General features: G+C 44.7%; 1 long non-coding RNA gene across 2 annotated transcripts; it reads right to left on the bottom strand.

The window, feature by feature from the left end:
• Positions 1-57,485: 57,485 nt before the first annotated feature.
• LOC138566349 (uncharacterized) lies at positions 57,486-130,477 on the bottom strand. 2 transcript variants are annotated; one of them, XR_011301915.1, is made up of 4 exons: positions 130,372-130,477; positions 130,168-130,256; positions 129,955-130,038; positions 57,486-65,087 (listed from the first exon to the last, which is right to left on the bottom strand). It is a non-coding gene; the product is annotated as an uncharacterized lncRNA (long non-coding RNA). The 2 variants fall into 2 exon arrangements; XR_011301914.1 differs by lacking the exon at positions 57,486-65,087 and adding an exon at positions 128,962-129,600.
• Between the last annotated feature and the right edge of the window lie 13,702 nt (positions 130,478-144,179).

The following is a 144,179-nucleotide window of genomic DNA, read 5'->3' as shown; positions in this document are numbered from 1 at the left end:
AGTCCGGAACCCACGGGACCAGCATGAGGAGGACTACAACCATGCCCACTCACGTACCCGTGTAGTCATTGAACAGGCATTCGGCCTACTGAAGACTCGTTTCCGCTGCCTCAGCAGGTCTGGCGGGGCACTCCTGTACCGCCATGAGAAGGTTGCAAAGATGGTGATGGCATGTGTCATGCTCCACAACATGTGCGTATGTAGAAATGTGCCCATGCCCCCTGACGCAGAACTGCAAGCACCTGATGATGGTCATGATGAGGGTGGGGATGTGGCAGCACCTCATGGAGTCTGCGAGGCACCGGAGGCCCGTGACATTCGTCAGCATCTCATTGATGTATGCTTCTAGCACTCACGCCTGGTGGCTGATACATGGACACGGGACTCGTGGCACTGCGTGTGTCTGGGACATGCACAATATGGACTGTACACCTATGATGGCCTAGTACACAAAGATCAATGTCCACACTTCTCATTGGTTGATCGTGCACTTTTTATGGCATATGTGATATCATGTTGAACACCCTATCGACCCGCCACCCAAGTGAGCCCAACACACCCCCTCCACCCTCCTACCTCCCCCCCGAACACCAGTGTCCAAAGATGCTCATTGTCAGTGGGCTGTCGCTATTGCATGCCCCCTCTGCGGGTATCAGGGGCACCCCTGCCTGTGGAGCGCAGGTTCCTTCCAGATCTACGTTGGGGGCTGCCCTGGACGGAACTTGCAACGGATGATGTGTCTGCCTGCTCACGTCCATGCATGTCCCTAAGGGTTTGCGAGAGCTCAGTGAGCACACGGCGCACTGCGGCAAGTTCGGCACATACGTCTTTGGACGTCGCATGCAGTTCCCCCCTCAGGCTCTCGGTGCTTCTCTCAATTTGTGCCCTTAGCGTCTCTGTACCTCTCTCCATTTCTGCCCTAAGTGTCTCAGTTGATGTTTCTATGTCTGCCTTAGTGCCCCCACATTCATCGGCATGGTCCTTGAGGAGTGTGGCCAGTTGCTGCTGTTGTTCGATCAACTGGTCGAGGGACTGTTGCCTCTGCTGGGCCATGGCAATTTGCGGGGGTGTCACAGAGGGGCTGTTGTCCTCATGTTGCCTTGCCACAGGGCTTGTGGGGGATGGCCAGTCGTCGTCTTGTGGGTGCCCCTGCGTGGTATCCTCATGTTGTACGGGATGGGACAGACAGGGGGATTGGGACAGGTCATGGATGGATCTGACTTCGGCATCCCCGTTTTCTGTGTCCGAGCATGCTGCCATCAATGGGGTGTCACCTATGGTGCTGCTGCCACCAGAGGCAGTGCCTTCTGTGGCATCCATTGGGGGGACCTGTGGTGGTGGTGTTGTGGGCATGCTGGCTGCTGGTGTGCCTGTTGATGTTCCCTCCTCTGTGCTGCCACCTGATTTGTGCTGCTGCCGTGTCTTGATGCGTGCAGCTGAGGTGGAGGGTCTCTGGCTGTTGGTCTTGGCCCTCTTTGCAGGTGTGCTGGTAGGGGTGTCCTGTAGCTCGTCGTTTGGATCGGACCCTGTGGTGGAGTAAAGGAGGGCGAGGGTTATTAATGGGTCTGTGGGAATTGGAATGGCATTGTATCACATGCTTTGGGGTGGTACCTGAGGGTGATTTGGGTCGGGGCCTTGGAGGTGCTTTGATTTGTGTGTGGAGTGAGGGTGCAGTTGTTTGGCAGCCTGCAGTTAGGGTGTGCCTGCTGCACGTGTAGTGCGTGTATTAGGGGTTTTTAATTATTTATGTATTTATTGTGGGTTTTAACGTGCGCTTTCAGGCCGATGTGTGTGGACGTTCTCCTGGACATGTGTTTCTGTTGCACTATGTGGACGCATGGTACTTCACATGGATGGACTGTGTGGATTTGGCATTGTTTTATCTGGCCCACCTACCTGAATCTTCGGATGTCTGCACTCCTTTCTCCATCCCTCCGACTCCCTCTATGCTCTCCATTCCGATGGTGGAGGCACAGATTTCTTCCCAGGGGGTCAACTTGATGGGTGATTCAGGACCTCCCCCGGTGGCTGTGGCAATGTTGCGGTTGGCAGAGAGTATGCTGCGGACGCGTATCCGCAGGTCGTCCCATCGCTTGCGGCATTGCTGTGGGGTGCGGGGTGCGGTCCCCACCGCACTTACCCGCTGTGCCACCAGAGCCCATATGGCCTTCTTGTTTGCAAGTGCCGTCCTGGTCATTTGCGTGGAGAAGACGACGGCAGCATTCTCCTGGAGGGTCTCTGTTAGCACGGTGAGTTCCTCACGGGAGAAGTGGACCTGCCGCTTGCGGTCGCACGCTTTCTTCGCTACTTTTCCCATTTTTCTTGGTTTCGCTAGGGTGGTTGACGGGTTGGGGTGTGTTTCAGGGTAGTGATTTTAGTGGTTGTGTGGTTTTAGTGTTTTTATAGGTGTACGCCGGGATGTTTCCCGTTCCGGGCCCATGTTTTAACTTCCGTTTCCGTATATTTCCGGGCACCGTACTTTCCGGTAGGCGCACACTGCGGTGACCGCTAAGAGGGGTGGCGGTATTGCACCTAGGGCGCCGTACGGCGGCGGTGTGGGCCGTTTTGGGGTCATTTCCGCCATCGCGGACTTTGCACTTCCGCCGTGGCGTGGTGCTCGTGCCCGATGGGTCGGAATGGGCCGCACTTTGCTCCTTCGTGCAATGGCGGAAACGCTATTTACGCTGTGGCGCTCCGGTCAGTCGCTTTCCGCCAGGGTCGTAATGAGGGCCATTGTCTATATTTGTGCACATAATTCAAGTGCTGGTGTCCTTAACTTGCCCTCTCACTTCATTCAAACTATGCTCATGCCACGAGCAGGAGCACATTTCTGGAACATGGCACTTCTCGTATATATCAGATTGTGTGTTGCCATGATTATTAATTTGCAAACAGTGTGGGTGGTATCCCTAGGCTGAAGTAGAATACATGCAATCCCTCCCTGGTTTGGTGAGTGCAATGCCCAACAGCAAAGAAGGCCATATCATTCTCGCTGATTACTGATTATATGCTATCAGTGCCAACTTTTCCCTCGGTACTGATTGTCCCCTTGAAAACTCAGAGTGATGTCACTGATTGTGAATCGCATTGATCGTTTCTTAGTATGCAAGAGATGCCTCTTATTTAATAGCATCACTCATACGATGCACAGTAAACCCTTGCTAGTAACGGATGCCCGCGGATTGTGTTATTTACTACTATAAGGGATCTATATAGCGCTACACACTGCCGAGTGGCAGCCTCAGGGCCCTATGCAGGGTGGGGCGGGCGATGGGCAGCAGAGAGAACGATCTCAGGCCGCAAGGGCATCTTCAGGTGAACACAGGCAATGGTCATGCAGACGTAGAACATGAGCATTTCAGGAATATAGGGCTGTCGCCGTAAGACCACTACGGTGGTGATGGGCGCAGTGTAAATATTGCATAAGATAACATATACAGCATCTCCATATGCCTGATGTTTGAACTGGTCATGGGTTTCTGACGGATAATAAAGTCACTGAAGTTGGATTTGTTTATGTCTATACAGAGGATGATGTGAATGCATTATATAGTGGTATTGTACCTAAAGCTATAAGAAATCCAGTCTCACAATGACTATGAATGAAAGTATATTACATGTGCTATGTGTAATATTAAAACAAAGGTACATTCAAATTAAGAGGCTGGGAATATCCCTTGATCCATTAAGTGCGCTCATTATTTTACCTTATGAATCATCATTAAGCACTATATATAGGTCGGATCCAGCATAACCTAAAGAATGTTTTCACAGCTGGAACCTTACTTAGTCTGAGTGCCATGTATATGTATAATAAAGTTCTTAGCCCTGCGACCGCTTTACATCTCATAGACTATAAGAACCTTGAAGTCACTTACAGGGGATAACCTCAAACCCCAGGTGGGATGACACCTTGCAAGTGATACTGTCAAGAAAGAGAGAGGTCAGATGACTTTATCTTGGGATCAGAGTTGACTAGCCTCAACCTTGACCAACCCAGTGCCCCCTTCTGTCTCCCATAGCCACCCTTCAAGACCCACATGTTTAGACCCCCAGCTACATCTGTGGTGCCATCTGTAGCAAATAATCGAGGGCGCATATCTTCGCCGCCGCCCATTACAGCCTGGAAACCTGCTGCATTCTTCCTCCTGCGCCCACGTTCCATGCGGAACTTCAACAGTTAATGTTCCGTGTTTCAATACGAGAGTGCCTGACCTGTCCCCGCCCACTAACAAAGTCATACGAAACAATACTTTGAATTAGCTCTCCGCCGCCCTAATGCACCGTATTCCATTCCACACCGGCAAAAGTATATTTGCCATTCTATGGGGGTCATTCCGAGTAGGGCGGTAAGGGTTAACGGTCACCGGTAACGAGACCGGTGCCGTTAAACCCTTACCGCCCTATTCCGAGTTCCCTTTGCGGGTTGGTACTTAACGCCTGCTTTTTGCAGGCGGTAAAAAAACGAACCCGCAAAGGGACCTAGGAGCTAATTACGGCACCATAATTTACAGTGCCGTAATTAGCGCCTTCCCCATTCCCATTGAGCCCTATTGGGCAAAAATAGGAATGGGGAAGGGCCCATGGTGAATGGGGAATTACCGCCCCCGCCAACTTTGGAATGGGGCGGTAATTCCGCCATTCACCATGGCGGAGTCGGAAAAATAACGGCGTCAACCAGGGCGCTAATAGCGCCTTGGTTAACGCCAGGGTCGGAATGAGGCCCTATATATGCTGCATTACTGTTCGATGAAAAGCATACCTAACATGTCCTCCCCCTCTCAGGCCGCTTTCATAGGTCGCCTGCATCCCATTATAGAAATTGTTTATCTGCCGCATTAAAATGTACACATGCATGAGGTGGCCCCCGTCCTCTCACGGAAGCAAGCAAAATACTTTCTTTTGGTCTACAAAATATGGAAAATGCTAAGACAAAAAGAAACACACCTACACAAGTTAGTAAATCTCACACAGTGTACATGCATATCAATACCCTCCTGCTAAATGTTATGCTATATTTGCATGTGTAAGTACTTTTACCCTACATTTGCATGCCTGAAAAATCATACTCACACCTGCAATTTCCACAAATGCATACTCCACCCACCCACTGCTAATTACCTCTCACAAAGCTATAAAAAAGCAACAACCAAGTAAATGCCTCTACTGTGTACTCCTACACTCTGTGTATGTTTACTAAAATGGCACAGATACCATTTAACCTCCTTGAAAACCAAACCCCAGATGAGTGGCTCAAGGAAGAAAATGAAGAAATGCAGGAAACTATTGAAATTCCAAAAAGACACAATTGATTTAAATTCCCTGGAGATCAACAGGTGCGAAGCAAATACACAAACTGCAACCAAATGGGCAACCAATACATTCAAACTTGACTAGCACAGTGCAAACTATCCTTACATTTTGAAGAACTTCCACTTCCAATACTGAACAACTTACTGTGGAAATGTTACTCAGAAGTAAGTGAAGTGCAACTAGAAAAAACAGAGTTTGGCTTGAAGGACATCCCCACAAAACGGAGGAGTCCAGAAAAGTGACACATTTCTGTTTTATCAATCCAAGCAGAGATATGCACACCGATTCTACAGCTCCAAATGCACTCTCAGCTCATTACAGGTGGGCAGTGAGGTTTTGAACAGGTCTGACATCACAACCAAAAGTTACATTCCTGGGCGCTAAGCAAGATTTGGATTGGGGGAACAGTGCATAATTACAGTATATAAGGGATAAATAATATGATTGGTCTGGCCAGATCTGGTAGCTCCGCCTGGCACCACCACCAGGAGGTCAGTGAAAGCCTTGTCAGTTTGGGAAATGTACCAGCATGTGAGCAAAAATATTATGGGCGGGGAAGATGATCTCAGAGCAGCGCCTGTCTCCCCCCAATGTTACTATATCCAACTTCTCAAGCCTGGAGAAAGGACACTTTCTCCATCTACTGTCTTCAGTTTGATGGGAACAACCTTATCTATCTGAATGTGCCTTGTTCCCCGCTCCAGGTCACGTGTTCAAGGACTGTAAAAGTGATTTTCTCTGCCTGCATTTATGAGGGATTTTGGTCTTCTGTCCTTGTAGGTGCTGTACCTTTTCTGCTGACTCAAACTCTCTCCCAGTGTCCTTGGCAGGGCTGCCTGCTCTGCCAGATCTTCTTTGTATTTCAGTTGTAAGCTTTCTTAATTCATTTCAATTCAGCAGTGGCTTCCATTTTGCTTTCATGGCTGTTCATGGTAACTGTTTTTGTTGTCAGCAAGCAGTTCATGTGTGTTGTTTTGCAACTGGCTAATGTCTCTGCAGGTGTGTTCAGCTATGTCACAATTTCATGATTACTTTGTTGATGTCATCCGGGTATGGTCTGCAGGGCTGCTTCAGTGGGTGGCATCCATCATCTTGGGTGGTGGTATGCTGGGAGAGGGATTGACACCCCTTCAACATAAGAAATGCATAAGGCTCTGAATATCAGCCTGCCATTCTCATTTCAATCTGTGCTGGCCTAAATAAACATCTAAACACTCCATGTTCACAAAATGTTAACTTTATACATGAGGAAGTCTTCCAGAGTGCCAACAATCTCTTCATTCCCATGATAAAAAAGCAAGAAATTAGTGCAAAGATCAAACAACCCACAAACCATACATCACCGAAAATTATCTGCACAGACTAAAAACAAGTGGAATCTTCAATACAGACCATCCAATAAGTCTGCAATACAAGTGTGGTAGGATATCCAACTACATTTTGCACGAAAAGGAAGAGAAGGACAACGTGCCCGGCCAAATGATGCTTTCTGTATTTGCACAGACGAAACCGGACACAAATATGCCACATTAACATTTAATGAAAATACAAAAAAACACCAATCCATCCCTAAAAATACAGACATAGCCTACGTGGTGTGATCTATGAACATCCAGATGAGGAGGACCGGCTCATTACATCTTTGTAATTATATCTACAAAAACTCCCCTCAGAATGCACCATGTTTCTTTGTCCTGACCAAGATAATAACAATTGCTGAAGCAAATATATACCTGCAGACCACTTGGCAAAAATACACTGGGCTCAATGATGCACACAATAAGCAAAAAAGCAAAATGAACTACAATCTACACAAATCACTTCTTGCGCATGACAACTGTGCAAGTGTTAGCCAATTCAATGCAGGTCTTGCAACTTGTCAAATAATGTCTGTTACTGGCCACAAAAACAAATCCTCAATCAAAAGCTACAGGATCTCATAATACTCTGAGAAAAGAGATGTGTCTGGACTTCTACATAATGTGAGAAAAGCAAACAACAAATCTTCAACCTTTCTTTGTACCACAACACCAGAGACAGATATTCCTACAGCAACCAGGAAAAGAAAGATTCCTGCACCAACACAAAACACAAACAAACCAACAGGAATAACTTTAGCAGATGAACTTCCAAGCCCATCATTTAACCCAAATACTCTTACTGCTATCGTATGCACTCCTGCAACCAACAAAATTAAGAAATATCCTAAACTTTCACAGAAAACAGACCAACCAACTGAAGAAACCTTACCAGATGAACTACCAAACACATCATCTGTCCATGATTCTCTAGCTACCATCTAAACCCCCAAATGTCATCAACGCTGGAGTCACCAGTCTTGTTTCACATAGCCAATTTATTAACTGCACCCTTTATTTCTATGGCAGATGAGGAGCAGGTGCAAGTGGATCTAGGTCACCTGGCCTAAGCCCCGTCCACCTGGTGCCTTCCTGCCTGCCGCTCTTTTTCACCACTTAGCAAGCCCCGCCCAACTGGGGCCTTCCTGTTTGCCTCTCTTTTTCACCACTTAGCAAGCCCCGCTCACCTGGTGCCTTCCTGCTTTCCGCTCTTTTTCACCACTTAGCAAGCCACGCCCACCTGGTGCCTTCGTGCTTCCCGCTCTGTTTCCCTACTTAAGGAGCCCCCCAGTTTCTTTTCCTTTACAGATGGGGAGCAGGTGCAAGTGGATCTAGGTCACCTGGCCTAAGCCCCGCCCACCTGGTGCCTTCCTGCCTGCCGCTCTTTTTCACCACTTAGCAAGCCCCGCCCAACTGGGGCCTTCCTGTTTGCCTCTCTTTTTCACCACTTAGCAAGCCCCGCTCACCTGGTGCCTTCCTGCTTCCCGCTCTTTTTCACCACTTAGCAAGCCACGCCCACCTGGTGCCTTCGTGCTTCCCGCTCTGTTTCCCTACTTAAGGAGCCCCCCAGTTTCTTTTCCTTTACAGATGGGGAGCAGGTGCAAGTGGATCTAGGTCACCTGGCCTAAGCCCTGCCCACCTGGTACCTTCCTGCCTGCTGCTCTTTTTCACCACTTAGCAAGCCCCGCCCACCTGGTGCCTTCCTTCACCATCACTGTCTTGTGGCCAATGCTGGATTTGACTTTTATGGACTTCATTCATTCACGGTGCGTTACTCTTTCTCAACTCTCATGCTGGACTTCCTTTGCATCTTGTACTCATGGTGACCCTGAATCATGCTGGTCCCATCTTCATCTTGTATACTGGCTTGCAACATTATGTGTTACTACTGACTTCTGCAATTGTATTCGCTCTCCACTCTTGCTTCTCCACTCTTTTTGACTGCTTACTCTTTTTTCTCTCCTCCTTTCCCTTCTCCCTTTTCCTATCTCCTCCCCTTACTTTCTTCTATGCACTTACTCTATAAGAATTGTCCCTGGACCTAATATGATAGCAACCTCGTCTGTTTCCTCCACCCTCCCATTACTGTTTTTTTCCTCCCCACAACCCCTCCAGCACTATCTGAAATGTTGTCAGGCCTAGTATGATAGTCGCTTGCTTTGTTCCTCCCCTCCCTTTCTGCACCCCTCTCCCTCACCTTTTGTTTTTCTCCGGCTCTACCAGAAATGTCGTCAGGCCTAGTACGGTAGTCACCTGTCTGTTTGTATTTCCTTCCCACTCTCCCCCTCCTTTCCTTATCTATGTCTTAGCTCTTGCACTATCTGAAAAGTCGTCAGGCAAGTATTATAGTTAATTTCACATCCTTACTGTTCATGGCCTGTAAGAATGTGGTTGTATTTTCCCTTGTTCCCTCCCTTGCCTTGAAGCGCTTTGAAACACATTGTGTATAGGCGCTATATAAATAAACAATCATATCATATCATATCATATGGCACCACACACTTAAACATGAAATAGAAATGTTTCTTTACAAAACTACCATTTCCACCCTCTAAGACCTTTCCCAATAAAAACTTAATTTCTGCAGCATTTATGTGCCAATTGTCATTTTATCTAATTTAATTAAATACTAAGGGTGTTCTAATAGCTTTATAAACTAGCAGCTCGGGCTGTTCCCGGTTTTATAGTCCCTCATACCCCAGCCTTTATCTCAATCTTTAGGGTCCATAACACCCGGCACGGCCTGATACAGGTTGATAAAGCTATAGTACTGAAATCCAGGTGCAGGCTAGCGCTTATCATCAGGTGCTGGACAGTATTGCAACACAGCTGCTGAACAGACCAGAAACTCAGGTGCTGGCCAGTGCTACATTTAAAGGCTGACTGCAACATGTGCTGACCAGTGGTGCTATCAGTACTGATCTCTAAATCCAACTAAAGGATGGGTCACTTTACCCTCGATATGTTGCAGCAATACAATATTTTTCAGCCAAAGCACCCACCCACCCCCTCCAGCTGAGTCCAATGCTGAATCTCGATCACTGACTGACCAGTGCTGAGCATCAGGCACTGGCCAGAGCTCAGCCTCTGGAGCAGATGTCTGCAACACAAGTTGCTGGCCGCTGCTAGTTCTGTGCTTCAGGTGCTGTTCAGTGCTGGGAATCACGTAATGAACTATGCTGAAGCCAGAAATTCTGAAAATGTCTCAATAGTGCTGACAAGTACAAAACCTCAGCCCTGACGAGTAGCGATCGTAGATGGAGAAAATGGCAAGCCCTGGAGATGGCTTAGATTCCCGGCTAGGGTGACACCTTCCAAGTGACATTGTGAGGAAGGAGAAAGACCAGATACCTTTATCTTGGGATCAGAGTTGGCCATGCTCATCCCTGAGAAATCAGTGCACACACGTCAAACCCAAATGTTTGTTTTTACAGATTAACCTATTTAAATAAACATTGAAGAAATGAAAGGAACGAAGTAAGAAAGACAGATAGAAAGAAAGAAAAAAAGAAAGGAAGTAAGAAAGGAAGAAAGAGGCGAAAAATAAGGAAGGAAATCAAGAAAGAAACAAAGAAACAAAGAAAGATAGAAAGAAAGAAATAAAAAAAGAGAGAAAGAAAGAAAAAATGGAAGAAAGGAAGGAATGGATGCAAAACCATAGGAGAGGAGCAATGATGAAGCCCCGAAGTTGACCACTGTTGAAGTTAGAGAGATGCCCAGATCCGAACCATGCTTCTGAATAGTTATGCTATGAGCTGGCCACTGCTGATCCCTAGCATTTGAGAATTGGGTCACTGCCGAGCCTCTGGAACCACCAAGATATGAGCAGTGGTGAATCATTGAAGGGGACCAGAAATGAATTACAGAAACCAACCTTGGGCCCGAGTATGCAACATTTGCACAAGTGCTAACAATTGAGCAAATGCTTGGATAATAATAGTGTATGGAGCAAACTGATTTTGTCACAATCCGTATTATCTGAACACGTTTGCACAATTGAAAAGAAAACAGACTTTAAAAAAAAACGTTTGCTACATAGCATTAAAACATATGTTTACCACATTTCTTTTGATGTTAGGTGGTAAACAAAGTAAATAAAACAGGCAGCTTAATTTTTTTTCTAGTGAAAATATTTGTAGATAATACAGATTGGGGCTAAATCTGTTGGCTACATCCTTAGCAGCAAAATTGGTGCTAAATTCATTTGCTCTATTTTTTGGCAAAAGGGAAATGGGTCTCATTATACATTTGGTGGTATCTAACCAGTAAATCCGGTGAGGTATCACCTAACTGTATTACCGTTACCGCCACTTGGTCTGGTGGTATTATCACCAGATTACAAGTGGTGGTAGGCGGTGTTAGTCTCCATTAATGTCCATAGGAATGCATGGGGATTTTGGCAGAATTAGCACATCTGTAATTCCACCGGCAGCAATTCCACCAAAGTTTGACGTAAAGTTGGCGGATTAACCTCCAACTCTGATGCAGGTGAATCCTCCAACTTTCTGCCAAACGTATAGTTGGGCAATGCGGTAATGTGGCAGGAAACTGTATTACAAACACATTTTACCCTCACCGCCCGACTTTTAAGGGTGCCCAATGTTTTGATCATCTGGCCACTGGTTCCTAAACTTGTAGTGACCAGTGCTGAAACTCATAAACTAACCACTTCTGATCAAGGGGAAATTACCTATTTACAACCCAGGGAGTTAATTAGTGTTTAGCTGCAAGAGTTGAAAAGTTCTGTAGCCATTTGGCTGACGTGTGCTGAACTAATCGAATTTGAAATCTGACCGATTCTGACCCCAAGAAGCAACACGCGCTAAACAGAAGGCTTAAAGATCACCGACCAAAAGAGCAGAAACTCTGACATTCTGTCAGTATGTTGCCAACCATCATTTTTGTGTCATGTGAAAAGGGCACTGGTTAGTCCCTGGACGCCTATATCTCATTAAATTGGGCATTGCTAACTGAGTTTCAGGAACACTGTAGCCATCTAAATCATTCATTTAATAAAGCACTGTAACATTACTGAAAACCTTTATTATACGTTGAAAAGCATCACATCATCAAGAAAAGATGCATAGCGTTTAGGGCAGTGCTATATGCAATTGATATGTGCGTCTATATGTCTATTTCGTGTATATTTGCTGTGTGGTTTTTACATTTGGTATTGGTTGTGTGTAGGGTGCAAAATGATTGCGAAACAATTGAGGAAATGCATTTGCACTGTGCTACCAGCTAATCATAATTGGAGGATCACGTGTAATCTTTGTGACCTAATCAATCCTGATTCGTAAATGTTGTGATTAGTTGATTTCTGAAGGGTCAGTGCTAAACCCTACAAGATCTGCAGTAGCAAATCTCAGATGCTTACTGGTGATGGCTGTTGGAAGTGGGCTTGTGCAGAAACACAAGTGCAGAACTATCGCTTCTGACAGCTGATGAATGCTAGAATATTGCATCTTGGGGACGTGCATATAGAAGGTGATCTTCTGTGGCTGCAGAGGACTAATTCCCATATGCTTCTCCTTGCCAGCGCTAAGGGGATGTAGTACTTAATAACAAGAAGTGACCCATGCTTAACCACACACGCTGAATCATGCTGGTCAGTAGAGGAAACTGTGCTGAATCTGGGAAACAGAGAAGTGAGGCTACTAAAGAGCTATACGTCTCGAGAGGATAGCTCAGGGGCAACGTCCTAGCCTTGGAAGCAAGATGACAAAGAGCACCACAGGTTCGATCTGTTCGATCCCCAGGTCCGTGCTTACAAACCTCTGGGTATTAAGCACGTTATAAATAACGTATAATATTCTATCATATCAATAATGCCTAAACCTACAGGAGGAGTCAACTTCTGAAGACTTGGAGCTGGTTTCAATTCTTGTCTCACAGCTGACCACCGTGGATGCTTAGAAGGAGTGTTCTAGTTGATCCAGGTACTCACCTATGTAGAAAACCCAACACTATTTGCAGCTGAGGTCTAAGTGCTGAATACTGCACAAATGTCGGGAGTGGCCCAGTCCTCAAAATTAGGACCAATCTTTGCTGAACCTTAGGCTATGATATCGGTCTAGGAGACGACCTCTGCTGAAGCCCAGAACCATACCTCTTCTCATATCTAGCATAGGAACGGATATCTACTGCTGTGGACCCTGGGGTGAGGGCTTGCCCAACCCCGCCACTGCCAGCTGGGTCACATGATCCTTCACATAACCCCATTTAAGGAAGGAACTTACCATCTATTGGCTCTCTCTCTACCGGTCCTGGCTGCACCTGTCTTACCATGGACAAGAGTCTGCTGCTGCTGTTCTGCCTCCTACCACCCCCACAGTGCCTGGGAGATTCACCACCGTGGTCCCTGGGCTGATGGACCGCTCCACCCGGTTTATAGTGACATTTTCGAATGTCACATTTTCGAAATGGCATTTTTATATTTTTTTAATAGGAGGTGACCCCCCCACCCCCCCAACCTCCCCATTTTTTTGGACACTTTTTTTTTTTTTACTAACGAAACAAGCATAAAACATATAAAATAAAAAAGAATACATTTAGAAAAAAATGTCCGGCCTTTTTGTTCCGAGATTTTGGCATGTCGAAAATGTGTTTTCGAAAATTTTACTTGATACCGCTCCGTCTGTCCTGCTGTGCCATCTGGGTCATGTGATCCTTCACATAACCTCTCTTCAGTTCCAATTTCTTCCCTTTTTCTTGGGGATGCTCGTCCTGGGCGTCCTCTTCAAAGGGCGACCCCCTACGGGTGCTGTTACTCCCTGTCTGCCCCTGTCCATGCCTGATCATGTGTCCTTTATCCATTATTCACCTACCTTACCTAACCTCTTTTCTTCTTTATCTACTAGCTACCATGCCCTCTACATCCCAAATTGACTTTCCCCTCACTTCTTTCCCCATGCCTCCAACCGTACCCGCAACATCTTCAATCCATCCTAACCCTCTGTTCTCTCAGACTGCTCCCCCTCTAAAAACCTTGGCGTTCTTAATACCCGTTCTGTCTCTAATAGGTGCCATTCTGTTCCTGACCTTTTTGTTTGCTTAAACCTCCATTTCCTCCGTTTTACCGAGACCTGGATCACATTGAGAACTTCCACTCCTGCCTCTTTCTTTACTTCCTCTACCAACTTTTCCCACACACCCCGTTTGTGGTGTTCGTGAAGAGATTCTCTATAATTCCTCTTGGACTCTAATTTCCTTTGTCTGCTGCCACCTTGTTTTTGAACTAGAGATCACCTCTCACATTGAAAGAACATATGCTGTGACCAGTGCAAAGGATTCGACAATCTACATGGGGGTTGTGCGCTTGCCTGGGCTTTTTAAAAATGTTTTTTAGGAAATGTAATGATGGGAGATCAACCTACGAAAATGTGTGGTGCTAATCCGCACACATTTTCTAATGCTCGCCGCACAACAAACACATAGTCCAGGGTACTCTGGTAGACCCAGCCTAAAGGCGCAGTCCTCCCTGTGACATTTATTTGACAGGTGACAGCGTGGGGTGAACAAAAACATTCAGAGGAGAAGGGCAACACCTTCCTCCTCCCAAGGCCTGTACTATTGTCTAAGTTCTGTGTGGTGGCGGTGCATAATGATGAGAGTTAATTGAAGCAGGCCTGTGAATAGGCCTGGTCACAGAACTTAACAATGGGCAGGAAAACTAACACCTCTTTGATATTCAGTGTGCCAACTTGAAGCTAGTTCCCACCCTTCTGTATGAAGGACAATGAATGTAATGTCTGGGTCCACTATTTACCATAGACACCCCCTGAAGAGCAGAGCCTTTACACAAGGTGAAGTATTTGATTTAAGGGATACAGAAAGCCTGCTCTTGTCACAAACTTCCAGGGAGACCTGCGCTTTGAACAAGAGTGCTCAGTTAACCTGAGAGACACTTTGATCTACAACAGACAGGAAGATGGGTGGTACTTGGGAGTACATGGTGTCACCGCTTAACTTTTCTGTTGCAAAGCACTCTGGTCTGACTGCACGCATAACAGAAGATTGTTGGTGGGACCCCGGATTGGTTCCTTAAGGTAGGCTTGGCCTGCACCAATCACTGTGGCCTATTTGGCTCTAAAAGAGGGCTTAGCCTCTCAATTATCAGATCATCTGACGACTTTGAAAGGAGTAAGAAGAAGGACTCATTTGTACTCTGCCTGTCGGTACAGTCTGTCTTACATCTTCCGCCAGTGAAGGAAGGCCAGGATTTTTAAGAAGGAAGCCAGATCCCTCCACTAAACATCTCCCAGGGAACAGAGGGAGATACTGGACTCAGAGGACCAGTCCAGCAGCTGCAGAACTGGTACGCAGCAAGCACACAGCGTGCCCTGCTCGGTTCTGTCTGTAAGCTTTGTAGTTGGGAAGTGCTTGAGAGTCTCTGCGCAAAGGACAAAGGTGTTGCCTGCAAACACCCGCCTCAGCATTGGACCTTATGCCTCAAAGGATGGCAGGAGCCTTGCGAAGAAGCCAGGAGGAGTGCCAAAACAAGCATCAACCAGCGTCCATCTTTTAAAGACATTTGTCACGCTGCAGTCTCAAAAGCCATGCAAAATGCCTCGACCAGCGTTCTAGAACCATCAACCACCACAGAGCCACAGTGTAGGCCAGCCTGCAGCTGTCTGTCTAGCCTCGCTTGCCGAACTGCCTGCCGCCTGATACCTGCAGCTGTCTCCCGTCTTGAATTCTGTCTCAGAAGCTGCAAAGCATCCAGGAACCGACTCGACATTGTTATGCATCAAGATCATCTCAAGCAACGGGTACATTGTGGTTCTGTCCCCCTGGCCCTTCTCCGAAGGCCCTAGTGACATGTATGACCCCTTGCTTCCTTGGTGCTGAAAACAAATAACCTTAAATAGTTATGACTAATTGCTTTACCGTCTACCGTCCTGTCAGTGTCCAGAGTGCATCCCTTTCCTTCATGAAACTTTATGTCCTCTCTCTTCCTTTAGATGGTGGGTTGTATTTTGTAGTGTGCTGGAGCTGTCTGTTGTAATAATAATAAAGTAGATATTTGCATACAACAATGACTGGATAGTCCCTTTTATCATTGGGCAATAATTGTATTTTCGCTGTGTTACAACTAACCATCGGTCGACATTCTTTTGGAGATAAGCCTGCCGTTCTGTCCACATTACCAAAATTGGACAAGGAAGTTTAAAATTTGCTTGTGGTTCCAATCTGTTCGGATGCCTTCTGTTGTACTAGCTGTGTGGGGCTGATTGATGGTTTAGAAACAGATATTCATCCCTGGACCACTGGTGCCCCAGAAGTTGATTTGTTACAACTAGGATGAGCTGAAAATAAGTGGGGCATTCACGAGCATTATGTCAGAAAGAGCTGTCACTTCTACGGCCAATCAGTAAGCATGAACACAAACAAATGTATTCTGAAAGATGCGTAAAGCAAGCTAATCTTATCTATCACTGAAACCGTCGTCAACTTTCAGTCTATCAACCAAATGAAAGAAGTTAAGGCACAATTATTAGACTACTGACATCCTTCTTCAATGCAGCAGTCACCTTAAAATAAAACACTCCTCCTGTGATGCAGTTGAGTTTACAAGCGATGAAACTGAGACAGACCTTTTTAGCTCTTTGTACATTCTTGTTATTATTTCCCGTGCACATAAAATGCTGTTAATATGTTTCATAGGTAATATCTATTTCTTGCAAAATGGTGTTCTCCAGGGCTTTAAGTGGGGTAATAAATTGAGGGGGTCCCTCATCTGGGGGCGTGGCTTGCATTATGGGCGTGGCCAGGAAAATACACACACCATAGTAAGGTATCCAAACAAATATATAAATGTATGTAAGCATTTATATATTTGTATGCGTACCTTACTATTGTTTATGTACTATGCAAACCATCTTTTAAAAATATAGAAATATGTTTCATATATCTATGTTTATAAAAGATTGCCTGAAAAGTACACAAACCATAGTAAGTTGCGCACATAACATAGTATTTATATATTTGTGTGCATACCTTACTATGGTTTGTGTACTATGCAAGCCATCGTTTCTATAGTTTGTGCATTTTGCAAGCCATCTTTTATTACACGGCGGCAGTGTAGTTATGGTTAAGTTGCTAAACTCTTGATTGTCTTGACTTTGCCCTGGAAAGACACTTTGATGGCAATTTCGGTTTGGAAGGAGTGGACGCATTGTGGAACGCTGTGTACGAGGGCAGTTTCGCCGACATGCATGCACTTTGCAAAGACCTGGCCACTTTTGCTACTGTGGATGTCATTGTAATCCACTACGGCGGCATGCATATGGGTTACGTGGCTTGTTTAGGCTTGTTCCGTAGACTGAAGAGGTTGCCAAATCTAGGGAAGAGGTTTTTTCCCACAGCCAAGGTGCTTTTCTCATCCATAAAACCACAGTGTATGGGACAATGCTCCTGAAAGTTGTTCCGAGCCAGAGGCAGGAGGGTGTCTCATTAACATAAGCATGTATACTTTTTTGTCCTCTGGTGGGATGTTCTTCTGCAACAATGACCTCATTAGTTGTGGAAATGCTGAGTTTTTCCAAGCAAATGGCATTTCGTTGTCGCCCATTGGTAATGCTGTTTTGTTTGCCAATCTACAAGATGTGGTGAAGACTGTAACAATGTGAGCACAAGAAAACACAAAATCAAATAAAAAACGTAAAAAGGGGTTTCTCTAAAAGCATCTAAAAAGAACAAAAGCCGTTCCTTATAACAAACTCCCCATACCCTGGTTGCAAGCTATTCCCCCATGCCCGCACGCAGCACGAAAGCCACCTACAGGGATTTTGAGGATGGCAGCCATGGAAAGGGGACTGTGGGGATTGTCCAATCAGGTGCCCAGGGTGTGCGTCCCAGAAAAGGGTGGCAATAGGAAGAAGGACTCCTCCTGCTTTACTGACACTTTAATGATACATTCTTTAGCATTTCAATCATCAGCCAGTAATTCTCTATGCGTGTGTGTGTCTTTTTTCTGCAGATGTTCACTCCTGAAGAAGGGGAAGACATCCCCGAAATGTGTAGAGTATTACTGGCTGATAATTGAACATGTTAAAGAATACTGAATAAAGAACATTGGAAGACTCCAATGGAATTCGTATTATGAGATTGTATCTCATACTTATTTTGATCTCATTCTAGTATTGATTTTTGAACTTCATGAAGGAATACCTTAACTATTTAGCTGATCTTTCTGCTTTAAGGTGTGCAGGGGTAGGGAGTGCCCCTAGTGTGGACCCTTTATGATTTCTAATTATGGTACGGCTTCCTGTCAGGGCTGGTATTCCTCCCCTGCACCCATACATTAATTGATTTTGTTTACTCACAGTCAACATTTGGAAAATAGACGGTATGCACAGATTGATGTAAAATTCAGTGTCAACCTGAAGCCAGCTGCCACCCTCAGCATCGATTGACAGTGAAATGTCATGTCTGGGACTGCGTTTTTACTGTAGTTATCCACGCAGGGAGACCCTATTCAGAAGGTATGAGAATGTGGTTTGGGTGAGCCAGAGAGTCTGCTCGCGATGCAGCTTCAAGAGAGCCCGGCCACTTTAATCAGAACCACAAAGAGCTCCTTGAACTAGAGAGACCCTTTGATCCACAACAGACAGGAAGAGGGACGGGACTTAGTAGTACATGTTTTCTCCCCTTTTACTTTTTCTGTTGCAAAGCAATATAGTTATGACCTCACACATAGAGGTAATTGTTGGTGGGAACCCAGAATTGGTTCATTAAGGTAGGCTTAGCCTACACCAATCCCTGTGGTCCATTTGGCTTTAAAAGGGGGCTGAGCCCCTGCTTTGGCAGATAAACTGAAGGCTTCACCAGAAGCAGAAGGAAGAACTCATCATTGGACCCTTGCTGAAGGTACAGTCTGCCTTACATCTTCCACCATTAAAGGAAGGCCAGGACCTCCAAGAGGAAAGCAGGATACCTCCCCTATACATCTCCCAGGGAACAAAAGGAGATACTGAATCCAGAGGACGCTCCAGCAACTACAGAACGGGTACCCTGCCACAACACAGCATGCCCTGCTAGGGTCTGCAGCAAGTTACCTAGGTGGAAAGTGCCAGAGAGTCTCTGAACCAAACCAATGACAAGGCAGCTGCCTGCAACACTCTCCGCAGCTTTGGGGCGTCCGCCTTAAAAGAGGACACAAGCCCACTAAAGAAGATAGGAGGAATAGATCGACAAGCATCTTCCGACGTCTGACTTATAGGACATTTTCGAGGCAGTTGAGCCCCTCGAGCTGCAATAGACTGCACCACTAACTGTTGTTATGTTGCAGTTGCCGAAATGCCTGCTGCCAGACACCTGACGCTGTCTTCAGTCTTGAACTCTATTGCAGAAACTGCAAAGCTCCCTGAAACCGACTCGACCCTGTTGCGCACCAAGACCTCCTTGAGCACACAGTACATTGTAGTTCTGTCCCAGTGGTCCTTCTCTGAAGGCCCCTAGTGACATTTTATGACCCATTGTTCCCTATGTGCTAAAACCAAGTATCCTTCAATGGTTGTGATTATTTAATATACTGAGTACCCTCCTGTCAATATCCAGAGTGGATCCCTTTTACTTCTTTGAAACTGGCTGTCCTCTGCATTCCTTTACAGGGTGGGTTGTATTTTTTAGTCTGCTAGCACTGTCTGTTGTAATAATAATAAAGTAGATAATGTTTGTACAACCTTGACTGGACAGTCCCTTTTATAATTGGGTAATAATTGTATTTTTGCTGTGTTACAACTAACCATCGATCCACAATATTTTGGAGATAAGCCTGCTGTTCTGTCTACGTTACCAAAATTGGACAAGGAGGTTTATATTTTGCTTGTGGTTCCAATCTGTTCGGATGCCTTCTGGTGTACTAAAGGTGTGGGCTGATAGATGTTTTAGAAACCGATATTCATCCCTGGGCCACTGGTGCCCCAGAAGTTGATTCGTCACAATCTCTGACCACCCACCCCAGCCACACTTTCACTACCCTCACCCACTGACCCTACCCCCATTTCCTCTATCCAAACCACTAACCCTACACTCATTTTCTTTACCAACACCAACCCTACCCCCAGCTCTCTATGCACACTCTAGCCCCGCTGTCTCTACCCCATCTTCTCTCTACCCCCACCCACCCACATCTCTCACTACCATCACCCCTTTGCTCTAACCCACCCTACTCCTTCTCGCTACCTGAACCCCTCTCTCTCTGTACCATTACCCACTCACCCTACTCCCTTTCTCTACCCCACCCAATCACCCTGCAAACTTTCTCTACCCCACCAGCCCCCTAGCCCCTCTCTCAACCCCACCCACGCTACTACCCTCTTTACTCGATTCACACACCCAACCCCCTCACTTTAATCCATCCACCCAGCCTACCTCTCTCTTAACCCCACTCACCCTGACCCATCTCTCTACTCCCCCCACCCTACCACCTCTATATAATTCTTTATCTCTGTCATACACACATAGACCTCCCTGGAACCCCTGTCTCTCTCTCTGCTTCCATCCTGCTCCTCCCTTAAAGGATAACACAAGCCCAGTCAAGAAGATAGCAGGAATGCATCGACAAGCATAAACCGAAGACCACCTTAGAGGACATTTTAGAGCCAGTCGAGCGCCTCAAGCTGCAACCGACTGCACCACTGATTGTTGTTAAGCCGTAGTCGCTAAGGCATCTGTGACCCATCAAACAGTTCTTCAGAACCGCCGACCAGCAGTATGACAACAATTCCTGACTCCGGGCCGCAGTGTAGGCCAGCTTGCAGCCAACCGTCCAGCTTCTCTCCCCAAATTGCTTGCCACCTGATACCTGCACCTGTCTCCTGTCTTGAACGCTCTTGCAGAAGCTGCCAAGTTCTCTGAAACCTCCTCGAACTTGTTGGCCATCAAGAACTGCTCAGCACAATTTAAAATGTTGTCCTGCCCCCCAGGACCTTCTCCAAAGGCCCCTAGTGACACTTTAAACCCATTTCTCCCTCTGTGCTGAAACCAAGTATCCTTGAACTGTTACGAATATTTACTATACTGACTACCCTCCTGTCATCCCTTTTAATTTTCTGAAACTATCTGTCCTCTGCATTCCTATCAGGGTGGGTTGTATTTTGTAGTGTGCTAGCACTGTCTGTTGTAATATTAATAAAGTAGATATTTGTATGCAACCTTGACTGGACAGTTCCTTTTCTCACTGGGTAATAATTGTATTTTCGCTGTGTTACAACTAACCATCGATCCACAACCTTTTGGAGATAAGCCTGCCATTTCGTTACAAACATTGGACAAGGAGTTTTATAATTTCCTTCTGGTTCCAATCTGTTTGGATGCCTTCTGGTGTACTAGAGGTGTGGGGATGATTGATGTTTTAGAAACCAATATTTATCCCTGGACCACTGGTGCCCCGGAAGTTGATTTGTCACAATCCCTGACCACCCACCCTACCCATACCTTCACTAGCCTCACCCACCGACCACCTCCACTCATTTTCTCTACCCAAACCCACTGACCCTACACTCAATTTCTCTACCACCACCCACCATAACCCCAGCTCTCTACGCACACCCTAGTCCCTCTGTCTCCAGACTTGACCACCAGCGCCCCTTCTCTCATTACTTTCAACCACCCAATCCCCCTCGCTCTACCTCACCCTACTCCTTCTCTCTACCTGAACCCGTCTCTGTCTACCCTTACCCACTCACATTACGCCCTTTCTCTACCCCACCGAATCAACCTACAAACTATCTCTACCCCACCCATGCTACCCCATCTATTTACCCCATCCACCCACCCTACCTTCTCTATTTACTCCATCCACCCACCCAACCCTCTCTCTTTACCCCACTCACCCTAACCCCTCTCTCTACTCCACCTGCCCTACCACCTCTATCTATCCCTATCATCCACATGCAGACCTCCCTGGCATCTATTTCTCTCTCTCTGCTCCCACCCTGGCCCTTCCACCATCCCCCACAAATCCCAACTTCACCCTTTTCTAGTCAGACCTCACCGACTCAAACTCCAACCACAAATTCAACCTTACCCCTCTCTACCTCACCCTTCTATCCCAAGACCTCACCCATCACTTTTCCTTAATCTACCGAACCTCACCCTCACCCTCACCCTCACTGTAGCTCACTCCTCTGTCCCAAGGCCTCAGCCCTCACTGCCCCCTGATCCACCTGACATCAACCCTCACTGTTGCCTCTCACCCAAACAAGCTCATCATTCACTGACCACACCATTCTGACATCAACAACCACCAGACCGCTTTTCTCACTCATCAATTCTTATCATTAAATCTTCGCCCTCAGACCCTCTCTCACCAATCTGGCTCTTGTATTGACCTTATTTTCTCTTCACTCCCTTATTCTGGAACTATCACTGCCTACCCTATTCACTCATCTGATCACCTGTTACTCTCCCTTTCTCTCTCCTTCCCTTCACTAGCCACCCCCTACCTCATTTCCAACCCCTACTATCAGTCATCAGAAGCTTTGTTCCTTCAAGTCTTCTGCTTATCTATCTTCTCTATATTCTTCTCTATGCTCTATTCTTGTCTTCTCGTCCCTTTCTATGGATGATGCTGAAAACTCTGTTCATTCATCTCTTTCATCTACATTCTAGTCACCCCTCTCACCGTTTCTCCCCTTCCTGCTCACCACACCCCCAACCTGGGCTGACTCCTGCTCTCACCTCACCCTGCTCTAGTCCCTACAAAGCTGAATGGTGTTGGATAAAGTCCCAGACCCCCATTACCTTTCTATTCTCTCCTCTCTCCGCTCCTTCTACAACCAAGATTTGCTCATTTCCAAAAAACACTACTTCTAGGAACTCATGCTCTCCCTTTCCCACCAACCCCACCATCTCTTCTTGCTCCTGCACACAATTCTCTCCCCCAGAGCTTCTGATCCTGCTCTTTGCTCATCTCTTTCATCCTCTGACTTCGCTAACTGAATAACTTCTGAAGTTGTCGCTCTTGGCCCCTCTTTCCCTACTTCTGCCACGCCTCCCCACTATTCTACCTCCACTCTGCCATCTCACGCGTTATATTCCTTTAATCCTCTCTCTGACCTTGATACCTCTCACCTTCCAACTACTTCCCCTTCTGACCATCTCCCTTCTATACTCATTCTACAAATATATCCTCACCTCATTCCTTTTCTCACTTCCCTTATCAACTCTTCGCTTGATAGTTCTTGGTTTCCAGTCCTATCCAAACATGTACTCATTCTTCTAATTTTTTTTTAAAAGGCTTGCCTTTTCCTTCTATGCCAGCGAATGTCCGCCCCATTCATCTTCATCCTTTTGTGTCTAAGCTCTTAGAGCATGCTATATACTCTTTTGCCACTACATCCATCTGGTCTCCGTCCCTTGCACTCTACCGAGACTCTCACCGTTTCTCCCCTTCCTGCTCACCACACCCCCAACCTGGGCTGACTCCTGCTCTCACCTCCCCCTGCTCTAGTCCCTACAAAGCTGAATGGTGTTGGATAAAGTCCCAGTCCCCCATTACCTTTCTACTCTCTCCTCTCTCCGCTCCTCCTATGACCAAGATTTGCTCATTTCCGAAAAACACTACTTCTAGGAACTCATGCTCTCCCTTTCCCACCAACCCCACCATCTCTGCTTGCTCCTGCACACAATTCTCTCCCCCAGAGCTTCTGTTCCTGCTCTTTGCTCATCTCTTTCATCCTCTGACTTCGCTAACTGAATAACTTCTGAAGTTGTCGCTCTTCGCCCCTCTTTCCCTACTTCTGTCACGCCTCCCCACTATTCTACCTCCACCCTGCCATCTCACGCGTTATATTCCTTTAATCCTCTCTCTGACCTTGATACCTCTCACCTTCCAACTACTTCCCCTTCTGACCATCTCCCTTCTATACTCATTCTACAAATATATCCTCACCTCATTCCTTTTCTCACTTCCCTTATCAACTCTTCTCTTGATAATTCTTGCTTTCCAGTCCTATCCAAACATGCAATCATTCTTCCAATTTTTTTTTTAAAAGCTCGCCTTTTCCTTCTATACCAGCTAATGTCCGCCCCATTCATCTTCTTCCTTTTGTGTCTAAGCTCTTAGAGTATGCTATATACTCTTTTGCCACTACATCCATCTGGTCTCCGTCCCTTGCACTCTACCGAGACTGCTCTTCTACATGTTTCCAACTCTCTTCTCAATGCTCGGCACTTTTAGCTTTCCTCTGTACTCATTTTCCTTGATCTTTCTGCAGCATTTCAAGCTCACTTCTTCTTTCACCCTCCCTTCTGTTGGTTTTTCTGGATCTATTCTCAAGGGGTTCCACCCCTATCTCACAAACGATTCTTAATCTGTTACTTGGGCTGGGCAAACTTTTCCCCTTTGTCACCTCCTCTTTGGGGTCTCCCAAGGGTCTGTCCCAGGCCCCTTACGTTTCTCTCTCTACTCTATTTCACTATCTGCACTCATTTCTTCTTATAATCTCTATTTCCATATTTATGCTGACAGCACCCAAACCTTCTTTTTCTTTTCCTCTTTCTACAAAACATTACAGTCTACTGACTCTGTCTGTCTGCAGTCCATTCTTGTATGTTGTCTTATTTACTCCATCTTAATCCCTCAAAAACAGAGGTTCTTTTCTTCCCCACTACCTCCATTCTCCCCTCCTACCTCCCTCTATATCTATTCCTCATATCCTTTCTCCCCATCTGCCGAAATCTTTTTTTACTTGTTGACCCCTCCCTTTCGTTCTCCCTCCACATTGCTTCTGTTACTCGATCCTGACATTATGCCCTTTTCAACATCCAACACGCCCGTTCTTACCTCTCGTTCCTGGCTGGTATTCTCTCGCATTGGCTATTGGTCTGCTCTTCTTCTTGGCCTTCCTGCTTCTCACCTTACTCATCTTTGATCTGTTCATAATTCATCTGTTCATCAGTTTTCTGCCTTCCCTCCTCGGTCTTCTATCTACTCCTCTCTACCCTTCTTATCTCTTCTTCCTTTTGAATCTCGCCTTCTGTTCCACTTTCCTTCCATTGTTTTCAAATGTATCCATGGTCTCTCCTCACTCTATCTCTCTTGATTTATCTCCCTCTACTCGCTAACCCGTGCATTACACTCCCAGCAGCAATTATTTCTCTCTGGCCCGAAGCACCCCCTGCGCTTCTTCACATTTTCTTCACCTTTCTCCTTGCTTGCTGCCAAGCATTGGAACTCGCTTCCTATAGCTACCCCTTCTTCTACCTTTCTCTGTATCTTTTAAACTAATCTGAAGACGTACCACCTATCTCAGCTCTCCGACTAAGGGCTGTGTTTTCACCATTTTGTCCTGCAATGCATTACCCATTTTGACCTACTGTGTTTTTCCTTTTTATTTCTGTTCAGCTCTCTGGCATGCCCTATACAAATAAATAAATACAAATGCAATACTAAGGTCTCTGCTGAAATATATAATGAGACCTGTTCAAAATCCTAAGAAGTGATTTCCACTGTTGTTTAGCAGGTCTGCAACATCTCTCTTCTGTACGAACTGATATCTACTGAGGTCTAACAGCTGACATATTCTAAAACCCAGAAGCAGGCCTCTTCACAATACATCCATAGGAACTGAGATATGCACTGAAGTACAGTACTTGACCTTTGCTGAAGGCTAGAAGCATACTTCCCAATACTTCCCTAGGAACTGAGATATGCACTGAAGTACAGTAGTTGACCTACGCTGAATCCCAGAAGCAGACTTCTCAATCCTTCCCTAGGAACTGAGATATGCACCGAAGTACAGTAGTTGGCCTACGCTGAATCCCAGAAGCAGACTTCTCAATCCTGCCCTAGGAACTGAGATATGCACTGAAGTACAGTAGTTGACCTCTGCTGAATCCCAGAAGCATACTTCCCAATCCTTCCCTAGGAACTGAGATATGCACCGAAGTACAGTAGTTGACCTACGCTGAATCCCAGAAGCAGACTTCTCAATCCTTCCCTAGGAACTGAGATGTGTACCGAAGTACAGTAGTTGACCTAGGCTGAATCCCAGAAGAAGACTTCTCAATCCTTCCCTAGGAACTGAGATATGCACCGAAGTACAGTAGTTGACCTACGCTGAATCCCAGAAGAAGACTTCTCAATCCTTCCCTAGGAACTGAGATATGCACCGAAGTACAGTAGTTGACCTACGCTGAATCCCAGAAGCAGACTTCTCAATCCTTCCCTAGGAACTGAGATGTGTACTGAAGTACAGTAGTTGACCTTTGCTGAAGGCTAGAAGCAGACTTCTCAATCCTTCCCTAGGAACTGAGATATATACTGAAGTACAGTAGTTGACTTCTGATGAAGTCATCAGCAGACCTCTGCTGAATCCTTGCATATGAATTGATGCATATACTGAAGTACAGTAGTTGACTTCTCCTAAATCTCAGATGCAGAAACTTTCTACGTCTTACAGACAGGGTTTTGCTGAAGTACAGTAGCCAATTTCATCCTTAATCGACAAGCTGAACTGCTCATAACCCAGGGGTGAACCAGTCCTGGACCATATTAAAGGACTGTTGCTCTATCCTCATCTGTAGCCACTGCTAGTGCCCAGAAGCTGACCTTTGCTGAATGCAAGAAGAAATCTTCTTCTGAAGCCTAGGGAGTTGACCTTCACTGAATGGAGGAGCTGTGCACAGGCGCCCATTTACCATATTAATGAACCTTGAGGAGTGGACCAATCATGAACATCAAAACTATTCCTGACCCCTTGTTTCGAATCGACTGAATCCCACTAATATACCTCTGTTAAAGCCAACTTGATGAGCACTGCAGATTCTCAGAGTTGGTTCAGTCTCTAACCTTGGGAGCCGAGCAGTTTTCAATCTCCCAGTAATCAAAAGCTACTCTCAGCAATCAACCAGTGTTCAATCTTAACTGGTCAGCACTGCTGAAATTGAACATTTGATTGGCAGCTAATATCATAAGTTGTTTTTGTTGAACATCAGTTTATTCCCATGATTGATTCGGAAGAGCTCCGGTCTGATCATATCCAGACGCTGGCCAGTGATGACACCATGGGTGATAGCAGCAACAACATATAAACTGAGGACCAGTGCTAATAACCAGGAGCTGTAAACTGACTTTGCCTCATACTAGGCAATGCATATCCACAGCAGCTAACCATGGCTGAATGTCGCTTATTTAATCCAGAGTCAAGAAAGTGACATCTGCTGGGATGCAAGGAACTTGTCATTAACATGTGTAATCTTGGCCTATACGCAACGTGTCTTTTGCAGCACGTTCATTCTATGAGCTCCTGCACTGATCTGCCAAATATAGAATAGAGTACAGGATATCTGAGAATGATAATTTCAGAAACTATTACCACTGTTTTTACTGCCGATGCCAAAGTAATTACTAAATCCATTAATTAATTCCCTGACTCTGTGTGCATTATGTAACTATTTTAATATTGTGTTTATGTGGTGTTACATCTATTGAGGAAAAGGAAAAGTAACATCTGCATTGAGCAAAAATATGTTCTCAAGCGCTAGGCACATATGCTGCAAACCACATGCCGCACCCTGTTCTCGTTCACGAAATGTCTGTTTACTTCATGGGAGTGAGCGCAGCCACGCAGGATTTTGATTTAGAAATGGAAAAAGACATGCGTTCTCTTCTGTTTGCTTCCTCTTGATGAGGGACTTGGCATTTCTGCAGCTCTGTGATGATCACGGCCACTATTGTTCTTGGAGAGTCTTCACGCTGGATACGCTTGCCGAGCCGAGCATTTCCAGTGAGGGAAAAGGAGCACTATGTCCAAGTGTCAGTGCTAAGCATAGTAGGCTACAGCAATGTATCTCCGCTGGGACTCTGACACTGATTTGCACTGAGACCCAAGAGCGGACCACAGCTGAATCCCAGCCGATGCCCTCAGCTGAGCCCCAGGCACTGACCTCAGCCGAGCCCCAGGCGCTGACCTCTGCTGAGACCCAGGATGTGACCTCTGCGGAGACCCAGGATATGACCTCTGTTGAGAGCCAAGAGCTGACCTCTGCTGAGGCCCATCAGTTTACCTCTGCGAAGTGATGTCGAGGGATCTTCAACAAGCTTGTTTCATGGACTTTATTTGTTGGTAAAGAATGTCTATGAAAATAGACCCAGGGCTGGACTGGGAACTAAAAGTGGCCCTGGAAATTATTTTCAAAGTGGCCCCATATTTCGCCGAAGGAGCGAGCATAGCACGTGAGCCCAACCCTTTTATGAGGGAATTGTGAGCATCCCCCAAAAAATTCATGTTGTAAATAAGTTCATGATCTTGCAAATGTCTGTCTTGCGTTGATTAAGTTATGTATGAAGAACCACTGCCCTCTTAGACAAAGACAATCTCCTGCAGAAAAGGTTTGCATTTGGGCTAATTTGCATACCCACAATGCACTTGATCCACACTCATTCCACACTCAATCGGTTAGAAGAAAAGGCAGAGGGTCATGGCTGCACCTTCTACAAATTAAAAGAAAGTTAACCATATAAAAAATAAAAGAAACAACTTGCAAAAGAAAAATTCTGAGAGGTCAATTAACTGTGACACGTTTGACTTGCTGTAATCTTGACCCGGACAGGCTAAACAGCATCAAATATTTTAAAAATGAGTTTGGAAAAAATATATGAATTGAATACTGACTTCATATCTGGTCGGCTTGAACTCTGCATTAGTATTTTGTTATTGGTTTTATATAGTTTGAAACTAGCTAGGCAGCAACAAAGTGCGGTGACAGGGAAGTTACAGGTTGTACTAGCTTGTGAATCCCACACTAGGGGGTCGGCATATAACCAGGGTATTCAGTCCCATCCTGGAAAGGCCTCAGTGTGGTGTTCCAGTAGGCCAGGTGCCGGGTGTAGCAAGAGAAGGCCTGTCTCCTGGTTTAATCTCGATTCGTGCAATGGTCTAGCATTACACCTGAGTCACGACTCGCAAGTAGGCAATGGTTGCCTTATGTGTCATGCGGGCAGTTTTGATATGTGTCCAGGATGGTTGGGAAGTCTACTGTGTGCTTTATGCATGCAGTGAACACAGCCCATATGTCTGAGTGGTAAAACCCTCCCATGCCTCATTGGTACACTGTTTGACCACTTAAGTTCACTGAAAACGTCTGTACACTTGTCTAAGTGTTAGGGAGAATTCTCGTAAATGTGCTAATTCCCTTCATGTTAGAGACCTCCAGCAACTTTGCTGGATTTTGAGGACTTGTTTTTTTTACCTAGAAAGTGTGTGTGCCTTTTTTCCCACTCTTTCATGTGTTTTGATGTGTGTTTTAGATTTGTGTTCTTTGATTATGGCGTTTTAGATAACTCCATGGGCATCATCTTTTGATGTGTGTTACACAGCACCTTCAGTGTAGTGACACAGGGATGTCTTTTGGACTTCCCAAAGGTTTAAGTACCTTCTGTGGGATAAACTACTGTTTCCCGGAGAATGTAAAGTGAAATTGACTTTACTAGTCTTTTCCAACTTCCTAGACCCAGCACACACCATCTTACAATGGAGTGCTGGAGGGGTTACATAGTATCCCCTTTGTCTAAAAACTCATGTAGCAGTCAAATGCTACCCTTTCCTATTGAAAAGGCTGAAGGCAGTGGTTTTAAAACTAACTACCATGTTTTTTCCCGACCGCGAACACCGGTAGCTAAAAATCACAGGAGCCATGTTTTTCAAGATGGCGCCTTAAGCCCCTTTGTTTAAACAGGTCCCAGTCTTCTTTTTTCGCCATTTCTTTTTGGAAAGGTCCTTCTAGTGTTTGTGTCTGAGCGCCAAACCAGGTTTGGTCCCTTTGTTCGTGTGACTTTGGTGGGCTTCAGGACTGAAGTCTGCCCTTGGCGTCTGAGTTTCTGGGGTGGACAGGAAGTGAGGGAGGTGCCCGAAACTCCCTGTGCTTAGTCTCCTAGGAGACCCAAATGCACTCTGGCATGATTGGCTGGCTGACTGTCCAGCAAGGACAGCCACCCTGCTGGGTGAGTGACAGCTAGGCTGGAATGAAAGGGAGAAAACTGTTTAAAAGGTGAGTCTCGTCGACTGGAAGGCAGAGTCGACCACTGGACTGAAAGAACCGAAGACGAGCTGGAAGAGGACGGCTGCTGCAACCACTGGACCATCGGTTTTCCCGGTGAAGCCCTGTTGCAGGTCCGAATTGCCAAACTCCATTCGACAGAGAAGCTCCTTCAAGGACGGCTTCTTCCTTTGAGTTGGTGGGACAAATCAACTCGTAAGACACCTGGATACCATCCTCAAGGCTGGTTAGGTTTAACCAGGGAGAGGGACACCAGTTTGTGTTCTTGAATCTACAGCTACTTGAACTGAAGTGACTCCATTTTGTTTGCTTTCTTCAACGATCCCGTGCAGTGCAGGAGTCCCCCGACGTCCTCCCTCTTGTCCCCACGACTGAGGCTCAGGAACAGCGAGATCTGCAGAAACTGCGAGGAACCACGACTTCAGCAACATTTGTTTTCTTCATACAAAGGTACTGTGCCAACCCAATTGAGAGAACGCTACTCTCGCGGTGAAAGTTCATGAAACTTTCCCAACTCGCAGGCCTAATCAGCCTGTGACCCCACAAATGATTCTTTTTCACCTAAACTACTTCTGAGAACTTTTACAAAGACTTTACCGTTTGATACCAGAACTGCTCTTTCCTATCCAGAACGCTAGCCCATTGACGGCCTATTGACGTGAATTGAACTATTCTGGTGACCTGAAACTATTTGCACTGCCTAGAAAGTATATGTAATCTATTCAACTTACTTTTGTCCTTTTTGCTCACTGCTAAGTAACTGAACTGCCATTTGGCTCCTTTTTCAGGGGAGCTCAAACTGTCTCATAAACCTAGAGTTTTGTATTGAAGTGTATTTGTATATAATATTAAGTTGTCTTCTTCTAGTGAAATGTTTTATAAATGATTGTGTAATAAATGAATACGTGTTTTACCAAGAAACCTTGAGTATAAGTGTCTACTTGAACCACTGTGATTGAAAGTCCTCTGTGGAACTACTTGTACTGCTCACATTCACTCTTGAGATAAGCCTGGCTGCTCAGCTCACTACCAACAAACTATGTGGTACAGACTGATACCAAAGGTTGGCCTTGCTTACACCTGTAGTCCTAATTGTGTGTGGTGGTCCCAGAGGGTACTGCATGCAATTCTCTCTAACAACAAGTTTTGCATTCTATAACTGAGAGTGTTATGTTACATCTGCGTGGTACACATACTACACAGCCGTGGCTTTGCACACAGCAGTGTATATTCAAGTGGTACACATTGGACAAGACTGGAGGACCCCCACTGTGTGAGCCATACTCATGCATTGAACTAACTTATACAGCGCATATCACGAATATGCGCTCAACAAAACCTGCACATGCATCTGTGCTCCCCAAGCAGTGCATTGCTGCAGAGCATGCAGTGTGCACCACTACATTATACAGCGCATAGCATGAATGTGCACTCAACACAACCTGCGCATGCATCTGAGCTCCCCAAACAGGGCATTGCTGCAGAGCATGCAGTGTGCACCACTACATTATACAGCACATAGCATGAATATGCGCTCAACACAACCTGCGCATGTATCTGAGCTCCCCAAACATTGCATTGCTGCAGAGCATGCAGTGTGCACCACTACATTATACAGCGCATAACATGAATGTGCGCTCAACACAACCTGCGCATGCATCGGAGCTCCCCAAACAGTGCATTGCTGCAGAGCATGCAGCGTGCACCACTATATTATACAGATCATAGCATGACTATGCGCTTAACAAAACCTGTGCATGCATCTGAGCTCCCCAAACAGTGCATTGTTGCAGAACATGCAATGTGTACCATGTGCATACACTGACATGTGTCTTCATGTCTGAGTGAAGGAGTATGCGTGCCATTTAACACAGGCTGCATACGTGAATGGGGCACTCGTTACAAGAACCCAGGGCATGTGCTGCTTGTGCTATCATGCCATGACATGGCATGAACAGGGGCCCAGCTGAAGGTTGTGATGCGGGCTTCCTGGAGTTATATGGATAGGCTTTGTCATGAGACCACATCACACACCCAGCTCAATATACTGTTGCTTAGTCATGCTGAGGTTTTCTACTAAGCAGAAGGATTGGCCTATGTTACTGCAACATAACATCCCCAGTTCTAGGGACGTCGAGGTTACAATGCAAATCCTAAAAAGGATAATGATTGGTTATTTAAATGGCGCTTTCGTAGAAACCGAAGTTGGTACTCATTTATGGACTTCAGAAAGATGAATGGCTGAGTTGACCTTGCAGGGATTTGAACCAGCGACCTGCAGATCGCACATAGATCACAGCAGCAAGCTCTCAACCCGCTGAGCTATCTTAACGGTAAAAAGATCCCAAAATTCAGCAACTCGTACTCTGCAAGGGCAGTGCTTATGGCCGCGTTCATCATTTTATGTGCAGAGCCCTTGATGATGTCATTGAACAATTTGTTGATGTAATTGGAACTAGTGTAAGCGCAGATATTTGACTTTCTTTTGTGATGAATTGTGGGACTTTTTTGGCTCGCATTGTAACATTCATGTCTGGCGAAATTAAGGTTTTCTGCCAATATACAGTTCAATAACCGCTTCATATCCATATACACCCTTCAAGGTTTGGAAAGTAAGGATTCAAATGTGAGTCCAACCCGCAGGTAATGACTAGTCCTCCATTTACAGTATGCCTATTTTGTACTGATCTTCATTGTTGCTTGGCACTGTTGCATACTGATTTGCAAGGTTCATTTGCACTGTTCCAGCCCTATTTGAATTATCAAACAAAATAATAAAACAAGTGCTGCTCTTTGTGTTTTTTACCGTCTTGTGCGGGAGGCAGTGTGCAATGCAGCTCAGTGTGATGACGAAGAGGGCCGCTTTATTGACTTTATTACCTCCTCTCCTGAACTCACCAGTAGCCAATTCAGGGGGGGGATAGGCAGCCAAGCTGCACTGGTGTAAAGATATACAACAACACGTGACACTTGACATAGTTTACTGTCTAGTAAAATGGAGTGGTGCGCGAAACCGGTGCAGTGCTCACATGTCTCTCGTGATGAAAGACCTGATCGTTGTCAGAGCCTTGCGACCTACAAGGGGAATGAAACACTTGGCCCATGCGGCAGAAGAGGAGACATGGGCTCTGTCAACTACGCTTACCTTGATCACGCCATAGCGAAGAAGGCCTATCACTGCGGCCTACGCTGCCCTGGCAGTGCACACCAAACACTTCTTTGCCTGGCCCGCACTGCCAGCCTGCCCTGCACCTGACCTGTGCTGATGCGCAATGTGTGTGCAGGGGCAGGCAGAGCATGTGCGGTTTCGGTTCCTGTGCTAAGGAGGCAGCCGAGGCCCTCATGCTCAGGCGCGCAGCCTAGCTTCCCAGCCCAACCCTGGAAAGAAAAAAATGCACAGGCAGCGCCAGGCGCCAGCGTGGCGTCCGTGGTGGCAGCCGGCACTGCAGGCAGCCAATTCACACAAATCACCCAGGCGGATTCAGGCGCCTAAGAGGCCCTGCAGGCCAGAGGCAGTGGGGCAGTCCAGCCCTGAGACAACCTAACAACACATTGCATTCTCCTATTGCCAGGAACCTTATTCGCAAAACATAAATAGAAATTGTTAAAGGGAATCTTTGAAACCATGCTTAAAAAACATAATCCCACGTTTAAACAATACCACAACTTATTGTTCTAATGTCACAATGGCAATGATTCCTCTTTGTTATGGATGGCTGAAATGTATGTGCCAGAAGCGTGATGGGCAGATTTTGGCTATTTTAATTCAAACATCTCCCTGTGGAAATCTTACCCAATCGTGGGAAAAGTTTTCATAAGCAAACTTAAAAATCCAGCGGCTACATTTCATACCACCCTCAGCACGAAAGTTCAGCACTGCGCGAGTGGAGTGTTTAGTCTACTGCCATCGGATTGCCTGGATTTCAGCCAATCAGAGCATGCAGGACATTTCAGCCCCTGCATCCACCAGGTGTAATTTTCACATAGCGGCTGGGTGTCTGCCAAACAAAACAAAGCAAAGATTCAGAAGCGCATGGTGGATTACCTGTCAGTGCCTTCCTCTACTTCCTCTGTGACGTGTGGTGAGATCCCCCAGCCCTAATACCATTCACACCCTTCCATGGAACCTCGATTTCACATCAACATGAAAGTGACACCTCAGATATTGTTGACGGTGGTGGTACTCTAATGCAGTGGTCCATCCGATTAGATTAAGGGCCTTCCCCACACCACCAAGGTCACACTTGAATACAAGTACAATGCTCAAATTAGTAGAAGGGACTTCTTCTATGCTTGACATCAGGCATTCATCCAAACTTCCTGCAATGTGCCTTCTACCCAGACCAATAAGTGCTGACTAAAAGTGGTAGTGTTCACAATATCACTCCTTAACATGGAAAATAAGGAGTCTCTTGCACATGCCTTTATAGAATAGATGCAGCAAAAAAAGGGAATACTAAATAATATGAAATACTAAGACCTATAGGCAATGGGCCTCATTACAAGCATGGCGGTCTGGGAACTACGTTACCGGTAAGCATGCCGGCACCGTAGATCCCGGACCGACATACTACGTACTCTGCTCGCGGGTGTCGTTTTACCCGCCAGGTTTTTCCTGGCGGGTGTAACGGCACCCGCAAGCAGAGCACATCGGATGCACCGGCACAACTCTGCATGTGCCGGTGCATCCGACCTCCCCATCCCCATTCAGCCCTATGGGGCAGAATGGGGATCGGGAGGCCCTTGATTCCGGCACCCGCAAATGGGCAATTATCAGGTCCGCCGAGCTCGGCGTGACCCGGTTCTTGCCCATTTGAGGATGCCGGAAAAAATTCAACTCTGGCGGCAGCCGTGCCCTTAACAAGGGCACGGCTGCCGCCAGAGTTGTAATGAGGCCCAATGTGTTCTTTGATGCTTAGAGATTGAATTGCAATGGTGTTGGTGCCTGCCTACTTAGTGACAAAATGCTGCCTCACATTCTGCAACCCTCAACCAAGAACATAAAGGACGAATTACACCTGGTCAATGCTGTCTGATCACACTACTTTCTTGTTAAAGACTAAAGCCAAAAACGCTAGCTATTCACTTACTATTGAGTTACTCAAGTTGTAGTGAAACTGATCTCCATCTGTGAAAGAGCTCGCTCCGTTTGCAGGAGTACCCTCATTTTTGTTTTCTTTACTTTATTTTGTGTATACCGTCAGTCGGTGCAAACTCAACAATACCAATGAAATATGGCAACAATGGGACCTTCTTGTTACCAGACGCGCTGCTGCATTGTCCGCGAAGAATCTTTGTAGGAACTCCACATCCAGACAAAGGTTGTTTTCCTAGATTGTACTCGAGAAGATTAGTGTAATCACTATTGTGCACTCACTGATTCCACTGAGACATGAACCACTGTTTTCAAGTTCTGGGTGACGAGAAGCAGAAGCCAAAAGGGCAAGATTCTCAATGGTCCCAGGACAATGCAAAACTCCAGAAAGGTTTACACCAATGCATGGGGGAATTGGACACTAAATACAGTGAGTGGAGGACAGCCACTTTATGTTGTGTTCAATGTCATGTTAGGGGTTGACCCAGAGCATATGATTGGGTTTCGTGGTAGGTTGTCTTTCCTCCATACGTGGCAGTGCAATAGAAAAGTGGTGGTAAAACAGAATTACTACCACTTTCACTGCACCATCATACTACAAGTTTGGTTGGAAAGTAGAGGGGAAGTGGAGGAAAAACCCTCCAGCACTTGGCTAGATGCTTTTCCTCTGCTTTACTCACCACACATGACTGCCGGCATAATAACCACAAACATGAATTCCTCCAAAACCCCAAGAGAGTCCAATTGGACATGAATGATGACTAACACCTGCTTCGTCCTTATCACAACTTTGTGGGTTACCCCCAATATGCCGGCCAGTAACAGTTACGGTACAAGGCAGAACTACCACTAGTAATTCTGCCACACTCAGTGGGAGGCTCATTGAGTTCATACCTTCTTTGTGCACTAGCTCCACTTTCCCAAGCGCTTTGAATTCATATAATACTGAGTCTTCCCGACGTTACCTTTATCTTTTACTTTCTGGAGTCATTGAGGCAAAGCCTTGGTTTGTCCAAGACAAATTCAGGGCCAACCCGAAAAAACGTAATTCCTTCCAGAGCTGTTTTGCACTGGGGCATTGGAAAAAAGCTGTTCTGCCTTGTATAGACTGTAACTATCGAGTAATAATAAAAGCTAATGAGACTGTGCGTATTATAAACACTGGCAATTAGATTGTCGTTAGCCGTATTCAGCGGGGAATGAGGCAATTATGCCAGAGTTGCTCTGTAAGCTTGTACAGTTCGTACATCACAGTCCAGCACACACTGTACCACACACGGCTCTCCCCGCCCGCATCTTGTTGGAAACACAAAGGGAAATGGATTGGCTTAATCAACTGAATGCTGGGCCGCCTTGAGAGATCGGAAGGCGGCTGGGCTGAAGGCTACAGGAATATTTTGCCATTTCAAAGCAGAGCATATAGAAATGTACTGCAAATAAGTCGGTGCCCCCAAAAGAGACCCGTACATTTGTCAATGTGATCTACCACAACCTTGGTTTTTGCATTGGCAGGATACCCTTATCTTTGTCAATGCTGGCATGATTGGTGCAATAGAGGCCCTTTTAGCCTAATTTACACAACAGAGTCAGGCATCAAATGTTTGCTATGTGGGCTCACTATTTACACACACACACACACACACGCACGCACGCGCACACGCACGGGCGCTCTCGCGGGCACAAGGCGCCCCGCATAGCTGAAGAAGATGGAGCCTACTGGATGTTCCGGTCAGCTATGTGGGTGGAGTGAATATTCTGCGGACGTTAGCAAATACCACTGACTCTCTCCCCGGTGCATTGAATCGTATCTGTAACCAAAGCCATTGTACACTGGTGCGACATCAATTCGGCAGAAAATGGCGCCCAATGGAGATACCGAAAAAAGAGCTCAACACTGTCTCACCCTCAAGGGTTCATGCCCACCTGCAGAGTTTGCCCTCTTCATGAACCCTTGAATCCATGTAAAAGTGGATCACCTCCTAATAAAGGCCGTGGATAATGTGGAGCCAGAGCCCAGCCGGTCTCTGATGAAATGAGGCTTTCAGTGGCTGCAGCATCAAAATCAATGCCCGACACTTCATACAATGGTATAAGGGTAGGAGATCAACAAGGGACCAGTTAGCTTCATTAGTTTCCATGTAACATCATAGACAATTCCAACCTCGCTCGCCTCCTGCCTGTGCTGCCTCTCTGTGGAAATCATCCAAGCTGTTCATACCAACCTATCTACAAGTCTATACATCTCTAGTTTGCCTCTAGCTATTGCTCTCCAGCGACTGGCCCAATAAGCACACGGGATGCACTTCCACGCACTCTCCACACGCTCTGCAAACAAACGTGTGGCTGCCATGTTTCCCCATAGCTGGGGTTGAATCATGGACCATCAGTTTGCTCATCGCTGTTGCCGACATGCTGTATTCTTTACTGACATGTATTACACAAATAATTCAAAGAAGCAACGCGCTGACCTATTCAGGGCAATTGCTCTTCTATATATCAGCTATGAAAGGCCTGTTTCTAGGAGCCCGATTCCAGAAGGTGGCCCAAAGAGAGTTAATGGCCTCATTTCCATGTGATGACTTCACGTTTTACTGCATTTTACTCGTTCTTTATTGAAGGGGATTGAGCTGTTTGTTCCTTGCATGTGCCCGTTTCTAACACATTCTGTGGACCTGTAAATGAAGGGAAAGTTGTGAAAACTTGAGCAGTCAGCATAGTCACTGATGAAGCTACATTTGACACATGTATCCCACCGCCAGAGCTTTAAAACGAGTGCCTACATATCAGCAGAGACTGGAATTAGACGAATTTTGAAGACTGCCCCAATTATGTGAGACAAATAATAGCTAAAACAAGTGATGCCTGGCAGGTGTTGAATGAACCTTAAGCACTGGCAGAGCCCTTGGCAACCTTCCACAGCATCGTTAGTTTTTTAGCCCATCTGCACGATTTCTGAAGGGGACCAACCAAATGCGAATCATTCTGGTACTGCCAGCAGCAGAGTCCAAATGTCTAGCCATATCCCCCGTGCACAGAAACAAAAGCAACATTGTCATGTTTCGGCCTTCTTGGGCCTCATCAGGGTTTGCAGTTTATGCCCTGCCCTGCCCTATGGCCAGGCAGGAAAGGGACCAATGGGCCTCATTATAAGTTTGTCGGGATCTTGGTGGTAAATCAGCAAGGATACTGGCAAACTGAAATACTGATACCGGCACTCGGTCTGGCAGTATTACTGCTGGATTACGAGTGCTGGTGTTGGATGTAACTCCCCAGTCCATGGGGTATTTTGCCGATATTACCGGCACTGGGAATACCGAAGCCGGTAATACCAGTGACTTTTGCTGGTAGGGTGCCGGGCATACCCCCAGCATTTGGCTGGAGGTAAGTCAGGCATCTCAACGACAAACTTGTAGTTGGCTAGTGCGGAACACGTGCCGGTAAACGTTAATTCCAGCACGATAATCTGTACCAGCCAACTCGCAATGAGGCCCAATGTCTGGACACACACTCTCTAACATAGGACGACAGACTCTGAAAAATGTGATGGGTGGAAGGGTTTGAATTAATCTTAACCATCAACAGCACTCTGGGCAGCTTTCCTCACCACCAATATTTAGCATATCTGCACTACTATAAAAAGGAACCAGCCATACACAAATCAGTGTGAGTGGAGCAGTATTGCTCGTACTAGGCTAGGCCATGTCAAACAAAAGCCACATTAGACCCTGTTCTGCTTCGTTGGGCTTCAGAGTGATATGCAGCTTAGTTTCCTATAGCACAGTTAGCTAGGGGCCTATGTCAGGGCTTACTATTTCTAACACAGGGAGACCAACTATAATCCACATATGTAATAGGTGGACGTTTTAAAATGAATCTGAACCACTGGCAATGAGCTGGGTGACCACCAACAATGCTGTGTGTTGCCTTTGTGCACTATTGCAGATGGGGACCCGCCACATGCAAGTCCGCCTCTACTGCCACTAAGTGGAGCAGTTCTACCCGTACTGCTAGGCCACACCCCTTCTCCGCAACGAAACACATGCAATCCCGGACATGTTGAAGCCTTTTTAAACCTCATCATATAACTGCAGCTTGGCTCCATATGCTTGTAGTCAAGTTCGGAAGAGATGTTGTCCAGCAGTTTGCACTGGACTACAGGTGATTTGATTACGTTCTTTCCTCTATTGTCATTGTAACCTGAAACATGTAGTCTCAAGTTTATAGCATTGACACTGGTTATGATTAATTCAAAACCTTCCTGCCATCAACCTTCTGTTTAATATTTGAGCGACAGAGGTCAAGGGTAAGCTCCAGCACATCCACCAGGACTCCGGACCTTAATCCATATGTTACTTATTTAACCATATATATAGCGCGCCAAACCCGGGGGCATCTGGGCACTGAACTTTACAAGAATCCAAGACAGTGTAACAAACAAACCATGTACAACAATATAGTGAGTAGGAAATATACAGTACAGTTAGTTATGTGAAACCCCAACATTGATGCTAGGGGTAAACAAGAGGGTGGAAGACAGGTTGCTAAGTTAGGCGTGGTAGGTCACATAAGATGTGAGGAATAGGACTACACATGGAAGTGGGTCAAGAGACACCTGTGTGTGCCAAGAATTTACAGAGCTTCTATGCTCTTTCAAAGTATGAGTGAGGAGTGGTGTGTGCGGTATATGTGTGTTGTTTATGTAGTTTTACTTAAAGTGAGCGTGGGACAATTGTCTATTTATTTGGGTGGTGCTTTCATTCTGGTGTGTGTGGATTAGAACACATTCCATCCACTTGTTCTGTGCCGCTACAGTTGCTTTGGTGCTGCCTCATCTCTATTTCACAAATTTCATGTTTCTGTCGTTGCGAGGCTTGGAGTTGTATGAATGTGTGAGTGTGAATGACATTGTGTGTTTCTGGTAAGGAAGGGAGGTGTACTGTGAAATGCTTAGCTGGATGGTTTTCAGGAGGTCTGGAAGGCATGAGGTCAGAGAGAATGCTGGAAGGTGTGAATGTTAGTGTTTGACTAAGAGAGTGCGACTGTGCTGGTTGTTCCAACCCAGGCCGTTGGAAGAGTGGGTGTTGGGAGCCGGTGGGTTCCTCTTATTGAATACAGGACTGACTTGTACCTTACCTGAAGTGTCTGTGGATCTCCCTTTACAACATCTACGGATTCACATTGTGAAAAATAATTAGAAAGGATAACCTTGAGTCCATATAAACAGACAATTATAGTTATTGGAGAACATTTATTATGAGATCATCAATAAATATGAATGTGAGGAGCTCTATTGCTTCCCAGTTAGGTTTGCACTTTATAAATCCTATACATACAAACAAAGGCTGGGACAAGGGGTGTCCAGTCAAAGGGTCGAATACATTGTTTCGAACTGCAATAGTTTTGAATCAAAAGGACAGAGAAAAAAAATTGGAATGCCTTTTTTTAAATGTATTATTTTTTTTGCCTTTGTTTAGGAAATAATACGAGTTTTTCCCCCCAAAAAATGTTTTTTGGGGGGGGCGCCCCCCAAAAAAATAAAAGAAAAAAAATCCATTTTAATTTTTTTTTTCCAATCCTTTCATTCAAAACTATTGCATTCGATCCTTTTGTATTCGATCCTTTCACTATAAACCAGTACAAGGACCACCCATTTTTCATCCGCAATAGATATTAAGGCCTGTTTTTCACGTATTTCCTACATTTTACATTTCAGACAAGTAGGACTTTTAGATTGAAAGACACTGTAAGAGCATTGTTATAACGCAAATTATGCATAATTAACTAACAATGACCCATTTATTTGGTACTCTTGGAAATGTCACCCAAACATTGGGAATACTTAGAGCAATTTTAGCTACTATCTGTCATGTCCTGGCACACAGTTAATCAGCCTGGGAAGCTGGGGCTGACGCAGGCGCATTATAGAAGGGAAGTCAGGAGAGTTCTTTAAGCACTCAGCATAGCAATAAAGAGCTCCTGTGAATTCTTGTCTCACTGTGTGTTGTTCTCTGCAGTAATACGAACTGTCCTGAAATACAAAAGGGGACAGGACTACTGGCTACAAAGGTGGGATTATTGTCAAGAAAGAGCAACTAGACAAATGACCTTCGTAAAACATGAAATGCAGATGAAATAAGAAGGCAAATGCACGCTTCCTCTGATACAATTCCCCTGCCTACAGCTTTCCCTCTTGCAACACTGATTCTATACGTGCATTCTACCACAGTGAAGTGTGGAGCTCAGCCCTCAGAATGGCAAACACTGAAAATGTGGGAGATGAAGTTTCCAAAGCAGCATTCAGGCGTCCAATCCCCTTCAACATGGCAGATCAGCAAGCCTCAAGCCCATGTTGTGAACACTGGCTGAGGTGTTTTAAAAATTACTTAGCAGCATGCAATGAAAATGCCTCTGATAAATTCACCAGAAGATTACTTATCAATCTGGTAGGAGATGAGGTTGAAGACCTTATACACACATTCCCTCCAGCCCAGTTTGATTCCTACAAGATTCTGAAAGGAATGCTAAGTGCCTAATTTGACAAAGAACATAATATAGACCACGAGGGGTACACTTTCAATAGTGACAGCCAACTAACAGGGGAATCCATGGACACATACACAATCCAACTTTGCATGCTAGTGGGCCACTGTGACTTTGACAAGTTCACTAATGAGGAGGCCATCCGCTTTAGGGTTATTGGTGGATGCTTGTCGTCCTCTTTCAGAAAAAAAGTTGCTGAGGGAACCATTTGCTACCATACTAGAAATGGCAAGAACGGAGGCCCGTGTTGAGAGTCACTCCACTGAAATAGAGACGGGCAAGGAACTCAAAGTGAAATAGGTATATCAAGCGCTGCTTGAAAGGCGAAGCAGATATCTGATGGGGCACGGTTGTAAGAGGACACCCATCGAGAGGAAGCTGCAATCGATGCAGTCTACCATTTCCGCACACCGAAATTGTAAAGTGACAGGCTCTAGGCCAGAAGTGTAGCAACTTTGAAAGAAAAAATCACTTATCCAGCATATGCAACTCAATACCGAGAAGAGAGATGGCAAATACATTCACACCGATCATGCAAGGAACTCACTCCTACGGGTTTTCATCAGCAAGACAAGATACGAATGCAAGAAAAAACCTGGCCTAACACGTTTGACAGGTGAAGGGACGGCCTCTTTCACCTACATCATCCCAATACGAGGAGAGAGATGACTATGCTTACATGATGACGGACGTCGTGGACACTCATGCGACTGATGTCGAATTACTAGTGGGCAATCGCAAAGCCAAATTTGTCATTTATAAGGGAGCAACTCTAAGTATCATGTTTGTGTCGGATTTCAACAGGTTATTTCCTTCACCACAGTTGACAACATCTGAAGTGAGAGTGTTTCAGTGGGCAGCAAAGTGTCCTGTGAATAAAAATGGAAAGTTTCACTTTAAAAAAAAAGATTTTTTTTTTATATACAGGAGCAACAATGCTCTTTTAATCACAAAAGAACATACAACATATAAGAATTCAGATATTACGGCAAGCAGCAAGCTTCCTGCAATGGGTCGAGCTTGAGAGACATTCTGACCAGGTTATTGAGGAGCGTAAATGGAACAGTCACCGGGGACAATATATAAGTGGACATTCATAGATTAAGGACAACCAACATTGGGACTTTTTTAAGTGTACGGAGGCGGTACGGCCAGCTGTGCTTGGGACCTGACCATGATGTGTGAAGTTCTAGAATAGAGGCAGAGGAAATGAGCGACAGAGGCAGGTTAGAGGCAAGGGAAAAATGGTAGCTAGCAGGCAGATGAGAGGTAGGTTAAGAGGTTAACTAGAGGCAATGAGATAGGCTCTTAGTTTGGTTTTGAACAAATCCGTGTGGACTGTTTCTCAGATGTCCGGGAGAAGAGAATTCCATGCAAGTGGAGCAAGAAGAGAGAAAGAGCGGAAGCGAGAGGAAGATCATGGAGGGTGAGGAGCCACAAGGGTAGTTGAGGAGAAAGAGCAGAAATTACGTGAAGGCTTATAAAGTTGGATAGAGGAGGATAGCTACAGTGATGCCTTACCGTGGATAGATTTGAGAACCAAGAGAAGACATTTAAATCTGGCCCTGTTTTGCATCATCAGCCATCCAGCCTGTTGATAGTACGAGGAAGTAGGTGTGAAGTGAGGGGGGTTCAAAGAGAGTTCTGGTAGTGAAATGTATGATCTTGTTGAGAGGACAGTAAGCATAGTTGGGGAGACCAAAGAGAATGCTGGCACAGCAGTCCAGTTGAGAGAAGCCAAGAGTGGTTAAGAGATACTTGGCAGTGTTGAATGGAAAGTGGTGCTTGATTTTCCTAATATTTAGGTGGTTGAGACAAACTGTTGTTCCAGTTTTGGAGATGAAAGTATAGAAGGTGTGAGAAGTGTCAAAGATGAAACAGAAGTTTCTAGCTGCAGAAGAGTAGGGGAGAGTGTCAGGTGGGAAATGGACAGGCAGAGGAAGAGATGAGAGAGAGCTTTTGGTAGGGCAGAACAGTACTTCTGTTTTGGTAGAGTTTACCATCAGAGAGTGAGAAGCCATCCAATATTTATTGTCAGAAAGACAGTTGGACATTTTGATAGAGAGATCAGAGGAGAGTTCAGGAAAAGAGAAGAAGATTTGAGGTCATCTGAAAAGAGTTGGTACAAGAATCCAAACGATGAGATTAGTGCACCAAGTGCAGAAGTGTAGAGTGTAAAGAGAAGAGGACCTGAGACAGAGCCTTGTGGAACACCAACAGATAGAGGAGTGAGGTGAGAGGTGTTGTTGCCCCAGGAGACAGCGAATTGGCAAGGTGCAAGGTAGGATTCAATCCAGGCAATGGCTTGGTCATGAATCCCAAGAACAAAGAGAGTATTACGGAGATCAGAGTGATCGACAGAGTCAAAGGCAGCAGACAGGCCAGGGAGAATTAGGATGGAGGATAGGTTTCAGTGCTTAGCAGAGATGATGAAGTTGGACACATTCGTGAGAGCAATTTCTTTTGAGTGACATGAGGGGAATCCTGCTTGTAGGGGGTCTCGAGCACTTTAGAGTAGTGTGTATGGATAGACACAGAGCAAAAGTTAGCCAATAGTTTCGTGTCAGCCCCTTGATTTGTTAGGAGAGGGATGACTGTGGCTGTTTTGAAAACAGAGGGAAAGCAAGCTCAGTTGAAGAACAGGTTGAACAGTTCAGCGAGTTGAGCGGCTGCTACAGGGGAAATAGGCTTGACTAGCTGAGAACCAAGAGGGTCTGATGGGGCACAAGAGGGATTAGCCTTCATCAATAGAGTTAGCAGTTTGTCAGTATTAGTGTAACTGAAGTGGGAGATGGAGGCAGAGGATGATGGGAGAGTAGGTGAAGTGTAAAATGTAGGGGGAGGGAGCGTGAGGAAGGTCAGGAGAGAGTCTCTAAATTTGGTAATTTATGCAACAAAGTATTCAGCCAGGTCATTAGCTGTGAGAGTGGGGTTGACAGTCATAGACATAGGAGGAGTGAGGAGTGAGTTTAGGGTGCCCTGTAGCTGGTGAAGATGCTTGGAGTGAGAGTCAATGAGGGTTAGGTAAAATTCCCTTTTAGCTCTACCAAGAGTGGACTTGAGTTAAGGGCAGAGAGGTAGAGTTGCAGGTCCTCATTTCTCATGAGAGTGGGGACGCCTCATTTTGTGTAGCAGCCAACGCATGTCTGTGTGGAGAGAGCCTTTGAATGGGAGAATGAGTCATATAGTCAGATTGGAAGCTGGAGAAGACAGTGTTGGTGGAAGAGGTATTGGGTACGAAGGAGTAAAGTGAGATCTGTAGTTCAGAGAGAAAGTGGGGAATGGCAGACGATTTACATTTCCTTTTAGTAATAGGTGAAGCAAGTGGTGAGGAGAGGTCCGAGGGTGTAAAGGAGATGGTGGTGGAAACAATTGAGTGATCAGATTTGGATGGTGTGACAGTACTATTATTGACTGAGAGAGAGGAATAAGAGATCCAAACAGTTACCCCCTGTTTGGGTAGGTACGTTATGGATAGAGTTGAGACCGTGGTCATTAAGAAAAGGCTGAATTTCAGATTCATGAGAAGTGGTGGAGAGGGAAGGTTAAACTCACCTAAGAGAATGAGGTGATCTTTATTGGAATGCGAATGAAGGAGTTGCCCAAGATCATCAAAGAATCGTGCCATGGGAACAGGAGGGTGATAGAGGGAGGTGATGTGAACCGATTGAGGCAGAGCAATGGTAGAGATGGTGAATTCAATAGAGATAGCAGAGGACGTGGCAGTAGAGATTTGTGAGGCATTGAGTCGAGGATAGAGTAGGTATCTTATGCCTCCACATCTGCCAGTAAGTTGACGAGAGTGAATGAAGGATAACTTGGTGTCATGCAGGGCTGCCGGAGTGGCAGTGTCAGATGGAGAAATCTAGGTTTCAATGATAGCAAGAAGGTCTAGGGGAGGAGAGCTGGAGTAAAAGTAGTCAGTGATAAAGGAAGTTTTGTTGCATACAGACTGAGCATTGTTCAGTTGATGAGGTAAGGAAGAGAAGATAAGGTGGGTCTCAGAGGTCGAGAGGCAAGTTGGATAGGTGTTAGAGGAGGTATGGTCAGCTCATCAGCTTTATTTGTTGGAAGGAGGTGGAAGAGAAATGGAGTAGTGGGAGTTTCGAGTTGTGGGTTTTATAATAGGAATATGAATTCCATTACAAAGATAAGCAAAAAATGGCCGAAATCCATGTCCTTCAAGGTGAAGTTCCATTAATTAATGTGTTACAGCGTGTGATGGCCATAACAATGAACATTGCAGAAATGACATACATCATGCATTGTACGCATCCAATAACACACCCGTTGCCCACTCTTTTTCAAGGCCTAGAACAACTCAAATGAGAGCCGGTGACACTTCATATTTATGAGCCAATCGTGCCTGCAGCACAGCACCCTCAGCGGATACCTATGCCTCTTCAATCACAGATGGAGAAAGAAATACAATGCCTGCTGGCAAGCAACATTATTGAAGTGGCATCCAGACCCACCACAGGGGTGTCACACTTGGTGGCCATTCTGAAGAAAGGCACTACCAAGGAGATCAGAATGTGTGTGGACAAGAGATAGGCCAACAAAACAATTAGTCATGCTAGGCACCTAGGAATGCACCTAGATGACATGATCAGACTACCGAATGGGGCTAAAGATGTCCCTAAACTCTATCTAAATAAGGGCTACCATCAGATAGAACTAGATGTGATGGTGTGCCTCCAACAATCTCTGCCTTAATGCCAATAAGACAGAGATCCTGCTCATTGGGACCCCTGCTCCCACTTTCCCTCTTTCACTCTGACTGCCCTCCTTGGGCCCTCTACCTGTGCCTTCCAGTGAGGCAAAACAACCTGGTGTCATCTTCGACTCAACCCTCTCCTTTTCTCCTCACATCACGGACCTCTCTAAGAAGTCCCACTACCAGCTGCACCTCCTCTGAGGCATTGTTACATTTCTCACTGTCCCCCAGAAGCACACTTTCTCCAGAGCCCTGGTTCTCTCTAGGCTGGACTACTGCAACAGCCTGTTTCTAAATCTTCCTGCCTCTACTCTTCTCCCTCTGGAACTAATCCAGAACAGGACTGCAAGACTTGTCCTTGGCCTCAAGCCCAGGGATCACATCTCTCCAGCCCTGAAATCTCTTCACTTTCTCCCGTTGACTGCAAGGATCTAGTTGAGACCCTATGCATTGTCCACAAGGCTTTCTGGTGTCATCTACCTCCGGCTCTCTGAGAGTCAGACGCTTCTCCAGGCAGAGAGTGGGGGTAGATCTCTCTCCTTGACTGGTGTCTCCCTCTATAACAGCCTCCTTGCCTCTCTCAGACTTGAGCAGGACCACCTCAGGTTCCAGAAGCAACTCAAGACCTTCTTTTCACATGTTCCTTCTCGCTCTCTCTCCCCTGCTGATGTTCTTGTCTGCTGCGCTAACTGGTAACCTGGCCACCTTCTTAACCTTATGTGGACCAGGCTCCTTCACAACCAGTAGCCCCATGCACTGCCTCCATGCCTACCATGCACTAGTGACTGTATCTGCATCCCTACAGTCCGCTGCCTCCTTGCACTTACTTAGAGCCGGCCACCCCAGCGGCACTTACTTGAGCTTTGCTTATTGCACTCTTACCTTCCCTCCCTCTGACACTACTCCTCTCCCTCTCCCTTGGACTTGCACGATGTGAATGACACAAGTCCTAGTAATATAGTTTGTTTTGTCATATCATATCATATCAACTCCTGATACATCACTATGTTAGCCACATACCTGGGTCTTTTCCAATACAAACGACTAAGCTTTGGCATCTCCTCGGCTGCTGAAATATTCCAGAAGGGCACACGCCGAGTGATACGACACCTTCAACACTGTGGGCCTCATTACGACCCTGGCGGTAAGTTACCGCCAGGGCCGTGACTTTACCGCCATGGTGCTAACTACGTTAACGCCATGGCGGTAAGGGGATTTACCGCCCCATTCCGACCTTGGCGGGGCGGTAAATCCCCAATCCCCATTTACCCTTCCCCATTCCCATTTTTGCCCCATAGGGCATAATGGGAGTGGGGAAGGCGTTAATTACGCCACCGTAAATTACGGTGGCGTAATTAACACCAAGTTCCCTTACCGCCATGGTTTTTTACACCCGCTAAAAGCAGGTGTAAAAACCGCCATGGCGGAAAGGGAACTCGTAATTGGCGGTAAGGGGTCGGCGCAGCTAACGCTGGCGCTAACCCCTTACCGCCAGGGTCGTAATGAGGCCCTGTGTCACTTATAGTGATGACATACTGGTGTTTGGATCCACATTTGAACAACAGGATCGGGCTCTAGTGCAGATGTGTACAGCACTGAAACAGGTTGCACGGACTCTCAATCTATAGGAATGCACATTTCACAAATTGCATCTGAAGTTCTTTGGGAACATTTTCTCTGAAAGAGGAATGTGTCCTAACACAGGAGAGTTGAATGCCATCTCAGAAATCTTGCCTCCTGAAGATGGCAGTAACATTCGTCCATTCCTGGGGATGGATAGCTATTGCAGCAGATACATCAGAAATGTTGTCACCACAAGCACACCACTGAGAGATCTCATAATGCAAAATGTACCTTTTCTATGATCATGAGCGTGTGTGGTGGCGTTCCATCAGACCAAATGTGGCATCATGTTGAGGTTAACATGGTATACTTTGATCCATCACTTGACACAAAACTAGCAGTGGATGCCAGCCCTGTTGGGGTGGAGGCCATACTTGCACAACCCAAATCAGGTAGAGACTCCCCAAGAGCTGTCATGGCATACTTCAGCAAGAGTCTTTAGGACACGGGAAGGTAATACTTACAGCCCTAAAAGGAAAGACCAGCAGTAGTCTGGGCTTGCAAGCACTTTCACATGTTTTTAGTCAAAAAACCCTTCATGATTGTGACCAATCATCAGGCGCTGATTACTATAAATGGCAATCCCAGGTGCAAAATGCCAGAGGGAATAGAAATATGGCAACTTTGGCTACAAGGGTATGATTTAAACATAATGATGTGATGAAGTACGTGTCTATGGCAGAAGAATACATCAACTTCACCACTCATATGCTCACCTCGTTCTGGCATGCTGCCGAACTTACAAGAACCGATTGAGTCCAGGAGATGGGGATCCATATTTTCTGGTGGTACGCGAGAAGGAACAGTTTTTATCACAGATATTTCTGAATTCAAGTAGGTGAAGGATGAACTCTCTCTTTCGAGGGAAGGCTTCACCATGAGAGGCACCCGAGTAGTCATTCCCTCTGAGCTTAATCAACAAATCGTAACACTAGCTCATGAAGATCATCGAGGTCTGGATGCCACCAAATGTCAGATTAGCGACATCATGTGGTTAACATGTATGATTACAATGGTGGAACACACCATCCAAGCATGTCACTTATGTCAAAGAACAGTACTTTTGTACAAGCTAAAACCTTTACAAATGTCAGATTTGCCAGAGATTTGCCAGAGACTGTGTGGAGTCATTTGATCATAGAATTCTTCAGGACATTAACAGGAGACAAATACTGGCTTGTGTTCATGGATGAATACTCACGAATCCCTGTGGTACAGATGGTATCTTCTACTGTCGCCAGCCCATTAATTCCGTGATAGACAATATTGTATCAGCATGGGGCATGGAGACATGCTGAAATCTTAATGGACCTCTGCTCAGCTGTATGGAGTTTGCTTGATTCATGCAACATATGGAAATTCAACACATAAAGGTAACTCCTCTGTGGCCCTATGCCAATGGCATGATCAAAAGGTTTCATGGGCAGTCTCAAAAAGGTACTACAGCAGAAACTCAATCAGACACTATTCAACATGTTGCGAGGCTATCAGAACTCCCTGCATGGTACCATGGGCAGATGTCCTGCTGATCTCATGTTTGGAGAGTGACAACCCGACTTCCACATCTGCCTAGCACAGAAAGGGAACCTGATTGAGAACTGGCTCTAGTGGATCATAGCAGGAAGTAGAGCATCAAGGTCTATGCCAATCAGCAGAAACACGCTATGGAATTGTCAATGTAGACTGGAGATCGGGTGCTGGTGTTTCAGCGACAAGAGAGGAAAGCATAATAATAAAAGAGTAATATGAGTATGCAGTATAGTAATACAATGCAACTTTTCCAGAATCCAAGATTGACCACGCAATCAAAAACTAAACACCGGCACAGCTTTGATTTAGTCATAAAATTAAGCAAAGCTGAAAAGCGTGCTGAATTGGGACACGTTTTTAGGTATCCTGTGGACATCAGAGGACTGCTTGTAAGAAAAATCAAGATGAAGTATGCTAACTGGGCAAAAAGTCACTGTGCAAAGATGTATCAAAATGATGGTGTTGTTATGCTGTGCACCCTAGCAACAAAGAATACTGCAAAAATGTGGTCCATAATTAACTCTGCTACACGGGCCTCAAAAATTGGAGCTCAATAAAATGCGGTGAATGAACAATCTTGGGAACAGCATTTTTCTGAGCTATACTCAGTTCCCCAAGGTGCCAAATGTTTTGATGCTGCTGTTTTGGATGGCCATTTTAATCTTGAGTTTGATTATGAAGACATATTGTCATTAATTAAAACAGCATCTAATTCCAAAGCAGCTAGACCAGATGGTCTCTCAAACTATGCCTTAAAGCTCCATCCTAAGTTGTGGACATCGATATTATACACCATCTTCTCAGCAATTAATGCAGCCCAAGCTCTACCAAAAACAGGGACACATTCTATTACTGTACCAATATTCAAGAAGGGTGATCGTCAAGCTCCTAATAGCTATCACCCGATCTCCCTTCTTGATGTTTCAGGGAAAATCTTTGGCAGATTCGTTTTCAAGAAATTCAATGCATGGACTACCCAAGCACAAGTTAGAGACAGATACCAATCGGGTTTTGTATCTGGTTTGGGAACAATTCCAAACATATTATGCTTAAATTCGATTAAGAAACATTACGCTGCGCGAGGACAGCCACTCTACTTAGCCTTTATTGATTTTAGGGCAGCGTTCGACTCTATAGATCGGGCTCTACTCTACAAGAAACTCAAAAAGCATAATTGCCCAAAGTCCCTATTAACTCTTCTGATGCTACTGCATTCTCGGACAACAATGCAGGTACGTTTAACCTATGAAGGTATACTCACCGCATCCATCGCGACTATGAGAGGATTGAAACAGGGGTGCCCGTTGGCCTCAAGTTTATTTAATTTGTTCATATTTGATATGGGAGACATCTTCACAAACATCTGCTGTGACCCCCCAAAATTGGGTAACAACAAAGTTAGTTATCTTCTTTATGCAGATTATATTATGTTAAACAAGCTGAATCAGTATACCTTAGCTAACCACTTACAAATAAATCCAACTAAATCACAAGTCTTAGTCTGTCATAATACTCTCAAGCGCAAGAAAAAGAGCTACACTTGGACAATTCAAGACAAGGCACTTGGAGTGGTAGAACAAATAAATATCTAGGCTTCATTTTTACCAACTCCATTAAAACAAAGATTGAGAACTGGGAACTACAATCCAAATTACAAACCTTGACTCTCCAGACTAAGATTATTGTTGCTAGATTTGGCAAATTTTCTCTTACGCATACATTCTCCTTCTATCAAATGAAGGCAGTCCCAATACTATTATATGGAGTTGAAGCCGGAAAACCACAAATTGACTACATCGGGATAAAATTGAGGCCAAATATTGGAGGCAAGTGTTACAATTACCCAATTGCACTCCGCTTCCTATGATACGTTTTGAGCTGGGCTCATTATCACTCTATGCGCAGGTCTTGTGGAAAATGTGTGCCTTCCTGTGGAAGTGTCTGTTAGGCCTTAATGTTCCTAACGTATTAGGTATTGTAGCACAGTTCTTGCTTTCAAATTCAACTGGACCCCCCAGCGATTGGTGTACACTACTATATAATGAAATGGCTGAGGCTGTGGTGAGTATTGAGATACTGGTGTCCAATCCAGATTTTTAATGTGATTGGATTAGGAATTTAGCAGCCTGTCAGACATATAAGGATTTTAACGTTTCATTAATGTTATTTGGGTCAAAAAGACACAAAGTGATGGCTGAACACCTAATTAAATGCCCCTCGCCTCATATACGACGGCAATATATGAGGTTCCGATTTAATTTATCACACACCCGCGAAGTATTACAGAGGAGAAACCTAATTATGCCAAATCAAAACTACTGTCGATACTGTGCAGACAAACAACAAAAAGAAACTCTTCAAAACCTGATTATGGCATTTCCTTGTCTAAATCTGCTCCGCATAAAATTATTTCAAAATGTTTTCATAATATTCTCTGACTTGGATGAGAGCATAATCTGGAAACCAGTTTTTTACAAGCCCTAGATTGGCCGTAAAGGTTGCGATTGTGCACTTTCTTGAAGCCACCGTCCCAGAATTTGAGCCAATATAATAGTACAAACTGTGAAGGAGAACATAAGTGTTCAGGGATCTGAGTTTCAGTTATAATAGATGGTAACTATAGATTTTTTTGCAATAACGTTCGTTTTAGCTATTTCTCTTTTTTTATCTAATTACTGATGATTAGGTTACATGATTGACCTTGTGGTTTACTTGTGTTAATACCTATGTTGATTGCGGCTCATGTGATGTTTTGTTGAAGAGAAAATGTAACCATATTGTAATTTTGTAACTTTGTATAAAGCTTTTATTTGTAGATGTTGTGTTTTGGCTGTAAAATGTTAAGTATTTGAAAAGTTGTTTTTAACAACTAACCAAATAAAAAAAAAATTAAAAAAAAAGAATTCAGATTTGACTCAATACCACTGACAGTCACTCGCGTGAAGTGATCCATGATAACTGCAAAGTCTCCAAGTCATGTGATCACTCTTAATGTGTCTCATTTCAAGAGGTATCATGAGACAGAACTTGAAGAAGGTAGGGACAATGCACATGATGGACTGTCAGCGGATGGACAGGAACCAAGGGAATATAGAGAGCAGGTGATTTGTCACAGCAACCTGTCAGATGCATCAGGAGGCTGGAACGGCTCATTGAAGAGAATAGAGCCAGAGACTATATGCAGGCATATTTGTTGTATCTGTTTTTTTGTTTGCTTGGGGAAGTTATTCAGCCTGGGAAGCTGGGGGCTGACACAGGTGCATTAGGAAGGTGAAGTGAGAAGAGTTCAGTTTGCGCTAAGCAAAGGAATAAAGAGCTTGTGTGAGTATGTTATTCTCTGCAGTAATATTAACTGTCCTGAAATACAACAGGGGACAGGACACATTAGTTCTTAAGTTCTTAAAGCAAGGGTGGCAGTGACTCAAGGGGTCAATTAACGAGAACTTATAATATAATACCCCTATATAGAATGCAGACTTTGAGCTCCTGCACATTCACAGCCATTTGAATCATTCCAGCTGTTGAGCAAAGAAGTCCTCTTGTTGGTTTAATGCACTGAGGTAGCATTCATTGGTTTTATGGGCCGGGCATTGGAGTTGGAGAAGTAGCTTTTAATGTTGGGCTTGTAGATTGAGGTATGCAGCATTGTTGCTTGCACTGGACTGTCAGCTTACATGTACAGAAGTGGCTTGAATAACCATCTGACTCTACAAGCTTGTTCAGCTTCTAATATGCCTCTTCTGCTTAAAGACTTTGATTTGCCTTTTGGAAAACCCACAGATCACAGTAACTCTTATTGCACACTGAGAAGCCCACCTTACAGGCAATATTTGAGGTAAAAATGTATTGTTTCTAAGGAGCAGGAAAGTCTAAAACAGGTGACATATCCTAAAGGTTTCGATCGCGTGGAGGAAGAATTGAAATCAGCTCAGATTCATTCATTCCAGACAGGTTGCCTTCCCTGAACATGGCCTGTCGGTTGTGAAAGTGGGAAGAACGTGCAGTGGAAGCAGTGCTGGCACAATAACGTGGTAAGGACTGGGCAGGGTGGAGGGTATGATATGATTTATAACGTGCCTATACACAAGTGTTTCAAGGCGCGACGAGGCTAGGGAGGGGAGGGGAAACAGAGGGAAGAGATAGAGAGACAACAATCCTACTAGGCTAGGTGACATTGAGATTGCACAAGTTCAGGGGAGGAGGGAAGGGGAAAAGTGCAGTGGGAAAGGGGAGGTCGCATTGCAATACAGGATAACAGTAAAATAAAAAAAGAACATTAATAAGAGCAGCCAGCTGGTGGCTAGTGCAAGGGTAATTGCAGACATCATGTGTCAAGTGCTAGTAGGGGCTGTAGGGATACAGAAACAGTCCCCGAGTTCAAGGGTTGCCAGGGGGGCAGTGCAGGTATGCAACTGGCGGGTGGGACATGGGCCCAAGATTAAACGGTAACCAATGCAGTATAAGATTTAGCCAAGAGATCCGCAAGGGAGAGGAGGAGAGAATGCAAAAGCAAAGAGGAAGGTCTTGAGGTGCTTCCGGAACTGGAGATGTTCTCCTTACGTTTCAGAGAGGCAGGGAAGCTGTTCCAGAGGGAGGCTCCAGCAGAAGAAAGATTTCTACCACCAACTCGCTGCTTGGAGAAGCGACTAACCCTGAGAGAGTTGGAGGTGGATGAGCGAAGAGATCGAGAAGGAAGATATTTAGGAAGAGAGAGTTGAAGGTATTGAGAACACAGGCCCCAGAAGGCCTTGTCGACAATGCATAGGGTTTTGAACTTAATCCTCGCCACCAATGGGAGCCAGTGCAGAGATTTCAGTCCTGGAGAGATACGATCTCTGGGCTTGAGGCCAAGGACAAGTCTCGCAGTCCTGTTTTGGATGAGTTGCAGAGGGAGGAGAGTGGAGGCAGGCAGATTTGGAAAGAGGCTGTTGCAGTAGTCCAGCCTAGAGTGAACCAGAGCTCTGGAGACAGTGAGCTTCTGGGGGAAGGAGAGGAAAGGAAGAATACCTCAGAGGAGGTGCAGCTGTTAATGTGACTTCTTAGAGACGTCAGAGATGTGAGGAGAGAAGGAAAGTGTGGAGTCAAAGATGACACCAAGGTTTTTACCCTCACAGGTGGTTGCAGGTAGAGGGCCAAGAGAGGCTGGTCAAAGAGTGACAGGAAAGGATGGAGCAGGTGTGTCAATGAGGGGAATCTCGGTCTTATTGGCATAAAGGCAGAGATCATTGGCGACACACCACTCCTGGATGGCGGACAAACATTCAGAGATGAGAGGAAGGGAAGAGATGGTTGAAGGGAGCCTGAAAATGATCTTAGTATCATCTGCCTAGCACTGAAAGTTGGGCAGAGAGCGGCCATGTGGTGGGCAAGAAGTGCCAGGTATTGGTTGAACAGCCAGGGACAGAGGTTAGACCCCTGCAGAACACCACAGGTAGAGATAGAGGAGAGGAAGGACCCAAGTTGGCTCTGAGATGGTTGATCAGAGAGGAAGGAGGTCAGCCAAGCCAGGGCCTGATCAGTGATACCCAGGTTATCAAGGAGACGGTTGAGCAGGATGGCATGGTTGATCATGTCAAAGGCAGAAGAGAGATCAAGTAAGATGAGGTCACAGGAATCGAGGTTGGAGAGCAGTTCTTCACGGATGTTCAGAATAGCAGTTTCCATGCTTCTGGCAGCTCTGAAGCCAGACTGATGGTCATGGAGACAGCGAACAGATTCAGAGTGAAGATTAAGCTGGGAGAGTGCCCGCTTTTCCAGGAGTTCACCCAGGAAAGGAGTGATGGATATTGGACGATAGTTGGCCGGGCAGGAAGGGTCAGCAGAGGGTTTCTAAAGAAGAGGTTGCACAAGGGAGTGCTTCAGGAGAGGGGAAGGATTGGTTGTAGAAATCGGTTAGAGCAGGAGCCAGGGTGTCAATGGGGACCTTGATGATTTTGGAGGAACAGGGGTGAACCGGTTTCAACAAAACTTTCATAGATCAGACTTGTCTAGAAACCTTGTTTGAGGAACACAGGGGAAAGACAGAGAAGCACAGAGGAGAGGTGGCCGAAAAAGGGCCAGAGGAGGAGCAGGCAGTAGAAGGATGAGGAGAGGAATCGAGAGAAGAGAGGATGTCCAGTGATTTAGTGATGAAATGAGAAGCCAGGGCCATGCAGAGGGACTGGGAGGGGACAGGAGAGGTAGAGACTGCAGCAAGATTGTCCAGCTCCTTGCAGATTTTAAAGAGTTTGGCCGAGTTGTTAGATGCTGTGAAGACACAGGCTTGGATGAGGGCTCTATTCTTGGTGCGGTCAGAGCTGGTATTGCTTTTGGAGCAGGCGGTAGGCCAGTTTTTCAGAGAATGTTCAGGAAGCACGCCATTTCCTCTCAGCCACCCTGCACTTGCATTTAAGGGTGACGAGGTCTGAGTTGTACCAAGAGTTACAATTGGCTTTGGGCTTCAAGCGGATCCTCATGACAGGGGCAAGAACATCAAGAGTATCAGATATAGCAGATTGGAGCATGGACAGGGTTGTGTCAGTGTGTGCGTCAGACAAGGTGGGTGGGGGGTTAGAAAGTTGCGGTGAAAGCCTCAACTGACACGCTTCATGGGTCGGATAACTGAGAAGGTAGGTGGCAGTGCTGGGGGTGGCTTGGCCTGAGGGGTAGATAGGGTGAGATGGGATGAAAGTAAAAAGTGGTCACTCCAGGAGAGAGGAGTGATGTGAGGGGATGAAAGGGGAAGGTCTGAAGAGATCAGAGCATCCAGAGTGTGCACTTCAGAGTGAGTCGGGCCAGAGGGGAGAATAGAGAGTGAGAGAGAGACGCAAAGGTCATGAAAGAGTCCAGTGGATGGACAGGAAGCATCCAGGTGGATGTTGAAGTCTCCAAGAAGGAGGAGTTCAGTGGTTAAGACCAGGAGGGAAGAGGAGAGGTCCGCCCACTCAGATAGGAAGGACGATCTGACCAGGTGGCTGATAGATGGTAGCTACAGTAAGGGAATGGCCAGGAGAGAGAGAGAGCCTGCAGACGGCTATTCAAAAGAGGAGTAGGCCTGCGTAGGAATGACAGGTGGGGTTGTTATAGGTAGTGGGAGGGAGATGGTGTGGTGGTAGGAGTGAGCGGGCTAATCGGGAGACCAGGGGCTGTCGGAGTGTCCACCATATGTGAGGAGGGAGTTGAGTGGGGTGAGGTGGATGGAAATACATGGGTTCCTGAAGGGCTGACCCCTGTATATGAGAAGTGGCAGTGGGGAGAACAGGCACAGATATATGTTTTCCTCAAAAAGCCAGACCCAATAAACAGAGTTTCGGTAAAAGTGGCCTGCGGAAAAAACCCATGGATCCTAAAGAATCAGGTAAGAGACTTTGCACACAGCTGCAAGAAGAAAACCACCATTATTGGTACATATGTCAAACTTTTCTTTATAGAGCCAAAAGGTGAAAAATATAATATTGAAACACTGGTCTGTTTTCAAACATGACACTAAGCCAAGAACACCGTTTGTGAGATTTCCAGTCTTTGCACACACCAGGAGAGATATGATAGTACAAACTGATATAGTAAAGTCTAAATTTAACTGTAACAAAACTGCAAAATTTCCTTGTCTTCAATATGCTAATTGCGGGTATATCCTTTGATGAATCTGAGGATGTTGACCCATTTACCCTAGGGGGAGACCTTTCCAATGGGGCCAGGGAGGTCCCTCCAGAGCACCCTCGGGGTGGTGCACCGAGGAAGGATCACATGGGGAAGGAAGCCCCCTAAGTGATGGCAGCAACTAATCCCAGACGACACAGTATGCCCACGCTTCAGTGCCACCAACCCCTTTGCCATCATGAAGTCCTCCTTCCCCCTCTCTAGCCAGAGCCAATGTGTTCTATTGTCAAATTAGTCAAAATAATATACTTGACAAGACTGAAATACCAACCAAGTATTTTACATCTAGTTTTAAGAGAAATACTGTGAAGAAGAAAATGACAGCGAGTCAGAGAATCACTTTAAAGGATCAGCATGAGTGGTCTAGCTACTCACGGGATGTCATTGGCCCAAGCGAAAGCAAAAAACTAGCACCTGAGTTCAAAATGAGCTCAAATGGAATGCATGAGGAGAATGATCCTCAGAGGAGGAACTACGCAAGCTGTGTACCGGGCCAGCAGACAGGAGCCGAATGGCAAGCTGTGAACAGAGAAAAGAGAGAACGCAAACCTGGTCCAAGCTGGAAGGGCACCTCATGCTATTAGGGTGGCCCAAAAATCCCAGATAGGCCCATAGGAATCAGAATCAGTCCAAAACAGACACACTGAAAGAGTAGACAAAGTCATGGCAAAATCCAGCTTTATTATGAAGGCAAAGCGGGGACAGCATACCTGCATTGAAATATCACCGCTCTCGACATGCTTTATCAAAAACAATTGCTTAAGTAGTACAAATGTGTCACAAGTGACATCATAAAATGCTATCAGCATTCAAAACCTATTGGGAATGGGGATAAGTTATGGGTTTGGTGACATATATATTCCAAATGGGTTAAACAGTTAATTGGGTTACACGTATCTGCTGGCTCCACATGGAACCACCCCCATAGTGATAAAGGTAAAATCACATCATCTCTATGACAAGGGTTGGCTTGCATACTACTTGATGGGCAGTATGCCACTAAGGATTTTGATAGGCTGGCACATTGCTAACCAATCTTGGACCCTTGATAGGTCATTAAAATATGAGCCAGGCATAGAGCAGGGGGAGAGAGGCTGATGGAATGTTCTTTCATTTAAAGTTACTATCCCTCATTCTCAGGCCATGAGACTGGGCAATCGCTTTGTACTTGGCCTTGTGCACCGATTTGTGTCTATGTGTGATTTTCGCAGGTGCCATATCTGTGTTTGTTTCTAATGAATTGCCACTGTTGTCCAATTATGGGTCATGTGTGATGGGACCATGTTTGGAATAGATTTACCTCCTATTTATGAGTTTCTAGCTAATATGAATGTGTGTGTCATATTTTCTGTTGCCACTAGAGACACTCTTGAGTTATTCTTCATGGAGTCTTTTGGCTTACTGTTGTACTGTACCTGGCTAACAAAGACTGGTTGTGCTTCTCAAAAAACTTTAATTATTCTGGGTGTATACTGTTTGTGTCTTGGCTCTAACCTTGGCACTAGTTGCCAGACACTGTCTGAGTTCTGCACAGATATGTATTTCTGTGGGTTCAGCCTTTTGAGTTTTCCCGGGGTCTTGGGGCCTGTGCTTATTTAAAACCATGCTGCGGCTTCCACTTTTAAGAAGATGGCTGCCCAATTACCCTGTTGCTTCTGTGTTTAGCGAGTTATATGTGCATGCAATCCATGTTGTAATTACCTCATACATTGTGCCTGTTTGTGTTCTTCATGTCTGTGCATGCTATGTTAGTTTTCTCTGTGCCTAAATGCATATATTACCTATTGTACATGTTCTTCTAGTGGAGTGCATGTTTGCTGCATGTCTTATGTATGCGCTTCTACTGTTACAACACAAAACAAATGTTTAAACCCAAAGTGGGTAGAAAGGGTGTGCGGCCCACGCCGAAGACTATTGAGCCTAGGTCTCTCTTTTTTGTTTCAGTTTACTTTTAGTGCCTCACGCAGTGGCGCTGGATAGTGGGCTGCACCCTACTAATGAACATCCAACTAACAAAAGAATATCACCAAGATAAACATAATATAAGAAACCAGATATGCTGTGTGCTCTCGCTTTCTCCATTTTCAGGATCTAAGGATGACACATTCATCTGCCTCCCAACACTCCCCTCTCTGGTTGAGTAATCAGCCACACTCGTTCTTCTGCACTCCCCCAGGTAGGACTCTTTTAGTATCCATATTTTACTCACCCCCATCAAACTACCTCTGCGTTGCATGTGTTTGTATGGACTCCAGGTCATATAGCAACATTCCCCCTCAGAGTCACAGTGTACCCAGTGCTCTGTGTAGTTGTGGGGGTCCTGAGGATATGTGAATTTTGACCCAGAAGGTCCAATTACGGCTTTGCATTGTTCAGGTATGGGGGATGTAATCCATTTGTGTATAATCATGCATGTGAGTACCCATGTGTATGACTATTTTCATTCCGACTGCATGTTTGGCAGCCTTTTTGCATTGACGTATTGCTGTTCTCAAGACCCAGAAAGCTAGTAGTACTAGTATCAGTATGACCACTAGTATTTTGATTGCTTTAGCCAACAAGGTGGGTATCCATGAGAACAAATATGTAAACCAGTCATCATCCACAATGTCTTCCACCTCTTCCAACCTTTTTTGTGTAATTTTTTCAAATTGGCTATCACCTCTGTGAGGGCCCCATTTTCCTCATCGTGGGCAGGTGTGTACGTGCAGCAATACGGTCCAATCTTTGCACACACACTACCTTCCATGGCCGTAATAAGGTCCAGGGCATACCAGTTTTGGAGCTATTCCCTTATGGCATTAAAGCCTTTCGTAGTTGTATGTATGGTCTGCAGTAGTTCCCCTCTTGTTATTTTCAACCATTTGGCATTCGTATGTGTCTGAAACCTGGGATTAAAGAAGGATATAAAGAACATTTCTGTTCTACTGAACCATGTATGCTCATCTAGTATATCATAATATGCCTTTGCTGCTTTTGCCGATGAATATTTATCTGTGTTTGTGTGTTTAAGGCTGAAGGACCTCTAATTTCTTAGGAGTGCATTCATCCACAGGAAATCACCAATCTGCACCTTACTTGGGGGCACTACTCGGAACTGTACGCTTATTACCACTAGGGTGCAAGGACTCCCCCATTTGGAGGGAGCTGCATGTAGGCTCTGGAACCACAATCTCAATAATGGCCCATTAATACCACTGGGCCTACTTTGTTTCAGGGCACGTTGAAAATGCTTTTGCACCCTTTGTTGTCTCCTATTTTTACTGTGCCTGTACTTCTTGTGCATAGGATTGCGTCCTTGAAGGGTAGTATGTGTAGTGGGCCTGCTTCATCCTCTACCCATGTTAGTATTTTAGTGCATTTAGTCAGTCTGTAAAGCACTCCTTTTTACTATTTGTACAACCACTCAAGGCTGCTCTACAAGCACCACTGCCTTACAGCCAATCAGTCCTTTGACCCAGCCTTCTTTGGTAAATAACTTTCCTTCTATTTGTAACTGTCCTCTCCCCCAACATCTATATATTACTGACAGTGCACTGTAGAAAATGGTGGTCTTCTGTTATTATTTCCCCTCTTTTTAGGCCTGACAATATGCAACTTATTACCTCATGTTTTATTACAACATCGCTCATCAAGGACACTTATTTTATGAAATTATCCTCACTTGTCGGAAGTCATGACTAATTACATCCAAGAAAACGACACCAGTGTGGAATGCTGGAAAAGCCGTGCTCAGGGGAACCATTATAGAAGCGGCGGCTTGCGGTAGAGCTAGAAAGCTTCATCAAACTCTTCTTGAAGGGAAGGTCCGGGTGAAAGAGAAAAAGCACACACTGAAGGGGACTCAGCGTTCACTCTGGGACTTTCGAGTAGCTAAAAAGGTCTTAGAAACACACCTCATGGGGTAAGAGGCCCAGTCCATACTGCTAAAAAAACCAACATTAATAGTACAACGGTAACAGGGCAAACAAACTTCGAGCTGCCAAATTAAGGAAGACAGTCACTTGTAACTACAAAGGCACTCTTTGGGATCTGAAGGGGAAATGGGTGGTAACTTAATTAGGGAAAATGCAAATAATGGAGGTTGTTCTTTCATCACGTCTCAGCAGCACATCAGAGCTATCACACCCTTTCTTGTGACTTTATTGCCCAATCAATACTTCCCCAGGTCCGAGTAGAGATGAATGACCTTCTGGAAGTATGTTTAACGGCCCAATTACTTCTCTCCCAGCTGGCAAGACCCCTACCCTGGGCGGATTTTCCAACAAGTACATCTGTGCTAATTTTCTGACCCCACAATTGACTCAACTATTTAATTCCTTCCTGGATTCATGCACAGTGACTGATTCTATGACTGATTTGGCCACAACACTTCTATTGATGCCAGGCAAGGACCAGGTGATTGCTCTTCCTATTGCCCAATAGCCCTCCTAAACACAGGCACAAAGCTATACAGAAAAATACTTGCGTCTGGTTTAGGTGACGTCCTCCCACATGTAATCAACAATAACCAACCCAGATTTATCAAAAATAGGGGAGCAAATGACAACATCAGGCGAGTGGTGGACCTCATTGCACTGGCCCTGCAATCCCAATGTGGGGTTTCTTTCCTCTCTCTAGATGTACACCATACTTACGATAGAATGTCCTGGGATTATCTTAGACTACTTTTACTATCATACGGGTTGGGCCCAATTTCCTCCTGGTTTGTTATGTCAAATCCATACCACCAGGCTTAAGGTAAATGCCCTATGCTCCCCTTTGATTCCCTGGGCAAAGGCACTAGCTAGGGCTGTCCTCTGTCTATCCTGGTATTCGCATTAGCAATGGAGCCACTGGCACGTAGGATTCAACTTCATCACCACATCTCAGGGTTTACCCATGGAGACAGCACCCATACGGTGTCAACCAATGCAATGACATCCTTTGCTTTCTCTGAGACCCTTTATCTTCCTTACCTGCACTACTTGACCGGCTAGGACATGTCGGGCTCTGTGTCATGGGTTGTGCATTAGCCATGGAAAATCCATTGGGTTGTCAATAACAGCGCACCCTGCTGTCTTGAACGCCCTTAAACCTACCTTCCCCTTTTGATAGGCTGACTGTGAGATCTCATACTTGAGTTCATCTTACATCAAATTATAATTCCCTTCTGAGGACTAATATCTTTATCCTGTGTAAAGAGGCCAAAGATATGCTGATGAGCTGGGATATGCAAGAAATCTCGTGACTGTGTCGGATCAGTGCGATCAAAATGCCCTTGCTCCCAAAGCTGCTCTATATCTTCCAAGTACTGCCAATCCATATTTTGAAGAGGGTGTCCCACCCAAGCTTCTGAAGCATTGGGGCAGTTCATTTGGCACTGCAGACCTCTACAATTCCATGCAAACTTCTCCTTCGTTCCAGGGGTTTTGGAGGGTTAGTGTTCTGTCTATACAGAGATACCTTTGGGCAGCACAGATAGCTCCAATGCTTGACTGGGCATTTGAAGAGAGGATTTTGAAATGGAAAGGAACAGAGCAAGCTTGCTCATCCTTTCAGTTACCTCACCTTCCCTTCCTCCCCAAAGAGACAAGACGCTCACACTAGGGACTCCTAAGAACCATGTGTTCCACCCTACAAAATTGGGATAAAGCATGTACTCAGCTGGGATTTATGTCAGGGCTGGGCCCCCTTTCTGCTGTGACCCATAATCCTGCCTTCTGTCCGGGAATGGGCAACAGGGCATTTGTGCTTTGGGAATCCCATGGGACTCTCCAATCGAGGGATCTGTAACAAGATGGCTCCACATTCACATTCTTGGAGACAGAGAGTTTTCGCTATGCACAATGACAACAGTGGGCCACCAATAATCAAGACACATAGGCTGGCTGATGCCTCCCTATGGGTATAGAACTCAGGGTACTAAAGGGGCAAGATTCACAGAAAGTTTCCACTTGCTACCGCTTGCTGGAGGATGCTTCTCCGGGGCAAAAGCTTCCTTACATGATGCACCTGGAGAGGGAATTAGGACAGGACATTCCTGAGGAATCATGTTAAAGAATTGGGTCTCGGACACATTAGAGCTCTCGGTGCACCCTGATCAAAGAGGGTGCCCTCAACCTATGTTCTCGTTGGTACATGATCCCCTCAGAGGCTACATGCAATCTGTCCAGAATTCTCAGATCGTTGCTGGGATGGATGCAGCCAATTAGGGGATTTAGCTCATATGAGGTGGCACTGTCTTATTTTGCAGATCTGTTGGCAGGAGATCCACTTGAAAATTAAAGGCATCATGGGCAGCCTACTCAAAATGTGTCCACTGACCCTGCTCTTGGGGAATGTTCCCAAAGGTGGCAACTTTCTGATGTCTGGCCCTAGAGCAGACCTGGTATGACACCTGCTGATGGCAGCAAGAATAAACTGTGCTCAATTCTGGAAGACTCCTGAAGGTCCATGCATATCATACTGGTCGGTGAAAATATGGGAAATAATTGCAAAGGAGAAATTATCAGCACTCATATCAGCTCAAATGCAGTGGAGTAACGTTGCTGAGAATATTGGGGGGACATCACATCTTAAGAAAAGGTGCCCCAGCCAAATGAATGGGGACAAAATGGTGTGCCATGAAAGTTGGGGGGGACAAACACCCCCGTCCCCCCCTTAAATTACGCCATGCTCAAATGGCCATATTTTCTCTAACCTGGTCCTTGTTTCTAGACTTTATCTGTGAAAGAGGGCACATACTCTTTTGGCCTCAGCTAATGACACATATATCCCTGGTTTAACCACTGTAGAGGGAGATTACTAGCAGGTCGGGATTGCCCTTGTCGCACTGCTCTCATAGTCCCAGAAGATCTACTGACAAATGTGCACAGTATCCACTGTGACAACACTATTCTGACTCGTATGATTATAATTGTTTTAAAGGTTTTATTCCTTTCCTTTTTGGGGTGGTTCTTCTTTTTTGCTGTATTGAGGAAATTAAATTTCAATTTAGTGGTATTGACATTTCCTCTGTAATAGATGGTTAAATTTAAGTTGTCCATCAAGATTTCAGTTAAAAAACCACTTGAAAAAAAAAATATATCCTCATATGGAGAATCTTCCTTTGTTACCCAGTGTGTGGAGTCACTTCTTCCCTGAAATTGCCCTCTGGTCATACATGCTACACGTATTTTTATTAATTTCACAACATTTTATAAAAAGCCTGTCAACACAGGAAAAATGCACAGTTGCATTTGGAGAAGACAAAAAACAAAAATCACTCCACCACTTTAACATTTGTGAATGGAGATACATTTTAAATACTAGTGAAGAGTTAGTAACAGAGGTGACTGATTTTTCTCAACCACAAAATTGAGCAATGTTTTAGTTTGGGACGTCAACTCACCTGAATCAAGGGTAACATGATATTTTCACATACGTACTGTGCATTTTTTCTGTGTTGACAGGTTTTTTATAAAATGTTGTGATATTAATTCAAATATGTGTTTTATATTTGTTCTGGTCAGTGATTTACACAACGGGATACATAGAACCGTCTGTGATTTATGTGTAGATTTGTTTATACACAACTGGTGTAGCAGGAGATAGGGTAGCTAGTGGTGGTAGTGCTCGCTTTGTTCATATATATGCCTCCTCAACCATCACAACTTTTACAAAAAAGAGGAGAATCCCTTTGCTCAACCCCTTATGGAATCTTTCTAAAACAATATACATGTTCAGTTTAAACAACAATACTGTTAAGCAAATGTTCTAGGCTTCTGGAAAGGGATAAGTGTTCCCACAAAATGACAGGACAAGAAAAAACAGGATTGCTATGGGGAACATTTGTTATTTATGTTTTGCTTCGGTAGGGCCATGCTTTATTTTAAACAAGCACCTTTGAAGGATATTGGAACCGCTGTTCTTGTATTTAAAAAATGGTGCGTCTTTATGGTTCTTGTTGCTGATTGGCTCTTGTCATCAATCTTGTCTGAGGTCTTTGCATATCATCTTCACCTTTGGCTCAGTATTCGTGGACAGGGCGGTTCTTACCTCGATATATTGTGACATCACTGAGATGGAACCGTGAACGTCTGCCTTCAAGTTCGACCGCTGATGGTGTGACAGCTTCCACAATACAAGGTCCTTGGAAATGGGGCTTGTGCCACTCTCTAATACAGTTACAGCACAGCAACCTGTCTCTGGGATACAATAACAGGGGTTTCAAGAAATGATCTGGGTCAGTTGGTTCACATTCTTCTTCTGTTGTCTTCGAGCCCCTGTGGCAAGTCGGCACCTGTCGAGACAGACATTTAAGGGAGTCCATCATTGCTGTCAAACAATCATGCATTTCCTGTCCAAGCACAGTGGCAACTTGTTCAGCATCAGTACAAACTTGTGTGGTATGAGAAATCGGAGTATGCATTTGGTTTCACGTCACCAGCTCATGTGGAGTCTGGTGATGGACAGAGCCTGGCTGATTGTATAAGGAAAAGAAGTCTAAATGAAAGTAGTGTAGCCAAAGAGTGTCCAGTATTTTGGCAATATGTTCTGTTAAGAGGCCATTTAGGCACTCACAAATGTTGTTTGCTTGTGGATGATAGGCAAATAAGAATTGATGTTTTATTCCCAAAAAGATAGTAATGTGCTCAAACACCGCATTTAGAAAGTGTGGTCCATTGTCGGAAGGTAGCACTACGCATGCTCCCCACTTTGGAAATATCTCACGTACGAGGAACTTCACACTGGATGTTACATCTGGATGTGTGCATGGACCAGCTTTGATCCAATGGAAAAAAGGCATAGGAGTATATCAAATACTTATAGCCATTATACATTTGGAGTATACCCATGTAGTCAATATGCAAATGCTGAAAGGGACCAGTAGGACAAGGTATTGCTCCTCTCACCATTCTCAAAGTATGGCAAGCAGTGAATATTTTACATACTAGACAATTGATAACATCATTTGCAATGTGCTCATTTAAATTAGAGACAAACCACTCCTCCAAAATCAGTACTGCAAGACATTCCCTTGTTATGTGAGATGGATAGTTCAGCTATCTTAGTGCTACTTTAAGCAGCCTTAGAGCCATAACAGGTTTCCCGGTGCTATCCTGACACCACATTGCATCTGGGGGGACAATCAGCACCCCGTCCTCTTCCACAATTCCTGCTCTTAGGGTGCTACCTTTCCCTGCAACTTGATAATTTGCACTATCGTTAGTGTATTAAAGCCCTCCATTACCATGTTGCTTGTACGTTCATATTTGTTTGGGCAAGTTGCAATGTCATATACTTCTGGGAAATATACTACGTTTTTTGCTTCTAAATCAGCTGCATTGTTGCTGTGGGAAATCATGTCTGCACCTCTGGTATGAACTGTGCGTCTATGAGCCTTTCTAGTAATGGCACATAGTTGTATTAGTGTGCCATCTGCACACAGGGAACATCTCCTTTTTGAACATGACAGTCCAGCGTGTACTGTTGACAACATGTAGGCAGATCACAATACACTGTTTCCGCCTCACCCTCATGCATTTCATGTGCTAAAATCAAAGCTACTAACTCTGCCACTTAGGCTGAAAAATGTGCTGCCAATCTTACGCTGGTTAATATTTCAAAGCTGACATTCTCTCCTGCCTTCAATACTGCTGTTCCACTGTGCCTTTCTCCAGAGTTGTGATCTATCATTGATGACACATCAACAAAGAGAATAATACACCCTCAAAGGACATTTTCCTTGATACAAGGTACTTCATCATAATCATAATAATCGCTATAGTTAGCACAATCAAGCACATGGTATGCCTCCACATCTTCAGCTATGAATCTGGCTGGGTTCACTATTTGGCACCTGACCATTTTGATCGATGGATTGATATGATAACCTTATAGCCTGAGGCTCTCTGTGAGGTAGCCTTCAATATTTTACTATATTTTACTATCCAAAATTACCATATTAAAAATATTGGTGCAATCCCTATGTATGTTCATTTGGGTTCCTGTATTAACAACAACACTCCAAAATAATGTTTTGTTTAAATGAGTACATTTTAAAATACATTAAGTAGTTCAGGATAGCTATCCCGACCACCCCTGACATCTTGTTACCAATATTATAAACATAAGTCCTTGTACTGATTGTTAATCAAAAGTAAGTTCATATGATCTCATCAGTGATGTCATCAATGACATTTGTGATGTCATCTTTGATGTCCTGGCTGTTAGTCTTAGCAGTGCACGGAGGTGGCACGAGTTATGGTTGCTTAGTTTACCATAACTGATGAATTTATGGGCATTTTTGGTTCATCACCCAACAAACACAATATACATAAAACAACATTACTTATATTTACTGCATCCAAATATACCTTTTTGTACGAATCATCACTTCAAAATATACAAACAATTTTTTCATTCATCACACAATATAACAGAATGCAGCAAGCTCAAACCATAACCATAAAAACGTCACTCATAACGACTTAGCCGGTCGGCATTAGCCATCAGCGACTTCAAACGAGTGTATGCGAGAATTTTTATCCTGGAACACCAGAGGATTCATTCACCTATTCAATAAATTTGATGTAGAGTTGGAAAAGGTCTTTGTCATCTGCCTCCAGGAGACATGGTTGAGTGAGCCACCGTCCAGAGACTACTAAACCCTGCAATTAAAAACGAAAAGGGGCGTCCTTCTTCCGGTTTATTGATGATGATCGGGATAAATATTTGGTGGCGGCTTATTGACTCGTTCAGCCCCAATCCTTTAGTGCAGGGCGCCTTGCTTCAATCTACCAATGAAAACTTCGATACAAGGAAGCACCTGCTCATCCTAAATGGGTATTGGAACCCGAAAAAAATAAGCACAAAGTCCTTCCTCGAATCAATGACTTTTTATATTGACAAAGCCTTATTGCACCATAAGAACCTATCAATAATCTGTGCCGGTGACCTAAATTGTGCATGGTTCAAATACGACCTTGTCAACCAGCTGTTCAAATTGTTACCTTATGATGAAGTTCCCAGTCGCGGGCATCAGTGGAGCCAGGCACTATGCAACTGCAACTGTAACATGGTCAACAGACACGTTCCAGGTGATCAACCGCCCCAGCAAACATGGTCTGGCCATAAAGCGCAGTCAATCATTGATTCTTTTTGGGTTACCCCAAAATTTATTCGAAAAGGACTTGACGCTCACAATATCTACCTTCTTCGGCTGGCTTGTATGGTGGAATGGACAAGCGAAAGAAGAAAACACGACATTCCAATTTCTGTAAACACTGGTGGTAATCGCTTTAGGATTGACAGTTCTAAAATCCAGAAATTCAGTCAGAAATTTTTCCACAACGAGGTAATGTTGGTTGATTATGTTCCCTTACTTTCAGACTTTGTCACTGTGAAAGTTTCGAAATGCATCATGGGTCTAAAACACAAACATTTGTCATCTATGATACTGACTCAAGCCAAACAGGTGATGCGACGCGACATAAGAATTCTGAAAAAGTCTCGAAACGCAGCTACCAACGTTATTGCTATCAAAACTGCAATTCACAAGAGTCGTCAAGTTTATCGAAACTGGTTAAAATCTAAAAAAACAATAATTGAGCAAGACAAAGCCGAGATACTAATGAAACATCTAGTCCAGAAGAACTCACGTTAAATCTGGGCAATTTTGAATACAGGTAACTCAAAACAAAAATCTACCCTGTCCAATGGGATCGACTCTGCTCAATGGGAACTTCACTTTGCAAAGATCTTTAGCAACCCATTCCATGAAGTAACTAGAGTTGCAGAACATAATTCGACATCATGGAGCCTGCAAATATCAGTTGAAGAATCAGAGCTGCAATACGGACCTTGAAAAACTCACATGCAGCAGGACCAGACCTAATAACAAATATCATGCTGAAAAAAAATGAGGAGGAATGGGCAATTTTCATCGAGTCATTGTTTTTACGACTGTCATCCTCAATGACGATCCCTTGGCATGAAGCAATCATCGTCCCTATTTACAAAAAGGGCAATCGGGCGGATCCCACCAACTATCGCCCGATTGCCCTGCTGGACACTATAGGCAACATTTTTGCTTCTTTCTTATGCCAAAAGCTAGTAGAATGGTCAGTGTCTGAGCAAATTCCTGATATTCGGCAAACTGGATTTACCAAAGGTGTCGGTGTGGAAGTAAACCTGTTATTATTAACCATACTAAAGCTTGAAAGTCTGAGGGCAAAAACACGACTATACTTGGCTTTTATTGACCTACGTGGTGCTTTCAACAGCGTCAATCGCTCCAAACTATGGCAAAAACTGATAAACTGGAACTGTCCCAGTAATTTGATTGAACCCATCAGACCCCTACATTCAGAAACAGTCATCAGCATAACACGAAAGAACCAGGGCACTCTATCTAACCAAATATCAATGAATATGGCAGTGAAACAGGGATGCCCATTGGATGCCGAGCTATTCAAATTGTTTATTTCTCACATCCCTTATTAGTTCATCGCAAAAACGTGCGTTGTTTTCCACCTATACTAAACAATACTGAAATTGGATGCATTATATATGCTGACAACATGGTCCTTTTAGATCGGACCCAGATAGGCTTACAATGGCAACTAACATATTTACATGAATATTTGAATGACAACGATTTAGCGTTAAACACCGGAAAAAACAAGATCGTCATTATTGGTCGAACAAAAATCAAAAACCAAACTCCATTCACGTGGAAAATTGACAATAAACATCTGGATGTAGTGAACTCAATAAGATATTTGGGAATCTCATTCAACTGTTCACTTTGCGAACATCATTGGATGATCGACATGACAAACCGAATGATTCAATTTAGCATACAAGGCCAGCTGTTGAATAAAACCTACGGGAAATTTACATTAGCTCCCGTTTTGACCATCTATGCTCAGAAAGTAGTCCTGGCCATCACCTTTGGGTCAGAAGCGGGGTGGAATATTGATGTCTTGTTTTGGCAGAAGTTGGAAGGTATTTTCTGGTGGCGTGTTTTGAAGCTTCCCTCCTATATCTCGATGATTCAGATAAGGTATGAACTTTCATTAAACTCTCTTCACGCCTGCGTCATGTGGAAATCTCTAATGGCACTGCAGAAGATGAATTTGATTCCCACATTTTCAGCATTTCAAATTTTCTCCACGAGACCAGGCTCAGGAAAATCAAAACTTTTAGAAGAGTGGAAACAAATCATGGAACTAATTCTACTCAGCACCGATCTGACTTTGAATGACCATATAATTAGACCACAATCTTCAAAAAAAAAGTTTGAACATTGGTGCTGGATCTAGAACAATGACCAACGTCTCAAGATGTCGACTACCTTAGACTCTGGAATAGGAGCGCACAAGTTATGTGTCCCAAGTCGATACTTAACAAACTGTCCTGTCCCTCTCGATATCACTGTGACCAGTTCCTGAGATTTCATTTAAACGCTGTGAAAACCAAAGAGATGCTGTGGCTTCGTCACTCGAACGAAGTAAACAACAACATGTGTCGCTTCTGCCTGAATGAAACTGAAACCTCTGAACATCTTCTTACTGAATTTACGCAGATCATACCAAAACGGATGCTGCACTTAGGAAACCATATCCCCGTGATCTCAAGTGGCCGAGATTGGTGGTCATATGCTGTGGCTGGTCATTGTGTTAAACTGAGCTGTGCCGTAGTCGATTTTGTAGACTCATTACGACTAGAGGCACACTTATGACCAATCCAAGATCTCTGTTTTCTCGGGCACTTAAGTTGGAGCAGCATATCATGCATTGTTTTAGTAAAATTTAAGAATGTCATCATATTGTAATAAAAGTCTGATGCCACAGTGTTCGCACTGAGGTATATTAGACTGATGTTTCAATAAAAAAAATAAAAAAAATATACAAACTATTTTTTCATTCGTCACACATTATGACAGAATGCAGCAAGCACACACCATAACTGTACACCTCATATTATTACTTCATTACAACTCTTCTTACAGCCTCACATACACCAGGCGGTCATTCCTAAACAATCTCTCACCAAATAGTAAGTAGACTTTATTTATTTCTCAATTATTAAAATTCATTATGTAAACATTTCTTATAAGCAAATATCACTATTTTTTAATTTTAACAGAAATGGCAAACACACTTTAGTGGTTGGAAGAAAACTTTCCAAAAGAAGACATGTTTGTTTGTTTGTTTGTTTATTTATAGGGTGCCAGAAAACCCTTAGGTAGCTGGGCGCACAGAATAACAAGAATACTTAGCGCTTCGCTTCGTTACAGGTTACAGATTACAGGTAGGCATGAGATATATACAGTAATTACATTATATACATTCTTTGCATGTAAGGATAGAGGTAACATATTATACACAGTAAATATATTAAATACATTATGTACATTATACAAGTGAGAGTGGAGGGGAAACGTATGGCATCAGATCACTGTGCATATGGTGTCAGATTTCAAAGGTCACTGCGTCGTAGCCAGTTGCGGGTATGGTGCCTGAAGCAGTTGTAGGGCTGGTCCCTTCTTAGTTCAGTTGCGGGTATGGTGCCTGAAGCAGTTGTAGGGCTGGTCCCTTCTTAGTTCAACTGGAAGGGTGTTCCAATACTGAGCTGCTTGTACCGGGAAGCTATTGCCTCCTGTTTTTTTAAGTTGGAATCTCAGGGTTTGGAGGCAGAAAGAGTTGGCTGTTCTGGTTGGTCGTGCAGAGGTTTTTCTTATTATTCTGTCCCTGAGGTATGGGGGGGCTGGATTGTTCAGGCATTTGAATGTTAGTGTGACAATTTTGAAGGTGATCCTATTGCTAATTTTTAGCCAGTTGTGATTTCTGCGCACATTTGAAATGTGCTCTCTGACTGGGAGGTTCAGGGCCGTTCTGAGCGCATTATTTTGCAGGGTTTGAAGCTTAATGATGATGTATTTGTTAGCGCCTGCATAGAGTGCATTGCAGTAATCCAGTTTTGAGAGGATCAGTGCATTGGCTAGGATAATGCAGCTAGCTGGTGAGAGGAAGGGTCTGCATGCTTTAATAAGTTTACCAGTATAGGCAGTGGATGAGGCCAGGGAGTTCACTTGTTTCCTTAGGGACAAGGTGGAGTCTAACTAGAAACCAAGGGGCTTCACCTCTTTGGTGACAGGGATGATATTGCCATCGATATTGAAGGAATTGTAGTTGGAATCAAGCTTTTCTAAGTTGTTAGGAGAGCCTAGAATAAGGATCTCTGTTTTTTCGTCATTCAGGCAAAGGCTATGGGTTGCCATCCATGCCTGAATGAGGGTGTACATTTTGTTTACTAAAGCTGTATCCGTGATGAAATTGCCCGAAAGGGGGATGAGGATCTGGGTGTCGTCTGCATAGTTTGTGTAGGTGACACCCAGTCTGTCCAATTTATTGAATAGAGGTTTAGTAAAGATATTGTACCTCGTTGGCGAGACACAGGATCCCTGTGGGACTCCACATGTTGTCTGGATAGGGTCTGCAGAGTCTAAAGTGGGGAAGACTTGGATATTTCTATTGTCAAGAAAGGACTGGACCCAGGCTATAGCTTCACTTGAGAAGTGGGCATCTGACGCTAGGTGTTTGCAAAGTACTGCATGATCCACTAGGTCAAAAGCCGCCGACAGATCAAGGAGGAGTAGCATTGCTGTGTTTCCTTTGTCGTTGAGCTCATCGATTTGGGCTTTAAGATCTATAAGTGCGGTCTCAGTGCCGTGCTGAGGTCTGAAACCCGATTGACGAGTGCCAAGGAGTTGGTAAATCTCCAGGTATTTTTGGATTTGGAGATAGGCCACTCTGTCAATTATCTTCAGGAGGAAGGGGACAGTAGTGATGGGCCTATCATTGGTGAGGATGGAGGGGTCTAGAGTTTGTTTTGTTAGCAGTGGGAGGACCCAGGACTCTTTTAAGCTGCTTGGGACTGTGCTAGATGAGAAGGAGGCGTTGATGAGTTTAGTGACGAAGGGGGCTAGGTCTCTGGCAGCATTCTTAATTATCTGGGCCGGGCAGTAATTGCCTTTGCAATTGGACAGTTTTAGTGAGGCAATGATTTTTTCAGTTTCGTGAGTGGAAACTTTAGCGAATTTGAAAGGTGTTAGACTAGGTTTGGGCGTGGGTGTGGGCGTACTGGGAGTTTCTCTGAGAGGGAGCGAGGCTTTTTTTATAGTAATTTAGATTGTAATGTTTTCACTTTATTGGCGAGGGCATTTTGGATATTGGTACACCATTGCTTGTCTTTGGGTATGTTATCGGGTGGTGATATGGGAGATTCAAGTTCTCACAGGATTGCAAATAATTCCTTGGTATTGGAGCATGCATTGAAGATTCTATCGTTATAGATGTCTTTTTTAGCTTGGTGGATAGCTTTCTTGTAGTTAGTGGTGCATAATTTGAGTTTAAGTTTGTTTTCAGCTGTAGGGGTGTGTCACCATACTGCTTCAAGCTTCCTTTTTTCCAATCTCAGTTCTTTTAGGTGGGGGGTGAACCAAGTATTGAGGTGGGATTGTTGTTTACTTTTACAATTCTTCAGTGGGGCAATGGTGTCCATGGCAATGGCCATGGTGTCGTTGTATATTTTGATCATGGTGTCTGGGTCAGAGTCAGTTGGCAGTGCATTGATGGTTGGGAGGAGCAGGGGTAGGATATTGTCAGGGTGATGTTTTTTTTGGATCTCGTGGGAACCGATGGTGCCATTATTTTTTCAGTTTTGAGCATCTTGTTGACTGTTAAGTAGAAGTTGATGAGGAAGTGGTCAGTCCACGACTGGGGTGTGATTTTGGTGATAGTAGTAGGGCAGCTGGAAGTGGCTACCCAGTATAATGTTCTCCCTTTGTCGTGGGTGGGGGTGAGAACTTTTTGGGTGAGGCCATGTCCCTCGAGCATGGTGGCAATAACTTGTGCAGATTTGTCATCTGGGTCATTAAGACCTAGGTTAAAGTCACCAGGGATCATTGTTTGGGATGACTTTTTTGTGTTGCTCGCTAGGCGGCTGGATAATTCCTCTTCGAATAGGCCTAAAGGCCCTGGTGGTCTGTAAATGAGATAGATGGTTAGGGTTTGGCATGGGGATATCGGTAATTTAGCGGTCAGAAGGTCACAGGATTTTAGGGTAGGTGGTGTTATTGATCTTACATAAAGGTTGGATTTGGAGATGAAGGCTAAGCCACAACCACTGGCGTTCGGGCGGTCTAGTCTTAGTAGTTGATACTCTTTGGGTATTGCTAGGGATAGGGCTGGACCTGCTGCGTCATGGAGCCAGGTTTCTGTGACTGCTAGGAGGTCGCGGTTATCTAATGTAAGGAGGTCGGCTATTTCAGTGGCGTGGGCCATGACTGATCTAGCATTGATCAGTGCTCCTGTTAGGATAGTTGTTTTGGGAAGACAGTTGGTATTAGAGGTGATCAGGATGGGTTTTTTCGTTATGGTGTTGGCAGGTAATTGTGGGTTAGGATGCGTTGAGTTCCTAGTTTGTTTTTTGGGAATGGTGCGATGGTTCAAATGGGCGGTGAGATGTTATTATGACTAATGATAACATCTCTAATGGTAAACAAGACATCTTTTAATATAAACAAATGTTGTAATTTCTACAGACCTCAGTGAAGTAGTAATTTCTTCTTTTCTTATAGTACATACATTAGATCAAGAAACAAAACCCCCATTTAATTATGGAGAATCCCAAAAATCCCAAAGACAGTCTCTATCCCCAACTGTACATAATGGAATCATGATCTTGTCTGCAAAATTGGATGAACTTAGTATTGACTTCAAGGAACCTTTATATTATGTTAAAAATCATGTTATTAAAAATATTCTGTATCACTGTCCTTCTTGTACCTGCCCCCATTTTGCCCAGCAATCATCCCATTTAAATTCCCAAAATATAAATGAGACTCTTTTATGAAAGTTCTCTCCCTTCCTCCCCCGATCAGAACTTTCTAGAAATTCTAAATTCTGCCATTTATGTTTCCCATTCCAATACCCCATTCCTTTCATGAATAAATATTTTTTGTTTACTATAAATGTCTTGCATATTATTCTGTGATTTTTTTTATTTAAAAATCCCAATTAATAGTCCTCGGACTATAACTGTCCGGGGTGTCTGCTTTCAAAAAGGGGCATGTCCGTTTTTGCATGATGCACTTTTGATTGGTCCATGGACAGTCCGCCCTTTTGCGGACATACATGCGCATGCGCCTGGCTCCGTATGCCCTCAGATGTCATCATGTGACCATACCCGTGCGGCTTGGTGGCCTGCCCCCAATGGTGTCTCTGCTCTGTGGACAGTTTAAAATGTCTTTTATGGCTAATCTAGAGTTTTTCAAGATGGAAGTGTATTATTACAGAGCTCCTAGAACTAATCTTAGTTGATCTGGCAACTTTTTAGAACTTACCAGGGCCTATTTTTGACTCTGTAGTCCACAGACAGCTGCACAGTCCGCAGACAGTCACTCTGAAGGGACATACAAATACGTTCAGTCATTCTCAATATGGCTATCCAGGACATAGCAGCTGACAGCACCTGCTTTGCAGAACAGCTATATTTGCAGCAATGGCATCTGTTATGGCCATCTCTCCTCCCCAGCCACCCCCACCACCACCCCCATCATCACCATCTGTAGGGCCTTGAAAGAGGAACAGGGGCGAGGATGCAGAAGAGGATGAAAAGGAAGATGAACATGATGCAGAGGAAGTGCCTACCTCCAGCACCCAAAGTGAGTCTTGGGTGTTGCATTTTTTTACCACTGTTGGGGGTGTACCAAAGACTCGGGCAATCAAAGTCAGATGCACTGAGTGCGGGGACATACTCAGTCACAGAAAACATGGGCTGTACTCATACGGGACCACTTTCATGCACCACCACACCAGATCCGATCACTCAGGTGCTCTGTGAAAGGCTATTGCTTCCTCCGGGAGAAGCAGGTTGATGGCCTCCATTCCATCTTCCTTGACCGCTCCTGCCACCACACAAAATACTCCTCTGGTGCAGGGGATCCCAGTGGCGGCCTCGCAGTCCATTCAGTATGTTCAGTATGCTGTTGGCCCTTATCTTTCAAGGGTCACAGTACTATGTTTGTACTACAAAGCCCTGATCTGCAGGGATGAGCAATTTTGAAGTGCTCTGGAGGCCGCTATCAAGGAGCATGAGAAACACTGCCACCTACCTTAAATGTAAGGCCTGCCAACATCTTACTCTGTCCACCTTCCCCTCTGTCTCTGTGGTTGGTGCCCCTTCTGTCCCTTCTCTCCCTTTTCACCATCACCTTACCTTGCCTCTCATGAAAAAGAAAAAGCCGAAAGAAATATAAAATCAAAAAACATAAAATTAAATGATTCCTTTAGGAGCCACCTTTCACAGTTAAAAAACAGAACTGAAAAAAACATCACAGGCCTACATAGTCTGCGGACAGTGTAGTAGTCCGCGGACATCTCGAAAATTCACGGCGTGTGGTGAGGGAATCAAAATCATTTAAATTGTGGTGGCTCTTCAGAGAACCTTTTTTTCTCTTTTTGACTTTTATATATTTTGTGATTATGTTGTTTTATGTACTGAACTAACACATATTCTACAGAACATTTTTCTCCTTTTCCTATTTTTAAAGAATACTTGATTCCATATTTTATGTGTTCACAGAAACTGCTTAAATGCATTTTGAATGTCTTCAAGGAAAATCTGATTGCCTATATCAGTTAGATGCACTCAATCTCAATGAAAAATGTTGACAATATCACATTGTATATTTTCATTATGCAAAGATGTCATTCCAACATCCCGCAAAAAGGCACATATAATGTTATTCACATTTCACCTTGCATTGTCAATTTGTGGACAACATAAATTCAAATGCATCCACATTTGTCTCTCCTGAGAAAAAATAATTTTCAAGTTTGGAAACAGTTCCATCAACTTTCCAAATGTATACTTCATTGCAAACTGTAATGATATTCTAGTAACACATCCCAAACTGTTGCCTCCACATTGAACTACAATGATGTCCGGATGCTTCAAGTAAAACATATTCTCACAAAATGGGAGGAATTCTGCCCACTTCATTTCCCGAACTCCATACCATGAAACTTGAAATTCATTGAATCCAAGATTCTCAAACAATCCGCAGTGCTGAGAATACACCTTCAGGCAATGGATCCAAGAGTCTCGCAGAATCCATACACTCTGCTTCCTCAGATACATACCTTAGCCATTATCAGTGCACTCAACATTCAAAACTCCTGCTACCCTCTCTTCCTTTACACCACACCTAGGAAACCTGATTGGTTTATCTCTTAATATCCGCAAACATCCATGACTGTCCATGGTCTCCAAAGTCCCATTTCCATGCTAGGCATCCTTAAAAGACCCAGATAGCACATGCAGTGTCCACAGACTACCACTGTGCGATGGACACGTGGCACATGGTAGCCCTTTTACCCTTTCTATTTTCATGTTTATAACATTCCCTCATTGGATGCTTTCAAACAGTCATACATCCATCCACCAATCACATCCAAAACCTCTACATGTAACTCTGTCATCTCAGTTCAACACTTCAGATGTACCCTTGAACTCTGTTTTTCAGCCACTCTCGCAAATGCCATATATTGCAGAATTCAGCACTTGTTCACATCAAGTGGCACTTACTTACAATGCTGTGCATGTAGAAATGTTGATTTTGTAGCAGCATTTTCATGAAATTTAATAAATACAATTGTGCATTTATAGCAGCACTGTGTGGCCCCTTTTTATAAAAGAAAGGAAAAGCAGAAAAAAAGATTTGTCGTCCATTTTTACGTGGCACTTGGTGTGACATGACCCATTTCAAACTATACCTGCTTATCAAGTCTGTGTTTCTTTCTTTGTATTCTGTGACTTGTAAAACAACTTCTCCCATTACACAACTCGGACTACAAGCCTCAAAATACAAAAGAAAAATAACCAGGCCTGGACTGCAAGATTGAAAAGGTGTCAACTTTATATTAAATGGAAAATGGAAAATGCTACATGTTTAAAAATATTTCTTTTTAGGAGCATTTTCACTAAAGTAAGAAATACTTATTTACACATTTAAAGCAGCACTGTGTGTAACATCTTTGTAGAACAAAGAAAAAGCAGATGCAAAGCATTTCTCCAACATTTTTAAGTATGACTTAGTGTGTGGAAGTTTAATATCTTGACAGTACATGCATACTTGCAAACATGACCCATTCCAATCTGTAGGTTATTATACAGTCCTAGTTTCTTCTATGCATTATGGGACTTGTAGTCCAAGTTTTCCAATGGGAAAAGTGCAACTACAACACTGAGAATGCAAAGAAAAAAAACAAGACTTCATAAGCATCTACATATTGCAAGAGATCATGTTGGCAAGTATGCATGTACTGCCAACATATTAAACTTCCACATCCACACACCAACTGCCACTTAAATATGCTACACATCTTTTCCATCTGTTACAAATCTTTTCCATCTGCTTTTCTTTTCTTTTACAAAAATGTTACACACAGTGCTGCTATAAATGCACATCTGCACGAAAATTCTCCTAAAAAGAAACATTTCTAAACGGTCAGCATTTTCCATTTTTCATTCCATATAAATGTCACACTTTACAAACTCACTCATTACATCGCTTACACTGCCACCATTCTCCACCTGCTCACAGATATTTGTATACCACCAAAGTATCTATATACAACACTTCACCTTACATATAAAGTACTTTTCTTTCCAAACCTCTACTATAATACACCAAACACTGCTGAAACAACAATCCACCATTGCATTACCACTAGGCCACCATTTCATATTCTTTAAAAACACTGCCACAAATTACAAATATATCACACCACAAACACAGCACTTCTTCTATTAAAATCAGCAGCACTACTCATACTCCAATTGTTTTAACAACATAGTGAACACACTTTCATATACCACCCATACTACAACTTTATTAACTAATTTTCCTAACAACTCGATACTGCTTACTAAAAGTACTTCACCATTATCACATCTACCCCCTTGCTTTCTTTTAGTATTGCAGGAAAGAAGAATATTGCCAAAGAGAGCGACCAAAAAAGAACACTCTTCACATTCTACAAAGTAAGTATATCAGAATAGCCTGCATGTTTTTCTAATTGTAACAATGTACATTCACTATATATTAGCCTTTAATATTTTTTTCAAATCAACATTTATTTCACTCTTAATCATTATGTTGCAACATTCACACTCTTTCTATTTCCATCTATACACCACCATTTAAACAACCACTGTTTTCCTCAAAACAACATAATGTCCCTGTTTTTTAATCACACCACCACTCCATTACTCAATAACACAAGCCCATCACACCTGTATAGACTCTTACTCTTACAACCTTCCCAACTACACCTATCATCCCACTCTACAATCACACAGCACTCTCTTCATCTCTACAATCACACCTACACTCCCATCCAAAATGCATGCACATACATTCCACAACTTTCAAACCCAAACTTTCTTTTTTTCCAACAGACAGACATAATGCCTAATAAAAGCAACTCTGTTGAAAACAAAGAAACAAAAGAGCAGATATGAATACAAGCAAGCCATTTAGTCATCCACCTCTAAAGCCATGTATAGAAAACATTAAAACAAAACAACTAGTAACCTTGCTCAACAAAACTAAACCAGCGACCAATGATAAAAGGTACAGCACCTCATCCAAAAAGTAAAAATTATATAAGATATATAAACTAAAGCAGACCTACTAATTAACCTAACACTATGGGTATCATTACGACCCTGGCGCTAATGGGTTAACGGTGCCGTAAAAGGCTGCAGCGACGTTAACCCATTAGCGCTTGATTACGAGGTCCCTTTGCAGGACCCGACCTTAACGGTTGGTCTACACCAGCCGTTAAAGTAGGGACCCGCAAAGGGACCTTGGTGCTAAGTACGGTACCGCAATTTGCGGTACCGTACTTAGCGCCTTCCCCATTCTCATTGAGCCCTATGGGGCAAAAATGGGAATGGGGACGGGCCATGGAGGAAGGGGGAATTACTGCCCCGCCAACCTTGTAATGGGGTGGTAATTCCCCCTTTCTCCATGGCGGAGTCGGTAAGTTACCGGCATGGACCATGGTGCTTTTAGCACCATGGTTTTCCGCCTGGGTCGTAATGAGGCCCTCTATCTACCAATGTTAACATAGCCACAGTAAAACATTTCCAAAAATTAATGTTACAAACATTTTTCCACCTTAGAGTTCTTCAAAATCTTATAAAGACACCTAAAAAGTCACGATCTACCCTTAAAAACTACTGCCGGAGACGAATCCTTTAAGCTCTAATTGACAGCAAATTCCTACTAAAGAGAATGTTGTTTATATTAATGTTAAACAGAATGAAACCACAAACTAAATTAATCAATAATTTACCAAAGGTACTTCTAAACATGTGCAATCTCAATATAGATACCTTTTCAAACTTCTGTGAAGGTGAATGGATTCACACAAGCAGCACAGAATCACATTTCTATGCAGAAGCTTATAAACAAGAACACAATAACCCAGTTGCCATAGACAGTAATGGCAAGTGTATGAAATGGTAGGAGACACCATTGTTGCAAAGTATACCCTTATAGAAAAGGCGTTTCCAAAAATGTTTCAACCAAATATTCCTTTTGCCCAAACAAATCATCCAGTGTATAAATGGGCATGCAGCTCAATGTGTAATCTACGCCAACAATCCTTTAAATGTTTACTACAATTCATCAATCACTATATTAAACTAAAAAACAAATCTAAATTGAAAACTTTACAAACCATGGACTCTTGGCCAGTGCGCAGCCACACTAGACTTCAAGGACATTCATTAGCCTGCATTTCAGAAACTGCCTGCAAAAGCATCTTACACCACATCAAAATGTTAGCAATACACCATTTCGCTATACAGAATCTTGTGCATAGACTATACGAAGCAAAAACTCCTGCTTTAGAACTGCTAAATTTAAATAAAATTCCCCTATACGGAACATCCAAAGAACTCCTTCGAGAAATAGAGAACATCAAAAGTAAATAGTTTGGAACTGAAGTTGACTTAGAAAATTCAGTAACTTCAGAAAATATTTGCGAAATCCTCACAAACACCAACCTCCAACCTTCTAACACATTAAAAAAAGAAATAGCTAAGTTTCAAAACACATCTGCTGAAATACCAGACCAAGTACGTGTCTGTTGTCGCAGATCTTTTCATAAAAAGAGCAAATAAATACTAGATATGGCTTACAAAATAAAGGACAATGAGGAAACCCAAAGGTTCCAAATAGCTTTATACCTAATAGCAGAACATACATACAACATAACTGACCCCTCAATAGTTTTTACATACTGCAATATAAAGCTTGAAAATAGCCAAATACCATCACGTGCTATCACTAATAACTTAGAATTATTCTGACTTCCAAAGGCTCTTCAACAACTTAACTTGCATGAGAGTACTATATTCCATACAGTACACCCATTTAAAGCTATAATACGCCTTCAAACGAAAACAGGCAAATTGCCTTCATCTGAGTTACTAAAAGGCATCCATGGAAAGTAGTATATTTGCCATTAGATATTAAAGAAAATGTAGAAGTTCTAGGAGGACAACAGCCATATTGATCAATCTTTGATTGTACTAGTTAATGATGTACCAACCAGAGAGAAAACAATTTGACAAAAACTATTTAACTCAAACAAAGTTAGATAAACCCTACAATATCAGAAAGAAAACAATGAATACTACAAAGATATAAACATAGAAGAAATCTTAAGGGAAACCACCTAATTTGAACATGTAGATCCTGTTACTTCAGCCAACATGATAGACCAATATACAATTCACCCACTACACTGCAAAGAGCCCATTGAAGATGCATTGGAAACATATCAAATGTGTCAAGCCATAGGATCCCCCATGAGCACTTGGGAAAAATGTTTAGAAGCATGTTATTTTCCTCTACTCTAGCCTACAGGAAAAGGAGGAAAAGATGATGAAAGATCCACATACAATGTGTGCATCAGGATATTGCTCTTTACGAATGTATTCTGTAGACCCGAGATTCAGACAAAATGTAAAATACATTTCCCACTTCCTGTTTGAAAGTGAACTAGCAACTCTATGTTATGGAGTTGCACACACATTAAAAACAGGCTCTCATTTTGTAAACATGTTCACTACCCAACTGCTTCATAAAAGACAATGATGATATGATATGATATGGCATTTATAACGTGCCTACACACAAGTGTTTCAAGTGTTGTTTTATCATTCAAGTATCACAAATCTCTTGGCAAACATGCATGGTACAAAAGTATACTGGTTCCGACATCACACTGATGTATATTGTATGCTAAGGAACCTAGGCCCACCCACATGGTTTGTTACTTTAAGTTGTGCCGAGTATGCATGGGATGACTTACATGACTTCTTATGCACTGCAAACCAAAATAAAGATGGGATAGGTATAAAAACACAGGGAGAACTCTGATTTCTTGACCCTGTCCATGTATCAAGGTACTTTCACCAATGCTTCATTGCCATGCTGCACTTCATCTGTAATAAAACTACCCCTTCACTCATAGAAGTGCAACACTTCTTTTGGAGAGAAGAATATCGATCCAGAGGAGCACCACCCATCCACATGCTATTGTGGATAAAAGATGCTCCCAAATGTGGCCATGACAGTGATGCCACTGTTTTACAGTTTATTGAAAAATACATTACTGCAACATTCCTTCAAAAACCAAGTATAGTGACCTACATACAAAAATCTTACACTTCCAAAAACATAAGTGTGTCAAATACTGCTGGTGTAGATATAAAAAACAAAGGTAAATAATATACCAAATGTCGCCTTTGCTTCCCTAGACCATTCTGCATAAAAGGACAGGTAAATAGCTTGATGTCTTCTGTTAGACACAGTGTAAAAGGCAAGACTCCTAAAAACACATACAACATTAAAAGGGACTAAGCATCCAAGTGCACCAATGATTAAAATGTAATCATTGCACTCTTGTGGAATGCAAACATAGACATGCAATACATTGCAGACAATTCCACTGCAGGTGAAAGATTTGTCACAGCTCATCTCACAAAGCTGAGAAAACAGAGCAAAAATACCTCTGGGATGACATATCATCTGCTTGAATAAAAACATGCTCACCCATAGAGAATGCAGGTGCTCCAAAGCTGCATACCATTTAACAGATACAGCTGTATATGGCAAATCTGAACACATTGGGCCTCATTACGACTTTGGAGGCAGCCATGGCGCTATTCCAAAATCGGGTCCGGTCTGTTGGAGTGGGGAATTACCGGGACATTCCGCCCTAGGCGGACCCGGTAAGTCCCCATTCCAAATGCCATTCCCCATTCCCATTTGAGCCCCCATAGGGCTCAATGGGAAGGGGGAAGGTGCTAATAACGGGCCCGGTAATTTCAGTTCCCGCTAAGGGACCTCAGAATTGGGCGGTAAGGGATTGCCGGCACCGGTCTCCTTAATTGTGCCACCTCGCAATGAGGCCCATTGTCTGGCTAAAACTCAGTCCAGCTTCATCCTGAAAATGAGTACTAAAATGCTACCAAGAGAAAGAAACAATAGCCACAAATGATTCCAACAGCCAGGCCATTTAAAAAAACAAGGCATACTGTGTTGGAAAATATGTGCCTGTACGACATAGCCCAAAACTACTTCTATAAAAGCAATGTCACACCAGATGAGAGAACTGGCAAATATTCAGACTCAAATTGTGATGGAAGCCTTGTGAAAGCTACAAAACTCAGCCTAATTAATCATATAAAGTTATCATTTAAATCTCTGCAACAGAGAACTTTATCATATGGCACTCCTGCAACTTTTTAAACCTTGGCAAAAAGAATATTAATAATTAGGCAACTGTGACTCATTTGTAGCTGTATACAAAGCAAATGAAAACAGTATAACAAATGTCAATTTCAAACAATACAACAAAATGTTGGACAATGAACGCCAACAAGAGGAACACATTAAAGCTCAATTAGACAAAGACACTACTGAGCGCAGTCAACCTTCCCTTGCAGAAAGCCAAGAGCCAAAATGCCATGTATCTAAACAATCTGAAGAAGACTTGTCAGTGCTGAAATCACAGCTAAATGATGAACAACTCACCATTTACCTGTAAGTAACTAAAGAAATTGAACATGAAATTAAAACTTGTAGCTGTAAATATTATAAACCTCTGCTCCAGTATGTAAGTGGTGAAGTTGGTTCTGGTAAATCGTTCCTAATTAAAATAATCAACACATTTCTACAAAACTTAGCAAACAGCAACGTTTTGGCTGTTATAACAGGTTCCACAGGTTTAGCTGCCTACAACATAGGAGGTGTAACTTTACACTGACTTCTGCTCCTCCCAGTAGAACAACAAAATAAATTAGAATACTACTAATTATTTGCAGACGCTGCTAACGAAGTATGGAGAATTCTGAAACAAGTGAAAGTGGCCCTGATAGATGAAGTATGCATGATTTCCAACCTCATGTTGTCTTTAATTCACCTCAGAATGCAAGAAGCCCAAAAAACCGACTAAGAACAACTGTTTGGAGGAAAACACGTGATTGTTTTCGGAGACCTCCTACAGTTAACACCAGTAAAGGGTGAACCTATTTTCAAAACAGTAGGACACAAACAATGCAGTAACACACTCAGCAGCATTGGAAATCTAAATCTCTGGCAACATTTTCACTACAGAGAACTAACTCAAAACATGTGTCAGTCTGCAGACCTCACATATGCTAACATTTTAAAAAGCATTAGAACTGGATTGCTTACTAAAGATGCAAAATTCTTCTTAAACAGTAGACTGATGCAAGTGCTATATGAGTGAAACACATCTGCTCCTGATGTCATGGAACAATTACCTCAACAAAATATGGAGTGCATGTCCTTAATGTTAACCTTTTCAAGCTGTAGTCAATTCATCAAGACAATAATAAAAAAAGAAATGCATCCCATGTGGTATATCAGCTACACAGACAAAGTAGAAGTGCACGGCATGACACTCCCTATGTGTCAACAATCAACAGCAGGACTAAATAGCTCAGAAAACTGTGTTTCCAAAACAGCTGGATTAGAAACAGTATTAACTCTGTGTCCAAATTGCAGAGTAAATCTAAAACCTAACCTTGACGTAGAACAAGGTTTAGCCAATGGAGCAATTGGTACAGTTGTTGACTTCCAAACATATCCACATGACAACGATATTGTCACGATCTCTGCTTCCAAAAGGTCAGGGTTTTCCCAACTCCCTTGGAAGCAGATCCATAACCCAGGTTCCGAGTGCCAACCAGTCCCAATTGGGACCTTTTGGACCCAGTCCTGGCGCCAGTGGCACCAGGCTCATAAATATGCCCAGTCCCAGCGCTGGAAGCGCCAGGCTCATAATGCTTGGGTGGACTTACCTGCAGCAGACCATGCTGCTTACTTGACTGCCAGTTGAGCCTCTGATCCTCTTCTGTTTGGAACTACTTTTCCTGTTGGGTGGGGCAGGAGCCACTCCCTAGATTCAGAACACTGGAACTCTTCTGGAAAGCAGGAACTCTTTTCTTACCTAGGCGTGGCTGTCGAAGGAGACACCCAAGCACTACAGGAGGCTATTTAAACCACACCCGATGGATGTATCTTGCTTTGCGTTATTCTGCATCCTCTGCAGCAGAACGCTCATCGTGTCTTCTGCATCTGATCCTGGGCCTAAGGAAAAAGGCTTACCATCCTGAATCCAGTCTTCAGCAACACCTATAAAGACAAGAAAGAACAGGTTAGCATTACGGTCTTCAGTGACAGCTCTTCACTTACCTGGTCCATCGGCTGTCACCAACGCCTCGCGCTGCATTCCGGCATCTGAAAGACAAAGGCTTACCTACTCTTCGTGCGCTCCGGAGGTCTTCACACTGCATTCCGGCATCTGAAAGACAAAAGCTTACCAACTCTTCGCACGCTCCGGAGGCCTTCGGCGCTGCATCCCGCATCTGAAAGACAAAACAAGGTGTGCTTAAAGACATTGGGGAACTTTAATACTCACGTGCCATTACTCCTTTCCACATCTAACCCAGTGGGTATTCCGGCACCCTGCAGCCGCTCCGAACTTGTACCTGCAAAATAAAAAGACAGTTAGAGCGCATCGTGAAGCAGGCAACAAGCGCTTACTTACGTGCTTCCAGGCGCTTCTATTCATCACACGGGCTCCATCTTCAACTCACTTCAGCCCGTCATCCGCCATCGCCGGAACCCTGCAAAACAAGAAACATCATTACTAAAGACTTTAAAGACATTAGAATTACTCGAAACTTACCGTTTGTGCAGTAAACGACGGACAGCAGTCCTCTGAAGTCAAGAGGCCTGCTCCCCTTATCCAGTGAAGAAACTGGTTACAGCACCCTGCCCCGAGGCAGATGGAGAGCACGGCGTTCACTTACCTAAGACATCTTACCCTTCGAGTCAGACATACAGTGCACAGAGGTCCAGCCCAAAGAGCCAGCCGTGTGTTACACATCACCTTTGAAGATACGGTATACGCCCAGTCAAGACCGGCGCCTCTACGGGAATCAGGTGAGCGTTACAGAACACAAAGCCTACCACAAAACTCCCGTCCAGGCGCTATGGAAACCTCGGATACCGACCAGCTAGCCCAGTTACTTGGGGAACTAAGGGCAGAAGTGCATGCAGCCCGTCAGGAAACGACCGCTCTAAGAAGGGAACTGATTATTTCCAAGGAGCGAACATATGATCTCGCTAGACAATTGCTACAGTCACAAGCCGGACAGACCCCGTTACCCGCATCTGGGGGAAATCTTCCTTCTACATCCTCTATGAATCCAGTGCAGATCAACCTACCTGGGAATGTACCTCTGGCTCCGCCCGAACGATTTTCTGGTGACCCAAAGAGGTTTGCAGTATTTATCAATCAGTGCCAGTTGCATTTCTTATGCCGGCCAGCAGCCTTTCCAACTGATCAAGCTAAAGTAGCTTTCGTGCTTTCGTACCTTAGTGGCAATGCGGCAGACTGGTCGATCCCTCTAGTAAATCAAGATGATCCGGTCCTCCATGATTTTCAAGCTTTTCAGCTCAGTATGGAAAAACTGTTCGCAAGACATTCACAGGGGCAGGCCTTGGACAATGAGCTTCTTTCGTTGCAACAAGGTAATCAAGACCTTTTGGCTTATATTGCGTCTTTCAACAGACTGATAGTGGAAACTCAATGGCCTGAGGACAAAAGGATTACGCTGTTTTATAGAGGTCTACGTGGAGAGCTCAAAGATGTGTTAGCCCAAGTAGTGAATCCCCCACAAGATTGTTCGGACTATATAGACTTAGTCGTTCAAATAGATCACAGACTGCAGAACAGGAAGGCCGATCGTTCCAAGTTTGATGCTCGAGTATTTTCCAAACCCCCAACTCCTTCCAAAGGAGTAGACTCCGGGGAACCCATGCAAATAGGGGGTCTGAAAGGTCCTCTAACACAAAAGGAGCGGGAAAGGAGAAAACAGTTGCAATTATGCCTCCATTGCGGAAACTCAGGGCACTTTCTTCGAGACTGTCCGGTGAAACCTGCCAAGAAGGCAGTAGGAGCTGCAGTTACCAAAGTTACAAACTCTGAGCAGGGAAACGACCTCGCCCGACAAGAATAGAGGTCCTCTTGCCGAGCGTGAAAACCAGTTCCGTGACCTCGCATTTCGTGATACCTATGGTCCTCATTAGCCCTGATAATCCGGATCGATTACATGCAATTGAAGCTTACGTCGACAGCGGTGCCATCGGCAATTATGTGGATCATGAAATGGTTTTGAGGATGAATCTAACTCTTTGTCCTAAGGCTGTAAAGGACGTCATTACTACGGTGGATGGTACGGAGATAGCCTCCGGGCCAGTAACGCATACCACTCAAGAGGTGATGCTAGTAAGTCAAGATGGACACCATGAGAAGATCGTGTTCGATGTGATCAAGGCCCCTCAGTTTCAGATTATTCTAGGAATACCTTGGTTAGAGAAACACAATCCTCTGATCGATTGGCGAGCAAGAACGGTCCAGTTTCCAGAATGTGTCTCTACTTGTCACCCTCCACCTGGTGTTGCACTGGCAGCAGTTTCTTCAGAGACTCCCCAGTTACCTCCCGAATACCTAGAATACCAAGATGTTTTCCGGAAGGATCAGGCTAACTCTCTACCTCCTCATAGGTCTTATGACTGCCAGATAGACCTGATACCTGGATCTACTCCTCCTTGTAGTAGAATTTATGCCCTCACCGAGCCTGAGAACCTTCACCTTCGACAATACCTGGATCAATACCTGGTTTATTCGTCCTTCCAAGTCCCCTGCTTCTTCAGCTTTGTTCTTCGTTCCAAAAAAGGAAGGAGACCTTAGAACTTGTATAGATTATCGCTCCCTGAACCAGATCACCGTTAAGAATAGATATCCTTTACCTTTGATCCCTGATCTCCTGGACCAAGTCAAAAAAGCATGCATATATACAAAGCTGGATCTTAGAGGAGCTTACCACTTGGTACGAGTAAAAGAGGGCGATGAATGGAAGACGGCCTTCCGCACCAAGTATGGGCTATTTGAATATCAGGTCATGCCCTTCGGACTTTGCAATGCCCCGGCCGCCTTTCAATATTTTATGAACGATGTCCTCAGAGAGCTCATAGATGTGTGTGTTGTTGTTTGCATTGACGACATCCTCGTTTATTCTTCATCGGAATCTGAACATCGGAAACACGTGAAAATGGTCCTCGAAAGATTGCGTCAACACAAACTTTTCGCTAAGTTGGAAAAATGTGTTTTCAACATGACTGAAGTTGAATTCTTGTGATTCATATTATCACCTGGCGGAGTGCGTATGGATTCAAAGAAGGTCGATGCAGTTCTCAAATGGCCATCACCATCCTCCGTAAAAGGTGTGCAAAGCATGTTAGGCTTCGCTAACTTTTACCGCAGGTTTATCCCCGAATTCTCTCGAATAGTCCAGCCCATCACTGCCTTGTTAAAGAAAAACAAACATTTTGAATGGTCTACCGAGGCGGAACAAGCTTTCCAGGATTTGAAGACTAAATTTATCTTTGCACCAATCTTAAAACACCCTCGCCCCGAACTCCCCTACATCGTGGAAAACTGATGCTTCAAGCCTTGCCATGGGGGCAGTTCTATCACAAAAGGACCCGGTAACCAATCAATTACATCCCGTGGGATTTTGGTCCCGCAAATTCTCGCCTCCTGAAATCAATTACACGATTACTGACAAGGAACTTCTGGCTATCAAGTCTGCTTTTAAGGCTTGGAGGCATTATCTGCTGGGTGCCCGACACACCGTTACTGTGATTACGGATCACCGAAACCTGCATTATTTGAAAACCGCAAAAGCCCAATCCTATAGACAACTCCGTTGGGCATTATTCTTTGCCGAGTTTGACTTCATAATTACCTATCGACCTGGTACAAAGAGCGGTAAAGAACGGTAAAGCTGATGCCCTTTCTCGGATGGGAGTGGAAGAACACTTGATCAACCCTAAACCTGTACCAATCATTCCCGAACAAAGAATTCTGGGTGTAATCGCCACAGAATCCATAGAGGAAGTTAAGGATAAAGCCAGGCAACTTGTAACTCCATCAGACATACAGAATTGGCATCTGCAGGGAAAGGACTTTGCAGTAAAGGACAACTTATTGTATTTCCAAGAACGATTATACCTGCCCAGCACAGATTTACAGAAAAAAGTAATCTCTTGTTATCACGATTCTTTAATGGAAGGACATCCCGGTATGGCCAAGACCTCAGAAAAGATCAAGCGCTACTTCTGGTGGCCGTCTTGGAAAAAAGATATTAGAGACTTTATAATGTCCTGTGGAGTATGCGCCCAAAACAAGAGTCAAAAGGAAAGACCAGCAGGCCTCTTACGCCCTATTGACATCCCACCTCGCCCTTGGCATACGCTTTCTATGGACTTCATCACCGATCTACCTCCATGCTCCGGATACAATACGATTCTAGTAATCGTGGACTTATTCTCCAAGATGGCGCATTTCATTCCGCTCAAAGGCTTGCCAACAGCAGCAACTCTGGCCCGAGAATTTCTCGAAAACATCGTCCGACTGCACGGTTTTCCTTCAGTTCTAATTTCGGATCGAGGTAGTCAATTTATTTCTCATTTTTGGCGAAGTTGCTGTCGGTCGGCTCAAATTGATGTGAGACTATCGACCAGTCACCACCCTCAGACCGACGGACAAACCGAGAGGACCAATCAAACTCTGGAACAGTATTTACGCTGCATGCTGCAACAAACTGAAAAAACTTGGAAAGACATCCTTTGGATAGCCGAATATGCCTACAATAACTCTGTCCATTCGGGAACTGGGAAAACCCCATTTTTTCTTTTGTACGGCAGTCACCCTCGAACCTCGGAGTTGGATCCCCTCCAAGATCTTGAAACACCAGCAGTAGACTACCTGCATTCTACAATCACCCAAGCCTTTAAGGAAGCTGTTTCTCACCTTCAAAGGGCTAAAGAACAATACAAGAAAGGAGCAGATCAACATCGGAAGGAAGCCCCTCAATATCAAGTAGGGGATCAAGTCTGGTTATCCACCAAATATCTACCTCTAAAAGGGCCACGCACATTCAACCCAAGATACCTTGGTCCCTATTCCATCACTACCATAGTAAACCCAGTAGCGGTCAAGTTGGACTTGCCCCCGCACATGAAGATACATCCGGTCTTCCACGTCTCTCTATTAAAACCCGTGCAACCTCAAACCCGACTAACTAATTCTCCAAAACCTATCCTAGTTGATGGAGAACTCGAGTTTGAAGTCAAAAGCATTCTGGACTCCAAGATCTCCAAATCTAAACTATTTTACCTAATTGACTGGAAAGGCTACGGCCCCCAAGAGAGATCCTGGGAACCTGCTGAATATGTCCACGCTCCTCGCCTAATCAAAAGATTTCACCGAACATTTCCTGACAAGCCAAAACCCCCGGAGAAGCCCGGTTTGGGAGGGGCCTTGAGGGGGGGTACTGTCATGATCTCGGCTTCCAAAAGGTCAGGGTTTTCCCAACTCCCTTGGAAGCAGATCCATAACCCAGGTTCCGAGTGCCAACTAGTCCCAATTGGGACCTTTTGGACCCAGTCCTGGCGCCAGTGGCACCAGGCTCATAAATATGCCCAGTCCCAGCGCTGGAAGCGCCGGGCTCATAATGCTTGGGTGGACTTACCTGCAGCAGACCATGCTGCTTACTTGCCTGCCAGTTGAGCCTCTGATCCTCTTCTGTTTGGAACTACTTTTCCTGTTGGGTGGGGCAGGAGCCACTCCCTAGATTCAGAACACTGGAACTCTTCTGGAAAGCAGGAACTCTTTTCTTACCTAGGCGTGGCTGTGGAAGGAGACACCTAAGCACTACAGGAGGCTATTTAAACCACACCCGATGGATGAATCTTGCTTTGCGTTATTCTGCATCCTCTGCAGCAGAACGCTCATCGTGTCTTCTGCATCTGATCCTGGGCCTAAGGAAAAAGGCTTACCATCCTGAATCCAGTCTTCAGCAACACCTATAAAGACAAGAAAGAACAGGTTAGCATTACGGTCTTCAGTGACAGCTCTTCACTTACCTGGTCCATCGGCTGTCACCAACGCCTCGCGCTGCATTCCGGCATCTGAAAGACAAAGGCTTACCTACTCTTCGTGCGCTCCGGAGATCTTCACACTGCATTCCGGCATCTGAAAGACAAAAGCTTACCAACTCTTCGCACGCTCCGGAGGCCTTCGGCGCTGCATCCCGCATCTGAAAGACAAAACAAGGTGCGTTTAAAGACATTGGGGAACTTTAATACTCACGTGCCATTACTCCTTTCCACATCTAACCCAGTGGGTATTCCGGCACCCTGCAGCCGCTCCGAACTTGTACCTGCAAAATAAAAAGACAGATAGAGCGCATCGTGAAGCAGGCAACAAGCGCTTACTTACGTGCTTCCAGGCGCTTCTATTCATCACACGGGAACCATCTTCAACTCACTTCAGCCCGTCATCCGCCATCGCCGGAACCCTGCAAAACAAGAAACATCATTACTAAAGACTTTAAAGACATTAGAATTACTCGAAACTTACCGTTCGTGCAGTAAACGACGGACAGCAGTCCTCTGAAGTCAAGAGGCCTGCTCCCCTTATCCAGTGAAGAAACTGGTTAAAGCACCCTGCCCCGAGGCAGATGGAGAGCACGGCGTTCACTTACCTAAGACATCTTACCCTTCGAGTCAGACATACAGTGCACAGAGGTCCAGCCCAAAGAGCCAGCCGTGTGTTACACATCACCTTTGAAGATACGGTATACACCCAGTCAAGACCGGTGCCTCTACGGGAATCAGGTGAGCGTTACAGATATTCACTTTGTCAACATCCACTTTGACAAACTTGCAGAAGTTAAACAAATTGGCTGCACAATGGCACATTTCCTTCTTTTTCAAAGACATGTACATATGCAGAGAGCAATTTTCTGTATCTCTTGCATATGCTGTCACTATTCACAAATCGCAAGGTCTAACCCTAGATCATGCATTGATTGACATTGGCAACACAGTTTTTAAAGAAGGTATGAGTTACCTAGCACTTTCACGCCTGTATACACTCAATGGTCTCTTCCAAGTTAACTTGGATGAAAACAAAGAATACACCAGACTACGTGCACTCTACATGCCTGTTAGGCGAGTACCACCGGTCCGGCGAGCTGTTCTCGGAGCCTGCGGTGCAAACTCGTGGAAGGCCTAACTCCTTCCCCCAGCCCAATCAAGAACTGTAGGTCCACATAAGAGGCAAGGGATAACTGAAGTTTGTTGCAACCAAAGCACCACTGGGATCACATACATGGAAGGACGTCCACGCATCTCTCAACGGACTCTGGCTCATAGGCCAGTTTTGTTAGTGTCTGACGTCACGAATGGCGTAATTCTCAGGAACCAACTCAAAAACCTACCTCTTCTCGGGATAGGCTGTCGTGGGGTAGGTCCCCTATCGGAGCCTATGGAGGTGTGATGTTATTGGAGAACTTGGTGTCTGGTGGTATGCTAGGCCATTCCCAAAAATGTGTTACATGAAATTAGTTACAGTGAGTAAGCCTCGTGATTGGTCAGTGACCCCCACTGTCCACTCCTATGGACCTTGGTTATGATTGGATGAACTACGAGCCCCAAGCCTGGGACTAACTTTGTTCCCAACCCGCAGATCACCTGTGAATGGTGCATTGCGCAACTATTTATCTGCAAGGTGTGAGTATGTGTCAGTATCATACGGTGTGTAGCGCATAGCTGCAATGACCGTGCCCTAGTTCCTAACCCAGAACTGTAGCATGAATGTAACAACTTTGTTGCAGCAGTCTGGACGGCGGACAGGTTGCTCGGACCCAGGAGATTGGATTTATTCTATAATTTGTTGGAGAGCATACCGCTCCTGCAGTTGGTGTTACATTGCTTCCGAGTGACAAATGTAATTTGCAACATTGCGACTTTGATGACGGCTTTGCTCCTGCCACGATGGTTCTGCTTGCATGGCATTTTGTGAGGCTCGGAATCCCTTTCCATGTTGATTGTGGCCTACTCAATTTCCTAAGCAAAAGCCTGGCTTCTACTGTGCACATGTTCTTACAGGCTGTAATTTAGTACATTATGGCTGTCAGCACCTGCAGGTACTCCTGTCATACCACAGGGTTATTTGCATATAAACGTCTGGAAGCATTTACACAAACCCGTCTTGCTCCTTGTGTTACCTCGGTGCTGTTAAAATAATAAATGTGCAGACAGTATGTATATGTCAATGTCCTCTAACTCATAGCCCTTTATGTCCATATTCTTTGTGTAATTGGGTGTGTGAGTGTCCAGAATGTGTGGATAGCACGTGTGCTTCATGTCAAACGTGACTATGTTGTCGTAAGGCCTCTAACGACTAGCAGCATGGATCCTTAGCAGGGACGTTATTTGGGGGGCGCCAGGGTTCGCAGTTGCACAGTTGTGACCGCTGAGCTCTCCCTTGCTACCCCTGTGGTCTCCCTTGCTACCCCTAGTAAAAAATATTTTTTTTAGACTTATTTTTTTTGTTTAACTTTGGTTTTTTAAATGTATCTCCTGGGTTATGGCCAGAGTCATTTGGCTCTTTATTTTTGGAGTGGCAGACTTTCTTGTTCTCTCAAAAAAAAGTGTACCACTTTGAGCAGTGATGCTAAATAAGGAAGAAAAAAATAGGAATAACACATAATTTGTCTTTCTGGAATTCTATCCAATATTTGCCAGACTCATCCGGGTTTATTTCCAGGTACACTTCAGGTGGTGAGTCACTGATGTAGACCGTTCGTAAACACCTCAACTCAGCCTTTCACCCTTCTGAGGTCAATAAATGAGAACCAACACAGGTTAGGTGATATTGTATGTATACGCGCTCAAGCGTAAGTGCTATATATTACCATATCATTATCATTTGGCCTTGGGTGTCTGCTAGTATTCACAGTAATTTGGTAATATGGCCCTATACACACTGATATTAATGATACATATGTTGATCCATTCTTCTATGAAATGTATATAACATTAAAGTGATATCGCAACCATATTTCTCGTAGTGTACTTAGGAACAATATGTGATGTCCCTTCCTGTTTTATCAAGGGGTGAAAGGTTGTGTTCCATTGTTTCTCGTGATGTCACTTCGAGGTGGGGGGTCAAATGACATCACTGCATGTGATGTCATCAGAGGTCAAAGGTCATGTGGTGTCACTTCTGCTACCCTTGGAATTTTGGTGAAATGACATCCCTGCTCCTTAGTGCTTTAGTCGAGTCTGTCCATGTAACTGTCGCAGCTCCGTCTGTGTCTCTTAGTTACTCTGGGTGAGATTTGCACTACCGCTGGACTCTAGGGTCTGCTGGGAGAGTATTTCTTGTGGTGATTGTCCATTGTGGGAGCAGTGGGAATTGGTCTAAGATCATATGAGCGGTGGTCATCTCGTCTGTGGTGTTCACTTCTGTTGGAGGGTCTTCCGGGGCAGAGGGTATGTTCTGAATCCCCCTCTTCATGCCCAATCTGGATATGTACCCTGTATCTCAAAAATGAAACCCCTTAAAAAGAAAACTAGTGCAAACAGAACTTATAACAGATTTCCCAATACTATTGCTAAAAGAAAACAAAGAGAAACTGCTTCTCCATCAAATAATACAACCACTAAACTGTCTAGTACAAACTCAACTGCACATCCATCAGAAGACAATGAAACAAATAGCGCTTTTTAAAAAATATGCAGGCCCATCAAAGGATGTAGAGGCACAGCTCTCTGGTCCATTTAAATTCAGCGACACAACTGGAGTAAATTGCTATGCAAATGTAACAATCAATCTTCTCTTCCTATTGACATCAATTGTTAACATTTACTTAAACTTCTGGGACCAGTTGTGTTTGCAAATGCTCGTCCTTCATAGGCATGCCACAAATAATCCTGACAGCACTTGCAGTGTCTCAGGTACAAGGCAAGAATTGGACTAATGTGCAGCAATGGTAAAATGTACCATAAACACAAAGGAAGAATTCCTAATGTACTTACTACATGTACTGAAAGCAAAAACATCCCTATAAATGAAATCTTCCAGATTTCATACACGTGGAACATACATGCACCATGTTTCACAAGAGCACACCCCTAATGAACAATTTGTATATGTATCCATAACAAATTGTGAATCCATTCCATTTCACAAGCTTCTGCAGAATGCAAATCATGGCATATTATGCCCTTTTTGTAATTCAGACAATCGTTCCAGTCATACAAATAAACTCACATAGCCGATATGTCATATTAATGCTTCTAAGGTACAATGCAGATCGTACCAAAAATAACTCTAAGCTCACTACCTTTACACACGGCCAAGAATCTCTTGGCAAGAAAACCTTCAAAATAGTAGGCATAATGTACCACATTGGTGCCACTACCACTTCAGGCCACTATATTGCATATGTAAAAAAAAAAGAAGTGGTTGGTATGAATGTAATGATACCTCCGTTACTCCAAAACATAGGTTACCAGCAAATCTAACAAATGCCTACTTAATAATCCTTCAACCCAAATTTACTCACAAAACTCTAGCACAATAAACAGTTATGCTACGCCAAAAGCTATCTAACTACATCCATAATACTACAATAGTACTTTTAAAAGTCAATATAATTAGAATACACCAACAGCTATCTAACCTCTTCAAAGATATCCTTCATTGCAATACACTTCAAATAGGCCATCACAGTTCATGTTATTGCAAAACATCTTGTAAAGTCTGATACAGTTTGAATACGCCAACAGATATCTAACTAATTTAAACATTCCCTGAATTACAGCACCTTTCAAACAACCATACTATCAAACTTACACTCACATAATTATAATTGTTTTTTTAATCCTTCATGGATTTTCTTTCTCCCAATGACCCAATGATTATTTCATGTCAATATAAACACACTGTAGCACACACTTATGTTGAACCAGACATATGATATGGAATTTACTGTTTTTAAGGGTAACAAAAGTAAATATATATGTAAAATTATATGCAATTAAAACTTTTAAACTATCCTGCTTAACAAATTATACTTTTTGTACAGTAAAAGAACCAGAGTTCCAGCTTTATCACTATATTCAACTATGTAACCATACCAAGTATAAAAAATACATGATATGATAGGTTATTTATAACGTGCTTTATACCCAGCGGTTTCTAAGCGTGGACCCGGGGATCAAACCTGTGTTGCTTCATGTCTTCTTTCCAAGACGAGCACATTGCCGCTGAGCTATCCTAGTGAAATACATACACATTCTCCTGAAAGACATATTCCATAAGAACTATTGTCAATTGTACTACACTCATAAATGCTGTATAGACTTCAATTATATCATTCCATCTTATTACAAATAATGTAAACTCCCACGTCATTACCTGTAATTAATGTACACATATTACTATACTGTGTGTGGCCAGTGGCCAGCCACTGGCCACAACCACCACCTAGAGTTAAACCATATAACAAATATGTACAATTCACCTTAAAATAACACAAATCGCCCTGAACCCCTGCAATTGAGAACATGTCAGGGGACACCAAAATTGACTGCGTACTCGGCGGCACTTGCAGGCCCTTTTTTAAATTATAAAAACAGCTCCATATCATCTTTATTCCACTCCCCCACCCTTTCCAGGCCCTCTTTCGCCGACCAAATAACCCCAAATGTGTTTACCAGACGTTTTCCCCATCTGTGGATAAAGGTGGCTGCCAAACCAACATAGCGACCGTTATGAAAATATGACCCACCTAACACTTTTGAGCATCCAATCAGCAGGCGCATATGATGTCAGGAAGGGAGCCCGCAGACCGCCCCAGATATCACTAATATTTTTTTACCTACTTTTTGCCCATTTTTTAAAGAAACTACTTGACGAATTTACACCAAATGTACAAAAGTATGCTTTCGTACGAAGTTGCTGCTCCAGACGCAAATTTGGTGAAAATCCATCTGGCGGTTTGGCCTGTAGGCACAAGCAAAATCCTTTTTCCATTGCGTCTATGAGGATTTCCACTCATTTTGGGTCTCCCCTATAACTTTGTCCCCCTAGACAAAAACTAAACAAAACTTCACAGAATCATTCTGAGGGGGCCACAAATACTTTATTGCATGGTGTGGTGAGGATTCGTCCGGGGGGGCGAAGTTATAAGCCACCCAAAAAGTGCTTTTTCTATGAACTGAGCAACTTTACTATAACTACAGGGACGCTACTGCAGGCCCTAAAATATATATTCAGCTAAACCCAACTTAACTTCACGCCCCCTGTTGCGCATCCTATGACCACAATGATGACATCACTAATGACATCATCTATGACATCACTGATGACATCATTGGTGGCATAACTGATGACATCACTGTGGCAAAAATGGTGACATTGATAATAAGCTAATGCTCGGAAAAGGACCAATGGGAGTGGATTTTTTATTTTTCATACCGCACACAGAGACTAACAGTTCTTAACAATTAGTACATTGTTTAAAACAGTAAACAGCTACACTTGCATCATATTTCGACTTGTGACACTTTCATTTGTAGTACTTTGGTAAAAGATGGTAACCGAATTATAAATAGTAAACTGCTTAGAATGTGCCTGTTTGTGCCAAATATATCTAAGACATGTTCACTGTAATATAATCTGTGTATATATTTACAAAAACATGTTATAGAAATAAATAGTGACACTGGTTGAACCCTATTTATTTACTACTTTTTAAAATAACCATATGTAAATACTCATTTGTTTTATTGTAAAATGCATTTGTACACATATTTTCTAAATGGCACGAGAAGTGCTTTAAATCATGAAACAACTGTGTATTAGAATATATTTTAAGATTGCCATACATGGGTATTGAAAATAAAGTGATTATTTCTGTAATGTATGTTTGTATAGAAAATAAATGAAGTTTTAAAATTCAACATTTGCTTGAAAACATGTGCATAGCTGTATATTTCTTTGTGTATGTCTTTTGTAAGTGATTGACATGTTAAACTTTAAATAAAACCCATACTGTACAAAGTACTCTTTAAATAGTATCCAATGTTTTAATATATTGACTTGTGTGTATGTCATAGATGATGTCATTAGGTATGCCAAAAGTGATGTCATCCTTGATGTCATCTGTGATGTCACCATTGTAGTCACAGGCTGAGCAACAGTGGGCACAAAGTTAAGGTGGCTTTAGCTGAATTTCAGGAGTTTTGTTGACTTTAGCATCTATGCAACTAAAGATTTTCCTTGAATTTCAAGGGTTTTGTTATTCCATAGATTTTTCTGCATATGGCTAGTAGCCATGCTTACGACCGTGCCCACTGCATACCACTAGCCACCACCTTCGGCCATGGCCAGTGGGCCCAATGTCCATTTTAGAACACTACCAGACCACCAGCTATGGCCTTTGGCCGTGGACGGTGGGCACGGCAACTCTATATTTTAAAATAGTTGCAACCCCTAACTTAAAGAAGTTCATCAATCTCAAACTGATTTCGACCTGTTTTGAAAGTGGTATTGTTAGGATTAAAAGATTGCAGGCTTTGAGAACTCACAATGTTTTAAGGCAATGTGCAGTGAGATTAAATTATTTGCTGAGTATCAGACACTTCGGTTAAGCAGCATGCTCCAAGCCCCTTGCTTTATGGGCCGTCGATTGGTGACTGTTGTGATACATCGCATGTGCCCAACTAACTGCATTTAAGCAGCACAGGAAAGGTAAAAAAGTGACTGCATGCAAAAATCAAAAGCTGGCACCCATGATTATACGCACAGTAAGCGAACGTATGTCTTAAAGTGAAATTTACAAATGTAGTTCAAATGACCTTCTCCTTAGAAGAAAGAACGCTAGACAAAATAGCATTGGACTTTTAAAACAAGTACTGAACACCTGAAAAATAACCTGAGAGAGTAAATGTTCCAGTAGCTATACTGGCAATACTGTATTATATATATACTGGCTATACTGTTATCAGTTGCTTACCTTTTAAACCCAGAAATCTGTCGTGAAATATTCTCTGGAAAACAAAATCCCAATGTGAAATAAGTGATTGTGGTCTTATGGGTCAGCATCTGCACTGGGAACATGACAACCTAAGTAAAATACTGGTAGCCAAATACTTGAGCATGCTTGCCAACCTCATAAAAACCCAAAGGGTTGCATCTGCCCTCTGAAAAATCTTACGCTGTCCATCCACATGTGTCTTTTACTTGTGTTCTGCAAAGCAGCCTCAATCAGAGAAAATAACTGCACCAGTGTCCAGGATTGCAAACTCTCTTGCCACATCATGGACAAATACTCATGATTTACTTGCCCTTGAATCATTTCCCGTCTCCACCCCCATGTCCGGCTTTCAACAATACTCTCCTTTTTACAGATAACTTGAAAAGCCCACATACCATAGTGTCACTCAAATATATAAATCCTTAAAGAACTATGTTAGGCAGAAAGTTTACAATTGTGGTATTATTCACCCATCTTTAGTGGGAGACTATAAATACCAGAATGCAATTCATCAAAAGGCCAAAAAAATTATCTCTGTGTCCAAAACGTTCAAGGATGCTGCATGTTTTCTTGGTGTGTTATGCAATATTTAATACTAAGCAAACACACGACATCCGGGACTGTGGACTGTCGCCCATCCATGCAGTAACAATAGATCATAACATTCTGATTCAATGGCTGGTCCAGTCTGGCTTCAAAGGCAAGCCTCTTGAATGGTTTATTTCTTTCTTATCTGATCGTCAGAAAACTGTTTCATTAGATCTTTTTTATTCTGCTTTGTATGCAATCACATGAAGTGTTCCCTGGTGTTCCTCTATCCTCTGCTTTTCAATGTGTATCTTCAGCCCATGGCTGATGAAAAACATCTTTTGGTATCCACTTCTACACTTATGCTGAGGACACCCACATGTTTTTCCGTCTTGAGTCACAGCTTCCAAGTTTGTCATCTAATCTTAAGAACTGTCTATCCACAGTCTCAATTCGGATGGCTAAAACAGCCTCACATGGAATGGAAGTAAGACCAATGTCCTGTTCTTTGGCACCCCAGTATGTTCTGGAATTCTGCTTTCTGGCCAGAGCCATCGTGGAGCCTTCCTGTACCTGCCCTTAGCCTAAAAAGCCTGGGGGTTAAAATGTTACCCTCAGGGTCCATAGAGGCTCAGATTGCCTCAGTCTGCAGAACAGGTTTACTCAGATTGAAACTGCTTAAGAAAATCCTGCCTTTTTTCTGTCCTGCCTGCCGTGCCACTGTTGTCACTTTGTCCACAATGGGAAACATTGATCATTGCAATGGCATCTACCTAGGGCAACCTGATTATTCGATTCATAGACTTCACATTTCTCAGAATGCTGCAGCCCGCTTAGCTTTGGGGGCCACCAGATCTGAGCACATCTGCTCGCTATTAAGTAAACTCCATTGAAAGCCAGTCAGGAGGCGGAACAAATGTAAGATCCTGTGCATTGTTCACCGGACCGTTCATTACGCTGGCCCTATTTTCTTATTACAGAAGCCTAAAACGTACATTTCTTCTCGTAGGAGTCATCAAGTGATAAAACTCTTCTTGAGGTCCCGCGTTTCCACAAATCCAGATCAGGGGGCTGTTACATTTCAGGCCTGGCGCCAAAGCTCTGGAACAAGCTCCCACAGGCACTCTGTGATCTCCCAGAACTTCTTGATTTAAGGAAACAACTAAAGAGCATGCTGTTCTGCCCAGCTGCCTTATAGGCCTTGGTTCATGCTCTAATTATAATAATACAATACAATACAATACAACTGCGACCGACCATGCTTAGCTTCAAAGCGAGGAAGGACCCAGCCCCATCAAGCCATGTTGCTCTAAGTGGTCTCGTAACTCAGAGTAATTTTTTTTTGGCAAAATAGCATTGGGCGGTTCGTCACTTCATCATTTTGAAGCTAAGTGGAGACAGTCGCAGTTACTGCATGGATGGGAGACCTGGATGACTATCATGTCACTGCCCGTGGCCAGTGATTTTTTCATCCTTAACGTCACTGTAGCTGTTAAAAATATATATTTATTTTTTACTTTTTTACTTTTTTCTATAGCCACATGTACAGAATTACAGATACCTCCTGCTATCTGTAGTCATTTCATGCATGGACTACAGATATCTGCAGTTATCTGTAGTTTATAGCTGCAAGTATCAGACAAATGGCTGGAAAAAAATGCTTTCTTACTCCCCAAGGCCCTCACAAGTGCCCTCCTCATCTGTGCCAGCTCCCTCTAGTCTCCAGATTGCCTCCTCAACTCTCCTGCCCTCTCTTTCTGCCCCTCCCCCCCACAACACACGCTGTTTCTGTGACACAGTTTGCTTTCAGATGTTGGCTATTCGCTGATATAGCCACAGTCACAGAAAAGCCTCTTGCTGCAAACTCAGTCCATTGACCCCCTCCAACTTCAAAATGTCACTTTGTGCCCTCTAGTCACTCCACCACCTCTAGACTGTTGACATTTGCATGTTTTTTTACCCCCAAATGGCTTTTTCCTGAATTTCATTTTCCGATATCCTCAGCTATAGTTGCGGCTATCTCTTGCATTGAGAGAATAACAAGAAGGTGGCTGTTTCATTTTTAAAAATACCCAGTTTTGGCAATGTACCCAAGATATAGCTACCTATTTTGTAGAAGGGGGAACCACCGGCTCCATCAAATATTGAAAAAACTGCTGCACGGACTAACCCTAAACCACAAAAAGGCCTCCAGTAAATACTTCATGCCCAAGTTGTTTTGGACCTGGTCCAAATCCTTCCCTTGGTTTGTACTGTGCTGACCGGGTAAAATGTACATTGTTTGTCTTTGGGGAAATGAATGGGAAGTAGCCCGCAACTTTGATTTATTTTTTGTATTCTTGACAATTGTTTTATTTTTTAACAAATCGATAGCAAACTCTGCTGCCTGGGGCGGCCTGCGTGTCCCTCATTAATTTCAGAATTCCGGCCAAATTCGTTACTCGGATCAAAAGTTATTAACAATAGAATTTTTCGAGGTTCCTATGGGAGTGACAACTCACCTTAACTGTAGGGCGACGACTGCTGCCCTATAATATATATTAATGCAGGAGTGCACACACGTTCGCTCACACAATGCTCATATTCCCATCCCCAGTGCTTCTACACACCCAACAGAATCAGTACTAAATGACAGAAACCAAGGACTTGCGATGTACCAAGGTTCATATTAAAGGAACGTGCATATAGGCATCCTGAGAGAGACAATTATGTTGTGACGTGCCAACGAGATGCATAAGTACACAGAGAGAGACCTGAGTTCTTGGTGCCCTGAAAATAGAGGTGCCTAGACTCGGACTGGTCTACAAGGCAATATGGCAATAGCCGGAATGCAGCCCAAAGAGTGGGCCAATTTTTGTCCCAAAGTGGGCCCATCACGTTACTTCACTCCAGTGTGCCGTTATTAGTTTTGACCAGTGATACTGAAATGCACAATTAGCAATATATTATACCAAAAACAACTCTCCCCATGGGTACTATTCAAGCCGTCTGTCACAGAAGAAACAAATTGCCACTATCCACTGTTTTCTTTCTTAAGCCAATTGTATGCCCCTGTACAACTCTGGTAGTTCTTGGGGACACACTCCAGTCACTCTCATCAGAATTGTTCTCTGGGTCAGACCACTCGATGAGCTCTAACCGCCACTGGGTCACAGGCAATGAGCCTGATTATGAATTCAGCCCTGCAGTAAATATTGGCATTACCTCCGTTAATGCTACCTTTTTTGGCGTTAACAGGATTACTGCTACTTGTACCACAGAGAAGAATTCCGAGTGTGGAGGTTAATCGGACGATTCACCAAAATCCACCAATTTCCACAAATAATCAGCGGATTTACCACACAGAATTACTGCTCGTTTTAACTCCACACTGCCATACCACAACTCAAAATCCTGTGGTAATGCCACAGGAAAAGATTTTGTCAGTAAATCGGTAGATGTACAACCTATTTATTGCCAAACTCTTAGTGAGGCCCACTATTTATTGACATAAATCAATACAGATATCTTCCTTTTACTTACAGTGTTTTTTATTTTGAGTAATTCGACAAAATCGTTAATGTTCAAATCACTCCCAAATGTAGATGTTTTCTTTGTGCCTTAGAAGCACACATTGGCTTTTGTGTTTAACATGCTGTGCTGGCTTGTGCTCTTCTAATCCATCAGTTTCTTCTTTGTTGCACCGTTGAGGACAGGACTCAAGTCATTAGTGCGGTTCTGAATCCCTAAAGCTGCCGGTGCGGGTAATGGACTCTCACATCAGGAGACTATGAATTATTCAAGGGGTTCAGCTCTTTGGCACTGCAAATGCTTCCCTTCGCCACACAGAATGCACGAGAGAAAGGAAGGATTGAGTGCACTTTGTGCAAGACGGATAGCCCACTGGGGAGGGGAGGGTCTGCAATGGCGAGGACAGGGGGATGCACGATTCATGGCAATGGAGTAAGTGAAATGTTTACCTCAGTTCACAGGAAACAAAAACAGGTGCAGACAGAGGAACATGCAAGAACAATTCACAGCTGTAGAAAGACAGTGGATGTAAGGGAGAGCTCGGCTCTCAGTCTTCCTTGTGGATGGGTTTGTAGACAGCACCTTATTGTCAATGGCCGGCGGCTGTTTTTGATCCTTCAACTTCAGCAACAAAAATTATTAAACGTTGTGTAAGTTTATGCTTTGAAAATGTGGTGTCTTCATGAACCAACTTTCCCATTGCAGGTAACGCGGGCATCTACTACACAACGATTGCCACCCTGTTTCTTTACAGGTGACCTAAAGCTCCTTTTGGTGTCGCACTGTAGACTTTCTTCTCTTTCTAAACCCTCACTAACAGTGTTACAGCGATGGGAGGAAAAAGCATAGCCGTCCATGATAGCAAGTAAGAATTGATATTGGCCAACATATCAATGAGCAAGAATGACTCACATTGTTTCTCATCATTTTGATGGCTTCAGAGTTCCCTATACCATAAAAAGCAACAATCATTATTCAGGACACGCATGATAGATAGTATTAATTGATAAATACAAGGATGACATTAGACAGTACCACGCTGATAATCCCTAGCAAGGGTGAAGCACATAAGTGTCTGTTTTTGTATAATAAAGCCATGTACAAAATAGCGCTGCCCTATAAGGCAAAGGCAATTTTCGGGAGCAAAAAATCATGTTTGTGTGTTAATTGGCCTGCCCACAACCCATAAACCAGTGGTTCTAAACTGAGGTGAACTTCCAGGCATGGCTGCATAAAATAGTTAGGAACTCTGAGAGATGTGCACATGAAGGATTCTCTCCAAACTGTTCTTGCAAAAGTTACTTTAGCCTCGTTATGGGCTAAAACTCTGCTGACAGTAGCCTTGCTCTCTAGCGATTCTGTGGATCTTGACCAGGAGATGTCGCTTTCCCTGTGAACATGAATCTGCTGCTGTGGAAACGTCCAGGTCCATTGTCTTTTGAAGATAGCATGGCCTGTCAGTTAATATCCCACAAGGATGGTGGTTCTTGGCACACCAGTCTCAGAGCAGTCTCTTGCGGAATAGATTTTTGTATTCTTTTCCTCTGCACCTGTTTAGCCACACGATGAGACTGGGAAAGGAATCCACCGCGGTCAACACTAAATCTGGATTCGTCAGGAATTACATACTCCCCACATTGATTGCTCTGATGCCTCAGGTATTAGGGAGGCACAGCAAATAGTGGACCCAGAATTAAAAAGCCCTTCACTTAGCAAACATGGTAGGATTCAGGAGGCTGGACTCTCCCTGCATCCTGGAGCCACCCAGGCATGCTGCAGCAAATGTCATTGGGGAGTTGAACCAGCAAAATATGTAGGAACTCTTTAGCTCAAGCTTTTCTATCATATAGAAACATGAAAATCATTCTGTGCGCAGTGAAATAGGTGAATCAGGGGGGAAGGATGGGTGGTGGGTGTGAAACTCTTCTGATATGCGGCCAAGGACTCACCGGCTTCTGGAAAAAAATGATCTTGGGAGGAAGAGAAGGATACACATCCTACGATGGACACTTAGGTACATAAATGGGCCCATATCCAAACAAATCACCTTGCCGTGATTCTGGGCAATGGATTGATAAGGGTGAAGTATGAGAAGGCTCTGCAAAAGATTTTCCATTAAGGTCACAAAAGGAGTCACTGTGGCTTAACATGCAGACCATGCTTACATACAATTCCTCATTGACACAACCCTATACTAATCTGTCTATCTATCTATCTATCTATCTATCTATCTATCTATCTATCTATCTATCTATCTATCTATCTATCTATCTATCTTTCTATCTATCCAGGGATGTCTGTTCAATGGCTTCCCCTTTCAGCCCATCCTCTTCACAAATCTGCTCAAGCAAAGTTTTGGATTCAAATTGAGTGATAGATGTTGCACCCATGTTGTCTTCTCATTCAAATTCACAAAATGGCCGAACGAGTATATTTGGTTTATGGTTATAACTACTTTAATATTAGTGTAAGTGTTGTCAAACATAAAATATGCACCAAGACCACTGTGCATTATGTACCTAGTGATTCAAGTATACAACCCTTTTATCAAAGGCACTTTTTTATATATACAGATCTGCTGCCATTCTCACGTTCCAAAATTGCTCTTTCATTTTATGCAAAGCAGCCAGGTTCCTTCATCGGTCCTCATTGTACCATTTCCTTTTTTTCCGAGCAGTATTTCATAGCACTGCAATAGGCATTAACACGATTGTGTCCCATTGTCCACCTTGGAATGATAACCTTCTAGCAGGAAATAATTTAAATGGTTAATCGATATGGATTTTGATAAAGTGCTTTATTCAGTAAGACAAATGTAAAGTGGCAGCTAAGTCCCACCTTATGATATGACTCTGCACTCTCCTCATGGTTATCGCCTCACCATCGCCTGCTGCTCCCCTGACTGCATGCGTGATCTCGCATGCCAATTTTGCTTTGCGTCGTTGCCCGCAAATGTAGCTTTCCACTGACTGTCAATCTAGATTTGGCTGTAACTGGGTGTTTCTTTCATTTACCATAGTGCATATACTTGTTCAGCTGCACATGCATACCAATTGTAGCCCCTCGCTTATTGAGCCATGCCTGTACTGCAGTTGTTACTGTTGCTTAATCCAACTATGGATCTGGTGAACACTACTCGCTGGGCAATCTATGGTCCAACTAAACTACCAGTCTTGACCTGACAGCCTGTGTGCTGTATTTAAACCTTATCATTTCTGTAACTACCAAATTTTGACCTGGTATCCTGTGCGCTGCACCTGAACCTACTTGAAATTTACCTCATCCTACATAATGCTGCTTTTTGCTGTGTTTGGCCCTAATCCAGCATACATGTTGCATTCTGCTGTTCACCAACATTAACTGCATCCTACCTATCAAAGTTCCTTATCCATGCCTCACACTCGGCCTGCTTACCTGATGTAGCCCTCTGTACCATGAGGCGTGGCTTTGCCAGACTGCGCATTTACCCTAATTTTGTCCCTCACACCCTAATTCTGTCCCCTATGAATATGCATACCTGATGTAGCCCCTGTACCATGAGGTGTGGCTTTGTCAGACTCTGGATTTACCCTAATTCTGTCCCTCTTGTATATGTATTTCTCGTGCAGTCCCCTGTACCATGAGGCATGGATTTCCAGACTGTGCATTTGCCCTAATTTTGTCCCAATACCCTCATTTTGCCCATCATCTATACGTATACCTGATGTAGCCCCTGTACCATAAGGCATGGCTTTGCCAGACTCTGCATTTGCCCTAATTGTGTCCCTCATGTATATGTATACCTCATGTAGTCCCCTGTACCATGAGGCAAGGATTTCCAGACTGTGCATTTGCCCTAATTTTGCCCCATACCCTAATTTTGCACATCATATATATGTATACCTGATGTAGCCCCGTACCATGTGGCGTGGCTTTGCCAGGCTGTGCATTTACCCTAATTGTGTCCCTGATACCCTAATTGTGTCCCTTATGTATATGTATATCTGATGAAGCCCCCTGTAATGAGACATGGATTTCAAGACTGTGCATTTACCCTAATGTTGTCACCATACCCTAATTCTGTCCGTCATGTATTTGAATACCTGATGTAGTCCCTGTACCAGGATGCAAGGCTTTGCCAGACAGTGCATTTACCCTAATTTTGTCCCTCATGTATATGTATACCTGATGCAGCCCCCTGGAGCATGAGGCATGCGTTTGCCAGACTGTGCATTTACCCTAATGTACCCTAATTGTGTCCCCCATGTATATGTATACTTGTTGTAGCCCCCAGTACCATGAGGTGTGGCTTTGCCAGATTATGCTCTAGGAAACCACCTGTATGTTTAATCTGCATCCGTCGCTTGCACTTTAAGAACTTCCCTTTGCTCTTACTGTAACTCAGACCCTTATGCCTGAGGGTTTGGTGCGCTGCTATAAATGCAAAAATAAAATACAATAAAATAAAACGTTCTTATTATGACTTCATTACATGCCCGAAGTGATTATTTGAAAGAGCAGTGTGAAATGGTAAAAACTACCCAGTTTACACTATTTTAAATACATATATCATTTATTAACCCCAGCGCACCACGCAGAGCCTATATATGCCCCTCAACCCCCAGTGTAAACACATGCTATGAAGGTGTATTCCTCCAAGCACCAGACCAGTCCATCTTTTGGATTGAACGTTTCACTCATTCCACTTCCAGACATAAACAGATCACAGCACCCACCCCACCTTCAAAATATGTGTTTGTATTCTCCTTGTTTTGGTGTCAGCAGTGGCTTGTCTGGCTCTAGCAAACATGCACCTCAACTCTCACATACAGAGAACAGAGAGAGGCATAGAAAGAGAAAGGGAGTGAAAAAAGGAGAAAGAGTGCAGTATCAGCATGTGATGCGCCGGGTAGAGCTTGTATCTTGATCTATAGCATGTCTTGATCTGGTGAAAGGTTCACCGGAACTGTTTGGAATACTTTTTCCTCTAGGTGAAATCACTGGGAAAAGCATATATACACAGCTGACTGTCAACACGTTACTGACAATAATCATGCTTTTTGTATGCTAACACTCTCCTCAGAGAGTCTTTATAAAATCCTCTGCCTTAATGTTTATAGAGACACAACATGGTCAGCTCTTCCTTCAGCAAGATAAACTGTCCTGAGAGTCGGGGTTCCAAAACGTTGTGAAACAATGGGTGGCAGAGGGATAGCTGGATTTCTCGCACCATTATTTCAAAAGTGGTGAGTCTGGTGGCGCTTCTACTACAAGATTATCAACTGAGGATTTCCTTTTGGTAGCTTTGTGACTTTTCAACAGCAAACCCCACAACACTTTTATATGGGGTTCCACAGGGAGCATGTGTTTCTCTGTGTTTTTACAACATCTTTATGATCCCCTTCTTTCAAATGCTTGAAGAGGAGGGGATCATATTTGCAAATTACACAGATGATGCAATGTGTCCTACCCATCTCTGGTTCCTATCAAGAGAATGACATTTATATCAACAAAGTCTATCTCAGGATTCAAAACTGGATGGTTGCAAATGGTTTGGCCATTAACAGTCCCAAAACAGAACTTCTCCTAGGTTCAGCAGGCAAACTTGAGAGATTGAGTTCTGATTATAATAAATTTAATTTCGACAATTGTGTCATTGAGGTTATGAACAAGGTGAAGACTCTGGGTATCTGCCTTGACAAAAACTTGTATATGAAGGCACAGGTCAATAGCTTGATTTCATCGTCTTCTTATTTTATAAAACGTTTCTGCCATCTGTGCCCTCTCATATGCGAAAAAAAACTCAGAGACCCTAGCCAGGGCTATAATAGGATCCAAATTGGACTATTGTTGTAGCCTGTTAGTGGGCATCCCGCAATCAGATTTCCAGTGTCTCCAGGTAATCCAAAATGGGGCGCTGAGAGTTGCTAAATGCCTCCAGAGGAGAGATCACGTATCTGAGGCAAGAAAAAGTCTCCTTTGGCTTCCGATTAGAGCAAGGGTATCCTTTAGGCTCCTTCTCATCACCCACAAATGCCTTATGGGTCAAATGCCAACCTATCGAACAGTAAGGCATAGCTCAGTGCTTTTGGCTTAGTGGCCCCCCTAGCCTGGAATGTCCTAACGCCTATGTTAAGAACTACATCTTCCACAGAAGTCTTTAAGAAGAAGCTTTAGACTCTGCTCTTCTCTTAGGGTTCTTTTTTCTGAACCTGCGCACATTGTACTGGGAAGCCTCTGATTTATTCTTTTTCTGTGATGTGTGTTTTACGTATGTGAGTCCACGCCCGTCAGCCTTCGGGTACCTGGTGCGCATTACAAATACTAAACATAAACATAAACAGTGCTTGAATGGTTTATCTTTGTGCAGAAGGTCTTGAAAACACGTTTTTTCTTCCTATATGGATGAAAAATCGTAAAACATTGGCATACCACAATAGGACAGACTTCCCTTGCACTGTGTGTGAGTCTGGGAGGATCCTTACAATGGAAAGTTATTGTGCGCGCTAGGGGGCAATAGCAACTCTCATGTACCCACAAGCCTACCCTTTGTGCCTAAGAGAAGTGAGGACACATGGGAAGTGCTGAGGGTCAAATAAGAGAGAATAATGCTATTTGTACCCACCCAGATGCTTGGCGTCCAGGTGTGGGGCCCTCTGCCTTTCCACCATGTCAACAGCTCCCTTGATCACTGGCTTCAAAACATGGAAAAGGAGAACAGACTCTGTTGCTGGGCAGCTGAAACAGTGATGCCCATTCTTGCTTAGGGTGAAGAAAAAGCGGCAGCGAGGGAAGAAGGAGCGGCGGGCCAGGATGGTGATGCATGCAGAGGTAAGTACCGGTGAGAGTAGGTGGGGTTGCAGGTGAAGGAGTAGTGGAAGCAGGAGGCAGGCGGACAAACACTGGAGTCCGCGCAAGAGTCATGACCCGTGGCTACCAGGCCAAATATTGCCCGTAAACCCTCCATTCTGATTGCCTGCAAGGATTTCAATGTTCGACCCAAGGTGCTAATGACTGATAATAAAAACTAGTACAGGCCTTCCCCGTTAGTTCATTTTTCTAATATGTTTTTACTGCATTTTACCACAATATGTAGATGGGTTGGTTTAGGAATTTAAAAATGTAGCGGATGTGTGGCGATGTGCGGGGTTTCTCACACTAATTTTTTCCAGTAAAATGTGGTAAAAAGAAATTCGAGCAAATGGGCTTTGAGTAGATTGCTGCAAGGTGATAATGTGACTAGTTTGACGTATGCTGATATTCCCTGATATAGGGGTGGGAAGTCTGAAATGAAAGAAACTGTGAATTACTGAAATATAGCCTCTCTAATGCCAGTAGAAAAATAACGTCAAAAAAGTGTCCTGTAAAAGAAAGCCGAAAAGTTGAAGACATTGGAAAACATGTAGGCCCTGATTCATGGAATTATTTGCGTGGAAAATCCAGACTTTGTGTGCCATTCTGCACGCAAAACCCTATTCTTCGATTCACTTTTCCCGGGACTTGTGGGGAGTTTGCGCAGGTGGGGAGTTTGCTGAGATCTGGCACGCCTCTGCGAGCAGTCGAGCGCCTTGTGCAAGACTCCTCTCAGAGTGGGTTGGGCCAACGCAGAGACTGCTATAGGAGACGAAACATGCAAAATGAGGAAGAAAAAGGGAAAAAGTGGGCCTGTCGAGGGACAACCCATGCGAGGAAATCGCACGCCCCCAACAGCGCAAAACCAATTGTATTCATGGAACTGACCGTGCAACATCAAGTTGTGGGATTCAGCACACAAAGCCCAGGATCATTCCGCAACGTGAAAGCAGGCGTAAGTGCTGAATCACATGGGAATCACTTGCAAAGGTAAGGTCCAATTGGTAATATAGGGGTGTGAACACACAGTTGGGGTGCCAATCGCATATGGAGTAGCAGGGTGCAGGTTACTTGAGTTATGGAATGTTTACATTAACAGTTACACGGAACCCTATGCAGTGAAGCCGGGTGCTGGCTTGGTTGAGGCAGACCCCATGCAGGATTACCGGGGTGCATGAGTTTGCGCCCGAGGACAGCGTACAGGTAATTATTAGTGGCTGTATCCGCATTTTGGCCGTGAATTGTGCATAGGGTTACTTTGCGGCAGATTCCATGAATACGCAGAACACGCACAAAAAACTTCTGCATGCTTGACCGTGCAAAGTAGTTCTCCCCACGTGAAGTTTGCGGGATCAATGTTTTTCCATGGATCGGCCCCATAATCTGCGCCTTGGCCAGAGAGTCTCACAGCTGATTGGTTTGTTCTCCCCATCTGGGAAATGTGAAAATGCATGAGGGAAGGAGACTATTTAAGGGAACAAAAAAAAACATTCTCCACATGAGCAGCGGGCCGGTGGATGAGCATAGGTGCCCATGTCAGCACTAGCTTAAGTAAATCTAATGGCATACAGGGTAATTCATAGATCTCAGCGCAGAGGCAGCACACGCGAGCAGCGCAGAGAGGCATCGTTCGCCAGCGTGCACCAGCCGTGTGCACTAAACAGCATTATGGGCACCGCGTATTCATGGAATATCAAAGCCATTTTGAGGGCTGGCGCAGAGAACATCCCACAGCGCCAGTCACGTCCCCAAGAACGCCTCTTGCGCAAGGATCAGGCATTGAAATCCCCAATGCAGCGCAAAGGGCCACGCTAACTCTGCACTAGTTTACAGGGCCGGTAGAGTGTATTTGGGAGGTGCGCAGGAAGTTTCACACTCGATAGGCCTTGGCTGAGCGGGGTACGTGTATTCTGAGGGGTGCGTGGGAAGTCATACACGCGATAGGCCTTGGCCGAGCGGGGTACGTGTATCTTGGGGGTGTGCGGGAAGTTATACATGCAATAGGCCTTGGCCGAATGGGGTACGTGTATCTTGGGGGTGCGTGGGAAGTTATACACGCGATAGGGCTTGGGCGACCGGGGTACGTGTATTGTGGGGGTGCGCGGGAAGTAATACACGCGATAGGGCTTGGGTGAGCGGGGTTCGTGTATTCTGAGGGGTGCGCAGGGAGTATCACACGTGATAGGCCTTGGCCAGCGGGGTACGTGTATTCTGAGGGGTGTGCAGGGAGTTTCACACGCGATTACGCTGGGAGAGCGGGGTACGTGTATTTCTGGGGTGCACCAATGCAAATTTGCAGTGTGTGTCCTCCCAGGTGTGCACTCTCCCCCGTGCCCAGGACCTGCAGGCAGCCCACAACACAGGGCACTACCCTGCACCCCTGCCCATGCCCCCCAGCCAGCCCAAATATCACCATGCACAAGTAAGCACCCACACATGTCCCCCTGAATCCCCACCCACCCAGCAGTGACAGGCACCTGCCAGCAGGCCCTGACTCATGTCCCCCTGCACCCCCACCCACCCAGCAATGACGGGCACCTGCCAGCAGGCCCGACACATGTCCCCCTGTACCCCCACCCACCCAGCAGTGACGGGCACCTGCCAGCAGGCCCCGACTCATGTCCCCCTGCACCCACACCCACCCAGCAGTGACGGGCACCTGCCAGCAGGCCCCGACTCATGTCTTCCTGCACCCCAACCCACCCAGCAGTGACGGGCACCTGCCAGCAGGCCCCGACTCATGTCGCCCTGCACCCCCACCCACCCAGCAGTGACAGGCACCTGCCAGCAGGCCCGACTCATGTCCCCCTGCACTCCCACCCACCCAGCAATGACGGGCACCTGCCAGCAGGCGCCAACTCAGGTCCCCCTGCACTCCCACCCACCCAGCAGTGATGGGCACCTGCCAGCAGGCCCCGACTCATGTCCCCCCAACACATCATCATGATCCACAATCATGGCCCTTATGGCCAACCAAATCCCACCGCACGCCACCCCTGTCCAAAGACCCAACGAAGTATTCCATCCACCCCACATTGAAATGCCAATACATGACACAACCCAAATAGCAAGTATGCACATCAACACATGTCCGTCACACATACACAATGGGTGCCAGTGAATATGAAAACCCACATCGTGACATGCATGAAACCAATGAGAGAATACCACACATTGAAGTACGAAACAAAAATGTATTGAACACAAAATGAAGGGAATTAAATGAAAACACACAATAATGTAAATAAGAAATAAAATGCAGCATGTCCCAAAATGAATAAAATATATGAAATCAGAATCCAAATAAATCCAAATGAAAATGTGTCCAAAGTCTCCGTCCAACAAAGCAAATCCAGAGGGAAAGAAATAAGTAAAATCCATTGCTCCATGGTGACAAATAAATAAATAATGATGATAAATCCACTGTTCAACTATATACAAATAAATCCAGGGTCCATGAGCCCAACTATTGAAATGAAACCTACAAAAAGACTACCTAATAAAGAACTATCTACAAAAAGGTGGGGCATAGTCAAAGTGCACCAAATGAAAGAAAAACATAAATGAAACCTAACACTAACTAACTATATACAATGGCGGCGGGCAAGTCCTACGGCTCACTTATTGATTTCCCGGGCAAGGGCATCATCGAACTCCTGTTCTATGTCCTGGAGGCGGGCATGTTCTATGGCCCTGAGGTTTCGCAGGGATACCGTCATGTCCACCTCCAACTCCCTGCAAATTGCCTCGAGGCACTCGGCCCGCCTCAGCGTCCTGCGCATGGAGTTCTCAGCCCTGACCATAGTGAGCCATGCCTCTTCCACCTGCCGCCGCTCAATATCTATGTGCTGGCCCAACCGCTGCCACATGGAAGACGCTCCCAATCTAGGGTCCTCCTGCCCTCCGGCCGATGCCAGCCCCTCTGATGTTGATGGCCTCGAGCCATCATCGCTCCTTGAGCCTTCTGCTGCTGTGCCTGTGCCCTGCCTCTTGATGCCTGCATGTCCTCCTCCTCCTGCTGGGGTGCAGTTGTTGGTGTGGCCACCCCTGTTGGACCTCCGACTCCCGACTGTGGCAGGGATGTCGGGACTGTGGCAGGGATGGCCGCTGGGTCAGAGGCAGCTCCACGGGGTACCCAGGTGATACATGGGCCGGAAGATGGCACGGAGGACGACTGGCACTAATGGGGTTCAGGTGAGAAGGGGGTTGGAAGAAGGTCCAGCAGACGGAGGAATCCAGCACTAGTGACCCGTCCCAGTAGGTCGACACGGTCAAAGAGGCATCCGAGATGACGTGCAGTGCTTCACGAAAACACTTCAGGTCATCTCTCATGCCCCATTGACGCAACTCCACCCCAGCCAGGACAGGCTCAACACGGTCCCGGATTGCCACATCCGCAGGGAGAGGAAGGCCAGTTGTTGTGCGCTCATCCCCTTCCTGAGGACGGGTCTGGACGTAGGCATCCCTGCTGGTGCGGGATGATGCAGTCACAGGATCAGGGACAGGATTACACACAGGCACCTCCATGGCAGCCTGTGCTGCCTCCTGTCCCTGTCCATGGACTGCACCAATAGCACCAGTGGAATCCCCCCTCCAGACCCTGTGTCTGTCCCTTCCACGGCCTCCTCCTCAACCAAACCCCTCACTAACCTGGATGACTCCGTGCCATTTGCTCCATCGGACTCTGTGGGGTCTCAGCTTCCCCTTCTGCTGCTGAGGAGTCCACCTCCGACCTCCGCCTCTTGGACCTACTCTCGGCAGCTGCGGCAACGGATGCAGCACCAGACTCCTCACTCCCTGACGAGATGACAACATGGGAGGGGAGCTGGCCCTTGCATCTCCCGCTGGCGGTGGGATCCCTGCCGCTTTGCTCCACAGCACCGTCTCCGCCCTCTTCATCAGTTGACACTGCAGACAAGGAGAGATATAACACAGGCATCAGGGCACTGTACAATGGTCTGATAAACACATGACAGTTGTACATGAGTGGCAGTGTCAAACTTCAGACATGACATCACACTCTCCAACACACATGTCATTTCAACTCACACACATGAGCAAATCAACACACATGTTGCACCAGGCAGCACCATCCATACACAAACAACAGCATGAGCAGCCGAAAGTGAGCCTCACATCTCATGCAACACGGGCAGTGCAGAACACATGCACACACGCCACCAGACATACATGCATCTGTACATCTCCACCACCTGTCGCAGTGATAACATCGCCATCCATATCACATCTGGCAATCAGCCTCCTAAATGTCAGTGTCACATGCATCCATGGTGTATCACAGTTGCACATTTGTCTAATACACACACATGCACATGTACATAGTGCAGATACATGCAGGAGGAACCACCATCCATGTGTGACACCACAACCATGCCACTGTACATACACAGAAATTTAAAAATGTGTGCACCCACACCTGCATTTGGCCAGCATGCTTACCAACACATACACCATCGATGTGTCTCACACATGAGAGGACTTACATGCGGCAGGTTCATTTCCCTGTACATACACATGCATACATGGCCCTACAAAGACATATGTACAACCTGCACACTCCTGCCACACCTCAAAATGCACAGTGTCCAATCACTACGCATGTACACTTACCGCTTGACTCCAGACGAGTCTGCCTGTCAAGGACCTGGAGGTGGAGCGCTGGGCATATACGAACCAGGACCCTCATCTGGTTGTTAGTTAGGCGGACCCAGCACCCCTTGGCACCCGCTACCTTCAAAAGGCGCCGGGCCTTGTTGAGGGTCCTGGACCTGAAGTCCTCCCAGCACTTCCGGACGCGTTGATGGCAGCCATGATGTTCATCCAGATCCTCTTCCGTCCTTCATTGTCAGCACACAAACTTCCAAAGAGGGCATCATACTTCCACAGGACTTGCTCCACCAGGATACCAACTTCATTGGCACTGAAGCTGGTAGCCCTCTGCCTCTCTGGCTGGGGGTTGCCAGAGGTGCCAGATGGTGTTGTGTCTGACATGGCAATCCCAGAGGCAGGTGTGGGTGGGCAACTGGGTCCTGGGGCTGGGCTGTGGAGTGATGGAATACCAGTTGGGAGTCTTCTGTTCCAGCAGGGGTGGTCACAGCAACTGCACCCCTGCAGATGGCTGACGTGCAGGCACCAAACAGCAGGGCACGTGGGCAGCAGGCAGCAGCAGATGGTAGGTGGGAGCGTGCTCGGGGATCTGGGGGACAGGAAAATGGCCTTCTGGGCAGGAGTGTGGTCTTCCGTGTGTTGTTGCGTGGCCAGCTTGATACAGAGTGATTTGGCACGTGAAAAAACTGCACATCTGCCTGTAATTTGAGGAAAGGCCCTTAGCGCGTAAGCGCATCTGTGATGTGACACGCAAGGGCGTTTCCCTCAACACGGGTGCATGTTGATTGTCACGGGTGTCACTGCGTGCAATTGGAGGGAAGGGCCTTAGCGCATAAACGTGTAAGTGACGTAGCACGTGTGGGCTGGGTTAAAAGTTACGGGTAGGACGCCATTTTCTTGTACATGCTTTTTGTGGTGAGCGAGCGGTTGATTGTTGTACTTCTTGTCGGTTCACACGTGATTACTTCACAACGGTTCCAGTTCGTACTCCCTGTATACTCAGACATCGTTCAATTCTTCTTTTGGCGGGGGTGTTGCCAACACGCACACGTGTGTCTTTTTCACATGAATTTTCCAGGCAGACAGTGAGTCATGCACGTATTTTTCAACTGTGGTTGTCCCTGTCATGAACTACAGAACACATCCCTTTTGGACTTCCTGGTCCTTGTCACAACGGGGCGTTCCTTCCATAATACTCCCAACATGGTCGTCCAGCGTGAAACCCCTTTTTCGCTCCACGCGCTGGACGTAACGTATTCTATTAATAGACCACGCCTTCCGCAGCTGCGCGCGTCTCAATGCTATTGCAAAGTAGCCATCCGACGTGTGTACCATAGCTTGCGGTATTGTTTCCTTGTACCTGTCTATCTACCCGTTCCTTGCCCCTTCCTTTCCTCCCATTTCCTGGACTCGTGTGCAAGTTGCACATTCCCTAGTTCCCCGGATTCCTGGATCCGCGTCCAGGAAAATGAACGCACTCTGGAGTCGGAAGAGACTCGGGCAGCCTTGTTCAAAACCCATTCAGAGGTCATTGTAAGCTGTGTGTACCACGCGTACGCTTATTTTTGTGTTTCTGGGTGCAACAGCGTAGTGCAGGTTCTTCATAACATGCACATGGTCTACCAGGGGTTGCGTGCACGTTAAATATTGTTTTCGGGGTGCCTGTGTGTTGCGTGAACTGTCATCTTCCCCCAGGGGTCACAGACAGCCTTACTAGAGCACTATGGTACGTATTCCATCTAGTACCCTACCCCTTTCACCCCAATTGCCTAGGACAATTGTTTACTGCAACTCCCTGACGCACATCAACATCAGTGCCATGGTTGGGAGGCGACCAAGCAGTAAGGGAGGCAAAGGTGGCCGACCTCAAAGAGGTGGGCGCAGTAGGAGACGTGGCCCTGATGTACAGGGTGGCCCAAGTGGCCAGTGTGTGGAGGAGCAATCAGGGACACCTATGCCCCCCCAATGGTTCGGGGAGATGTAGCTGACACCATCCCAGCTCAGGCCTTGTTAAACCGGCCCATATTGTCAACCGAACGGGCACAGGATGAGCCTAAGCCACGTGTGGTGGTGAAAGTTGCTGTGACTAGGCCACGTGGATCTGGGGCAGCAATGTCATCTGCTGCCCCAAGTAGCCAGGGTGAGGAGGCTGCAGGGGCAGCTGCAGCTCAATCCAGCCCAGCTCCGAGTCTCCCAGCTGGGACAGTGTGGTCCAAGTCTATCACACCGAGGTTGGTCCTGCCAACATCACCCAGCAGCCAATGCCTGCAATGAGACCTTTGGTCATCGTGCCTTTGGCTACGTCCAGTGTCCAGTCCACCTGTGCTTCTGCCCCTACCAACCAGAGCGGCATCAGCCACTCAGGGTCCGCACCACCTTCCAAGAGGAAGAAGGGTGCTCTTGCGGTACAGGCTAGGACCTCAGACAAGGCTACCCACTCCGGCATGTCAGGGAAGCCTAGTTTCAATGATGCCGAACTAGATGCACTTGTGGGCTATGTGTCGCCCCATGGCCGCGAAATGGTGGTGACTGCAGGGTGCAAGACTACGACTGCTCAACGTAGGGCCCACTGGCAGACCATCACGGACCACATTAGTTCCCTTGGATTTGTGAAGCGCACAGCTGATGACTGCTCTAAGCGGTGGAATGACCTGAAACGCAGAGCAAAGAACAAGCTGGCTTCAAATCATGCCTCTACTCTGGTGACTGGCAGTGGGTCTCCACCAGAGGAGGAAGAACTCACTGAACATGAGTCTATCGCTGGAGCATTCATCACATAGGATCAGATCCAAGGTGTGGGAGACCTACCAGATCTTGAAGCAATGTCCGATGAGTGACCATGCATGTGTATGAAATCCATGTGTATGTTGCTTGGGTGATGTGTTCTGATTTAGTGCCAAGTGAGGCTGTGTAGTCATGACTGCTATGGGTCACCCATGTGGTCCCTCAAAAACATTCCCCAGACTTGTGTTTCCGTTTCACAGTATCCCTCTGACCACAGTTCACTTTTTGCACATGATTACTGCACTTGGACCTCAGCTGTTCTCTTGCCACAACATTGTTCATACTGTTTTCCTGTTCATTATGCCTGATTGATTGAATTATTAGCATTTTTACCACACATTTTTGTGGCCTACTGTCCCAAATGTGACATACTTCAGTCATAGATTACACCGCACAATGGGCCACATTTCTTGACTTATTATGGGAAAGATTTGTACAATCAGGCTGATTGAGTAATGTGCACCTACACATGGCCTGCACACAATCATTTTGGGGCCTTGTTTGAATGTTGAACATGACAATTGTATCCTCTCATGTTGAAGTGACCAACCATTGATGTATCCATGTGCAAGCCATCACTGCATCAGTGAACACTGGCTTTGTTGCAGCGTGTGGCACATGCATGTTTTCTCACTCTTTTTTCCATGTTTTGTTTCATGATGTCCATCTCACATGGATCGGTGACAGTACTGATTTGCTACCATCTGGGTGTCCTTGTCTAGTCTGCTATGGCTATGGTACATGGCGTCTGTGTGCTGGCATGTGTCATGTATGTGGATTGTCCATACCACTCACAGGATAATGTTTGATGCCAGTGCTATCCAGCATGCAGCACATGTGTTGGTTTTCCATCTTGGACTCATCAGTGTCTGCTTTTTGCCTCCCCTTCCAACTCATTGACAGTGCATGCATGCCAGAGTTATTGTGTGACTTGTGTCATTTATGTACTGGATCTCTGCCTCGTAATGCCTATGTGTGTGTGCTATGGTGCTCATGCCTGTTTCCATTAGTAATCTTTCATGTTTTTGCAGGAGATGAGGCACTTGATGCTGTTGAAAAGGAGGAGATGGCCCAGAGTCAGGAATACTCACAGCCACAACCGGGCACCAGTGGAGGAAGTGGGGTTGTGGTGGGTGAAAACCCAATCCTCCTACAGACCATCCTGTCCAGGGGTGTCTCTGGGTACACCTCCGGAGACCTTTATGAATCAGGTGCTGAATCGGACATTGAGATATATGTCCCAGCGCAGGTGAGTGTTTCTGGCAGGGATCCTGTTCTGTCCAACCCACCTGCACTGGGGGTAGATGCCTCTATGGGGATTTCATTGTTGGAAAGTCCACCTTTGGTGGTTACGGATGCAGGGTCACACTCCACAATATTTGCTCCTGTTCCTGGGCCAGCAGATCAAAGGAGGAATGCAGTCCTGCAGCCTCAGGCAGTGCCAGCACAGCAAGGTGCACATCACCTTGGTCCAAACAGGTGTGGTGCCCGCTACGCGGTGGCCATGTGCCACCAGGCAATACTGTGTGGGAGAAATCCATGTACACTATAGCAGCACAACAGGGGGTATCGTGTGAAATGATGGCTCAGGCAATGGATAGGGTAGCCACTCCCATTCTCCCCCCTGAAAGGCAGATGGAGGTCCAGCAGCAGGCAATAGAGTCATTTGCCACTCACACAGGGAGGACATATTGGCGTCCAACAGGGAGGGACGGGCTTGACTGGAGACTCTGTGCACAGCCATATCTGTAGAGTCACAGGCCCACAGGGAAGCCCTGATGTTGGAACACAGCTCCCTCAGAGATACTCTGTGTGAACTTGAGGTGTCCCAGAGTACAAGGGCAGAACAGCAGCTGGAGCAGCTGACACGCACACTGTCAGCTGAGCTCCAGGCAACCAGTCAGGAGATCCGGGCATCACATGAGGCCTTGCACGCAGAAATGCGTGCTTCCCGTGAGTTGCTGCATGGGGATCTCCATACCATCATCCTGCAGACCTAAACCTTTCAGACCCGCATGCTTGCTGCCATGGAGGAGCATGACATGGCTTTGCATGGTCTGCCTCCCATATCACGCCCACCTTCTAATGTACCATCAGAGGGTGATGACAGCAATGGCAGTTCTCCCACTGTAGCTTAGCCGTGCAGGCCATGAGCCCATGGAGGTATTTTTTTTTCTCAGCATCCACGAATGTGGGTGTTGGGGTGCACCCTGTACCTCGTCCCTCCTGTGTGGCTCCCCCCCCGGTCCACACATGGCCATTTTTGATTATTTTTTTTTAAACAGTGTGTTGCTTTGTGTGGCTCCCGTAGGCATCTACTGTGCATTCCAGCTGGCCACATGCAGGCTTGTCATGTATTTGGGTTAGATATTTGGTTTCCTGACACACACACTCCTTCTGCTTCCCCTTTCCATGGGCTTGCAAAGGGTGCGACCAAGTGACAGTAACTTACACAGTGACATTGGGTTCCCATAAGTTGTGTGGACAGTCTGTAGTGAAAACTGTGCATACATCCGTAGTGGGTATTGTTGTAGAAATCTCCACTGCATGGTGGATTTATTTATGGTTCTACATCCATGACTTTTTCCTTATATACATGTACCTTCATCATATCTTAACAAGCACGTCTACTTTGCAGATGCAGTTCATGTTGTATGCAGTACACCGAAACATTTGCCTACCAGCAACACTCTGCAGTTGGAAGGGGTCTTTGTGCTGCCTTAGTGAGGTTGTGAAACTTGCACTACTTTGATTTTTAATTGTCATATATTGCCACTGTTTGAACATGTACTGATGTTTTCTCTTGCTGGTAAGTATTTGTTCATGTGTGTTGTTTTTTTATTCATTATTGAGAGCAAATTGTCTGTGGCATGCATCCATTTGGGACAGCGCACTTTGTGAAACTTGTGTCATGTGTTGTGCATTTATGTGGTTGCTTTCACATTGCATGCCATGCCATGGTGTGTTCGGGAGGTGTTGGGTGACCTGCCACTATTTCGATGTGGTATTTTGCAAGGGATAGTCATTCATGCTGCATGAATTTGTGCCTTTTTCTGACACAGCATTGGGTGTCTTTGAGTAGCTACGGGTGCACACAATGTAGCACTTCCAGGCGAACAATCTCAGGCTGGTATGGTTGTGACAGTTGACTGTCCCTTTTGTCATCATCATTGATTGTGAGCTGGTATGTGCCAGGCCTGTGTGCACTCCACAGGGGTGGGATGTTAGGTGAAGTAATTTGCCACAAGCTGGGTCCTGGCTGCCTCACCACGTGCCCTTTCACCTCCCATGGGCAGCGGCCGTGCATGTGGTTGGGGATGTGGGGGCACCACCATGTCCACCGGCAGGTCCCGCCGGGTTGCAACGTTGTTCAAGACACATGCTGCCACTATGATCCTGCACACTACTGGGGGCGCATATAGCAGCTGGCCACCAGAGCGGTCAAGGGAGCGAAAGCGTGACTTGAGCATTCCGAATGTGCGCTCCACTATGCCCCAGGTTGCAATATGGGCTGTGTTGTATCTTACCTCGGGTGGTGTGGTGGGGTTCCGAATTTGCGTCATCATGTAGGTGCTCAGAGGGTAGGCACTGTCCCCTGAGGAGGTGATAATGGTTGTCATTAATCGGGTTTTCCCATTTCACAGTTTCTGACATGCATGTATGTGCAGAGGCATTTATACTCACCAATTAGCCATGTGTCGCCATGCCGGCCAGCTCTCAGGTCCCGGTTTAGGGGTGACATTCTAATAATGAAACTATCATGGGTGGACCCTGGACAGTTGGCATATACTGAGGTGATGATTCCCTTGGCATCACATACAACCTGGATGGAATGCTAGTGCTTGCGGTTCCGATAGATATGCTCAGTGGCCCTGGGTAGACATAGAGCCACATGAGTGCAATCAATGGACCATAGGATTTTGGGGAAGTGTGCCACCCCGTAGAATTGTTGGACAACAGCCTGCCTTTCTGCAGGTGTTCTGGGCATGCATATGTGCATGATGGCCAACCCCTGGTGTAGGCAGCGTGACTGCGTGGCCTGTGACACACCCCTCACTATGGCACTTGTCCGCTGATATGAACCAGTAGCCAAGAAGTGCAGTACATTGAGCACCTTTTCCAAGGGGATCAGTGCTTGGGAACACAGGGTGGGTGATGTGAGGTCATCCTCCCACTCCCTGACCAGGTCTAGGATTATGTGTGGTGGAAACCTGTACCTCCCATACACCTGGTCATCAGGCATCCCAAAAAGGCTGGTCGTGGGTAAAAGAATGTGGGGCCTGGCTATCCTCCTCCTACTGCGGTGTCCCACGGCCACTGCTGTGAGGAACGGTATATTAATTGTAGCGTCTGAGCTTGTTTGTTGTTTGCGTGCACTTTTATGCTGCGCAGGGCTGTTTATGCCTGCTTCCTGCTGGCGTACGTGTTTCCGCATCTTTTTTGGCGCACGCCTTTCCCCTGTTCGATTCCATGAATATGTGTTGTTAGCGTGCGTGTGGGCTTGCGAGCATTTACCTCCTGTACTCCCCAGTAATGCCCCCATTTTCATGCGTTGTTCCCCATTCCGCGTGTTACACCCCGTGTTCCACTCACTTTTCTTGTGTGCGCTACATGATGTGCGCTTTCCCTGTGCATGCAGCACACGCCATTTAGTGACGTGTGCACCCGCGTGCGCCACCCACGGATTTGGCGCACATACCAGGTTTTACTAGCGCAGCGCATTCCATGAATCGATGAACGGCTGCCTGCGCGGCTTTGGCACGCGTGCGCTGCAATTTTCACGCTTGCGTCCCCTTTTCGTTGCACATTTATTCCATGAATTACCCTATTCGTACCTTAATTTGACCGTTTAAAGCTAAGAATTCAAGACAGGCAATCCACACCACAATGAGAAGCACCAGAATATTTATTGCAAACAAGAACAACTCATTTAACTCCAAACGGAGGACACAAGGCAGATGATTATAGGATTCCAACAAAAATCCTGAAAAATGTGTGAGACAGAGTCACAGCAATGGCGTCAAAGCACTGCCTGAGCAGAGTGAAGAAATGTATGCAATCATCATTGTGCCGTCAGCAACAAGGAATGTCCTACAAACATGTATGACCCACTTGCAAAGCCAATTTCATCTCGTGTCGGGCTATCTACACGCAACTGTCAGTGAAATATAATATATATATTTTTTAGAACGTTCAACATCCATGCCTGAGATGTCACCCATGGTTAAATCATCTGGCTATGCAAAAACAAAAATACTAGCAGAGTTTTTTTACTGTTGGACTTTGTTTCCCACCTACAGAGCCTTTGAACGTCTGGTGGAAGCCAGAGATGAGTCAGTGTAAAGGACTTGATCATTTTTTACTTGGACTATTAGGCGGCACTTTAGCACCACTTATAAGCAAAACTATTGCATCGGAGTACAGGTAGGAGAGAGATGGCATGTGAAGAGGGACACGCGACTTATGCGTTTGGTGATTTATCCATCCATTGACAGCCTATTGCCATGGTAATCCCTATGGCCATTCCCACTCACTACCCTCCCCACCCCTCCCTAAACTGATCCTCCTGGGATCTATTTGAGATCCCTCAATCAAGCAATAATATCACACTTTAACCAGCCAGTGTTTTTTCTAAGCAGTATGATGAGAATTAATGGCTGAATTGGAGCTGTAAAATGCTACTGGTGAAATAAAAAATGTCTTAACCAAGAGTGCCATCAGCCAGTTGATTTATGTATCTTCCATAGACTGAAGTCCTGTTAAAAACAAGGAATGATAAAGTAAACAGTTTTGGCTTGAGATATTTGAGGAGCACTTGTCAATTACTGACATTATATGCTTTGGTAATCACCACATGTTCGAGCTGTTGCGATCTTACGCCCATGCTTGCTATTGTATTGTGTCAGCAGAAGAGCTTATGACTTACAGGTGCTAGAGCAGATGGTGAATGGAGGGCATGCAAGAAAAGCGGCAACCCCTTCTCCTTATCTACTGCCGACGCAGAAGCTAATGTTCCAGCTATGCCCCAGGAGACTTTTCCTCCCAGTGACCAGGCATGTCAAGGCCGCAAAATGCTGGGGGTGGTGGAAGTGGACTGTAATTTAGCAATACAGGAGAGAGCTGCATGGTCCCCGCAGTGAGACTTTATGCTCCATACTTGCACAAAGGCATATGCGATAGGAATTCCAATATGCACCAGTGCATACAGGAAACAGAGAAGGTACAAAGCTGAAAACACAAACTCCAATCCCCAACTTTTGGGAAGAGGCAGCAAACATATGAAAAAGGCAAAATGAATTAAGAAACTGTTATGTGTTGGAGACTGAGAAAGGTGCGAAGGAGAGATCTGCAGGCGGAGGAAGAAGGTAAAGCTGCAAGAGCTGGGAGGGAGGAAATGTCAAAGACTAAAAGAAACAGTTCGAGAGAGAGGAGGGGTTGAGCAAAAAGGAGGAGAAGGAAGTCGGAGGTAGTGTGGAGGAGGTAAGGGATGAATGAATGTTAGGGCGAATTTTCATTTCTTTGCTAATTTCCTGCCACCTTAGAGACCCCATCTCTTTTGCTGGACTTGGCAACTTTTAATTTTAACTTCTGAGTGAGTGGGATCTTTTTCTCGCTCTCTTATGTGTTTTTCCCTGGTTGAGATTTTATGTTTTCACTGTTTTTGGAGTCTGACAAACTCCATAGGCATCTTCTTTTTGTATAGTGACACACCCCACCCTCAGTTCAGTGTCACTAAGAAGTCCTTTGGATTTCTCTTAAGGTTTAACTACCTTTTCTACTGTTCCCAATAATGGTACGGTGAAATTGATCTTACTCACCTTTTACTTTGTATGTCGAGCACACACCAGTTTATGTGGGTCTTCATTTTTGCCATTTTCTGTTTGTGAGGACTATCTTGGCTTTTACTCTGTGCGTTGAGACAGGTTTGAGCACTTTGTGTGTTTTGCCAGCACAAAACCAGTACTGATTGGCAGACTGGATGTCTGTGAATGACAGCCACCCTGCTGTGTGATTAACAGCGTAGGCTGTGAATGAATGGAAAACCTGCATAAAAGCCAAGGGTTTTGGGCCCAGAGGCAGAGTCGACCACTGAAAGAAACATCTGAAGAAGAAATCATGAAGAGAAGCCCGCTGCAACCTCCTGGACCTTGAATTTCCCGGTGAAGCCCTGCTGCTGTGTTGACCTCCTTTTTTGCACCGGCAGAGAAGCTCCAGATAGAATGATTTCTCCCTTTGGGCTGGTTGGAACAACTAGCCCTGTGACAAACTCCACTTTGGCAAAATCCCTGACTTGCTCTGCCTCTCCAGTCTTGCAGAAGCCCAATGCCAGGGGTTGAGTGTGCATAACCAAGTATGATATGATATCATATGAAAGGTTATTTATAACGTGCTTAATAACCAGAGGTTTCAAGCGCGAACCAGGGGTTCAAACCTGTGTTGCTCCGTGTCATCTTGCTTCCAAGGCGAGTATGTTGCCTCTGAGATATCCTCTTGAGATTACAGATGGAGTACAATGTCGTTCACTGAACAAATCTGGCCAAAAGCTCCAGGAGCCTCCTAAAGACACTCCAGAATGAGGAAATCCAGATCCAGAGCCCCCTCACTAGAGTCCAAGACTGAAGGAGCAAGGATAATCCAACCAGAGATATTCTTTCTGCATCAGTGCTGTTCGCGAGGCGCTGAAACTGCAAAGTGCCGCTGAATCAAAGAGAGCCCATAGCTGCTGAAGTCCTTCTCGAGTACTGCTGCAGGAACCCTCCAGACGTCCTCCCTCTTGTCCCCACGACTGAGGCTCAGGAACAAGAGTCTGCTTGGCTGTAGCAAGACAGAATCCAGCTGGACACCATTTCTTCAAACCGTAGGTACTTCTTGGGCTTGGGGTACTTACCTTCTTACCTTAAATTGTGCTTTCTCACTTGAGAAGGGCACTTGCTTAACTTTCTGAGTTGATCTCAACTCCACTTGCACAGGATTAACAGCTTATGTTCCTTCAATGATCTTTTTAGAACTATCTGACTTTGTGAATAAGTGCATCAGAACTATAGACTTTGTCGAATTGACTTTTGCTGTCCTGGCTCCCCAAAGGCACCCTTCTGAATCCATTGACTTTGGCATTGCTTGTCCCTCATATGCTGTAATTTATTGAACACTTTTACTGCTGGGAAAGGCTTACCTAGATTTCATTGGAGGAGTCAAACTGTTTTTGCTTCATAAGAAAGTATGCTCTAACATTTCGATTTTCCTTAACCGTTCCTTCCTGAAACTCAGAGTCTAAATGTATATTGGTGTTGATGATAAATGTAATACTGTCCTTGTTTTTGAAGTCACTTCAGGGTGTAGGAGAAATTTATTAACATAACCAAAGTGTATTCACCAACTTTATTGATTTTGAAAAGTGATTCCAAAGTTTGCTTGACTGCTACAAACAATTGCCTTTTTAAAGAATGTTTAACTAAAACTTGATATGTAGATAAATACATATATCTATAAATGAAACTTTGAAAGTGTAAGTGTTACTTGGTTAAATGTATTGACTAATTTCATCTGTACAGCGTACATCTCACATTTACCCCTCTTGAGATAGGCTTGGCTGCTCAGTCACACTACCAACTTGTGTAGTACAGTACTATACCAAAAGGTGGGTTACCTAATACCAAGCAGATACATCTTCTGTAGTCTCGCACAGTGTGACTGCACCAATGTATACCTAACAATGATATAAGAGACACAAGTACCATCAAGGCAAGAGTGTTGTATGTGAAAAAGAAGCAGAATGTAATGGGAAAACCTATAGTAATAGAGGATGAGTAGAGACACCTGAGGAACATTTTCATAGAGAAGTGGAAGGATGAAGAGTGAGGAACCTTGACAGGCCAGATAGTAGGTGGACAGGATAACTCAGAGGTCTACTAGACCTGTTGCCATATCTGCGATCTGCTCTTATAAAACTATGAGCTCTTGGTGGACTGGCACCTTCAAGAAGTAGGAGAGAGGAGCATTTCTTCCCCCATATTCAATTTGCAAGATGCTCACCCAGGTAATTGAAGACATGAAGGACTGTAAGGGGCTTGGAATGTTTTGATATTCCTCAGACTGTAGAACCTTGCTAAGGAGGAAAACCGTGAGAAGATGTTTTGTAAAGACAGATCTCGGGAGAGGTCCAGTGAGGGATCTGTACTGACTGGGCTCCAATTAGAAATCAAAGACATTTATGCTGATTGGGTGTCTTGTTTATCTTGAGTTGAGACAGGGTTTCATGGTGTTTAGTCCTGAGTATATCCCAACACCCTAGGAAACGTCAGCCATGGTGTGAAACAGACGGGGACTGGCGAGAAATGCATACATATATTTTTGTTGATGTTTATTAATCTTCTCAGCTTGTGCTATGACTTGCTAATAAATCTTTGTGAGAACTGGATGCATGCAGCTGGTCATAATTATCTCACCTTCACTTGGGTACAAGGCACGTCAGCCACCATTAAAGGAAACACCTAACAAAGCTGTGTCTAGCATGAATCAGTGATATATTGGTGCCAAAATGGTGGTGAAATTAGTTGTTTGAATGACCATTTCAGCTGATACAAGGAGTTTACTACACATATCACTCTCAAGTACAGTACTTAAGATTGAATAGGTATTTTAAATGCATTCAGGATCATGTTTGCTACATTGTAAAGTTCTTTGATGTGAATTAAGCAATAATTCCCTAGCCGGGGGGGGGCATTACTGAGTCAGGTAATGCTCCAGGGTCCATAGTTGCAGGCCCGAGCATATAACAAAGGCCCTGGGGCATTACCTGACTCAGAAATTCCCCCCAAGCAAGGGGATATTTTTTCTATTAGTTTCTTCCTTTCCAAAACGCTCTGGCATAAAAAAATGGCCACCAGGGAGGGGAAAACAAAGACTGTCTTCCATTTCCATGGCAGCCATTGAAAATAATAAAAAAGTAAACAAACATAATGGCAGTCATGGGAAGGTAGAAGGAACTCCCTGCTACCTTTCCATGGTGGCAATTCGAAAAAATAGGTAAAAAGTCAACAAGAATAATGGCTGCCATGGAAAGGAAAGAAGGGACTACATGTAGTTGCTTCTTCCTTTCCATGGCGGCCTGTTGCAGATCGGGTAGTGGACACGCTGGAGACCGAAGTGTTTCCAGCGCATGTGCCCCTGGAGAGGTGCAAAAAAGCAGTGAGTGAAGGGGAGGGGATGGGGAGGGAAGGAAGATCTGTGGAGCAGAACAGAGGGGAGCAGAGCACTTATCTGAATCCCGGCTGGGGAAGATTGCGGCCTCCATTCATGAGGAAGGTAGATCAAAGGATGGTCCTCACTAGTTGCGCAAACTTTCAAAAGTGGAAGTCAGAAAGGATGTTTTAGTCAATTTGTATTGATGTGTTTATTTAGAAAGCAGAAAAAGTCAAAACTCACAAAATACAACAAACTCTATACCCAGGCATTCTTGACAGACATGTGGTTGGTGCGATAGGTAACATCAGTGTGTGGTATTTATAAAATACAGTTTTGTTGCATTCATTGTATTCATAAATACGTCTTGTATTTGTTCATGTGAGTACAGTTTTCCAAACTAGTAATTTACACATAGAAAGCGTTATACCATATTAGAGTTTTTCACAACTGCCACATTAGGGATCATATGCCAAAATACTAATTTCCACATAGAAAGCATTATACCACATAAGAGTTGTACACAACTGCCACATTAGGGATCGTATGCCAACACGTGTTTCAACCCTCTAGGGTCGTCCTCGGGCCTATTTGTACTAATTCTGTTATTGGCAGTGTAATTGTTTCAAGCACTGATAAGATTATAAAAGAAACTCAACAGCTTTTGACTTTTTCAGTCCTCCGGGTTCTGAAATTTTCTGTTTGTGAGACAAAGCAGGGTAAGGGGGGAAGGAACAAAGAAAGAAGGTGGGAACAGGTAAGTATAATTATAGTAACCTTGTAAATGCCTTATTAAAGACTTGCCAGTATAGTAATTGGGAATATAGCTAAGGATGCCACTTAAAAACCCCATTAGCCACTGATGTCCATTTATTTTGCCATAGGTAATTGTATAAACATAGGTCTCTACGAGAAATTAGCTCATAGTTCCTAAATCAGACTTGCCATACAGTGTCTAGTCAGAACCCAAGGTCATTTAAGCAAGAAAACAAAAACACTGAGGTTGCTCGGGGGAGACAAGTATCCCACTCATCTGGTAATCAAAAAAGTACCTGTAATTGGCAAGGAGTGGGAATAGGTTCAATCATTTGCTAGTTGTAACCTGTCTCCATGTCAGGGATCAGTGCCCAAGTTCACTAAAAAAACCAACAAACAATAAGACTGGATGCTGTGAGATATTATTGTCCATAAGCCTTTGATTTATATCATTTAAGCTAATACTTATCGGTAGGCTATAGCTATAATTTTGGGAAGTGTGTATTTACCTGCAAGTGGAAAGCGAGAAAAGCTGTGCTTGCTTCGTAATGATCTTGTGGTAATTTCGTATCAGTCAACAGCGGGATTTCCGATGGATCTAAAAATGATATGTATTTAATGTTCTGATTACTGTGATATGTATATTTCTAGTTGGACATCAATTTGGAAGAAGTGTCTAAACGTTAGTCTGGTCAGTATTGTTGAGTACTTACTAGTAGCAGTGCATCGTCACGTAAGTATGTATTTCTGCTTCATTGCAGCTCAGCAAGGTGCAGTGGTCTGGTCGGACGCATTCGCACTTGCTAATGGTTGCTAGGGGAATTGTTATCTCTCACTTCTGGTCACGTGAGGTGATCATGTGACCAGGTAGTCATGGAGATGCTAGAGCGTCAGGAAATTACTTCCGGAAAGGCAATAGTTTATAGAAAAATTACCTTACGGTGAGCTTGTATTGTGATTGGCAAGATACAATATTAAAAACAGTGCACTCGATAGGGTCTCCATTGTGTGTCCCGACTGTAAGTCACTGTTTGTTGCTTCATCTTTACGCGCATGTTCACAGAGAATTCTCCTTTGTTACGGCTTGTCACTGAACGACATTAGGGCACTCTAATGGTATTAAGGGCTCCTTTTTTTGCGCTATGTGAGTCTTGCACCCGTATCTGATTACGTGTGATAGTCACGGGTATGTATTCAAAATGTGCAGTCAGTGAAGTCATTAAAATTGTGTACCTCTGAAATTAAATATATTGGTCAAATTCCATTAACTGTAATGCTATTTTGTAAACCCAATAGTACGTGATTTTTGAATTTTAAAGAGATGGAATAGTCAGTGATCCAGGTTGTGTCTACAGTGTCCTCTACCTAGATTCAGTGTTAGCTTGCTCTGGTTAGGAGTTGTGCAACTGGCTCCCCTTTGCAACTGAGGGTACCCATCACATACAAGTTTCCAAAACACAGGAAAGAAAGAAAGTTTTTAGTGACAAATTATTAGCATATAGCTACCTAATATCGATTGTAAGTATGTTTGTAAGCAAACGTCTTGAAGTGACAGCGTTTTTGCGTTTTCAGATTATATCAAGGTATGGCAAGATAGGAACATTGTTTGCAACATATTTTTCTTCTCTCAAAGAGGATTGGACTACAAAAAGAACTGAGCTCATGTTCATGATTTAGGCCAAGTTGTAGACAGCAGAGTTTACATATCATTCAAGCTTCTTGCTGTCTTAGTATCAGTTGTCTATCGCCACCTCTCGTATGCGGTTTGATGTGTTGCAGTCCTACACATTTGATGTCCTTTTGGTGATCTGATTGGTGACAAGTTTGCCAGTGTGTGGCAAATGGCAATTTGGGATCTTGACTGTTAAGATTAGCAAAATGCTCACGAATCCTAATTCTGAACTCCCGAATGGTGCTTCCAATATATACCTTTTTACAATCACATTTAATACCATAGACAATAAACTTCGATCGACAGTTGATGAAATCCTTGACCTTTACTTGTAAGCCACCATGGCATGTAAAGGTTTGAGTTGGTAGATAGTGCAAATGGCAATTGTTTCATGTGGCACATTTGTGAAAACCGAATGGTTTGGTGGATGTTGTTAGCCAATCTGCCTGTCTAGTGGTGCCAGATCTCAGGAAAGAGGGGCTGCATATATTGCGCAAAGTTAGCGCTTTTGTGAAAATAATGTTAGGTTGCTCCGAAATATATGGTACAAGTTCTGGATCCAAAAGTAGTATATGCCAAGGTTTCTGTAGAATATGGTGAAGAAATTTGCAATCTTCCGAATATTTTTGGATAAATTATTTAGCCTCCTTGGTTTTTGATGTCTGGTTTAACAAATTAGGTCTTTCTACTGATTCCATTCCTTTAATAGCCTTGTTGAGAACATGCCTCTTGTGCCCTCTTTCCTAGAATCTGGTTCCAATTGACTTACATTCTTGTATGTATATTTCGTCTTGACTGCAATTTCTCTGAGATCTTAGGAATTCACCTCTAGGGATATTATTGATAACACTTTGGCCCTCATTACGACCCTGGCGGAAAGTAACTGACCCGACCGCCATAGCGTAAATAGCGTTTCCGCCATTGCACGATGGAGTAAAGTGCGGCCAATTATGACCCATCGGGCACGAGCATTACGCCATGGCGGAAGTTCAAAGTCCCCGATGGAGGAAATGTCCCCAAAACGCCCCTCTCCGCCGTCGTACGGCGCCCTTGGTGCAATTCCGCCACCCATCATAGCGGTCACCGTAATGAGCGCCAATCGCAAAATACGGTGACCGTAAATATACGGAAACGGAAGTAAAAACATGGGGCCGGAACGGGAAACAGCACGCCGTACACCATAAAATCAGAATCCCAACACAACCATTAAAAATCCGACCCTGAGACACATCCCAACCCGACAGCCACCCTAGTTATAACAAACAAAATGGGAAAAGTAGCAAAAAAAGCGCGCGACCGCAAGCGGCAGGTCCACACTTCTCCCATGAGGAACTCACCGTGCTCACAGAGACCCTCCAGGAGAATGCTGCCGTCGTCTTCCCGACGCAAATGACCAGGACGGCACTTGCGAACAAGAAGGCCATATGGGCCCTGGTGGCACAGCGGGTAAGTGCGGTGGGGACCGCACCCCGCAACCCACAGCAATGCAGAAAGCGATGGGACGACTTGCGGATACGCGTACGGAGCATACTATCAGCCAACCGTAACATTGCCACAGCTACCGGGGGAGGATCGGAATCACCCATCAAGTTGACCCCCTGGGAAGAAATCTGTGCCTCCACCATTGGAATGGAGAGCATAGAGGGAGTCGGAGGGATGGAGAAAGGAGTGCAGACATCCGAAGAATCAGGTAGGTGGGCCAAATAAAACAATGCTAAATCCACAATGTCCAATCATGTGAAGTACCATGTGGCCACATAGTGCAACAGAAACACATGTCCAGGAGAACGGCCACATACATTGGCCTGATAGCACACTTTAAAAGTCACATTAAATATATAAATAATTAAAAATCCTAAAAACACCCTCTACACGTGCAGCATGCACACCCTAACTGCAGGCTGCAAAACAACTGCATCCTCAATCCACACAGAAATGAAACCACCTCCAATGCCCAGACCCAAATCACCCTCAGGTACCACCCCAATGCATGTGATACATTGCCATTCCAATTTCCACAGACCCATAAATAACGCTCGCCCTCCTTTACTCCACCACAGGGTCCGAGTCAAACGACGAGCTGCAGGACACCCCTACCAGCACACCTGCAAAGAGGGCCAAGACCAACGGCCAAAGACCCTCCACCTCAGCTGCACGGATCAAGACACGGCAACAGCCCAAATCAAGTGGCAGCACACAGGAGGGGACTTCAACAGGCACCCCAGCAGCCAGCATGCCCACAACAGCAGCACCACAGGTCCCCCCAATGGATGCCACAGAAGGCACTGCTTCTGATGGCAGCAGCACCATAGGTGACACTGCATTAATGCCAGCATGCTCCGACACAGACAACGGTGCTGTCGATGTAGGACCCATCCATGACCTGTCTCAATCCCCCTGTTTGTTTCATCCCCTACACCATGAGGATACCACGCAGGGGCACCCACAAGACGACGACTGGCCATCCCCCACAAGCCCTGTGGCAAGGCAACAGGAGTTGATCAGCCCCTCTGTGACCCCACCGCAAATGGCCATGGCCCAGCAGAGGCAACAGTCCCTCGACCAGGTGATCGTGCAACAGCAGCAACTGGCCACGCTCCTCAAGGAGCATGCTGATGAATGTGGGGCTTCTAAGGCAGCCATAGAAACATCTACTGAGACACTTAGGGCACAAATGGAGCGAAGTACAGAGACACTTAGGGCACAAATGGAGCGAAGTACAGAGACACTAAGGGTACAAATGGAGAGAAGCACCGAGAGCCTGAGGGGGGAACTGCATGCGACGTCCAAAGACGTATGTGGTGAACTTGCCGCTGTGCGCCGTGTGCTCACTGAGCTCTCACAAACTCTTAGGGACATGCATGGATGTGAGCAGGCAGAGACATCATCCGTTGCAAGTTCCGTCCAGGGCAGCCCCCAACGTAGATCTGGGAGGAACCTGCGCTCCACAGGCAGGGGTGCCCCTGATACCCGGAGAGGGGGCTTGCAATAGCGTCTGCCCACTGACAATGAGCATCTTTGGACACTGGTGTTCGGGGGGGAGGTAGGAGGGTGGAGGGGGGGTGTTGGGCTTACTTGGGTGGCGGGTCGATGGGGTGTGTAACATGACTTCACATATGCTATGAACATTACATAATCATCCAATGAGATGTGTGGACATTGTTCCTTGTGTATGAGTCCTTTATAGGCGTACAGTCCACATTGTGCATGTTCCCGACACACACAGTGCCACAAGTGCCGTGTCCATGCATCAGCCAACAGGCGTGAGTGCTAGAAGCATGAATCTATGATACTCTGACGAATTTCACGGGCCTCCTGTGCCTCGCGGACTCCCTGAGGTGCTGCCACATCCCCAGCCTCATCATGACCATCTTCAGGTGCTTGCAGTTCTGCGTCAGGGGGCATGGGCACATTTCTACGTACGCACATGTTGTGTAGCATGACGCATGCCATGACTATCTTTGCAACCTTCTCATGGCGGTACAGGAGTGCCCCGCCAGACCTGCTGAGGCAGCGGAAACGAGCCTTCAGTAGGCCGAATGCCTGTTCTATGACTACACGGGTACGTGAGTGGGCATGGTTGTAGTCCTCCTCATGCTGGTCCTGTGGGTTCCGGAGTGGTGTAAGGAGCCATCTCTTCAGTGGATACCCGGCATCACCTGTATGTGGACAAGATAGGATGTTTGTGGGATGACATTGCTATGTACGCATCCCCCCCCCCTTCCTGCCAGGTCATTGCCGCATCACATACCCCACATTATCATGCATGGATTGAGACTCACCGAGTAGCCAGGATCTGTTCCCTGCGTGTCGCTCCCTGTAGCGTGGTATTGTAAAGTTCCTCAAGACCATAGAATCATGGGTTGATCCAGGAAATCGGGCACAACAATGTGTAAAGATCCTGTTGGAGTCACACACCATTTGTACATTAAGAGAATGATATTGTTTCCGGTTGCGGTACTGGACCTCCATGGCATGTGGGACAACCAATTCCACATGGGTGCAGTCGATGGCACCAATGCAACCCGGTATGCCGGCAAGTGCATGGAATCCCACTTTTGTGTTTGTAATCTCCAGCTCCGAGCGTGGTAATGAGATGTAGTCGTCTGCGTGCTTCAGGAGGGCTTCGAGCACTTGCAATAGTGTCCGTGAGAACAGTGGCTGTGAAATGCCATGCAACTGTCCGACTGTGTGCTGGTAGGTGCCTGTGGCCAGGAAGTGGAGTACAGACACCACCTTCAGTAGGGGTGGGATGGCGGTTGGGCTATCTATCATGCTGACAAGGTCAGCGTGTGTCATGTCCACAATGGAGATTATGGTGTCCCGGACCAAACGGTAGAGGGTGTGGATCTGCTCAGCAGTGAGGTTGAACGGATGAGCTCGGAGGCGTGGGATTGCGGGCAGCCTGCGTGGTGGTTGTGGCTGTGCTGGTGGGCCTTGCTGGCCCTGCCTTGCCCTCCTCCTCCTGCGTCTCCTCTGTGCGGCCGGTTGTTGTAGTAGTTGGTGTTCGTCTTCTTCTTGAAGTTGGAGTACTTGCAGTGCTATCAGGTCCCCCAGGGCCAACATCGCTAGTCCTGCCGGTAGCATTTTGGAGTGGGTGTGGTTGTGGGAGGGGGTTGGGTGTGCAATTTATGTGTTTTCAGGCTGTATAGCCTCCACCTGTGGTGATTCATTCCACCTGTGCCAGCTGAAATCCCCTTTGGGTGAGCACTGTACCGAGGTTCACCGACGGGCGGGGCGTCCCATTTGTGAGTGAAGCCAGTTGCCATTTTCACACACTGCCGCACTACATGGATGATTTTGTGATTTCAAGCGGTCACAGATGCCTTTTCGACGTGATGTTGCAAATGAGGAATTCGAAGGACAGCGCTTTCGGTTTTCAGCTAGTGGCGAGGGGACGCCCACAGGTCTGACTGCAAATATAACGTTCTATTGTTTAATGTCCTTGGGACAGGGGCCATGGCGAGAATGCAATGATTGATATGAATAGTATGGGATGCGCAATAGCGTAGTGGACGAATAGGCAGGACGTTCCCAAATACATGTTACTTCACAACACTATTATTCCGGGCTGGGGCACAGTGGATTTTGCAGACTGCATTACGCACAGACTCAATGGAGATTTCAAATGTAATGTGAGTAAATAATCATGCATTTTTATACCGGGATGAGGGAATGATGTATGGATGCATGGACAGATGATTTAATTGAGAGTTTGCCATGTACATGGCTTATTGGAATCTATCCCCTTCCCCTGCGCTCTGTGATGCAGAGCTGCCATAGTGGGACCATCGTCTATCTGCCCTTGTTGAACCCTCCCTGTCTCGACGTGCCTTCCAACAGTTGTGTCTATGCACGTTACTAATCCCATCTAATGGATTCTGTTTTAACAGACGCATGCACACGAACACTCGTTTGTAATAGTGTTTTCACCTCGATTTATATTGTTATGATTGGCAAGTGATTCATGGGTGGAAATAATCCTTTTGAGTGGGCTAGCATGCATATGGCTGTAGATTTAGTGTGATCATTGAAGTGAGTAATACTAATGAAGTTCTGATGGCCATACTATTCTTTTTCATTTCATTTGGGTGACAGGTATCTCCTCCCCTTTTGCCGCTGCCATCTGTATGCCACTCCTGCAGATGGCTTTTACTCCCGACACCTGCTGCTTCGAGTTCATCAGTGGAGCACCATTACGATCTTATGGGACGATCGCCAATGGGCCACATGCCCTTACGCAGTACTAGTGGCTAGGAGCAACATATCTACCTTTCAGCTGGACTAGTGCCTACCTAATGGGACGGGCCTGCGGTTCTAGGCGCTTCCATGTTGCCTTTTTGAACGTGAATGTAGCCCCTGTGTACCATGAAGGAACAGGGCGTCACACAAGGAGTAGCTGGTCATTTATTGCGGATGCAGCCCACAGTAATGTAGATATTTCGGGGTTTATGACCTAATAGCTGTATGGGCTTGGTGAATTTGATGTGCATTAAAATTTTAGTCTGATGTTAACCGTGTAGCGTTATTCTTTGGAAGTAATGTAGCATATTCCTATTTGTGGAGCGATGTATTGTGAGTAGATCTGCATTTGGTTCCGGCTTCTGAGTATAGTTGCGTGGTACTGTACTGGCCGCGTTTGCCTACGAAGCCCAGTAAGGTCAGGGATAGGGGCTGCCATCATGACTGTTTTAATGATGTCATGCTTAGGGGCGGGGGATTAGCTTTTGTGTAACTGATGCCGGTCAGCCAGGTGGATTGGTGGAATGATGTGATTATCAGGAAATGGCTGGTCACAGGTGCCTTTGTTTGCGTGCGTTTCTTTGAGGGAGACTGAGTTCATGTCCATTGGAATAGCTTCTGTATTCGAGCCATCTGTGCCCTGCAGCTCCCATTGGCCCCTCTTGAGATGAGCCTGGCTGCTCAGTCACTCTGCCAACTTGTGTGGTACATGCTTATGCTGATGGTTGGTTTGTTTACTGGCATGTGTACAGGGCTGGTGCAGTCTCCCTCAGGATACTGCTTTGAATGTTGCCTTGCACTGGTGTCAGGCGATGGGGGCCTGTTGTTGTTTTGTCTCATCTTTCAGTTCATTTTGCTGTACTTGAACCTTCGCATGCCTGTGCTGCATCAGTACGGCAATGGTGACATGCCAAATATGGATGGCCACTCACAAGGCACTTGGAGCCCCTACATTCATTTGTTCGTTGGCATGCGTGGGTGACTTGTGCATTTCACTGGTTGCATTGTGTGACTTCCTTGCACCTACGAGGAGTTGTGCAATGTGGCCAGGGTGTGGTGTACAGGCACTCAGTAGGGCCATTTACGGTTGTTTCACGATGCCGTATTTCTCGCCATGGCGGAATGGTACTTTCCGCCATGCTTGATGGCGTTATGTAAATGTCCGCTAGGGTCAGAATTTGCGTACCGTTGCGCCATGGTGGTAATTACGGTTTTGCATGGCGCGCGTGCGCGTACTTGGTGCAGTTAGCGTTGGCGTTCACTACAGTGTCGCTAATGGCATCGTACTTTACGGTGACGGGTCATAGTCGCAACGAGCGGTATTCGATGGCAGTATTGCATTTCCGCCATCATTTTTCGATTTCCGCCAGGGTCGTAATGAGGGCCTTTGTCTGTGACTGCTAGCGGCAGGTAGGATTAGATTTACTGCAGTCGTTTTTCTATGAGTGCGAGTCTGGATGGTGTTGTATATTATATTAATTTGTAAGTCCAAAAACATTATTTCCTCTGCATGTATAAAACCTGTGAGGGTAACGCCAAAGTTGTTCTTATTCAAGTGTTGCATGAAAATTTCAAAATCGTCCTGTTTACCTGACCATATAACAAGGATGTCATCAATGTATCTTTTCCATTCGACAATGTATTTCTGAAAGGGGTTATTTTGGAAGATATATTTGTCTTCAAAGAACGCCATGAGCAGGTTCGACATGGAAGGTGGATATTTTGCCCCATGGCGATACCTTTTGTTTGTGAATAGTAGTTCCCATTAAAAATGAACTGATTATGTGTCAAAGTGAATTCCAAGAAGCTTTTCAACATTTCTACATTCATGGCATGTGATGCTGAATGGGTCCTAAAGGTATAGTCTATGGTCTGTAGTGCCAGTTTATGTTGTATTGATGTGTATAGAGTTGTAAGGTCCAAAGTAGCAAGATAATAGTGTAATTTCCAAACAATGTCATGCAGGACCTGTAAAGTGTGGGTGGTATCTTTAACGAAGGCTGGAATATTAGGTACCAAATGCTTAATGCGTGAGTCTATGTACTCTGCCAGTGCTTCCGTGGCACCTCCTTGGCCACTCATGATCGGCCTAACTGTTGGTAAATAAGAAAATGGTTTGTGCACCTTGGGCAAGAAATATATAGCAGGCATAAACGTTTTTTTGTTTGCACATGCAACTTTTTCCAATTTCACTATCTACTACTCAGACCTATACTTTTCATGGTGGCTTGCAAGTAAAGATCAAGGATTTCATCAACTGTCGATCGAAGTTTATTGTCTATGGTATTATATGAGTTTGTAAAAAGGTTTGTATTGGAAGCACCATTCGCGAGTTGAGAATTAAGATTCGTGATCATTTTGCTAATCTTAACAGTCAAGATCCCAAATTGCCATTTGCCACACACTGGCAAACTTGTCACCAATCAGATCACCGAAAGGACATCAAATTTGTAGGACTGCAACACATCAAACCGCATACGAGAGGTGGCGATAGAGAACTGATACTAAGACAGCAAGAAGCTCGAATGATATCTAAACTCCACTGTCTACAACTTGGCCTAAATCATGAACATGAGCTCAATGTCTTTTTGTAATCCAATCGTCTTTGAGAGAAGAACAAATATGTTCCACACAATGTTCCTATCTTGCCATACCTTGATATAATCTGATAATCAGAACACCTGAGGTTAGCTTGGCAGTGTAAGTGAAATGCAGGTGAATGGCCTTCCCTTTGAGCAGGTTTCTCAATACATTGTATGGAGGTGAACATGTTCATATCCATCCAAAATAAAAACATTCTTACACCAATATGTTAGATTTGCCATTCATTTGCCAAAGATGTAGATCACTCATCATGAGGCTCCTATTTAATGTATTCTGTAAACTATTTATCAGCTCTTGCCATTCCTCTAGGAAGGCTGTAGGAGTAAGTTGGCATCAGAATTGTGATACTTGTGTTGGTCTCAGGTATACATTTGGATGCATGTGGGCCTGGTCGAATTATGTGTGTCTGTGGTGATTTTGCGAGTTTGCTATAATGATGAGGTAATGCAATGTAATGTAAAGTGGTCTTACATAGCTCCCTTCTGCCAATAATGTTGAACTCACTGTGCATGGCTCTGTAAGAAAGGAACGCAGCATGTGGTAATTGGATAGCGGGAAGGCAGATGCCTTTGTTGTTGATGAATGCATTTTGGAAGTATCCGTTAGCTGGTTGTGGATAAGGACATCTCTATGTTCTTTGTTGCTGGTACAAACTAGGCAGTTTAGCAACATGGGCCGCCCCGGAATGGTGGAGTACAAAAATGAACAGCATGGTTGTTGATCGAAGATTAATAGGGTCTGAATCTATTAAATACACTAGACCTAGAAGGCCATCTGTGATATGTATAAGGATGCAAGCTTTTAGAAGTGAGGATTTAAGTTCAGGCATGAGAGGGTGGAGAATGGGGGTGAGCGTTTTGTCACTGAATTGTTCTTGGTGGTTGATTTCACTGAGATTAAATGTGCGTACTGGTAACAAGCAGGAGAGGTTTCATGAGTCAACTTGGATTCCTGCAGATGGTAGTGCAAGATTTTCAAAAAATGCTTGTCATAAATTATCCCAGGTTTTGGGTGCACAGTTTTTAGTCTTTTGCATTATTATAAAGATAATGATGAAGTGTTGTAGGCGGACACTAATGACCCTTAAAATGGTACTAATGATGATTTGATTCATCTGGGAAATCTTTTGATGCTTATCAATCTGCCAATTTAGATTTACCTTGTCCTTGCAGCATACAGGATCCAGCAGGTAGATTTAGGTTTCATCCTTTGACCAGTGTTCCCCTCATTCTTCTGAATGGCCCCCTCTACATCCTGTTTCTTACTTTATATAGGCACATTTTATCTAGATTAGAAACCATGGCTAGAGGTGTCATGTGATCTGAAAGCTCTTGACCTGCTCTTCCAGATGAACGTGCTTTTGCCCTTACTGTGTACACCAAGATCAATATTTTCCTAGCCAAGTTTGGGAGGGATCTCTCTGTAAGGGTATGGACCATGCTTGGTTCTCTTGGCAAGATAAACCTCTGAGCACATTAGTGAGGATTTTGGATATAGCTGAAATCACCAAGCAAGAAGGTACCTTACTGGATCCCATGAATATGAGTAACTGGGCCTAGAGGGCGATATGTTTTTTTGGGCAATGTTAGTTCAGCCATTATAGCAAAAAGATGCTAGGGTTTTCTCCTATGGATTAACCCTAAATTGGGAGCTATGTAGGATGCACAGCCTCATAATGCAGAGTGTCTTTTATATGGGGACCAGTACACGAGCTTGCGTGTTTGTGTCAAGTATACATTTGGTTGGAAGTGGGTCAAGGGAGTAATTCTGGTTGAATAATAGGGGTATTGTCATGGTTTATTACACAGTCATACCCAACTCAGGGAGTTCCTTTCCCCCCAATTAAGGTGGCGCACAACAAAGCACTATTATTTTGTCAAGGTTCAATTTGGTAAGGCCTCCAACCCGTCTCGCACCAAATCCGAACAAATACTCGGTGCCACAATGGACTTGGAACCAGGCCGGTGTGTAGTAAGAATATTGATGTATTAATTCATTTAAACCAAATTTGACAAACAGACTAATATCAACCACCAATACAGTGGCAACACACAAACAAAAATGACCTTTGTAATGGCACCAACACAGAGATAATACTAAGATATGCAGTCACAATTTCCTGCAGCTTTCTTTTCAAATCACCCACCAATACAGAAAAAAAACAATTCAAGACACACAGTGAGAGCTTTTTTGGTTATAATGCATTTTCTCCCAGCAACCTCCACCACCAAACATCAATTAGACTTAACCCATCTGAATTGAAGGCCAGTGGCAGAGAGTGAGAATCTTGTTTTGGGGTTCTGATAAAATGCACTCTTTGGAAAAAGGGATCCAGGGGGACAAATAGTTTTGTACTTATTGCTACAGAGGCAGTACGAGAGAAAGAACAATAATGGGAGCACCTAAAAAGAACAGGCAGGGCTTTGTGGTTTGGGTCAGAGCGTGTTTCTTGCAAGAGTTCAGTAGCAGATTACCTCCCAGAATAAGGTGAGAAAAGACTTGTTCTGATGCATACTGGTCTACTTATAGGGCAAATGACATCAGAAACTTGTCATGATGCCTGCGGAAGGGATTGGTTGGTTTTCTCCAACCTCCACCCTCCTGTGTGCTAATAGGACAAGGAGTTGAGGGGTGTGAGTTAGGAAAGCTGAGGAGGGAGAACGCTTTGTCATCCCAAACTGACATTTGGGTTTGGCATGTTAAAACTCTGAAAATCTATCAACATGGCAAACACCCTAATTTTTCAAATCTTTACATGTATGGATATATTTTTAAGAACAACATTTTAAGGCAAATATAAATGATGCTAATCTGAAGTTGGCATGCCCTTCCTATGCAGAGAAACAATTGTTCTTCGTTACTCAGGAACTGCATCAGTGAAAAATATGATGCTTCTTAGTTCCCATGTTAAGTTTGTCTTTCACCCTCACACCAACTTTCAAATCTCTCAGAATCATGGGGAGGCCCAAATCAAATTTTCCTTTATAACTTCTGTTATGTTTATCACACAAAAATCGTTTTGACATGGTTAAAAGGGGATTACTGTCACCTTAAATAAAAGTCTGGAATGAATGTTGTGGCATATACGCTGCCCTTTTTATGCTAACTAAGATGTATGTTTCTATTAATCAAACACCAGATTCACAGGCCTCGCTAACTCTAACCTCCACCTTTGTTCCTCTAAGTTTCATTTATCCTTAAACATGTGACCAGCCATATGCTGGATCATGTTTATCTTAGCCTATCCCTCCTTCGCCTCCCAATGGTTCTGGCTCTAGCTTTAATGCACATTTTATGGGAGTTGTGGTAGGGCTGTATCTATTGCCACTGTAGTTTCAATCAATGGCAGTGTATTTCTTAGTATTTTTAAGCAGTGGACCTGATTGCTTGCTGACAACCAGACCTCCCTCTCCGGGACAAGCAAAGGTTAAAGTGTCATTTTAATAGAAATGCCCAGCCGCATGTGCAATTCGGCAAGAAGTGGCTTTTAAACTCACACACAATACATTTTAAAGAAGCATTTTATAAGGCGTCCAGGGCTTATATCCATGTGTAATGTCTTTCCTTTAATCTCACAGTTGCCAAAGACATGAGTATCACTACTGGATTGTCCATACACAGGGTCGTTATGTGAGAAAACCATGTTCACCTTGAAACCAAGTGGGAACTTCTGTTTGCATGCTGTCATTGGGATGAGGAAAAAGGAAGTTATTTTATTTCTCATAATTGCAATAAGCTTGGTTTCAATTGAGATTTCTGGATCACAATCTGGTATTACATTGAAGATAAGGTGCACACTGTTATTTGTCTCTTTAAGTAAAAAGTGTAGCTTTCTATGGATTTAGTAAAACAGCATTTTCAGCCACATGTCTTTCTCTGTCCTTGCTGATATGCATTGTGCTTATCTTCTCACTTTTGAACTTCCCAGCATATGTCTCCTTCATTTGAGATTTAGGCCTGTCTTTAGTTCAATAATGTCTGACATTGACTTCAATTGGACACCACAAATAACTGTGGCCTCTTTATTTCTGGCATTCAGGGGCTATATTTTACCCCATATTCTGCAAATGACAATTTTGCTAGTTTATGACGATAAAGGTAAGATGTTATTAAGGTCACAGAGGCAAGAACTATGCAGACAATGGCCCTCATTACGACCCTGGCGGAAAGCGACTGACCGGACCGCCACAGCGTAAATAGCGTTTCCGCCATTGCACGATGGAGCAAAGTGCGGCCCATTCCGACCCATCGGGCACGAGCACCACGCCATGGCGGAAGTGCAAAGTCCGCGATGGCGGAAATGACCCCAAAACGGCCCACACCGCCGCCGTACGGCGCCCTAGGTGCAATACCGCCACCCATCATAGCGGACACCGCAGTGAGCGCCAACCGGAAAGTACGGCGACCGTAAATATACAGAAACGGAAGTAAAAACATGGGCCCGGAACGGGAAACAACACCCCGTACACCTATAAAACCACTAAATACACACAACCACTAAAA

Source organism: Ambystoma mexicanum, chromosome 2p (assembly GCF_040938575.1).
Source record: "Ambystoma mexicanum isolate Mex_15411 chromosome 2p, UKY_AmexF1_1, whole genome shotgun sequence".
Classification (NCBI taxonomy): Eukaryota; Metazoa; Chordata; class Amphibia; order Caudata; family Ambystomatidae; genus Ambystoma; species Ambystoma mexicanum.
Note: the sequence above shows the minus strand (reverse complement) of the source record. Positions and strands in the feature narration are given on the sequence as shown.